The following is a 137,747-nucleotide window of genomic DNA, read 5'->3' on the forward strand; positions in this document are numbered from 1 at the left end:
TCAACCTACACCGGGAATCGGTTCCTACTCATAACGATGGAAGGCCACGTGGGTCAATCTAATTGCCTCACGTTTACCGACTTAATATTATCGAGAGATGTTTCTATGCTTTAGTCTCTTAATATGACATGTCACACATATACATATTTAATATATATCTACATCGCATGCAAATATATATACACACCAGATGATCATGGACCACAACCTAATATGATTAGGCCCGAGCCAATAGGCCTAATCACTCACATCAAGATCTATGTGTGCAACGGTGCATCTCCATGCCCTGTGATCGTCCATCTCGTCCTCGTCGGTTTCGTCGACATCTTGATGCATCTCTATGCATCATGATCGTTCGTCTCGTGGGTCCCGCTATCGCATCCACGCTCTCACTGCACCTCCTCATATGATTACAACTTAATCATAGGCACGCAGGCCTAACAATAAACGAGAAATATAATGGAGGTTCGCAGACCTCAATAATAATAATCACAAGTACACACATCACACGGTCCATGATCATCCGTCCACACATCATACATCACATGTATAAATAATCATCATCATGTAGGACTACTAGATAATAATAAAAATAATAATCAACTAAACCTTTTAATTAATTAATATTTTTTTGAAATCAGGGACATGTAGGGGATTTCTCAATTCCTAAGGGTATTTTCGTAATTTGGACAAAAGACAGAAACTGGAATTTCTCAAATTCACAGGGGCAAAACTATCTTTTTTGACCAAAACCCTAATTCCCTCTTTCTGCTGCCGTTGCCGCCGCCGCCACCCTGTTGGCGGCGGCCTGTGCGGCGAATGAGGGCACTGCCCTCGCCTGCAGGCGGCACGCCCGCTGGCGGCGCTGCCGCTGCGGGTGGGCGCCCCCTTCGGGCGCCGCTACCTCCGCAGGGGGTGCTGTCCCGCCGGGCGGCCGCCCCTGTGAGGGGGGTTTCGCCCGCGGGAGCTGTGGCGGCAGGCGCCGCTGCCCTGCGGCGCCTCTGCCCGTGGGCTGCCACCCCCGCCGGCAGCAAGCCTGCTGCAAGTAGACCGCCGGCCGGCTGCTGCAAGCACAGCGCTTGCGCATGCGCCGACCGCTGCTGCAGGCACAACGCTTGCGCATGCGTCGGCGCTGTGCTGCCTGGCTGCGGCTGCAGGTGGCTGCAGGCATGCAGATCGAGGGCAGCAACTGTTGCTGCCCTTCCTCGCTTTTGCGTCAACGATTTTGACATCAATATTCTTCCTAAACACAACACATGCAGTTCAAAACCAAGCATTCGCACGAACAACCTGGCTCTGATACCACTGTTGGGAAATCATGGGGGGCGACATCATATGCGCAGCGGAAGAACAAGAAAACAAAAATCCCCGATTCCCAAAAAGATGTTCGTCGTCGTGCGAAGATTGGTGCGCAAAAATCCGCAAAACACAAAACTGCATATAGAGATTGTGTTATCTAGGGAGATTGTATATCCCTGTTTCCTTGCAGATCCTTAGGAGAGGGTGAAGGAGGTCAAGCGTCCTCCTCTCTAGCGGTGATCCACACAGCAGGGTTGCGACGACGCTCCTCAAAACTCCATGCCTACTCTGAGGTGGAGAGGAGAATAGGAAAGGCAAGCAAAGACTCTAGCCTATGAGGCTGTGAATCCCTCCTATTTATAGAGATCCCGTGTCAAACCCTAATGGGTCCTTCCCTAGTGGGTATTGGATCTGCATCCAATAAGACAAGGGCTCCGTCGGATACCTCATATCCGAACCTCTACTCATCGCAATGCCTACCATATGTGTGTGAACCTCTAGGCCCAATATCGAGCTGGCCGTGAGTCATACCTGTCAGAACTCCTTGTAACTCAGTGAATTATTATCTTTGTAATAATTCACTCGACTCATCGACTACGGACGTACTAGGCCACTACGCCGTAGTCCCCAGACGATACAGGGGAATCCAATCCATTGGACCTGTCTGTCCTCAGTTACCATGTACCTATAGTCTCTCATCCATCTAATATCCCAGAGACCGTATATCGAGCATGGTGCTGTCAGACCCATACGGTTTCTACTCGAGTCTCACTCTAATCCGATTCTCCCGGAGAACTCTTTCTCTCTCAACCCGAATGACCCTGGCTAGGGATTTGTCTGAGGAAGAACACATGGGATATTCCTCTCATGACGCCGAGAGTGGATGATCCTCTGTCGACACTCAATAGCCCTCGTAAGGTCGACTACCACTCCCAATGACCAGCTGTACTAGATCTGGGACAGCCAAACCTATAAGTCTGGTATCAAAGAGTGGAGCACTCATACATGACATCCTTGGTGTCTCAAGTCTAAGGACCAGATACACCACTAGGACTACGGAATCGTTGTCTGACAATAAGGCATCATCAACCATTCAGCATTCCGTAAGCGGATCAATCAGTGAACTCATTCTCCAATGAGCACCTGTACTGTATCCCTAGTGTCCCTACACGAGCAGCTATGAAACCAGCTGCATCCATCATATGGACGGGTATACAGCACACCAGTCTATCCGGTTATCACAATGTCCCTCTCGAGTAACCTATGACCGGGATTATTTAGGATATGTGTTTAAAGGTGAATCGATCTCATTATCGTGATCTCATCACGATCCGATTCCCATTGCACAAATCCAAGGACATCACAATATATATATGCATTTATGCAATAGTTATAAAGTGATATACGCCAAAATATAATAAGTAAAAAGATTCTGTATCAAGTCACACGTGTCATCACTCACGTGATTGGCTTGCTGGGCACCTATGACTAGCAATTACATGCCTAAATAACATGTTGGAAATTATGTGCATGTTTTGTCTTCATGATTGTATTTGAAAATCAATAGCATAGTCTTGTCCGAATGCATGAAAGTGTTAATTTCATTTTCGGATTCGCTTAACAATTGGTATCCTAACAATCGGATTTTCTCATACACTTATGAAAAATATTTTTCTGAAATGGATTTGATGAAATAATTCCTGCTTATAAATTCCATCTTGAAATATGGATGATAGTGTTTTTACTTGCAAAGACTTGTTTCACATACATATCTTGATCCTTGTAAAAATGAAGCATGATTTAATCTCTCATCGATTTTAACTTCACTCAAAGTAAAATCACAAATAGCCTTCCTCCTTATGCAAAAACATTATAACAAATAAAAAAGAAGAAGTATTCAAAGCAATCTATGTATCATGCTTTCCTTTATATGCTTGGAAAATAACATGTAAAGGCATGAACAACTATAACACTTATGCTCAAAATTCGCTTATTGTTCTCCTACTATCATAATTACCATGCTTTTTGTTGATGACAAAGGGGGAGAAATATATGAGTATTAATGTCATGCTTGCATCACCAAGAGATATATGAATTGATGCTATGATTGCTATAATTTGCATTATGCCTTGTTTGTATCATGTAATGATATCAAAATCTTACTTCGCAGTTTTACATGTTGATATCTTACAATATGATGAATTACTACTATTACCATTATTCAAACCTGTTATGTAAAATTTGAAAATGAATGTCAAGCCTTGACATCATCTTCAGAGAGAAACATCATGATGGAAATCATGATGGGAGTATTGATAAGTTTAAATGATTTAAACTTATCAATATGTCTCTTGAATTCAAAGGTTTTGAATTCAATAATGACTTATCTCAAGTATGGCATATAGACAGGGGGAGTTAAGGTTAACTCCATTATCGATTGATTGTCATCATCAAAAAGGGGGAGATTGTTGAATCTCGAATTTTGATGATGAAGTCAATTGTCATTTGTTATCTAATCTATATGTTGAGATAAGTGTGTAGGATTAACTACGATGAAAATAAGATATGCAACAGGAGTTACGCCGGAGTCAAGACAATGATCACGTTGGGAGTTCGAGAGTTCAACGGAAGTTCGGATAGTCGTCGGAGGTTCTGCGGGAACAAATCCGAGAAGTCCATAAGCTTGCCAAAGAAGCTCGTCGGAACTCGCTAAGTGGATCGTCGCAAGTCCAGGAGTTTTCCGGAAGTCCGCAGGAGCATCACCGAGGGTTCATCGGATGATCGACAGAAGTTCACCGGAAACTTGCCAGAAGAAGCGATTGATGCACCGGAGCAAGTTGCAGTAAATATCTTAGGAAAAAGCGTAGTTAGCACAATGATTAAGTTGGAAATGGGAGGTGATCCCATTAACTTAATCTTGGGGCAATTGAGCCCTTGAAAAACCCAAATTGGGTCGAATGGATCAACCCATTCGGACCCTGATTTCTACCAGGCGGTTGAACCGCACAAGCCAGGAGGTGGCACCGCCTGGGCTCAGTCTCCGAGCGAGACTGGGCGGTGCAACCTCCCCTGATAGAGGTGGCACCGCCTGGGCTCGGTCTCCGAGCTCTGGTTGAGCTGTGCAACCACCTCAGTCAGGAGGTGGCACCGCCTGAGCTCGGTCTTCGAGCTCTGGCAAGAGGTGCAACCGCCCCTGACAGGAGGTGGCACCGCCCAAAGGCTCAGTCTTCGAGCTCTGCTAGGCGGTGCAACCGCTCCAGTCAGGAGGTGCAATTGCTAGATCCCGGAATTTCGGGAATTGATAGTTTTGAGCTCCAAATTCAAACTGGGTTGGGGCCTATAAATACCCCACTCATTCAGCACTAAAAGGGCACTGAGTATACATCGAAATCCTGATCTTGTTCTATGATTTTTAGAGCTCAAAATTGTTGTAAAGGCCAAAAGTTCTTCTCCCTCTTTTCTTCCAAGTTCTGAGCTTTAAAGAGAGGAGAGAAAATTCTGTAAGGGTTGTCTCCTAAGCCCGTCAAAAGGAGTGAAACTGTAAAAGGGTGGTTGGCCTTCGCCTATTGAAGGAAGGCCTCTAGTTGATGTCGGTAACCTCGTCGGTGGAGGAAGCCAAAAGTGGAGTAGGTCAAGATTGACCGAACCACTCTAAATCTGGGTTTGCATTTACTTTGAGCATATTATCTTTACTACAAACCTCCTCTAAAGCTTACTGCTTTCTGCACATATACGATCGGGTTTCAAGCTTTGCACTTTTCGAATCGACGTTTAGACGTAAAACAGTTTCATCGTACGATCATCATATTTCTGTTTGCGTTTACATTTTGATTTCTATCATAACTGCAAACTGCCTTTATATCCTTGCTTAAACTGTATCTCGCTTAATCAAGTGATTTACGAATCAGCATTTAGACGTAAATCAATGTTTTTGTACGAATATCATATTTCAGTTTGCGCCTACTATATGATTAGAATCATAACTGCAACTGCATTTGTATCTTTGCTGCATCTCGCTTAAACAAAAGTTAAAGTGATTTACGAATCGGCTTTCTTACCAAAATCACTTTTAACGAACGAACGCAGTTTTTATTTTTCGTAGAAGGTTTTCCGCTGCACTAATTCACCCCTCCCCCTCTCAGTGCTCTTGATCCTAACAGACCCCACCTTAGGTCGGTCACCATTCATTCAAAAGATCTAGGAGGAATCATTTTTATTGAGCTTTCATCCCACGTTGTTGGAGGAATTTGATAGTGATGTCAATATGATGGAGCACATTATAGCTTTTCATGACTAGATGTCTCTATATGACACTTCAGATACCCTACAATGCTACACCCTTCCAACCATGTTAAGAGATATAGCACGAGAATGATACATTCGCTTAAAGTCACTCTCTATTAGCTCTTTTGCCTAGTTGGCAATGGAGTTCGAGTTGCACATCCTTGAGAATGTATGCCCTCAACCCTTAGCGACAACACTCCTCATACTCAGGCAAGGGAAAAAAAAACACTCGTTCGCTTGATTCACAAATGAGATTTGAGGCATAATATTTACTCATTTGTCGCTTATCATATAGACCTTTATGACGAGGCTCAAGCCCTTTTGTCTCTTTTGATCATTGATACATCAATTATTGGTTACTGTATTTAAGGCACTTCAAAGGGTCAATCAATATATTATCGCTAAGGCTATAGTCTCAGACAAGAGTGAGAAATCATGCAAGAACCAAAGTAGGAGTGACCGCAATCAACTTCGACCATGAGGTCAACAAAGGAGAAATGAATGACCCAAGATACCTCATTCGAGGTCCGAGTTAACCCTATTAAATATGCCTAGGACTAAAGAATTCTTGCAAATAAAAGATGACCATACAAACACTTGGTACTCTCATGAAAGAAGTTAATGAGTTGCACTTGTCTCTCCTAAGGAAGTGTTACCTCGACCTTGATAGTTTAGTCATGTCAAACTTTATCTAGAGGCACCTCAGTCAGTAGCTCCACCATCTCAAGATATGGGCATACTTAGTTATATCTCAAGGGTCCATAGGTGGAGCTTTAGGTCGAGCTTTCTTTGATAGGGAGATCGTAATTATGTAGCACTAATGCAACACTTTTGATTGCTTCTTAGCTCTTTAATGTCAACTCTCATCAAGAACTTTATTGTCATATGATAATTCGACACCATTGCTTTTAGCTTATTCAACATGGGTTGACCTATGATCACATTATACGTCGAGAGGATATCCACCAATATGAATTTAGTCGAGATCGTTTTGGAGCATGACTTATCTTTAAATGTGTCATTCAAACTCATAGTCTCGAGAAGCATGTTAGAGTCATCATTGTACCCATCAATGAGAAAGTCATCGGAGTAGGATCATTAGTTAATAAACTAAGCTTTTAGAAAGTATCAAAATATAGGATATTAGCAAAACTACTTATGTCGATCATGACCCTATTCATTTGAGCATTGATTATCCTCATGAAAACTACTAAGGCATCATCATGGTTTGGGTTGAGATACTCTACCTCTTTCTCTTTAAAGGTTATATCCAGATCATCATCTATTCTTGGGCACTTTTCAATCATGGCTCAGACATTATATTTATGGGCCAAAGAGCTAACCCCCGGGCATGTTCATTATAATGACATTAACTTATCTCTCCACCAACCCTTGAGGTCAAGGTGACAGCTCCTAGTGTTTTCAAATAAACTACCCAAGGTGTCTTCGATATATGAACTCTTCAATCTACTCTTTTGAGTCAAGATAATCTTTAGTGTTGTAACTATAATCTTGATAGAAATGATAATACTTGGATCTATCTATTTTCATCAATAGTGTTTTTTAGGTGAGAGATATGCTAGGACTAGACTCCAACGTAGCTCAACATCACTTGAACATTTCTCCCAAGGCATGACTAGCAAAGCAAAGGCCTCACAAGTTTACTATTGACTATCAGTTGACCATTAGAAATAAAATAGACAAACTGTTAGGCATGGGGTTCATTTATAAGGTGCAATACCCCCAATGATCCACCAATATTGTACTCATTAAAAAATTAAAGGTTGTGTATTAACTATACCGATCTCAACAAAGCATACTAAAAAGATAGCTACTTATTCCTTGGATCGATTAACAAGTTGATGTCACCTTAGGTCATAGGCTTCTCACCTTTATGAATATATTTTCGGGACATAACCAAATCAGAATAGCATTAGAGAACCAAGAGTATATTTCTTTCATCACCAATAGGGGAACATATTATTATCTGAGTCATGCATTTTAGGCCAAAAGATATTGAGCAAATTTACAAAAGGATGATGAATAAGATGTTTAAGCATCATATTGTAAGAAATATCGAAGCTTATATGGATAACATAATATTGGGAAACCATAGAGAGTATCACATACACAGTTAAAAAATAAAAAATAAAAAATATTTTTCAAAGGAAGTTTATCGAATCGTTGTGGGAAAATCAAGAGCGAAAAACTCGTAAAACCAAAAACTATATGACACGTGTGAGACGTTCTCACCTATGAGATATCGTTATCTCATATTATTTTCAAGCATCATTGGGACCTGATTAGGATCAGGCATGCGGGTGATTGACTTTAGGTTAAGTGGGAGATTGCTAGTTACAAGTGCCCTACAAGCCAATCACGTGAGTGATGACACGTATGATACGCTGCATAATTTTTTTTATTAATATTAATAATGATATTTTCTTACTTTATATTATGTGATGAATATATATTGTGACATCCTTCGATCTGTGTAATGAGAATTGGATCATGATAAAATTATGATAATAAGACCAATTCACCTTTAAACACAGATCCTAAATATTTCTAATCATATGTTACTTGAGAAGGATATCGAGGTAATCAAACAAACCAGTGTACTATATACTCATCTATATGATGGAGGTAGTTAGTCTCACAACTGCTTATATTGGGACACTAGGGATATAGTGCAGGTACTTATTGGAGAAAGAGTTCATTGAATGATTCGGTTACAAAATGCTGGATGGTTAATAATATCTTATCATTATACAATGATTTTATAGTCTCAATTATGTATCTAGTTCTTAGACTTGAAACACCAATGATGCCTTGTTTGAGGACTTTATTCTTTGATACTGGACTTATAGGTCTGAAAGTTCTGGATCTAATACAAATGGTCATTGGGAACGACAACTAAGCTTACGAAGGCAATTAGGTATCAATAAATAATATTTTACACTCGATATCATGAGAGAAATATCCTATATATTCTCACTCAAACAAATCCCTAGCCAGGGTCATTTGGATCATGATGAATCTGATAAGCGTAAGACTCATATTGATAGAGGAGTTCTCTAGGAAAAACCGATTAGAGTGAGACTTTTATGGATTTCATATTGGCCTGACAACACCATATCCGATATACGATCTTTGAGATATTAGATGGATGAGAGACTATAGATACTATATTCGTTTGGAGACTATAGTGTAGTGGCATAGTACGCTCATAATCGATGAGTTGAGTGAATTATTAAAAGGATAATAATTCACTGAATTGAAAAGAGTTCTAAGTAAGGACTTTTGACAGGTGCAACTTATGGCCAATCGGTATTGGGCCTAGAGGGTCATACACATATGGTAGATAATGCGATGAATAAAGAATCAAATATAAGATATCTAATAAGCTCATATTTTAATAGATTCTTAGGAGAGACCTAATGAAGCTTAGAATAATTTTTGGATGAGGATCTAATATCTATTAAGCCAAGGGCAATTGGATTGAGATCCAATACATAATAAGAATGATTCATTATGGTTAATTAAAGGAGGCTCTCTGTAAATAAAAGTTGGGACTAAAAGAGTCACAGGCTAAATCTCTTTTGGCACCACTCTTCTCATCTCCTCCCATCTTCTTTCTCTTGCCAAGGACCCCCTCTCTGGTGTGAGAGGACAAGAGGGACCAATTCGTCCTTGTGTGCTACTGCATTGTGGTGCGCGATCATGAGGAAAGAATGTGTAGGGAAATCTAGAGAGGCGACATCACATACACAGCGAAAGAACATAAAATAAAATTTTCAAATTTTCCAAAGTTGTGTTTGTCGTCGTGCGAAGATTGATGCGCAAAATCCGCGAAACTTAAAACTGTGTATGTTAAGGATTGTGTTACCTAGAGAGATCATATATCCCTGAATTCTACAGATCCATAGAAGAGGATGAAGGAAGCCAAACACCCTCCTCTCTAGTAGTGATTCACACAGTAGGGTTATGACGATACTCCTCAAGTCTCCAGGCCTACTATCTGAGGAGAAGGGGAGAGCAGAATAAGAAATGACAATCTAGAAAGGATCTAGCCTATGAACAATTGGTTCTTTCCTATTTATAGAGTTCTATTGTCAACTTAACCATAATGGATCATACCCTATTGGGTATTGGATCTCCATCCAACTACCCAAGCCTCTTAGATTAGTGGATCTCTATCCAATAATCTCTCATTGGCACTTATTGGATCTTATCAATAAGATCCAATAATTCATGGGTTTATTAGATATCCAATAAAATATAGGCTCCCACGGATATCTCATATCCGAACTTTTACTCATTACAACGCCTACCATATATATGTGATCCTCTAGGCCCAATATCGAGCTGGTTGTGAGTTATACATGTCAGAACTTCTTCTAACTCAATAATTCACTCGACTCATTGATTACGGACGTACAATACCACTACACCATATACCTATAGTCCCTCATCCATCTAATATCTCATATATTGTATACCGGGCATGGTGTTGTTAGACCCATACGGTTTTTGCTCAAGTCTCACTCTAATTGGATTCTCTTGGAGAAATCTTTCTCTCTAAATCAGAATGACCATGGCTAGGGATTTGTCTGAGCAAGAACACATGAGATGTTCCTATCATGACACCAAGAGTGAATGATCTTCTATCAATACTATCTTCATAAGGTTGGCTACCACTCTCGATAATCGGTTGTGCTACATCTAGAACCTTCAGACCTATAAGTCTAATATTAAAGAATGGAGTACTAATATAGGACATCTTTGGTGTCTCAAGTCTAAGGACCATATACACTATTGGGACCATGGAACCACTGTTTGACAATAAGGCATCATCAACCATCCAACATTCCGTAAGCGGATCAATCAGTGAACTCATTCTCTAATGAACACCTGTATTGTATCCCTAGTGTCCCCACATGAGTAGCTATGAGACTAACTGCATCCATCATATGGACGGGTATACAACACACTAGTCTGTCCGGTTATCTCGATATCCCTCTCGAGTAACCTATAACGGAGATTATTTATGATCTATATTTAAAGGTCAATCAGTCTCATTATCGTGATCTCATCACAATCCGATTCTCATTGCATAGATCCATGAATATCATAATATATTCAAGCAAAAAGTAATATAAAGTGATAAAATATCAAATAACAATAATAATAAGCAAAAAGACTATGTGTCAAGTCACACGTGTCATCACTCACGTGATTGGCTTGCAGGGCATATATAACTAGCATTAGTTAGTTCCCTCCTATTTATAGAGGTTCTATGTCAATTTAATCCTAATGAATTCTACCATATTGGGTACTAGATATTCATCCAACTACCAAAGCCTCTTAGATTAGTGGATCTCTATCCAATAATCTCTCATTCATAGGATCCAATAATTTAGGAGTTTCTTGGATACCCAATAAGATATGGGTTCTAGCGGATAGCTAATATCTGAACCTTTACTCGTCGCAACACTTACCATATGTGTGTGACCCTCTAGGCCCAATATTAAGATGGTCATGAGTCATACCTGTCAGAACTCCTTCTAGCTCAATGAATTATTATCTTTATAATAATTCACTCGACTTATCAACTGCGGATGTACTATGTCATTACGTTGCAATCTCTAAACGATATAGGGGAATCCAATCAATTGGACTTGTCTATCCTCAGTTACCATATATCTATAGTCCATCATCCATCTAATATCCCAAATATCATAAACCGAGCATGGTGCTATTAGGCCTATACGGTTTCTACTCGAATCTAACTTCAATCGGATTGTCCCAAAGAACTTTTTCTCTTTTAATCCGAATGATCCTAGTCAGGGATTTGCCTAAGCAAGAACACATGAGATATTTATCTCATGACATCGAGAGAGAATGATCATCTATTGATACTCAATAGCCCTTGTAAGGTTACCTATCACTCCCGATGACTAGTTGTGTTAGACCTAGAATTTTTAGGTATATAAGTCCGGTATTAGAGAGTAGAGTATTCATACAAAACATCCTTAGTGTCTTAAGTCTAAGGACCAAATACATCATTGGGATGATGAAATCGTTGTCTAAAAATGAGGTATCATCAACCATCCAGTATTCCGTGAATAGATCAATCAGTGAACTTATTCTCTAATGAGCACCTGCGCGATATCCCTAGTATTCCTACATGAACAACTATAAGATCAGCCGCCTCCATCATATAAATAAGTATACAACACACCAGTTTATCCAGTCATTTCGATGTCCCTCTTGAGTGACCTATGATCGAGATTATTTATGGTCTATGTTTAAAGACGAATCGGTCTCATTATCATGATCTCATCATGATCCAAGTTTAATTACACAAATCCATGGACATCATAATATATGCTCGCATGTATGATAAAGTAATAAAATATCAAATAATATAATAAGTAAAAAGAGTATATATCATGTCATACGTGTAATCACTTACATGATTGACTTACAAGGCACCTATAACTAGTAACATTGGTAAAAAAAACTAAGCCCCCACAACAAGAAGCACAAGAGAAAATTTACTTAAAATATGTGGGTTAGGAAAACCAACCCCCATGAGAAAAACTTTATTATATCTATGGGTCGAAAAAACCCAACTCTCATGAGAAAAAACTCATCATGATAGGTGGCATAAATGAAATGTACTTAAGGTACATAGATCAATAAAACCCAATCTCTATAGGATCCCCTTAGAAATGCGCCCAGAGTACTCAAGGTATAGAGATTGAGAATCTTCGATGCTTAAGGTATAGAGGTCAAGCACCGCTTAAGGTGTTGAGATCGACTACCGAGGTGCAGAGGTTAGTTACCGACACCTTAACCCCCTTACTACTCGAGTTGTAGAGGTTGAGTGATACCCCGACCCCCTTTGGACATACCTAAAGTATGTTGGTTCGGCACCCCTATTCTCCTTCAGAGAAGCGATCAAAAGAGTATAAAATCAATATGTCAGATGGGTTAGATGTCACGCTTCAAAACACTTACTAAAGAGCTCTTGAAACACGCCTTTGGAAGGGGTGAGGAGGGGGGGGAGGGTGTGACGGAGAATATTGATAATCAATCAACATCCAATATATGGCCTCCATATGGCATCCATACTAGGAGGAGATAAAAGCTAACCTCCATTAGTTTGCCCATATGGACATGAACCAAAAGCAATTAATTGTAAGCTATCTCCACCCTTATAGCCTACATGGATAAGGTGTTGAATTGAGGTTGTTAGAGGTGGTTAAAGGTTATCTCATCGTAAAATATTTCATAAAATATTACCCCATTCACTATTAGGTATAAAAGTTCACTTTTAATAGGGTTACGGGAGATTTTTTTTTTGTTAATCATTGTTATACCGACCTACCTCGAGTATCTAACTCGAGTGTAAAAGAAATCAGATAGGAAAACTCCTCTCGACCTAGGTTTTTCATACTAGTGACACTTATGAAACTTGAAGTTTTTACCTTGGAGGCACGTCGACCATATCTCAAATATTTCTACGCACATGAGTTGGAATTATGTCAGATTGACTAAGATATCAACCATATTTTCCCATAATATCTATAATTATAAGTGTTCAAATCTGTTTGTACCAAATTATTTTTATAGTTTGATTTGGTTAAAGAAAGGTAGTTTGAATCAAAATCAAACATACTTAACCAAACTAATTCAAAATTGATTAATTTAGTTCAATTAATTGATTTATAATTTTAATAATTAAAAATATATTTCAAATAAATTGGTTTAGTTCTATTAAATCAAACCAGAATATTAAGATTTATAAAATTAAGCTCGTGTCAATTATAAAATTCTATCTTTGATTTATTTAATTAATTAGTTTTAATCTGTTAAATACTACTAAACTTAATTAGATTTGTATATTTTAAATAAAAACTATTTATTTCGGCTTAAACTGATTAAATAAACCAATAAAAAATACCTTAAATCAGAATTATTTATTATCTTCGTATCGAATCATTTCTGAATCCGTTTGGATAATCGATTTTAAATCAATACGATGAAGGTTCAATTTCGATTTGGTTGGATTTTTTATTCGATTTTAACACTATCTACCGTGTTATAATGGATTCTAAATGATCACGTAGTGCCACGTCGGAACTCAATCGACCGAAGACACCAGGTGTGCTGACGACACGTTGCGTCGTTTGACTGGGCACACGTACGTGGTCCCCGCCCCGTAGCCATTTACTTCGTGGCGAGGCAATCTCGGCGCCTCCCTGAAACCGCGGGTCGACAAAGATCCGCTACGGCGTCTTTTGGAGTTGGAAGCCGCCCAGCACCGACATCGCTGTTTTCCCGATGACTTTGGTGTTCGTGACCCACGTGATGCTTTTTCGTTCGTCGAATATAGCGTTTGATGTTTCGAATGTCACAATCGATCGTCACCTTTGGATGCTAGGGATGCAACTTCCCACGTCGGTCTCCCGTGCTTGCGACGCAAGTTTCGAGCCCTGGAGCGGGGCACGTGGCAACTTCCCGTTGGACCAAACATTCGTTTCCTCCGGAGACTTGGGGAAGTCATCCCGCGGTCGACACAGTCGGTGAAAGGCGATGCTTTTATATTGTTTATTATTGACTGCAGTGCTACAGAAGAACGCGGTATCTTCTCATTGCCTCACTCGCAGATCCCTCAAACCAGTCTCTATATATCTCCGTAGGAGCCGTAGAGGCCACTCACTCATCCAACCGTTACTAAGACCTTTCGATCAAGAGAAAGCTGAATCATAGCTTATTTCTTCTAGCTAGCGAGCAACAAGAGGAGGAACTGAGCTGCTGCTGAGAAGTTGAAGACAAGATGACAGTAAGTCCCTGCCGTGAACTCTTTCTGTGTTCTTCAGTGTGTTTTGCTGCTTGTTGTGATGAGATGTGCTGGTAATGTTCTCAGATTATAGAGATGTGCGTGCATATGGACTGCTCTGGCTGCGAAAGCAAGATAAGGAAGGCCCTACTGAAGCTGGAAGGTAGGATACGAAGCTGTGGTGAGATCAATTGGTCCTTCACATGGACGTAGAAACTTATCCTGGTCGATTTATGTGATGGTACAGGGGTACATGATGTGGAGATAGATATGGAGAGGCAGAAGGTGACGGTGACAGGGTGGGTGGACCAGAAGAAGGCGTTGAAGGCCGTGAGGAAGACCGGCCGTAGGGCGGTCCTGTGGCCGTATCCTATGAATGCGGAGGACGCCACCTACAGCCAGGCGTACTACCACCTGCAGCACCCGGCTCCGGCACATCACCTGATCTTTAGCGCTGCTCCAAAGTCCAAGTATAACTATCGGAAGCATGGGTATGACGATTCGAGCATGCATGGTTACTACCAGAGGCCACCCCACAGCCATATCATCGATGAGAAGGCACGCATGATGTTTAGTGATGACAACCCAAATGCTTGCTCGGTTATGTAGTTACTGCTCTAGTTCGTGTGTGACAATCCAGCTTCTTTGGAAGTTTTGGGGTCTGTCATCAAGCTTGCACTCGTGTGGATAAAGGAAAAGCATATTTGGTTTGGTTCCCAATAAGGGATTCATTCCCTTGTTTGCTGTCGATGATGTAAAGGCATATATGATTAGTAGTCTTCTTCTTTCTCACGTAAGAAAAGCTTCTTTGTTTGGTACACCTAAACGATTTCGCTCAAACAAAGATAAAATTCTGCAGCACACATGAAACTTGTGCAGAGCTCTTTTCCATTTGAGAAATACAAAAAAATTAGATGAGAATCTTACTCCACCTTAAATTGATCCAACCGTTAGGCTTAGATGCATAATGTCGACGACAGATGCTTGGGGGCTGTGTTGAGCGCCAAGAGAGTGATCGAGACAGCCGAGGTAATGGAACGGGGACCCAGAAATCTCGAAGCCCGCCCTACACGAAGTGCTGTAAACCCCCTCAATTGATGCGGTCCAATAAAAGGCCCAAATCATGTGCTGGAACGGAAAAGTAACAGGTGAAGAAACGGATCACCGTGATGCGGCGCATCCGACGGTACCTGGAGCCCGCATCGAGTTTCTCCCGAATCTTGACGCAACGGCTATTTACTGGCGGGGAGAAGACGGGTTGTTTTGTTGTCTTCCGCCTGCTGTCCTCAAAACCGGCTAAAATAGGAAGCCGAGTGCACGACTGCAAGCGATCGAGGCCAGGAGGAGAGACGAAGAAGAGGAGATCGATTCGATCCGACCTCTCACCATGGCGTCGCAGAGAGATCGTGAAAACCACGTCTACGTCGCTAAGCTAGCAGAGCAGGCGGAGCGCTACGACGGTGAGGACCCCCTCCTTTCCCCCTTCGAGGTCTCCAGACCATAGGGCCGATTAGACTGGGGTCTTGGTGGTGGTTTCTGGTGCAGAGATGGTGGACGCCATGAAGAAGGTGGCGAACCTAGACGTCGAGCTCACTGTGGAGGAGCGGAACCTGCTGTCGGTGGGGTATAAGAACGTGATCGGGGCTGGGAGGGCCTCGTGGAGGATCCTCTCTTCGATCGAGCAGAAGGAGGAGGCCAAGGGGAACGAACAGCACGTCAAGAAGATAAAAGAGTACAAGCAGAAGGTGGAGGCGGAGCTCTCTGGCATCTGCAGCGACATCATGACGTTGATCGATGAGCATCTCATCCCGTCCTCTGTCGCCGGGGAGTCGTCAGTCTTTTACTATAAGATGTGAGTCAGATCTGAGATCTTTATGGCGGGATTTTGGATGAATGCGTGCTAGATCTGGGGATCCATTTCTTTTGCTTGATTTGGCTGTAGGAAGGGAGATTACTATCGTTACCTTGCAGAGTTCAAGACTTGCAACGAGAAAAAGGAGGCTGCAGATTACTCTTTGAAAGCATATGAGGTAGGAGTTTTCCGCCTAGATTTGACTCTCAAGTTTTAGGTATTATCACTAATTTTGGTGCTTTTTTTAGTGACATTTTGATTTTTCCCTGCTCAAAATGATATTTTAGGACCTCTGCATAAGAATCAATGATATGTGGTGCTTCATTTCCTCCCTATATGGTCTTTGTATTGTTTACAATGACTGACTTCTAGCTTGCTGAGAATATCTTTATTTTTTCTCTTGGGATCTTCTGCTTGTTCTTAGTTTGTTGTCTCATCTAGTAATAGAGGAAGAACAACGTTCTCAGTCTATTACTTTGGCTCTCTCATAGAAAGATACATTTTATCTCAGATGGTAAATGACTGTTCTAGCAATCTGGTTGATCAAATTACTAGAGATGGGTGGAGACAGAAGAGAGAAAAGGAGTATCTGCACAGAAAGCATAATATTTGTATTGTTTCTTAAATAGGCAGCAAAGATGCTTGATGCAAACTTCACTAAAAATCAGAGATAACAAAGACCCCCCAAATACAGGGATCTCTAACTCTGGAACTGCATCTCTGCAAAAATTGCAAGTACAAGAGATGTCACAGTGATAATGTGTTGATGTTACTCGATCTTCTCCTAAAATTGTTGGCTTGGCGGAAATAATCATTTTTTGCACTTTATTAAATATTCTTTATTGGAGTCTACTCTTCAGATCTCTGATCAGTGTTCTAGGGCAAAAGGTGGAGTTGCTGATTCATGACATTTGGCCAAAGGAAAAGTGACACATGTCAATCATCAAGCTTTATACTATTTCCTAGGTCGAAATTGTCTTGTGCACATATAGCCATTTAAGTTTATTTTGGTACGTAATCTCTATCAACAATCTACAGAAAAGCTTACAGTCAATTGCGCGAACATCAAAACATAGACTCAGAAACCTTTGTGGCATTTTTTTCTGAGGCATCAGTTATACTAAATATGTTATGCTTCTCTTTGAATTTATTTGGAATATTACTTTTATTTCTGCAGTTCTTTTTCAAGATTTTATTATGGTTGTGGTCGTGGTTGTGTTAGCTAATGTCTACACCATGACAGTGATATAGTGAAAACCAAATATATTGGGTGACATGCTGCACTAAGTTTGCATTGTGATTGCACTATGTTTACACTTTACATAGTAGTGTGTTATCTTAGAAACTTTCCTGAATGTCTCAAACCTGTTAACAGGCAGCTACCAGTACAGCTGAGGCAGATCTGTCTCCTACACACCCAATTAGGCTGGGTTTGGCATTGAACTTCTCTGTCTTCTATTACGAGATTATGAACTCACCTGAGAGGTATGACCTGTTACAGATTTTCTCATTATTCTGTTGTTCTTGCGACAGATTTCATGTTAATTAAACTTTCTTTTCTCAGGGCTTGTCACCTTGCCAAGCAAGCTTTTGATGAAGCAATTTCTGAGCTTGATACATTGAGTGAGGAATCTTATAAAGACAGCACATTGATTATGCAACTTTTGAGGGATAACCTCACATTGTGGACCTCTGACATCCCCGAGGATGGAGGTAATAGCAACTCTAGTATGGGTGCTGTCTTGAATACTACTGCGTCAAGGAGTCTATATTATGCTGTTGTTTTCTAATTTGGCATTTTGGTGTGTGCATAGCTCTATACATGAACTTGAACTATAGACCTATTTATTTATATGACCTTGAAGTGTCATATTTAGACATTTATGAATCCTTCCCTTAACATTGAGAATGTCTTCAATTTAGATCGAGAATATGTATCTTCTGCTGATTAAATGTGATTGAAGTTGCAGGGTCATATGAATATTCTTGCCTTGAAAGCTGACCCAATGTATGAAACAATAATGGAATAGTTGCAATCTTATCTTAGGCTTCTTCTGAACTACCATGCTAGTCATAAACTATCAAATAACTATCATTGTAGTTATACTATGCATCATATTACTACCATCTGTGGTATGTATCCTTCAATGAAATATTAAGTTGTAGTGGATTTTCATTACTACTCTATGCTGTTTGTGGACTTTTCTTCTGATGTTTACCATGCCAAAACATGTCATCAAAAGCTTAAGCTGACATCATTATTCCTATATCATTGGCTATTTTCTGAACTCCTCCCTATGAATATATTGATTTCTAGACCTCCGAATCAATTTATGCAATTAAAGACCTTTTGTTGTTGTCCCCTGACTGTTGTTTTTGCTTATTGGCCACTGCAGAGGATACTACAAAAATTGGCACGGGTGAAGATGCACAGGTAATTTATTCAGGCTTCTTTCATTGTTCATAACTTTGTAATTCTAGAGGTTTCAAGCTGAAGTCTCTCCCAGTACATTTCCCACGTATTCATATTTTAATCGCTGGCTAACAAATTTTACAGTGAGTTCTACCAGCTGAAAGCTAGGACAGCAAGGATAAGGTTGCTATGGGAACATACATTCTGGCCTATATGGGCTGGTTGCAGCTAATTTTAAAGTCTAGCTTGCATTCTTATGCCTGTAGTGGATTTTTGTGTCACTGTTGGTATGTCCCAATGGGATGGCTTGAATTCAACTAAATCTGCAGCTTATTACTTCACTGTCATGTTTGTAGTACATCTATCAACATCACAGTGTGGCTGTGTTTCAAGTGTTCCCTAAATTGTTGCTATGGAGTGAAAAGTAGATCCTTTTCTTTGTTTGTGTCTACTGTAATTAGTTTTTAGGGTTTGTCTTTTTGTTTGTCAAGTTTGCAGCTTTTTAGTTTTCTCCCACAAGAGAATGGAAAGTAAGCCTAAACACTAGACTTCTAGACTTCTTCACTCTAGGATGTTGCTATTTAAAATGGCATCATGCTGGGAATTCATTTGATGACTGTATCATACACCCTACTTGAACTGAGATTGGTGTTCCCATTTTGCCATCTACTGTCAAGTGATTCTTAACTAGAATTTTGGGTGTTGATTCAGATACAAATTATTTGAGGCATTGCTTCATTTCTATATACATGTCTTGATAACATTAAAAAGGTTTGTAGGGAGATACCTCTGTTTAAGATTTTCCGTTAAATTCTCTGCTGTGCATTGATTTCATGCTTTGATGCCTCAAAGACCTATAGAAGTGCTAAGAGAACATATTAGTAGATGAAATAAACAATTACTTTCCAGAGGCGTTTCTAAATCAGGGGCAATAATATCAATACACATTTGATTGAGGTTGGAATATTACCAAAATAACTCAGGTAAACAACAATAATTGAAATATAACATTACCCGACTTCTCAATTACTTAGGAAGAAAAGTCATGATTCATATGAACTTTCCTAATACCTATGTACTGCCTCATTTGCTGAGTTCTCCTTCTCTTTTACATCAAAGAAGTGCTAATTTTTTACCATGTAGTGACTAAGAATTAGATTCAGGGCAAATAGAATATGCTAAAGAAAACAAACACAACATCCAGAATTCAGCAGGACTTGAATCTAAGCAGAGGCTAGAGATCAGCCAAATGTCAATTGTTACTAAAACACAATGTAACTGCATAGGTATCTAAATCATTTCAGTTAAAATTATGTCCTAACAGATAACTAAGATCGGTCATCAAGGTTCTTTGACCCTTCTCGGCCAAAGGAAAACATATAAATTTTATGTTCCGGTTCGAGCATTAAAGCCTGCTGATGAGATGAATAGATGCTCTTAGCTGTGCCAATGCAGTATAACCTCGAAATGAAATATCATTAGATGGAATGCCAGTAAGTTCAGTTGTTACTAAACCCAAATCCGTCTGAAGCAGCTCGTGGTACACGTGGCCTCACCGGTGTCTTTGAAGGACTCACCCTGAGATGCAGGATTCTCAATTCATGTTAGTTCAAAGAATTTCACATGCATTAGTTAAAGAGCAGTAAGAATATTGCCTGATGGGTAGATCTCCTAAAATTGTGCCGCTACAATTCAGAGCCATGATTGCACTTTCTGCCTGCATTCAAAGAAATGAATAATATTTTCAACATACCAAACTGTTGTCCAGCTTCATTGAGATGCTCAGAAAATGTAAAGATTGAAATGTAGGCATAATTTTTAGTCAAGGTATAATATTCAAGAGTAAGTTGTAATGTCTTTTTTGTTCATATTTTTCCTTCTATAAAAAAACATGTTTCTTATTATTATATTCAAGGCATATATTTTTGTTCATAATTTTTTTCCTTGTAAGACAATCTAGAATTTCACTGCAGAGGAATGAAATGAATAGTATATTGCTTCTTATTGCGGGAAAAAGGATAGTATCTTCCTTTTTAGATTCAACAAATTCCTTTGTCAAGAAAACCTCTTACTGCAACAGTCCTGCCTTAAACGAACTTGTTTGATGTTTTCTTTTGAAATGTACACAAAAAAAAAAAATCACAACTAGAAAAGTACAAGATACAATCAATATAATCACACCTAATGGAACACTCAAGCATTGTAAAGCAAGTTAAGTTCAAATATAAATAACATAGAACAAAGAGCTACCCATACAACTTACAGCAACCAGTTTAAAAATTGAATAAACCGGATATATTACATCACAAGCTCAACACCCAAAGAGATTTATGCAGAAACAAGAAATTGAACTTGTAAAAAATGATTGTGAACGAATGGCACATATCAATCTTGTCCAAAAGATTCATAGGAAGTTAGCAGGAGAAATTCAATAGTAAACAACGCTAATTTTTTTGTTTGTAAGAAGGTGCTAATTAATAAAACAATTTGTCTTATAACCTAAACAGTGTAAAGAAAGAGCTAGAATATGGAAAGAGGATAAGGTTTTTTAATGGACAAAATGGTAGCACTCAACTGTCAGAATATCTGCCTCAAATCTGGACAGTCTTAGCCATCAACTTCTAGTGGAAAAAACTAAATTGCTCTTGCGTATATGTATTTAGTCTCAGTGAATAAAAAAGGTTACAATGAACTTACCTGAACAAACTCAACAAATGCAATACACATCGAGTGTACATTATCACCAAGTAGTCTCAAACGAGAAACCTGTGCAAAAAAATTACACTAACTAATAAGATACTATTACAAGCTTAATAATGTCAAGCACTTAGCTTTAAAGTGGTCATTTAGGGCAGTTATCTAACCTCACCACAAAATTGTTCAAAGAAAATTTTAATATCCATTTGAGTGACCTGCATCAGGACTAGAAGAATAAGTCCTTAAAAATGATCAACATGATCTTCGATGAACAATAGTTTTGACAGAATCATAAAATGACCTGCAAAATCACTTATAATTATCATTGTTCCATAATCAGAATCATAAAATCAGATTTCGTAGTTATGTTCTAGACACATGCCCATTAGTAACTAGGGAAAAAGATGGATCATAGTGCAGGAAGCAGAGATCTGTCACCTTCTTATCGATGTTTGTACAATAAACTGTCCTTACAACCATTTTCTTTTCATCCTCGGACTGCATCAAAATTTTAGCACTCAGAAGGACATCGGCAAGCATAAACTAACAAAGTGAAGTAGCATTAAACAATCTCTCTCTTTTTTTTTCTTTTTTTTCTTCTTTTTTCTTTTCTCTAAACAGTCTCTACAAGTAAAACTGTATGGGTGTTCACATGAAATGAGCAACCGTAATTACTTTAGGAAGAAATTTTGGATTCACTGGAAGAATTGCAGTCTTTGAAGGTAATACTCTGACAGGATAATAACCTAACATCGTCCCACCAAGATTCAGTGCTGCCCTTGCACCATCTACGAGGATAAAACCATTCTTGTAAACTGAGATGTGATACATGCATATCCAAGAAAACTTTGACAATCATATAAACTTACCCTCATCAGAGAACTCAATGAATGCAAATCGTAGAACTGAATGGGGGTCACCACAAATTCGGCAATCAACCACCTTCAGTAAGAAAATACTTAAAATAATCAGTGAAAGAACATCAATAAGCATGTGATAAGTTCATTGTGTCTGCAGTGAAAGAAAAAAGAGATGGATAAGAAAGAAATATCTTCTATTAACAGTAACATTTATGGACAGAGGAAAAACTCCTTTTCCCTAATATTAAACCAACTTATCTATTATCCTCCAAAGTGCAGAAACGTAACCTTCTCCCAGATTTGCTAATAATTTGGTTGGCTTAATTCCTGTTTCGAGTTGGATAAGAACTTTATGTACATTAAGATTTTCATATATCTTAGATCTATATTCAACAAAAAGGAAAGGTTAATGAAAACATTGTTTATAGATTGAGAATGAGATGATTAAATATGAAGAGTTCCGTCATGAGTTGTGTGATTACCATGTAACTATTAGACTAAAGAATTATAAAACAATTATATGGTCAATCATGTTTTGCAAACTGAGATTTGGAACAATAAAGAAACAATATCTATAAAAAGTTTGTGTTGTTAGGATCAGGATTCAGGAAATTAAGGTGGATATATGGAATTTCTAAAATATTTTAAAAAATGTTTCATTTATGAACAATAAATATAGCTTCCATGCAAAATAGAATGAGTGATAATCAATTAAGACAATACAAACATAAATGTTTGATTAGATGACGAGCCAACTTGGATGTGGTGTGAGTAGAATAAGGCCCAAGACAACTTTACTACAAACAATAAGAAGAGATATAATTTATCTTAGTATGGCTAGGATCTTACCTTACATAAAAGTTCAATGGTGGGAAATTATCCATATAGTTGGCCTGAGATAGTTGAGGCATTATTGCTAGTTGTTGTTATAGTTGTAATTCCTGTTGAGGCATCACTTTGCCGGTCTTGTCAAATGCATTTTGTGGACATGTTAAGTTTAATTTTAGTGGACACAACTTTTTTATTCCTCTCAGTATTGGGAATGCCAGAGGATGATAACAGGGAAAATTATAAACCCATATGAAATCAAGAATTAATTTTCTAACTTGGTCTTTCAGTTGCTTTATGCATTTAAGAGCTAAAAAATTGATTTGAACGAGCCTCATAATGACAAAGGGCATGCATCATCAAAGAGGAAGAAACTGCATAATCTTTAGCCGCAAGTGTGGGACTTTTACAATGAATATGTAGGCCTGCGAGTCTCTGTCGGAAAGATATGACAAGCTGACCAGGAACCAATCTTAACCAAGATCAACAGCAGATTAACTTGTTAAAGGACAAGACTTCTATCTGTTACTGATAGTCCCACACTTCCAAAGGTCATTTCACATTTCCTTGTTTCAGGTGCCAAAATGGGTGCTAAAAAGCATAGACTGTTAAAAAAGAAATTTCCTATGGCAAAGTCATGGAAAAGCTAAATGTGTTCCTTGGTCAGTAAATTGGAGGGAAGTCAACAGATTAAAAGCAAAAAAAAATGAAACTCCAACCAGTTTAGCATTATCCGGTACAGGAAAATATATGATCATTCCAGGTTTTGTAAAGCATAAGTAGGAAAATTCTAATAGATTTTGTGATTTCTGAAGTTTGAGAAACTTACTGGTCCACAATTAGAAAATAGTTCAGCAAGATTTTCTTCAGTTACCTGATATTCATCAATAAACGATCCACGTTAGCACAACAAACACTAATACTGAATAATTGATCAAGTCATTGTTCATGATTATATGAAAAAGGAAACAGGCAAATTGACCAGAACAAGTAACATTCACAAGAGTGAATGATCAGGCTTATAAAAGGTTTTTGATGGACTCACAAGCTGATCAATGTCAGAAACATATACAGTTCGCCTGATGCTATCCTCCCTCTCAGCTCCCCGAGGTCTATTATTCGTCCTCCTCTTCCCCTCGTTAGAACCATTTCTTCTCTGCCAAAGAACGAGCGAAAATGCAGTTCAACAAAAAGGATTCATTTCAAGCAATTTCTCGAATAAAAATTGATATATTTTTTCTCCAATTCCATGAATGTTCTAACAGATCGCGGTTACTTTCCAATTCAAAGTAATATCAATGAGGTTCTATATTCTCAGAAAAGGATGGACAAAGCTGGACAAATCCAATATCCTTTGAACCCTACAATTCAAGCCATCTAAGCTTAATATCCAAATTGCAGTAAAAGAAAGCAACGAAATCAAATTCAAGAGAAAAAGAATCCAAGTAACTACTCTGCGATTAGGCTGATCATTCGATGATCCATCTCCGCTCGATTCCTTAGTGCCACCATTGTTATTGATCGGTTCACTATTGTAATAAAAGTCATTCCACGATACGAAGATGGGCGCATCGGCCGAGAGCCGGCCGTCAAATTTGCGGTGACCACCGGCGGCGTCACCGGAGGCAGCATGAGAGGAAGGGAAGAACTCCTCGGCGGACGGGTTCAATTTGGAGAGCAAGTCCACCAGATTCTTCACGTCCCTCCGGTACTCCCTCTCTGCCTCCGCCTCCGCCGGCGACTGGCGGTGGATGAACGGATCGTCCGACCCGATCGCCTTCTCGGCCACCGCGGCCATTTTATTTCCCTTCACTCAAACAAACACCAACAACAACCTAATCGAGAACCGATCGAATCGGACAATACGACCGATCAAGCAAGAAACGATGCTGGCTGGCTCGCTCACTTCTCTCGCTTATTCCTGCGGGCTTGTTTTGGAAGATTGGAAGACTGAGATGGCAAATCGAGGAGAGAGGAGAGAGATAGGGGGCGAGGGGGAGAAAGGTGAGACGAACCCGACGGAGGGGAGATGTTGCGATTAGCTATAAATAGATGGATTATTCGCTGCTTGCAGCGTTTAGTTTGTTACTCTCACTAAATGAGAAGGGACAGATAGACCGAGAGAGAGAGAGAGAGAGAGAGAGAGTTCCCATTTTGTTGAATACTGTTTATAAATAAGATTATACCATATCATGTTAAATAGATGAAATAGGAACAGACAAGTGTGGTTAATTCATCAATCTCCAATTAATTTTAGGATTGGATTACAAAAGATTGTTATCGAGAGCAGATAATAATAAGTAAGCATTGGAGATGAATGAAGATGGAAGCAGGGCAGCCCAACTTCAAAGGAACAGCAACGCGTCAGCCTCACAAAGCCTGCTTGTGAACAAATGGTGAGAATGGAATGACACGGATGAAAGACGGATATATGATAATGTCCATTAATGCATGTATTTGATTTCTTAGTAGAAATCGATCGAAGCGTCGATGGGTCGCCGGAGCGTCGCTTCGGGTGCAGGTTATGATAGCATCGTACGGCGGGGATTGGATCGAGGGAGGAAGGGGCAGCCTCTGATGCCCGTGGAGGGGTACCGGTTTGACGGTCAACGGTGAGGCACGTGGGGCGAGGGCGTACGGACTGGGTTATGCGACCGGCGCTACTCGTGCGCGTTGGGTTTTGTGATGGGGTTGAGAAAGGACGAAGGCCGTCCGATTGCCGGGATCAGCATGGATCCCTCCGTGTTGGGTGCCTCTTACATTGATATCTACCCAGCTTTCAGATTTCGTAGTTGACGTGGTGCACCCCATCACTGCATGAAACCTTAATGCATTAGGATGGGCCCCGTCTTTCTGGTTGTAACATCACCTTTACAACACACGATGTGAGCCCCCACATTATATGATATGTCTCTTTTGATCCCACACAACCTGGCTACTAGCTGTGGGTCCCATCATCAATCTGCCAATCTTGTGCTCTCCTCATTTTATTTATTTTCTTCTCCCCATTTTGTACACTGTGGTGAGAGATAGGGAGTGTGTTCTTTTTTTCTGTGAAGGCACCAACACTTCATTAATCTCATATTTATAGAGGAAAAAGTTGTTCGTTTTCACCTCTTACGTGATCTTTCTCTGCGTCTCGCGTCCTCATCATTGTACATAAACAAAAAACCCGTGACACATGGAACATCTCAGAGCATCTGTAGCGAGAGAGAGGGCAAGAGAGAGAGAGAGCGAGAGCGAGAGACCAATGCTAGCTTTTGAGAGAGTAACCTCTCCACCTGGTGGAGTTGAACGAGACCTGTGACCTACCAAGCACAAGAGAGAGTGTCTCTGCGGCAAAGCATGGCACTCTTCCCTGGGGAGAGAGAGAGAGAGAGAGAGAGAGAGAGAGTACCCAGTTTGAGTCAGCAGTGCCACCACCTTGGCATATGATTTGATTGCACTGCTGGTGATTAGATCCTTTCGGAACTTTCATTTGGGAAGAGAGAGAGAGTCTGTGTGTGTATGGAATGCATGAACATGAGCTTTTCATTTTATGGAGTTGTTCACTGACCTACACCATCATCATCGCCACAATCACTACAGAAAGGAGCTGTAGTGTGGAAAGGTAGAAGAACAGATTAAAGAACCAGGGGATACAGAACCTTTTCATGTTTCCATCTTTGGTTACCAGCTAAACATGAACCACCTTTTCAGGGACATCTTTTAACCACAGACCTCTCCACCATGGCCTCCGGTGCTACTTCTCAAACTGCCCAAGCCTGTTGTCTGCCAGCATGGTTCTGCAGGCACACCTTTTGTACTCGCACCATGTGAACTCCCTGTACAAGCTCTGCTCTCCTTCCCCCATCAGCAGTGGCAGAGGTGCCAATCTCTCTCCGGAAGGTGGCCCCCCAAAGTAGACCATGGAGACTCTGGACTTGGAACCATTGGCCAACACCCTGTGCCTCACACTCCTGAATCTCCCATTTGTCAGAACCTGCAGTGAACAAACTCCCAGTCATATATATATGTATATATATATATATATATATGATGATGATGATGAAGAACAAGCCCACAGAAAGGAAGGCATGGCTAAGACAAACTCCCAGCCCTTCAAATTCAACATACTTATAGAAATGGGTGTCACAGGCTAAACATGTGGGGTCCCATCGGATGAAGACCTTAATTAATGTTTTCTCGAATAAAAGTTCCTATCTCATAGCTACCTAATCACATCAAGGTTGCTGTCGCATCGCTCCACCCTGTGCAGTGTATGCAAGGACCATGGTGCTATATTTAGCTTTTTACCTTTCTGACAGATCAAGGGTGTGAAAACTATGCTACCTAGTGCCATTGGTATCATCAAAGTTGATTGCAGCAATCAGGTTCGGAACATATATATGAACTATGAACAACATGTTCATCACCTGTAAGGAATCACCAACATTGATGAAAAAGGATGCTTGGTCGGGAAGGACGGAGACCCAGCTGCCATCTCTCAAGGAGATCTCCAGTCCCGCAATGTTGTTTGACCTCAGCACTGATATTATCTGTGGGTCAGTGTGCTCTCCAAACCCTGTCATGGTACCATTAAACCCCGGGCATGGGGGGTAATGGTTCAGCCTCAAGACCGAATCACTCTCCTCGTCCATGACAAGCTTGCTGAACACATTCCTTGGCTCAATCTTCAGCCCATCAACCATCAGCTCCAAAACTTCACACGCCAGCTTCCTGACTGCTGATATGTACTCGTTCAACGCAGAGCTGCAAGATGGCCACCACGAAAGGCATCAGTAGCTAAAGACAAGGAATTATTGCAAGATTGGGTGGGAAGCAGCAAAGTAGTACCGGAAAGAGCTTGCCGATGCGTCCATGAGGAAGGGTAGTGACATGGGCTTGGAGGTGATCTGCATGAGGAGGTACTCTACCCACCCCATATCTCCATTACTACCAATAGTCCTACTCCCGTAGCCGAAAGGAGTTGCCGGCCCGACACGCTCCTTCTCTGCCTGCGGTAGCGCGAAGAACTTCATCGCTTCTTCTTCTAGACTTGCAATGAGCTCCATGGGGATCCTATGGTTGGTGACCTTGAAGAATCCGAGCTCCTCGCAGGCTCTCACGAGGAGAGCCTCGGAGCCCGGCTCCGACAGGTCGATGACAGGAATACCGGAGAAGTAGGGGCTTGGTTTTTGTGGCCTCGGGAGGGAGACTTGTCCGAGAGCTGGTTTTGTCAACACCACCATGGCTCTTGGAACAGCAGAAACAGAGCAAGTCTTCCTTGGGAACAGAGAACAGGGGATCGAGTTGGGTTAGGCTGTGGTGGACGATATCGCTGGCTGGCTTATATAAGGGGGCAACAATATAAGCGGTGGTTGAAGTGTTTTCGTGGAATCCAATAGTAACTCTCCTTCCTTTTCACTGTTGGGTGCTGTTCCTCTGAAAAGGATGGAATGCAGAGCTGCTCTCTCTCTCTCTCTCTCTCTCTCTCTCTCTCTCGGAGAGTCGTATGCATCACCATCGATTCTTTTAACGTAAATATAGTCATGACCATAGTGGTCCAAATAATATCTTACTCCTACTGTAACGCGAGAGGCAAGGACCAGTCCATGTGTGCCAAGACTTCGCCGTCGTCCTCGAGAGTCACCACTATCGTTCATCCGATAGGCTGGCCATGAGTCCTGTGATGGCATCTCTCTCTCTCTCTCTCTCTCTCTCTCTCTTGAAGTCGTAATTTATCTCGAGTATCTTGTCTCATAAATGAGACGTTTGAATGAAAATAACAGGAAAAGATCAGGTAATGTCATAGGATGGATGACAGAAGCAGAAATGATATGACGACTGACTTCTCCTGCTCGGTTAATATACACTGCTCCTGCTCAGACAATGTTACATGCAACACGATATCATGTTGATCGGAACATACCGGATCTGGCACGGTGACCCAGAAAGGGCTCGACATGTGATGTGGGCAGCCATCGCGTCGACGGCCGACGTGGTCACCTCCCCGGCTGTCGGCTAATTAATGCGCGTGCAGAGAAGGCTGACATTTGTGCATTTGTACAGTGACAGATAGGGTAGATTGATGTCCAGGTTCTAATTGGCCATTCCGAACCCCTCATGACTCGGCAATGGTAAGTAATGACAAGAGACGCACAGAGAAGAACGAGTGATCACTGCACATATCGAACAGTCTGGTTCTGGCTGGTGTTAGGCAGTAGAGTGGTCATCTGGTCATCAGTCACGTTGGTTCCGTATCGCCCACAGTTCCATTTCAATAGGAGTTGCTGGCTTATCCTTCGCCATGGGGCGTCATCGGTTTGATTGTATCGGGTGATGGATCGCATCGATGGGATGGCCGTAGCGAATACAGGGCTTGTTTCTTTGGGGACAAGTAGAATTTGAGGGTCCTGTTGACTATTCATCAATAGTTCTTGAGTGAGCGACTTGAAAAGGTGGAGAAGGTTGAGTTCCAGCAAATTTTGTTTTCATAGATGTCAGTCTTGTCTTCTGGAACAGTAGATTTGGATCTGAAATCGACTGCCTGTGTCTTTGGTCGCTCAAGGACAGTGACCTGTTATAATGATTCATCACTTTCTTCTATTTCTTTCTTCTTTTTTCGGAGGAGACCCCCCCGCTTTCAAATGAATCATGAATCATTTCGTTTTATCGTCATGTCGATTTGCACCACCAATCAAGGAGGGTTATCATGTCGATTTACGGATGCACGCGGTGGCCGTGGTCGAAAACCAAGAGCCCATTTGCAACCGGAACTCAGCTCTGGCTGTGTCGATGTGTAGCCCATCTGCAACTTCAGCGCTGTGAACGCAAGAGTTCTGTTCATGTTTACATCCATCGCATGTATAAACTTGATTAAAAAAATATTTTATTTTTCTGTAACCAGTCTTTTATATCACATGAATGGAGCAGTATCCGATCAAATGAATCACGAATAATCATCAGCCAGAAAAATAGAACTATCGAACTCGATACTTGACGCAAGATGTCTGCCTCTGTTCTATAGCACCCAGGAACAAGAGGAGAGGAGGCACATAACCGGAAGCCCACTCAAGGAATCACACTTAACGCAGGGAAAGGGCAACGATGGACATCAAGGAAGCCAAAGCCACCGCGCGAGCGCCTGGAGTAGCCGCGATGGCTCCATTCTCCATGGCCGGTGCAGGACTGGGCGCCATGTGGTGCTCCTGCGCGCTCACCTGGATGAGTGCCAGCACAAGCAGCAGCAGGGAGGCCTTCACAGAGCAGCTCACTAATGCCATTCAGAGAGAGAGAGAGAGAGAGAGATTGGTCTTTGTGAGGGAAGCAGCAAGCAAATACGCAGGCGGCGGGCATCATTTATGGGGTTGGGGTTGGAGGAAACATAGCCGTTGGAAGCGTCTCGATTTGGGCCGCGCAGCGAAGTCTACGGAACGTTGAACGGTAAAATTAGACATATATGCCGAACGAATTGGCGTTGACGTGACAACAGATTGTTTTAGCTTGGATGTCTCGTGGGTTTAGGATTCTACGCAATTGTTGTGATGGTCAATAGTGGGGTATTGAATAGTTTGGCGATCAATGGTCATGCAGAGCCATGGAATCCTTCCCTGTTCTCTCTACCTCTGCCTCTGAAGTCACATATCATAGGTGAAATCTGTGCTCAAGCAATTGCAAAGATTCAGTAACATCAAATGATCATCTTTTTCGAGTTTTGGGCACATAAGAAGGCCATCAGATTGTGCAGCCTATCCCAATACTTAATCGAATCAACGAGAACGCGGTGTTAATTGCTACATGACACACTCACTGCTTCATGCCTCCACTTTGATCGCCTCTGTGTCGTTCTCTTCGTGAGCCGCGTCGTAGGTTGCGTGAAGACCGACGAGCACATAGTAAACCAGCATCACCGCTGTGCAGATCCCAAACCTCACAAATGCTTCGTAGCCGAGCGAACCCATCAGGAACAGGTTCGTCGCGATGGAAAGCGACGGCAGCCATGGAACCAGGGGAACGCCCCACACCTTCGGCGCCCGCTGCTGCGGAACGAACACCGCGAGGCCTAGCGTACTTAGAAACCAGAGTGGCATCGTGATCGCGTATCCGATCCAGCCTTTCGGGTTCGAGTTCCAGTAAGCTGATACGCCGACGGACGAGGCAACGATCACGGCTAGGAAGAAGACTAACTTGAAGAGATTGGCTCTCGGGGTGACTTCTCTGTTGTAATATCTCCTTACGAGCAGTGCCAGCGCCACGAGGGCGAAGATGAAGAGGGTGCTGATGGAGGAGACGGTGGCGAGCACATCCAGGCTCGAGAAGAAGGCGATGCAAGCGCTGGACATGGTGACCAGGAGCGTGGCGTAGACGGGCGTGCCGGTCTTGGGGTGTACGAGCGCGAAGTAGGGCGGGATCATGTGGGCTCGCGCGATCTGCGTGGTGTACCGCCCCTGCCCCAGCGCGCCGACGAGCAGTCCCGTGGTCATCCCCTTGAGCGCGCCGAGTGCCACCAGGTACTTGGCCCACTTCATCCCCGCTGCGGCGAACGCCACCGCGTAGGCCGCGTTGGGGTCGAGCTGGTCGAAGCGCTGCATCATGACGAGCACGAGCGCCATGACACAGTACACGACGGTGATGGCTGACATAGAGCCGACGAGGCCGAGCGGGACGTCCCTTGCCGGGTTCCTGGTCTCCTCCGCCATGGTGGCGACCATGTCGAAGCCGGTGTACGCCCAGTAGACGACGGCGGCAGCCTCGAACACCCCCTTGGCGCCGTTGGGGAAAAGGGGGGCCAAATTAGCCGGGTCGGCGTGGATGAACCCGGCGACAATGATGAAGCCGATGACGGCGACGCTGAGGAGGGAGGTGATCCAGTTCAGGGTGGAGGTGCCACGCGTGCCGAATATGGCAACGGAGGAGCAGGCTATGAGGACGACAACGGCGATCGGGTCAAGGAGATCGAAGCCGGCGGCGAGGGCCGGGGCATGGATGCGGAGGGAGTCCGGTTCGCGGCCGAGGAGGGTAGCGAAGTAGGAGGTCCAGGAGCGGGCGAGACCTGCAGCGCCGACGAGGGCCTCGAGAAGGATGTTGGCGGCGGCAAGGTAGGCGAGGAATTCGCCTAATTCGATGCGAAGGTACGAGAAGGAGCCTCCGGCGGAGGGGACGTCGGAGGCGAACTCAGCGTACACGAAAGAGGAAAGAAGGGCGGAAAGGCCCGCGGCCGCGTAAGAGAGAGGGATGGCGGGGCCGGCAGCGAAGCGGGCCTCCTGGCCGGTGATGACGAAGATGCCGGTGCCGACGACAGAGCCAAAGCCAAGCCAGGCTAGGTCCCACCAGGACAAGCAGCGGCGGAGGCCATGCTCGCTGCGGCGGGGGAGGGCGAGGAGTTCTGCCGCGTCGGTGGAGCGGTGGAGGAGGCGGTCACGGAGGCGTGGGCCGGTCCGAGAGAGGGCCGTGCGGTACGCCCCCCAGTTCCGGAACGATGGTTCCGGGAAGAAGTCGTTCTTGCTCCACCGCCAGTAACTCCGCTCCTCGCCTGCTGAGATGGAAGCGGCGCCGTGGCTCACGTCGCCGCCGATCGCTTCCATGGACGGAATCACGGTGTATATTTGTGATTGGAACTTGGGCTCCAATATATATTATCCACATAATAATATAAGATCCCCTTCCAATTGCATATGCCTCGAGAAATTTGTAAATTAGTTCCACAAGTCCGTGTATTCTTAAAATACGCTTCTTCCATATCTGCATCAGTAATACGGTATCAAAAAACATTAAAATCATGATTTTTTGTGTGCATATACTTATAATAATATAAATATGTGTTATTGGCATAATTCGTTTGACAACTGGCAGTATCTTTGGATGTTAAGCAGAATCTGTGCTATGATCTTGCTAAGATCGAGTTATGGGAGGATGGCCGTGGTTCAATGAATCTGGACCAGAAGCAATTGCCAGCTGGCTCGTCGGTGCACGTTTATGTTTCGGCTCACAATGGAATTAGATAGATAATTAGCATCCCTCTTTTGGTAATGCAAGTATTTTGCCATGATGGTATCGCCGTCATGTGCCCTTCCATAATAATTAATATTACTGAAATCATGCTGATGTTTCCAATCATCAATACAAGTACACACACCCGTCTGCTAATGACAAGTAACGAAGCGCCCATCCGTGGCTTCATGCCTCGCCTCCTGCACCAGCTGCTGCTTTCCTCTCTGCTTCCGCTAAATCTGGTCTTTGGTACTGCCCGTGCGCCATGTCGTAAGTAGCATGGAGTCCAAAGAGCAGATAGTAGATCAGCATGATCCCAGAGCAGATCCCAAACCTTAGGAACGCCTTGGATTCCAAAGAGCCCATGAGAAACAAGTTGGTGGCGATCGACAAGGACGGCAACCATGGCACCAGCGGAACCCCCCACACCTTCGGCGTCCTGCACTGTGGCACAAACAGCTGGAGTCCCAGAGTGCCGGCCACCCACATAGGAACCAGGATCACGTACCCAATCCACCCATGGGGCCTCAGTCCCCAGTAAGCTGAAATGCCCGTGGAAGAGGCAATGATGACCAGAAGGCAGATGACCAGCTTGTGGAGGTCCCTCGGAGTCGAGACGTCTCGCCGGTAGTACCGCCTCACGAGAAGCGCGGTGGCCATCATCATGAAGATGAAGAGAGTGCTCACGGAGAGTAGAGACGCCAGGACGTTCAGGCTTGAGAAGAGCGCGATGCAAGCGCTGGAGATGGTGATCAGGAGAGTAGCGTAGATAGGGGTGCCGGTTTTGGGGTGGACCAGAGCGAAGAGTGGGGGAATAATGTGACTCCTGGCGATGTGAGTGGTGTAGCGAGCTTGCCCGAGCGCGCCGACGAGCAGCACGGTGGTCATCCCCTTGAGAGCACCGAGCGCGACCAGGTACTGCGCCCACTTCATCCCCACGCTCTTGAATGCTACAGAGTATGCCGCATCCGTGTCGATGTCGGTGTACTTCTGCATCATGCTGAGTGAGAGGGCCATCAGGCAGTATATTGCCGTGATGACGGACATGGAGCCGAGCAGGCCCAGTGGTATGTCCCTCGAAGGATTCCTCGTCTCTTCGGCCATGGTGGCGATGTTGTCGAAGCCACCGTAAGCGAAGTAGACGATCGCCGCCGCTTGGAATACGCCTTGAGCACCGAAAGGAAGAAAGGGCTTCAGATTGGTGGGTTCTGCGTGAGCAAAACCGGCAACGATGACGAAGGCTATCACCACCGTGTGGACCGCCGAGGCGATCCAATTGAAGTAAGAGGTCTTCTTGGTGCTGATCATAGCGATGGTCGCGGTGGCGAAGAGCACCACCACCGCAATCGGGTCCAAGAGATTAAAGTCCTTGGCTAGATTGGTGTGGATTCTTAAGGAGTTCTTGGGGAGGTTCAAGAGCGAGGTCAAGTAGGAAGTCCACGAACGGGCCACGGCGGCACCGCCGATGATGCTCTCCAGAATCAGATTAGCCGCGGCTATGAATGCGGCGAAGTCCCCCAGCTCCACTCTCAGGTAAGCGAAGGAGCCTCCGGCGACCGGGATCTCGACCGCAAACTCGGTGTAGCAGAAGACGGAGAGCATTGCGGAGATGCCGGAGGCGACGTAGGACAGGACAATAGCAGGGCCAGCATGGTCGTGCGCTTCTTGGCCGGTGAGGACGAAGATCCCGGCGCCGATGACGGAGCCGAAGCCGAACCAGGTGAGATCCCACCAGGTGAGGCAGCGCTTCATGTCGTTGACGCTCTGCCTTCGGAGGTCAACGAGCTCGGTGGCGTCATCGGATCGGCCGACGAAGCGGTCCCTGAACCGGCGGTGCGTCTGGCCGAGCGCTGATACATAGGCCGGCCAGCTCTTGAAGGACTCCTCGGGGAAGAAGTCTTCCTTGCTCCATCTCCAGTAGCTCCTTCTCTGGAACTCAGCCTTCGATCCTTCCATGGAGCTCCCCATCCCGGTTTCTCGATGGCTCAGCCTCTTCTGCTGGTGGAGTGCTTGATATATAGACAAAACAGAGGGGGCAATTCATAGTCTTCCACGGGTAAACGACATCACAGGAATTGTGGAAATCGTCGGCTCCATTGTTTGATAGTTCATCGTTGAAGGACTTGTCATGGGAGTCTGGCTCATGCTCACGGAAGATCGAGCAAGATTTGGAATCCAACAGTCCTTCAGTGGGAAGCTCCTCTACAATATGTGTGGAAGGAATCCTTTCTTCATCCAGATTATGGAAATTTCATAGAAGGGGAAGGAATATAGAGACAAACTATCGATATGGACATCTGAGGCCTCAGCTTGCCCGTAGAAGAAGACGCATAGCTTTGTACTATGGCCATGGATATTTTCCAACATCAGTCATAAATGCAACGTCTGATCCCACATCACCGATGGGGTCCCCTGGGTTGGACGATACGCCAAGTTGCAAGTGCCAGCCGCACATCGGTGAATTCAGGGATGATGATGATGATGGCCTAACGAGGGAGACTTGCACTGAACCAGTGCAAATTTAGCCAATGTTTCGACGCAATCTAAACGTAGGACATTTCTTCACTAGGGGTTGACAAAAAAGTCCATGTTAGGCGGCAAGCAGGAAAATGGGGGGTTGACGACGGCTGCCTATGACAAGCCCATCCTTATGTCAATAATAGAGAGGTGGGACCCTAAAATGGCATTAGATGGTTGTTGAGTCCATCTAAAATATATATTATCACACGTAATCATATGAATCTATAAAACAAAATAAAGACAAGTATCTTATGATCACGTGACAACCTTTTTAATCTCATTTATGTTGTTGTATATGTCATTCTAAATATCCAAATGTGTGGCATGAAAAAGATTGATGGACTCAAAGTTATGTTATACTAAGGTTTGATCTATGACCTACGAGCTTGACCCCATGATATTAATAGTTGTTAAGCCGGTTAAAATAGATTGGATCAGCTCTCTCTCTCTCTCTCTCTCTCTCTGTTAGGTTTAAGGGTGTAATTCTTTTGTTTAAGATAACTTATCAGATTTTTTATGCTATTGCTTAAGTGTTTATTTTAAATCATATAGAGATTTAATAAGTCTGTAACCTTTTTTTCTCCTCTCCAAAAGCCATAAACGTCTCAGATTATTCTATATAATTTTTTCTTCTAATTCATCATTTAAGAAAATTGTTTTAACATTCATTTGATGGGTTTCCAAACTATGCAATGTCACGATTATAATTAATAGTCTAATTGACGTTATTCTTGTAATCGAAAGCCATAAGGAGTTTTATCCTATCCTTTTCATGGTATTTTGTTAAAAATGTGATTAGCCTTGCTTTCCCTCACAAATTCTAGGATAAATCAGAATTTATCAACGATCATCTCTTTAAAAGTTAGATTCTTACGTTTAGCAATACCATTTAATTAAGATAAATATAAATTAATACTCTCCTGACATGATACTACTCCGTTTTCTTCACCTCTATCACTTTGAATTACTTTGATCTATTTACTAAGTTGATTCTCTACTTTATTCTTATAATATTTAAATACTTCCGAAACCTTATTTTTATTTCTCAGTAAATACTATCTTATGCTATCATCCATAAAAGTAACAAATTACCTTTTTTCCACCTCTAGCGTGCACAAACTTCATGTCACATATACCATTGTGAATCAATTCTAGAGGTTTGGTTTTCCTTTCAATTGAATGAAAAGGTGTCTTAGCCAATTTGGTCTCTACACATATTTCACATGTATAATTAGGATCAACATATAATGAAGGCAATAAATCTAAATTCATTAATTTTCATAAAGTATTAAGATTTATATGTCCTAATTTACCATGTCATAAATTTGAGGACTCACTCAAGTAAACAAAAGACTTATTTTTATTGAAATCACTGTGTACAGCCATTACTTTCTCTTTGTTCATCTTGGGTTCTATCATATTTGCCTTTGACTCCTTTGCCAGTCTCACAGATTTCCTTTCTGAAGTCTGATGCTTTCCTCTATCCTTAATCTTTTGCTTGTGCTTTAGATATCTTTCCACGTCTTTCCAAGCAGGTAGTGATTTTTCAATAATTGTAGCAACGTGATATGTTGTATAATATATTGTCCAAACCATTGAGGATATAATTTTTGCACAAAAAATCACTCCTACTTTCACACATTTCATTACAATGAACTTCTTTGGCTTTTCCTCATGAGCAATAGAGACAAAATTAATTGTCATTGACACTCAATAAATGAGTTCTAAAAGAAGAAAAAAAATTGTGTTAATATTGTTGGGGTGAAGGTTGTATTTCTTTTATTTAGAATAACTTGACTGAGAGAAAATGGCTAACTCGAATGGAGAATTTAGATTAGATTAAAAATGATTTGATCGAGACAAGAGTTTGATTCTTTTTTCTTAAGATGAATTTGACTTAATGATCATTTTTTTTCTTACAATAGTAGTACTCCAAATTACAGGAACAATGAATTCCATATGCTTTTGTATTCTCTCTTTGATCGATGTCAAATGAATTCAAGAATGGAATTTGATTTTTTCATAGGATGAATATATACATACTCTTTAGGGTTAAAAGATATATCCATTCATGTGAAAATTTATACGTATGCGGATGAAAATTTTTTAATTCATTTAATAATAAATTTGACCTAACATTTCCAATATATTTTACGCTACTGAATAAGTGCCTATGAAAGGTTATTATAGATTATGCATTTCGTCCCTGATAATTAGCTCTTGAATTACATGCAATATTTATATTTAACATATTTTTTCGAATCTTAATCTGTCACTTGATGTGCTTTTAAATTTTATTATATTAAATAATGTATAAAAAGAATATGCGTATATTAAGACTTGAGACATATTACGATATATTAACCAAATGATGTCTCAAAAGACACATAGGATTGTGAGAGTTCGGAATATGAGTTCGATCTCTCATAGTGATGTTGGATTGGATTTTGATTTTGATTTTTTTACATTTTTTTATGTGTCTATCCCATCTCTATTAGAACAAAGTTTAAATGCTTTTTAATCAGATTTTAGACTCAATCAAATAGAAAATTAGATAGGGAAACAGGTGAATCAATTGCTTACCGCTCTCGTAATCAAACAATCAACTCTAAGAGACTATTCGATAGTGATATGGGTGATAATTTCTTAGCAAATTAAATGCTAACCAATCTCTTAATCAAACCATAAACTACAAGAGAAAATTAGGTAGTGATACAAGTAATTAAATGCTAACATTTAACTCAATTAGGTGAGAGAAAATTAGGTAGAAATTTCTAAGCCAATTAAATGCTAACATGTGATTACATCCGCTCTGAAATAGTCCACTCTAACACGATCTATGATGATATTAATTATACACGTTAATCAAATTCTCACACACTCTATCTTTTTATCAAAGTTCGATGATGTTATGAAACTATTCTAACAAATTAACTCTCCACTTAATCTTGTATAAAAGATTATATGTTAACCCGCCTAGAGCTCTCGGAGTCCTCCAAATCCTACGTCACCTCTCTTCCAAATGATTTGGGCATTAGAGAAGGCTTCTATTAGGCATGCATCTAACATAATTTCCATAATACTCTTCGTTAAACTAAATAAGCTCTCGATGCTAGACTTGAGATAAGATTTATAAGAGCCAAAGTTGACTCTAATCTTAATACCTCGAATACTGAATTCTACCTTGATGGTGCATAATCTAGACAAGATATAATAAAAAATCCTATAAAGATAATTTTGATGAAGGAAAAAAATGAAATTCAAATTTCACTATTTTCATTATGAATTTATGGATTGTGATAATTTTACACAAATCTCTGACTACTCTTTTATGTGTCCTTCAAACTTCTTATTTTTTAACAATAATTATCTCAATGATTGATGGGTTATAAGGGTATCTTATGAATGAATATATGTTTGTTATCATAATCACTCTTGATAAATCAATTTGATGAGGAAAACTATTATTGACGTCTTGGTTAATTCGATGTGGTCTGAACTCATATGTATAGGTTTGTTTATGGTGCTTTCGAGGTAGAAACGTTGAGCTCTCGAGATACCACCTATATGAAGATAGAGGTCGGGAGAGGTTTCCCTACTCGATCACTCCAATGCCCAAGTTAATTATCCAAGATATATGAGTATGGATGCGAGTAGTCAACAAAAGTAAGCCCTCCCCTTCTCGTGCTGAAGATGAGCTCTTATACATTGTCACAGAGGGATAAAATATTCTGAGAAGGCAACATCTAATAACCTCCGACAACCTTTCCTTAGCTTGTTGTCCACATGGGCGATAGGGGGGTAGCCCATAACTGTATACTTTGGACTCTTGTTTTAGTGGGCAAGCGGGTAGAGGGTGTCCCTCGCCTTTTCTTTTCGCCTCGGACATCGGGTAAATGGTCATAGGATGACCCTTGTCCACATGGACTCTCTCTCACAGCCCACCTCGATGGTGAGCAAAAGAGGAGGGATAGGTGGGTGATGGACCCTCATCTCTGCCCAAGACGTGGAGGTCATGAGACACTACCTCTGCCCTGACCCGAGTGGTAGAGGTCGTAGATAAGGAAAGGAGGAACCCACTTTCGTGCCACATGTAGCCCACTTCAGCTCCTCTCGTAGCCCACCTCAACGATGAGCAGGAGAAGAGGGATAGGTCATGATGGGCCTCTATAGCTTCCCTATTGTGGACCTAATGCTTGATGTGGGTCTCTCAAGGATGAGCAGAAAAGAACCCACTTGTACACCAATTGTATCTCACCTCGGCTCCTCTCACAACCTGCCTCAACGATGAGCAAATGATAAGGGGCAAGTGGGTGATGGATGACCGCCTACAGCAATCCTCTTATCACCTATGGCCATCGTCACACCATAGAGATCGATAAGCCCAACTGTTAGTTATAAGTGGTTTGTAAGTCAATCACGTGAGTGATAACCCGTGTGATATGATACATACTCCTTTTGCTTATTATGTATTTAGTATTTTTTTTTACTTTATATCGTCTATTATATATATTATGATATACATGAATCTATGCAATGAGAATCAAATCGTGATGAGATCATGATAATGAGATCGATTCGCCTTCAAACACTAACCCTCAATAATCTCGGTCATAGGTTACTTCAGAGGGATATCAAGATAATCGAATAGGTTGGTGTGTCATATACCTATCCATATTATAGAGGCAATTGGTCTCATAGTTGCTTATGTAGGGATATAGTGCAAGTGCTCATTAGAGAATGAGTTCACTAATTGATCCACTCATAGAATACTAGATGGTTGATGATACCTCATTATTAGACAATGATTTTATTATCCAATATATTTGGTCCTTAGACTTGAGACACCAAGAATTTCCTATATAAGTACTCCACTTTTTAATACCAGACTTATAGGTCTAAAAGTTTCAAATCTGGAATAGTTGGTCATCGGGAGTGATAACCAACCTGATCAGGGTCATTCGGATTGAGAGAAAAAAGTTCTTTTGGAGAATCCGATTAGAGCGAGACCCAAGTAGAAACTATATAAGCCATACAACACCATACCTGGAATACGATCTCTAGAATATTAGATAGATGGGGGACTATAGATATATAACAATTGAGGATAGACATATCTAAAGGATTGGATTCCCTTTTATCGTTGAGCGAGACCTAATACTTCAACAATAATTGAGTCAAGTGAATTATTATGAAGCTTCATAATAATTCACTGAGCCAAAAGAAGTTATGAAAGATATAACTCACGGCCAGCTTGATATTTGACCTAAAGGGTTATACATATATAGTAGGTGTTGCGATGAGTAAAGGTTTATATATGAGAATCCGTCGGAGCTCCTATCTTATTAGATATTCAATAATCCTTTGAATTATTGGATCCTATAGATGAGATCAATAAAAGCTAATGAGAGATTATTGGGTAGAGATCCACTAATCTAAGAGGCTTAGGTAGTTGGATAGAGATCCAATACCCAATAGAGTAGGATCCATTAAGGTTAAATTGACAACGGACCTCTATAAATAGGAGGGAACCAAAGGGCCATAGGCTTAGACCCTTTCGGTTGCCACCTCTTATTCTCCTCTTCCCCTCTTATTCTCAACCAACAACACCTATTTGAGACGTGTGGATGGTAAGAAGGGTCGATCCCCTTTCTTGATCTCATGTTGCACATGGAAAGGAGGATCGTGCAATGATTTGAGAAGCGTTTTCGTAGCTCATGTCATATGGATCATCATTAAAGAGGAGGATAGTTAACGTCCTTCATCCTCTCTTATAGATCTGTAGGATTTTAGGGATATACGATCTCCCTAGGTAATATACATCCCTTAATACACGTGATTTTTTAATTTTATGGGTTTTCACACACCAATCTTCGTACGACGATAAGAAACTAATTTTTTATAGAAAATTAGGATTTTTTTTTTGTTCTTCCACTATACATGTGATGTAGCCCTAGGTTTCCCAACACTGACCCCCTCTTCTGCTTGAGGCGCGGAGATTGAAAAACTTAACCCTCTTATCTCCTATGATCATCATTATGTCATCGAGGTTGGGAGGCCTAACCCCCGCCCCCACCCGAGGCATGAATGTCGAGATTGCCTCTATCCAAGGCTCCAAGGCATGAAGGTCATGAAACCAAACCTCATCCCCACCTAAGACGTGGAGATCAGGAGGCGCTACCCCCATCTCCACTCAAGGCGTGGAGGTCGTGGACGAGAAAAGGAGGAACTCACCTTCATATTGCCTGTAGCTCACCTTAATGATAAACAGAAAAGGGGGAAGTCGACGATATGGCTTCACGGCTTCCCCGTTATGTACTCATTGCCCAACGTAAGTCCCTCAAGGATGAGCAGAGGAAGAACCCACCTCCACATTGCTTGTAGCCCACCTCAGCTCCTCTCATAGCCCGAATAAAAGAGGGGCACCATGGAGGTCGAAAAGCCCGACTCCTTCCTTCGCATAATGTGTGGAGGTCGGGAAAACTCTCCTCTATTATAATTATTATCACGTCATGGAGGTCAAGAAGCCTGAACTTCGCTTATGCTGGAGGCATAGAGGTCGAGAGGCCCGACCCCTCACCCCCACCCAAGGTGTGGAGGTCGGGATCTTCTTTGCTCAAGATGTGGGGTCAGGAAGTCCAATCGCCTCTTCTTGAGACGTGGGGTCGGGAAGCTCGATCCCCACCTTTGCCTAAGGTGTGGAGGTTATGATAGCCACCAACAACGCAGAAGGGAAGCAATCTCGGACAAACATGATAAATGAACTCATGTTAGACGAATGAAATGCATCACCAGGTCTACAATGGATGGAACAGGTATAAACTTGATGTGTCAAATGAACTAGACACCACACTTCGAACCTCTCCCGCAAGAGTCCCGAAACACACCTGAGGGGGGAGGGGGTGGAACAGATGATATGAAGTACACAATCAACGAATCGTTATTCGACACGTAACTACCACGTGATATCCGGGATGGAAAAAGAAGGGGTTATAGGTTACCCCCTTTGTTGCCCACGTGGACAAGAAGCTAATGAGAGGCTATTGAAGGCGATTAGATACTACTTTCTCATAAAAAATTTCATGAAATATTTTATTTATTTATGTTCTAAGTATAAAAGCTCATATTCAACATGATAAAAAATAAATACTTCTTCTTTTGGTCATTCATGTCTATACTCGTATATACCAAGTTACTAATTTTGATATGGAAGGGATCGGATAAAAAAAAAAAAAAATTCTTGACCTCAATATTTATATAGATAGTACATCCGATGTTTCTACCTTAAAGTATCTTTGGATAAATTTATGCATACTCGTTCGAATCATATTACACTGATGAAAACATCAATCGTCACAACTCATACCAAAATTATGTATATTATAAAATAAGCAAAGTTGGAACTATTGTTTGATTGCACACTTTCTACATCTATATTATATTATATGGCTTTGGGTCGGAATCACCAAATATAAGAAAACATTGCTTGGCGAGCAAGGCTGGATTCTGACAACTTTTGACCCACCAACTCTGGAACGCAAATGTGGAACGCATTTCGTTTAACATCGATGAGTTTTGTCGTTCCTATTATATGACCAAGTCTTCGCCGTTGCCCGTCAGAGTTCGGTGGTCGACCATTTCCAACACTCCCATACTTCACAACCTCTGTCTGTATTTGCAGACTTGGTTGCGTCTATAAGAGAGGTTCAATTGGAAGACGAGTCACTAAAATTTCCTGCAGCCAAGCAAGAGAGATCGGCAATGTCTTCCTCTTCGCCCCTGTTCCGCCATGTCTCCACCTGCATCGTCAAGCCGCCGCCTCGCCCCCGCACATGGTGCCACCTCGCGGTTTGGGACCTATCAATGTTCAACGCCTCCTACATCCAGAAGGGCCACCTCTTCTCCACCTACCTCCTGTCTCGCCTCACCATCACTGACGTCGTCGACCGCCTCAAGACCTCCCTCTCCACTGCTCTGCTCCACTTCTACCCCCTCGCCGGCCGCCTCGTTACCGAGGAAGCTGTTGACGAGCAGGGCAACGTGACGGGCATCTACGTGTCCATCGACTGCGATGGCCAAGGTGCGGAGCTCACCCACGTCGTCGCCGATGGCATCACCGTCGCAGACGTGCTTGCGCCCTCGAGCGACGTGCCCTCCTTCGTCCGGTCTTTCTTCCGCCTCGACGGAGTCATCAACTACGACGGCCACTCAGAGCCCCTGCTCGCGGTGCAGCTGACGGAGCTGGCGGACGGCTTCTTTGTTGGGTGCTCCTTCAATCACGTCGTCGGCGACGGCACTTCCTACTGGCAGTTCTTCAACGCGTGGGCGGAGATAGCTCGAGCCGACGGAGCTGCGGCCGAGATGTCACATCCTCCGGTGCACGACCGGTGGTTCATCGATGGCTCCGGGGGCCTTCCCATCAAGCTTCCTTTCACGCGTCCCGACGAGTTCATCGACAGGTCGACGCAGCCGCCTCTGTATCGGGAACGGATCTTCCACTTGTCGGCCCAGTCCATCGCCCGCCTCAAGGCCAGAGCCAATCTGGAATGCGGCATGAGCTCCATCTCCTCTTTCCAGTCCGTCGCGTCGCTGCTGTGGAGGTGCATCACACGCGCCCGAGGCCTCCCGGCCGAGCAGACGACCCACTGCAGAGTGGCCACCCAGAACCGCGCGCGGCTACAGCCGCCGATGTCACCCGACTACTTCGGCAACTCCATCTACCCCTTACCGGCCGCGGCCACCGCGGGCGAGCTGCTGCCCCACGGCCTCGGCTGGGCCGCGCGCCTCATCCACGAGACGGTGGCGGGGCATACCGACACGGCCATCCGGGAGAAGGTGGAGGCATGGATGGCAGCGCCGGTCGTGTACAAGATGAACATGTTCGACAAATTCAGCGTGATGATGGGGAGCTCGCCGAGGTTCGACGTCTACGGGTGCAACTTCGGGTTGGGAAAGGCGGTGGCGGTGCGGAGCGGGACGGCGCACAAGTTCGATGGCAAGGTGACCTTCTATCCGGGGTGGGAGGGCGGGGGAAGCATGGACTTGGAGATTTGCCTGGAGCCGCCTTTTATGAGTGCGTTCGAGGCAGACGAGGAGTTCATGAGCGCCGTCAGCCCATCACCGGAGCTTCAGTGGCTACAGGATCTTGCCGACTCGCGAGATGCTTGAGCAGTAAGTACACTGTTACACTCCAAATTCCAAGACTCGCGCAGCAAAGAGGTACCATAAGTATGATGTTTGTAATTCTGATCTTGTTGGAAAAAAAAATCGAAATAATTTTTTTCCTAGATTCCTCGTCAATATCAACGGTATAATATAAATAATAAAATAAATAATTAATTATATAGTGAGAATTTTTAAGAATAACTAAAGGATCATGATAACATAAAAAACATATATCTTAACTCTAGCATATCATAATAGATTTTTTTTAAAAAAAAATTTAGATCTCATAAAATAAATATAACAGAAAAATTTCTTAGAGAAGATAAACTGTAAATCAATACCGTTAGGATCGTAGAGTTTATTGTAAAAATTTTTCATATAAAATTGAAACCAAAACTGATAACGGTGGTCCACCGTCAGAAAACTCGTAAACACTCTCTCCTTCTCTATGTCTTTTCTCTCTCTCTTGCCGAGTGCTGCCGCCGTTCACTGCACGCATTTGCTGCTCGCTGATCTCTCTAATTTGCTGCCCTATATCTCTTCTGCGTCTCGCCGCTCAACTCGCGAGAGTACTCCGACAGCTGTCGGTGTGCTCCAGCATCGAGCTGGGTTCACCAGACCATCGGTTGCTCTATCGACCGGCCATTCCACGAGCCCCTGTTAATCCAATTGAATTGTTAGCCCAGTTCAACGATGGCTGCCTCCTTAGAGAGCGAGTGGTGTCGTGACCATCACAGATAATATTCCACTCGAACTCCCTATCAATCATCATCATAATTATCACCACCACAACTACTCAAGCGTAAGGTTCACGATGAGCGAAAATATTTTGGTCCCACCGGAGGACGTTTTGGTACCGTCCAGTTGGCTGTCACATGTGACGTTAGTCGAAGTCGCACATACACAACTCGGAAACAGCTGAGTCACGAAACGACGCTGCCCGTCTCACAAACGACGAATGCCTAATGGTGGGCTCCACAGGCATCATCAAACCTTGTGCTGTAGCACTCTTCCACCCACGCATGTCTAATGATGGGCTCCGCTTTGCATGCTCCACCGTCCGCAAGTAGTGATGGTCCGACCACAAGGCATCATCAAATCTTGTGCTGTAGCACTCTTCCACCGGATTCATGGATTAGGTGTTTCGACGAATCACTTTGTTTTAGGTGCTCAGTAGCGTGAAGGTGCCGCAGCAGCTTCTCAGATTCCTCGACTTGGAGGAACACATAAACAGGAAGATCGAGTGCGTGAGTGTGAAGAGGGCTAATTAAATACTAGTTTTGTAATTAATTATTTTTAATATTTTATATTTTAAAATTATATTAATATTCTTATATTTGTAAAAATAAAATATTTAATTTTATTCCTTTTCACTGAGCACGGATTAATTGTGTCTCATTTTAATTTATCATCAAGATATTTTCATGAATGAAGAAACCAAATTAAATAATTTATTTTTATAAATATAAAAATCAAAATAGCTCGTGTGGGGGAGAGGATAAATCTATAATTTAAAAGGATTAATTATCCCTGCACCATTCCCAAATCCACCTTCATCATTAAGTACGCGTGTAAGCTTAATGTTTAAGAGAGGACAAATATAGCAACATCTTCATCACCTTTATCCCTTCCGCACATCATCACAGATCTAACTACCATTAATTTCATTTATTGTGTGAATACGAAGGAAAGAGAGGGAAACGACGAAGTTCGAGAGGGAAAACAAGCGAGACCGCCTCCGTAGATTTCTACATCACTTACCGTCTCCTCCCTTTGCCTCGGGTTTCTCCTCCTCCTCCTCGGCCTGGAAAGCGGAAACGGGGAAGGAACGGCCGATGCCGGCAGGGGTCTTGAAGGTGATCCGCTTCGACTCGGGATCGTCGATGTACATGTCCGAGATGGATATCCAGATGAGGAACTCCCGGCTCTTGACGCCCGTCATCCGCTTCATACGGCGGTCCTCCACGAAGGCCGTCACCTCCGACGCGTACGACACCGTCTTGCCGATCGCCTTGAACACGTGGGTGGTGGACTTCTTCTGCTTCAGCCACACGAACCCAGTGGCCCGGTTGTAGCCGACCTCCTCAATGGCCGCCAGCGGAAGCAGGCCCTTGGGCAGGTGGATCCCCTCCAGCAGAGTCATCGACTGCTCCTTGCAGATGTCGGCGCCGTAGGACACCTCCGCGCCCTCGCGTTGGCTCTCGATCAGCGCCTGCGTCGACATCCCTCCGATGGTCCTCCCGCCGCGCCGAGTCGTCGGAGACTGAGTCTGGGGATGAAGGGGGTCAAGCACCAGGCCCCATTTAATAGAAGCCGCGAGGGCCAGTGAAGTTACGGAATTACCCCGGGAGCTCTTAAAGTCGAGTAGTTGGGGAAACTGTGCACCGGAGTGAAAGGCCGAGAACCGTCACATCCTGCATAACGGCCCACCGCCACATTCGACACCGTTACAATTGTTATAGTGGCTGTTATGTTCGATTCATTTCAATTAAAATAAGGAAATAACATAAATATGTACTGATCATACAAATTCTCTCTCTCAAATAAGTACAATTTAATATGTTCCTCCTACCAATCTTCATCGTTCGATCAGCTATCTCTCGAATCGATTTTGGTGTATGGATGGTAAGCTATCAAATCAAATCAAATCGATCACACTCACAATTACCGATTTACTACGGATAATTCATCATTGGATCAGTCCGTGTATAATAAATATTATAAGAAGGCAATTAGAAGATGAAGATTTACAAATATCGGTAAACAGAGCTGAAATTGGACACATTTTAAAGTATTAAGTACAATGGCCTTTTATGAAACAATAAAAATGTGACAATCAAGATTGCCATGCGAATTCGGGTATTAATGAAACGGGAGCATCGAAATCATTTATGAGGCGGTTGCGACGGTCACAGGGTGACGTTATTCGAAGGAGTGGAAAGCTGGCAGGCAAGTGCGCATTGAAGGAAGTCGTCGTCGTCTGGAATGGAGCGCGCTCAAGGACGGGTGTAGTTAGTTGGCTCGCATTGAAGGGTCGTGATGTCTTTTAACGATGAGCAGTGAAGGAATCTCGCAGACGAGGGTTTATTGTCGCAGGTCCTGTGAGAGAGAGTGATTGTACCTCGCGAGTTGTCATCGTCTCAACGAAGACGGTACCGTAGAACCATTCAAGATGAAAAGAGAAAACCAACCACCTTGAAAGGACCCGATTTGTCATCGATTGATACGTCGGTTATTTGTAACTTCGATCATTTTGTTCCAGAGAGTCATGTATAGATTGTAATGGATAGAAACCTTCGTCTTCTTCGACGCCCTCTTTTGGGGTCCGCCTTGGAACCCGCCGAGGTCTCCTCTGACCGGACGGCGAGGACCTCCTTCGTGTCGTCGCTCCGGGGACCGAGGGCCCCCGAGTGCCAGCCGGGGCGCTTCGTCAGAGAGAATCCCGCCGACGGCATGTACGTAGCCAACCGGATCGAGGGAGCAAGATCTTGATCCCTGTAAGAACAAGATACCGTCTCTTTAAGCTTCTTGATCTTTTCCCTTTTCCCTGATCTGTCATGGTTCAGTTGTTCTTTAGAATTTTCATTTCTTGACTTCTATACTTGGAGATTCGGAACGAAGGTTTAGTGATTATTGATCTTTTGACGTTCTTTTGTGTTCCTGGTGAAGTAATTCTTGAGATTCACGCCATGAGGATACGCAATTAGGGTTTAGTGATTAATCACCAGCATGTAGTTCTGCATCCTTCGTCCTGTTTTCTGTCATGATAAATGCCTCTAGGAAAGGGAATTTAGGGTTATGCACCTAAAATGATATTTGAGAGATGGCATAAAGTTTAGCATCAATAATACGAAAGAAATTGTAAGGAACTCTTGGCAATGAAATTATTGACTTTAGGAATGATGAATTTAGAATGCTGGAGTAAACTTGTCTTTGTCGGTGCCAAAACATAAAGAAAAGGAAGTCCAACATAAAGATCATCAAAGCTGTCAGTAGCAAACAGGTAGCTTTCAATTGTTATGAACAGGTGCACATGATGGATCCAGATTCAAGGGTCATGGTGTCATACATTTTGAAGCTGCACTTATTCAATGGCCCAAGTAGGTTTTAACATTTCTTGTTAGTAACAAAAATACCATGGCTGATGAGTCAGTTCGGTTCACGGGTCGATGTCAGGAGCCTTCTGTCGACTAAGTTGGATGATGAGGTGGCCATGTCCTCGAGAAGGGGTGCTTATCGACGTTTGTTGGCCTCCAAGCCGATTGGCAGCTCGCCCTTGCGCGCCGAACGGAAATCCCTAGGTTGGGACGCTCACGGCTCGGGTGGTCGTTCGCCTACAAAAACGGCTCTCGTCGAGTGATCCTTAATTTTGGTCCCTCCGACGAACAAGTCGGTAGAGGATTAAATCGCCTATTGTGCAAGGGTCGATTGCGTGTCGGTTCAGTGTGGCCACTAACCCTTGTGGGATGGGACGATGCTTCTGACCAACTGTTGTCTCGAGGAATGTTGGAGCGGCGTCAGACGGCATCACCCCGAGCTCTCGAGACGAGTCGTGTTGCACAGCGTCTTGGTACGGATCTTGACTTGGCGTGCGACATCGGATTCTGACGGCGTGTGACATCGGATTCTGACTTGGCATGTGACATCGGCGGTGACTTAGGATCGAACGATGAAGATTATAGTAAATTAGGATTCTTATCATTTCCCATTCATACAGTTCAGTTTATCCTCTGTCCCTGCTATAGCTTTACCTATAATTAGTAGGATGCAAAGTAATAATTTCACTAACATACAGAGCACAATCGATCATCTTTCTTGTTGAAATGAATTGATTCGGTGGGATATGTTTAGTAAATATGCAATGATACTTGTCCTAAAGCTCACCCTGGCGCTCGCATGCCAAACGTAGCACAAGATTCAATTTATATAGGAGAGCTCTCACAGAGATGGTGAGGCTTCTTCATTCTCTAATCCAGCACCTGCATTCATGGATTAGTGACATTGTCACGTCTAGCTTAGTACCATCACAAGATACAGGTTAGTCTGATCTGATGGGGCTCGGAATTAAGATGTTTACATGAATAGAAATATCAAGTGTCACTAGAGAGTGCAAATTATCTTCCATATAAATAGATCAAGATGCTTGTTCGATAAATTTTTTAGTCCTGCTTGAATGCTATTTTGACAAGTACATGTAAGTTTACTGAATTTTTGCTTTTGACTTTTTTTTCAGCTTTATCTCATAGCACATGCCTCATGTATGTACACGTCACATGTGTTTGTCCTATCACAGTAACACTTCAGTTTCAACATTCTTTTCTTAGACACAGCTCAATGACTAAAAGATCCATATTCTCTACCCTAAGTAGGTGGCACACTATGACTTGTTGTTGTTGTTGCATTGCTATTTGTTCTCCAGAATTTGTCTTTGTTAACCATGTATATTATTTGCTACCCATAATAGGATGAAAAAAAAAATTTTCTAAATGCAGAAGCGAAAAATATGCAAAGTTGAAGAGTTCTAGCTAGGATTAGTAAGAACATTACTGATCAGTGATTTCAGAATAAGTTGTCTTCGCCAAGTTGTACTTTCTTCCTTTGTTCTTTGAAGTGCTATGAATTTTTTGCTTGATGACATGATTTTTCTTAGCAATAAATCGTTAGTCTCCACCAAGAATATGTAAGCAGGTGAATTTTCATCTGTGGTGTTTTTAAGTGTTGATTACAGCCTTATCTCTCAAGGTTTCCAGCTTTGTCCTTTTCAAATGTTAAAATAACATTTTTTTAGCCGATGATTAAGTAGCAAGCATAGGTTTGTTTTTCTATTTGACACTTTGATGTTGCTGTTAACAATTAAAAAAAATAGTTGGTTCAGATGCTCCATATAATTTTTTCCTCTTGATCCTAAAGATTGCTGGGCCAGCGAGCAATTTATGCTTCTTTCAGAGGTTAGATAAATCTTCTGTTTGAGGTTCCTATATAATCTTAGTGTAAATTGTTGAGTTTGGTGTCTTAAACTGTCGGTCTATCTAAGTCTTCCATGCAGTTACATTTTGGTAGATTGTTAAGGGTTACAATCACTAAGTTAGCTATTTGTGCTAATGAGAATCCTAATTTACTATAATCCAGTATTGATAGAGTACCTCTTAACCTTGATGAACAGCATAAAGCTGCGGCTTCCACTGTAGGTAGTGTTTGTTATCTTGAATTAGCAGTAGGTGCTCAGGAAATATGTATGGGGATTCACTTAATTCTGATTTGGTTTCAGGTAGAATACTAAAGACTGTGTGTCGAGCATTATTGTTTTGATGGTTTGTGAGTTCTCTTCATGATCTCTTTACATCCTAAATTTACATGTTATAAAGTTAATGTGTTTTCTAGAAGGGAAATTAGCTTATCAGCAGGAGAATCTTATCTTACTGTTTGCTAACTTTCAAGGTAGGTTTAGTCTAAAGCCCACAGCCCTTTTCAAGGTATGATCCATTTCAAATTTTATTTGTCATGGAATCTAGAAATATAGCCGGATAGTCTTTTTTTTTTGTTTTTTTTGTTCTCCTCCAGCTTGATGATAGTTCAGTACATAAACTTCTGGTGAAATAATATGAAAAATATGTGAACTGGTGCAATTTTTTTGGGGCTAGGAAGAAGTAAGGATTTACCCCTTCATTGATCTTCTGACATAGTTCACGACTCCCTGCCTATTGTTCATGGAAAAATTGCATACGCATGCATGCATCCCTCCATAGTTCATGACTTCGGTATTTGCCTCTCTAAAAATTGAAGTCTTATCATCAATGAAATTTTAATACTTTTACAAACTCGAACCATGAGTCTGTAAGTAAAAAGTTGTGATATATATGAAATATCTAAATATGGGTGAGCATAAAAAAAAAAATTGCTATTTAAACATTTAAATGATAATAGATATGTAAAAGCGCCTTTATATATTTACCTGTAGGTCACTAGGAAATAACGGTATAAATTTCTCATGCGATAACGGATACCTATGAAACAAGGTTTGTAATTAATAGTTTGGAACAAGTATTTATGAAAAAAGTCGTTTTATTTCTTCTTGTTTCTAAGCTTTGATCCACACACTGTTTTGAAATCCAAGCATTCTCACCAGAAAGAGTATTTTTTTTCTTAAAACAAGATTTTAGTACAAAATGAAACATCTGGTGCTCCACCACCAGGGTAATTGATCTATGACCATCCCAAGATGAAGTCCAGCACATAAACAAGAACCAGAGCGAGCGGATACAGCAAGAACGCAACAAAGCAAGTCCAAAGTGGGAATGTGGTGCGGAGGCTCGTGAAGATGCCCATCACAACGCATACTATGAGAATGACCAGCACTTCGGCCGAGAAGTCCCATGTCAAGTGTCTCACGTAAACAAGAGCCAAGAAGACGGCCAAGCATAGGGTGTTGTTCATCGTCACCCCACCATATATCTGCAGCACAAAAGAGCAGAGTGAGGAGTAGGTAGGTAGTCCAGAATAATTTTTTTTGTCAAAACTGTTGATTGTAGAATAATTGTTTTTGATAGTCATATCACTAAGCGTAGCAGACACCTTTCACAATTTTCAACTTCAACATTAGTGGTTGAAGTTGAAAATTCGCTGACCACATACCACAAACAGATTAATCATAAAAGATATAATAATCTTGTACGAACTTTTTTAAAAAAATGCCAAATGAGGACCCAAAGCTGAACAAAAAAACGTTAATTAATTGATTATTTAACTACCCACTACTACCTGCAGCATGGTCACTATACCAACTAATATCCAACCAACTTCAACAAAGTTCACATGAAAGTAGCTTAGATGAATGGAGAATTGCACAAGTTTAAACAAAAAGCCTGAAGACAAACCTCGGAAAAAGTTAGTGAGGCAGTTCTTTGCGTCTTTCGGCTGGCAAAAATAATTGCTGATACAGCTTCACTAGAGTTGGTAGCCAATGGCATTGCAATGAAAGATATGAAAAAGGAAGGTATCTTTGTAGCAATTGAGAAATTATCAACAGAATCCACAAGAGGGTCAGCAAAAACAGCAGCGATGGAAGTTCCGAGAATCAAAAGCAGGATTGATGTAACGCAGGTTGATGCTGGATTTTTGATATTTTCTACTGCAGCCTCATCAATCTGATCAATAAGCATATTGTGTTGCTCCCTTGCTTCCTGCATGGCATAAAGAAGTTGTCACTTATGACCCACCCCCCAGGTTGCAACTAAGTCATACTATGCATAAAAAGGAAGCAACTTACCATGTAATAATCAACAATGTCGTTTGAGTGAGATGCAGAAGAACGATGATTAACCTTAGTAATCCATTTTGAGATGCCCTTAATAAACTCCTCTTCTTGAATGTTGCCATCATGTGATGTATCAAATTCTTTCATTATTTTGTCTACGACAACATCGTTATCCAAATTTACCTCATGGATCTTAAGCCCTATGATAAATGCTCTTAACTCTGAAGGTGATATTAATTGATTTTTATCCTGATCTATTTTATGAAACAGCCTGCATTGGAACATATAAAAAACGATAGTACAAAGATGAAATTTTAGAAAAGGTAACAAAGATTAGATAAAAGACCAACTTTTCAATGACAGGTTTATTAGGTCTTCCATCATCATCCATAAGCCGTCCTAGGGCTGCCGTCTGAGGATGTCCTAGAATTCCTAATATCATAAGCATATGCTCCGCAAATTCCAGTTTTCTCCTGTGAATCCATGGCTGAAGGACCTGGTTCATCAAAATGCATACAGTGTTGATATCACTTAGAAAAGTTCCATAAGTGGGTATGCAAATGTGAATCCATGTTTATTTTTCAATCAAAATGAACCGGATACATTAAGACCATCATATCAAAACAGAGATGAGCAAAAAGGAAGGTTAAAAAATGTCCTTAAGCATGCAAAGAACATATGAAAAAAATATTTGTATTCCGATGCCTACCTTTCATGATGATATTCTTGTGCAGCTATTTAACTCATTAACATACATGCGGTGCTTGCTGTCAAATTTGGATGGCTTAAACTATGACAACTAAAACCACTTTATAAAAAAGCTGAGATGAGCAAGAAAAATAGTCTAAAGATTTTCTTAAGCATTGAAAATTAAACGATCTAATATAATTTATTCCCATGACTATCTCTCACGATTGCATTCTTGTGCAGCTATTCAACTTAATTGGCATTGCTAATGCTGCAAGGTATTCCTATTTGATAAAACAATCAAGCTTTAGAATCACAGACCAATATTGGTTTTGACACCTGCTTAGACTACCACGGAACTAGTATATTAGATAGTATATCAACCTAAACAATCTAAAGGGTCTGGAGACTTTGGAATCAAGCACTTAGATGTTATCTTATACCAAGTTAAAGGCATAACTCTTAAAGTTTTTAAGTTTTCTTTTTTCTAAACTTTTTGTACTTCTCATTTTTTTTATTTTTATAACATGCAATCCAACTGATTAACTTACTAGTTTGACCAGTGACCTAAGGCTAGATGATATTGCTATTTGGTCTGGTCTTAATAACTATGGCTTAAATGGAAAAAGAAACTAAAAGAAAATTTGTCATTCTTTAGAACAACATAAGCACTATAAGAGTTGGGACACTTATGTCAGGATCAAATATCGACAAAGATGTTTTAAAGTGTAGTTTTAGAATATACCTTTTCACATTTGAACCATCAATTTATTAGTCTAAATGATTAGCACCATAAATATAACAATGTGCGTTTGAAAAAGAGAATATAAATATGTACCTAAAAGATAGAAAATAGATGGCTAAATGTGATAGAGATATTATTGCCCGAAAAAGGATTATAATGGCTAATTGTGATAATAAATTACAAGATTTTGGGTAAAATAACAACAGCTTGTGAGTAAAACATCCAACATAACCGATGGCTAAGCAAAGTTAAACATCCAAAATATCCAAACCAATGCTAGAAGATAAATAAGCTAATTAGCTTTGACTTAAAAAAACTTGGCAACAACACTAGCAAGTTACCTGATACAAGCAATAAGACACCAAGAGTGCAATTGCAACAATGAGAGCAATCAAGACTGCTACACGTCCAGAAAGAAACTTGAAAACTCTTGGCAGTTGCACAATGATAAATGGAATGATAGATATAACCATGATCTTTGCAGCATGGCTTGTTTGTGAATCAGTTGTAATCCCGGATGCTTCAAAAATAAAAGAAATCACATAATCACAACTTAACCAAAGAGCAAAATTAAGAATCTTATACTAGATTGAGTAACCAGAATATGCAAGATCATTTTATACATTTCCTATGACAAATGTGTAAGAAGTAAGAACATCTCTTGTAAGGCATCAATTGGAACAGCTTTGCGAGAAACATTACTATATCACGTCTGAAAAATTATGCCCAGGAATGACCAATGAAGAATTTGAAATAGATCGAACAGACTGCTCTATCCATATCTAGCAAAAAGCAAAGATATTTTCATAATGCACAATATGATATCTATATTAAGTTCAAATAAAAACAATTCAGTGATGCTGGATCTTGGTTAGAGACCACTCGAGAAAATTCGCATCAATTGAGCATGAGTCCAAGTCCAAGAAGGTTTGAGAAAACTTTAGCTGTTTTTCTTACCTTAAGCCAAGGTACACAAAAAAGAAAAAAAAGGGAGGTCAATATTTTTTCATAAAACTCCAATAAATTTTATAAATGAACTAATGGAACATTAATCAAATCAGGGTCTGTCGTACCGAGCCGTATCGCCCAGTATGGGCAGTACGTACCGGTCTGACAGGTTGTCGGTACGCGGACCAACTTTTACCGGTCCGAGAGTACTATAGTACTGTAGCAGTGTACTGCATTACTGTAGTAGTGCACTGTAGCACTGTAACAGTGCTACAGTACTCGGTACGCCTGGGTGTACCGCTCGGTATACCGTACCGTACCAGTACCGAGCCCAGGTCGAAATACTGGTACGGTACGGTATTACGAACCTTGAATCAAACCATATCACTTGAAGGTCAGCATTGACATTTATGGTCCTAAGAAAAATAGCATTCATTTGTCAGACACTAGCAATGAATAAAACCTCTTTCATTTATTAGGTGATTTCAGAATGATGTAAAAAATGTGTGAGAATAAAAAATTATATCTAATATTCCTTATTTGCAAGGTATGTAAGTTAACAATTAGGGGACATTAATAAGGCCTGTTACGGTAAGTAACCTTTTTTAGCCGTGACCTCTGTGTCGACGCGGCTGGTTCAGGGCTCCAAATGGCTGGGATCAGACGTGGCTTCCCCGGGGGTGCTGTGGTGACTGATGTAGGGGATCTGACTGGAAAGTTCCACGACATCAAGTGGGTTCGACGGCGGTCGAGTACCTGCACACAGATCGGGTCGGTGGTTCGGCCCGACCCCTCCGACGATCAAGTCAGTGATGGTGGAGAGGAGTTTTTGAGTGAGATCGTCCCCCCTCCTATTGGGAGCCAGAGGGTATTTATAAGTGGGTTTGATGTTACCTGATGTGTCATCCTGCCGGGGCAGGGTCGTACCTCTGATGGCGTCTGTCGTCGTGGTCGTTGCGTGGAAGGCCGAGCTGCCGCAGGGTATGGGGGGTGTCAGTCAGCGCCATCCCCTGCCTCGGCCGGCCATGAGGGGTCAGCCGAGGAGGTTGTTTGGGTATGGCGGGTGTGGGTGCGCGTCGTGTCGTTGTTAATGCACGTTCTGGGGCAGTGTGCCGCACAGGGTGTCCGACGTGGGGGTGCATTACGTCAAATCCGGGGTGTTATGTCAAATCAGTTTTTTACCCCTATCATATGCCCCACCCGAAAGGAGCTATGCGTCGGTTTTGCAGGCAGGGAGCCCGATGCATGGCTTTCTGCTTCAAGCGGGCTGTTCAGGCGGGTCTGAGGGGCGCGCCGCAGACGGGTCGGTCGCGTGAATGCATCTCGAGCAGTGCTAGGCCGAGGCGCGTAACTTAGTCGGGAGGCTGAGGAGGATTGGACTCGGGAGCAATGGAGCCGATGAGGGTCGAGGAGCGCAACGCAGGCGGGGTGACCACGCAGGTGTGTCTCGGGAGGCGAAAAGCCGAGGGGCGAGGAGCACAACGCAGGCGGGGTGACCGCGCTGGTGTGTCTCGGAAGGCGGAAAACTGAGGGCCGAGGAGCACAACGCAGGCGGGGTGACCGCGCAGGTGTGTCTCGGGAGGCGGAAAGCCGAGGGCCGAGGAGCACAACGCAGGCGGGGTGACCGCGCAGGTGTGTCTCGGGAGGCGGAAAACCGAGGGCCGAGGAGCACAACGCAGGCGGGGTGACCGCGCAGGTGTGTCTCGGGAGGCGGAAAGCCGAGGGCCGAGGAGCACAACGCGGGCGGGGTGACCGCGCAGGTGTGTCTCGGGAGGTGGAAAGCCGAGGGCCGAGGAGCACAACGTAGGCGGGGTGACCGCGCAGGTGTGTCTCGGGAGGCGAAAAACCGAGGGCCGAGGAGGCCTCGGGTATTATGCGACCAAGGTTGCGGGCTCGGCAAGAGCGGAGCCGAGGCGTTCGGCGCAGGCAGGCTGCGACCGAGGTTGCGGGCTCGGCAAGAGCGGAGCCGAGGCATTCGGCGCAGGCAGGCTGCGACCGAGGTGGTACTTGGTTCTTTGGCCGTTTGATGGGTCGTCTGACTGCGCGCGGGCGCGGGAGGCCGGGTTGCTTTTTCCCTGGGGAAGGTACAGGGCTGCCCCTTTTTGGTAGTCGCCAGTTCTCGAAGCTGATATGATTGGGTGCCCCCGTACTTCGCACCGCGCTGCCGCTGGCCGCCACGTCAGGCCCTCATTAATGCGGAGCGCCCTTGGGGGTCTCCCGATGCGACGTGACGGCCGCGGGTGAGTGGGCTGCCGCCCGTCCTTGGGAAGCGAAGGGGCGCTGGTTCTGACGAGTTATCCCCTTTAAATGGCGAAGGCTCGACTCCGCCTCCATCTTTTGCCGCCGTACTTTCTCTTTCGAGCTACGCTGTTGCCTCCCCGGTCCCCTTCCGTCTTCCGCGTACTCTTCCTCTCTTCTTAAGGTCAGTCGGGATGTCGTCTCCTTCTTCTCCTCCTTCCTCTCCATCCTCTTCTTCTCTTCGTGTCCTCGGAGCCGGGGAGGGAAGTCCCCCTCCGTCTCCCGCTGCGTCCTCCAACGGAGAAGCGGCACGAGCCCTTGAGGCTCTGATGTGGCCGCACGACATTGATTCCACCGTGAGCGGGGCCTTGCTGGAGGAACTCCGGGCGCGCTATAGCATCCCGGAGGACCATATCCTCAGTGCTCCCGAGCCGGGTCAACGGGCGTATGACCCAGTCTCGAAGGGCTTTCCCCTGACCCTCGACGCCCTGGAGGCGGGCTTGCGTTTTCCTCTTCACCCCCTCATAGTATTCGGCCTGTCTCTCTGGCGGATTTCGCCATCTCAGGTGGCGCCAAACTCTTGGCGTTACTTGGTGGTATTCCTGGGGGAATGCCATTATGCCAACATCAACCCCACTCTTAACCTCTTTCTTTCCTGCTACCGCCTCTGCAAGGGTTCGTGGGGCTATTTTTTGTCAGCCCGGACGGGTTTTCGAGTCGGTGGTGCCCCTTCCAGTAACAAGGGATGGAAGGGGAGGTTTTTTTATGTCAGCCGTGCGCAGGACTGGGGTTTCGGGGTTCGGTGGTCCGCGAGGGCGATCGATAACACCACCCCATGTCTGGGCGAGGCAGAGCGCCAAACTCTGGTGAGGCTCAAGGAGATTCTCCCTAGGTCGTAGGCCATCCGTTCCATGACCGAGCAAAGGCTGGTCAAGGCGGGCCTCAGCCCAACGCCTATGGGTATGTTTAGTTACGTTTCCTCCGGGCGTTTTGCGTGGTTGGCTCCGGGTACTAACTTCTTTTGTTTTTCGTAGATATGGTGAACCTACGCTCGCTCCTGGGGGGTCAGGGTTCGGAGCCCCCCCTTCCAACTTCGCCAACCGATCCGCAACCTCCTACTCCCGCTCCGTCGACCGACCCGCTACCCGGCTCGGCGGGCGCCCCGCTGGAGGTCGAGGCTGGGCACCCTTCGAAGAAGGCGAAGACAACCCCGTCGAAGGGGCCCGAGGCGAGCTCTCGTCGTGGAGGGGCAGTCCCTAGTCGTCGGACGGCCGGGAAGGGTCTTCGCCCTGTCTCCGTGCGCGACCTCTGCCGGCTTCCTGCCAGAGACGGGGAGCCGTACCTGACGCGGCTAGCGAGCGAGATCCTGCCCGGTGAGCTCAGTGACCCCTTGGTTCCCCGCTGGGAGGGTTTGTCCCGGGGGTCTAAGGTGTGGGCCGGAGGGGATCCCTCCGCGACGTTCCTCCGAGGCGCGCTCCATCCCGATATGGCTCGGGACTTGTATGTCCTGCCCTCGGAGGCGTTGCTCAACAAGTCGGCCCAGTCACTGACCTGGGTAAGCGTGTTCCTGCTTTCCCGGTTCATCGGTCCGACGCCGGCCTCCTTGACCTGTTTCCTTCTATGCAGGGTCTCCACTATGCGGTGGCCCTGATGGACAGGGTGCGCGACGCCGGCCGGGTCATCGGGGGCCTGGCCAACCGCAACGCTGAACTCCTCCGCCAAGTTGAAGAGGTTCGAGCCGGAGCTGGTCCGGAGGCCGTGGCGGCTGCCGAGCAGCGTGCGTTGGACCTGGAGGCGGAGGCGACGCGCCTCCGGTCGGAGCTCGAGGTTTCTAAGAAGGCGAATGAGGGACTCCAGAAGACAATAAGGGTGGAGCGGACTGAGCTCCGCCTGGTGAAGACGGAGGCGAGCGCCCTCAGCAAAAAGCTGGAGGAGGCGAAGGCTGAGGCGAAGACGGCCTCGGAGGCGCTGGCGGAGGAGGCCCGTCTCCGACCCGCGAGAGACAAGGAGCTCCTCGAGGCCTACAAGAGGTCGGAGGGGTTCGAGCTCGGGCTGACGCGGACGGGGCGGGTATCCTTTGAATATGGATACCGTATCGCTACGTCCCGTTTCCGTGCTCGTCACCCGGGTCTCGAGGTGGAGGACCCTTTTACCCCTCACCCCGAGGACCGGGGGGGTGGATATGCCCGAGGAAGTCCCCTTCGACGATCGCCTAGAGGTCCCCCAAAAATAAAGGGGTTTTGTATTTGTTTTTGTTGGCCGGGTTTTGTAAGTTGGGTCCTGTATTTTGGTTTGCTGTCTTCAATAAAAGGAAAGACTTTTCTCCATCCGCTTTATTGTTCCCTTCTTCTTTTCCTAGGCAAAAGCTTCTTCCTTCGGGAGAGAGTTCTTCCTCTTTAAACGGAAAAGGTTTCTTCGTTTCAAACGAAAAACTTCTTAAGGTTTCCGACGTTCCAGGTTCTCGGCAAAGGAGAACCGTCTATCGACGTGAGGCGGTAAGCACCCGGTCGGACTACCTTGACGACCCGATAAGGTCCCTCCCACTTGGGGGCTAGCTTTCCCCTTGCTCGGGTCGGGTCGCTAACCTCGACCCTTCGTAGGACTAGATCGCCTAACTTGATCGGTCGAGGTCGTACCTTTTTGTTGTAGACCCTCGCGATGGCTCTCTGGTAAGAGAGGGCTTTCAGGTGCGCATCAGCGCGTCGCTCCTCGAGCACGTCGAGGCTGGCACGAAGTCCTTCGTTCGAGACTTCCTCGTCATAGCTCTTTGTCCGAAGGGTGGCGACAGCCATCTCGGGTGGCAAGACGGCTTCGGTCCCGAACGTCAAACTGTACGGGGATTCTCCGGTCGCGGCCTTAGGAGTGGTGCGCAGTGACCATAGTACACTGGGGAGCTCGTCTGCCCAGGCTGACCGGGCTGCGGACACTCTTCTTTTGAGTCCGTCCAAGATGGATCGGTTGGTTACCTCTACCAGCCCGTTCGTCTGGGGGTGAGCCACCGAGCTGAACCTCAGTTGAATGCCATGATTGGCGCAGAATTCCTGGAACCTTCTGCCGGCGAACTGAGGTCCGTTGTCCGTGATAATGGCCTTGGGCAACTCGAACCGAGTTACCAGGTTCTTCCACACGAACTTCTCCATTTGATGTTCCGTGATCGTCGCCAGCGGCTCGGCCTCGACCCACTTTGTGACGTAGTCCACTCCTATAATTATGTACTTCCGCTGTCCAGAAGCCGGTGGGAAGGGTCCGAGGAGGTCCAAACCCCACTGCGCGAATGGCCATGCGCAGTCGATGGGGCTGAGCGGGACCGCGGGTTGTCGGGGAGCGCGGGCGTGCTGTTGGCACGAGCTGCACCGCTGTACGTAAGCTTTCGCGTCCCGGCACATGGTCGGCCAGTAGTAGCCTTGGCGAAGTATTTTGTGCGCCAAGGTTCGCCCGCCGATGTGCTCACCGCAGACCCCCTCGTGGGTTTCGGCTAGGACCGCCTGGGCTTCGTCAGGCTCCAAGCATCGCAGGAGGGGATAGGTGAAGGACCGTTTGTAAAGTCGGCCGCTCTCCTCGGTGTACCATACGTGTGTACGACGCAGGCGCCGAGCCGCGGCTTCGTCGAGGGGAAGGGTTTCGTCCCGCTTGAAGCGTAGTAGCTCCTGCACCCACGTGATCGGGGCGTTGCTTGAGGCCGTAGTCGCCACTTCAATGGCGCGAGCAGGGAGCTCCTCAACCTCCGGCCGTGCCTCGGGAGTCGGTTTTGACGCCAGCTTAGCTAGGGCGTCGGCTCGTTCGTTTTTCTTCCTCGGAACATTGGATAAGGTAAAGTAGCGAAACTTGGGGGTCAGGTCCCTTACCCGTGCCAGGTATTTCGCCATGGTCGCGTCCCGAGCTTCGTATCCGCCGTTGAGCTGCTCGGCCACAAGTTGTGAGTCGGTGAGGACGCGTATCGCGGCCACCTGCATTTCGAGGGCCAGCCTTAGTCCCGCTAAGAGCGCCTCGTACTCCGCCTCGTTGTTGGTGGCTTTGAACCCGAAGCGAAGGGATCGCTCGAACGAGCGTCCGTCAGGGGCGAGGAGGACCAGCCCTGCGCCTGCGCCCTTTGAGTTGGCCGAGCCGTCGACGTGTAGGGTCCAAGCTTCGGGAGCCCGCTTGAGATCTGCGTCCTCCAGCTGCGTCAGCTCCACAATGAAGTCGGCTACCACTTGGGCCTTGACGGCGGTCCTGGGCGAGTACCTTATGTCATGTTCGCCGAGCTCCACCGCCCATTTGAGGAGCCGTCCTGCAACATCAAATTTCGTTAAGACCTGCCGAAGGGGTTGGTCGGTGACGACCTCCACCGGGTGTGCCTGGAAGTAGGGGCGCAACTTCCGAGCTGAGAGCACTAGGGCGAGCGCGAGCTTCTCTATCGGCGGGTAACGCTCCTCAGGTCCACTCAGGACGTGGCTGACGTAGTAGATCGGGAGTTGTTGGCCGGAGCTTTCCTTGACCAGGACAGAGCTGACCGCATGCTGGGAAGACGCCAAGTAGAGACCCAGCCTCTCGTCCGGAGAGACGGAGGCGAGCCGGGGAAGGCTGGCCAAGTGCTGTTTCATTTGTTTGAAAGCTTCCTCGCATTCTGATGTCCACTGGAAGTTCTTCGGGCTTTTGAGCGCTTTGAAGAATGGGAGGCAGCGATCGCCCGATCGAGCGAGGAAGCGAGACAAGGCGACAAGTCTCCCGTTAAGTCGCTGCAGGTCTTTGACCGTCCGGGGAGACTGCATATTGATTATCGCTTGAACCTTCTCCGGGTTGGCGTCGATTCCTCTCTCGTGCACAATGAATCCAAGGAACTTCCCGGAGGTGACGCCGAAGGCGCACTTCGCGGGGTTGAGCCACATGCTGAACTTGCGTAGCGTGGAGAAGGCTTCGGCTAGGTCGGCGATGTGTGTTCCGACCTCTTGGCTCTTCACGATCATGTCGTCCACGTAGACTTCCATGTTCCTTCCGATTTGATGGGCAAACATCTTGTTTACCGTCCTCTGGTATGTGGCCCCGACATTTTTCAGCCCGAACGGCATGACTTTGTAGAAGTACACGCCTTGATCGGTGAGGAAGGTTGTGTGCTCTCTATCGCCGGGCGCCATCCTGATCTGGTTATACCCTGAGTAGGCGTCCATGAAAGAGAGTCGCGCGTGACCGGCTGTTGCGTCGACCAGCTGGTCGATCTTTGGGAGGGGGTAGCAGTCTTTAGGGCATGCATCGTTGAGACTGGTGTAGTCAACACACATCCTCCAGCTTCCATTGTGTTTCTTCACGAGGACTACATTGGACAACCACTGAGGATATTTGGCTTCTTCTATGAAGCCCGTGGCCAGGAGCCGGTCCACCTCCTCTTGTATCGCACGTTGTCGATCAGGGGCCTGGCGCCGGGCCTTTTGTTTCACCGGGTGGGCGTCAGGTGGGATGTTGAGATGGTGCTCTGCGACCTCGGGGTCGACGCCCGTCATGTCCGATGGGGACCATGCGAAGACGTCAGCATTTTCCCGTAGGAGACCGACGAGCTGCTCCCGTTCCCGCTCTGGTAGTTCCGATCCGATCTTCACGGTCTGGTCCGACCAAGCTTCTTGCAAAGGAATGTCAACGGTGGACCCCGTCGGCTCGGGATGGGGAGTCAATTTCTTCTTTTCCCGCGGATCTTCCAGGGGCGATTCGGTCCTGGCTCTCTTGCCCAATGATACGGCGGTAAGGTAGCACCGCCTGGATTCTCGGGGGCTTCCCGTAGCCTCCCCGACTCCAGCGTGAGTTGGGAATTTAATGGTCTGGTAGTAGGTCGAGACGACTGCTCTGACCTTGTTGAGGGTTGGCCGACCGAGTATGGCATTGTAGGCGGTAGGAAGGTCGACCACCAGAAAAGTGGCCATCACAGTCTTCGACTTCGGTGGGGTCCCCAAAGTCAGGGGTAAAGTAATGGCCCCCAGGGGTGATATTGAATCTCCCGTGAAACCGGTGAGCGCCGAGCACATCGGGCTCATATTCTCCCTGACCAAGCCCAGCTTTTGAAAGGCGTCGAAGTAGAGTATGTCGGCCGAGCTCCCCGTGTCGACCATGATCCTCCTCATTTGTGCGTTGGCTACCCTGGCTGATATTACCAAAGCGTCGTCGTGGTCGGGTCGCTCGGTAGCTCCGGTTGGGAAGGTGATCTCGGGCTCCGACTCGTGCCCCGAGGCTTCGTCAAGCGCGGCTCGGGCATACGCCTTCCTGCCCGACATGGAACCTCCCCCTGATGCGGGGCCCCCGGCTATCACATCGATGTGCCGCTCGACGGGACCTTCTGGGCGAGGCGACTGCTCTTTGTTCGGCCGGAGGTACCGGCCAAGGTGACCTCTGAGGATAAGCTCCTCGATTTGCCTCTTCAGCTCGTAGCATTGCTCAGTGTCGTGCCCGTGCTGCCGATGAAATCGACAATATCTTGATCGGTCCGCGAGCTCCCGCGGGTTCCTCATCGGGCGAGGGTCCTTGAGCAGTCCTTTCCCCTTTTCGTGTAGGAATATTTCAGTCCGGGACGAATTCAAGGCGGGAAGAGGAGGCCTCGGGTCAGGTCTATCCAACTTTCGCCGGGAGGCGGCGGGTTGTTGCTATCGGGGCAGTTCTGACTTGACCTTTTTGTGTTCCTCCCGCCTTCCAAACATCCAAGTCTCCGCGGCGATGAACTGACTGGCACGCTGGAGCATCTCGGGGACCGCGACGGGGGGTCGCTCTACGAGCGACCAAAAGAACCTGGAGGGGCGCAGGCCTGTCATGAATGCCTGCATCAAGAAAGAGGGGTGGGCATCCGACAATCCACGGATTTGGGTTGTAAATCGGTTCACAAAGTGGGAGAGGGGCTCGTCCTCCCTCTGGTTGAGCCCGAGGAGTAATGCCATGGACGGTTTAGGTCGGGCGTACGCCAGGAAGTTAAGCTCGAAATCCTTGGCGAGCTGGTCGAAGGAGGCGATGGTCCCCAGCTTCAGGCCGCCGTACCACGTACGGGCCGGCCCGCGCAGAGTCGTTGGGAATGCCCTGCACATCAGGGCGTCGGAAGTTCCGAATAGCGCCATCTGGGCGCGGAAAGCGGCCACGTGGTCTGCCGGGTCGGTGGCGCCGTCATACGCATCCAAAGAGGGGAGGTGGAAGTGCGGCGGGATCGCCTGATTTTGTATCTCGGGGGTGAACGGAGATCCTTGGCGTCCGTCTGCCCCGAGCTCTCCCTTTGACTTGCGGACTTCCATTTTTGCTCCCACAGTAATAGCATCATTAGTAGAATTTCACTAAGGGCAGGCCTTGGTATAATAGCAAAGTTGTTCCTTTGCAACTTGGGTAATCAAGGTCTAAGTCACAATAGCATCCATATTCATAGGGGTAAGGCTGTGTCACTATGGCAGAAACCTCATGCACTAAATTTAGTAGAAGCTTATTGAATTCATTTTCTTCTAACAAAGCAAAAGCAGTGTCCTACACTCCCAAAAATGACTTCATCTTGTTAGCTTACAAGGAGGAATAAATTTTCAAAAAGAAAGAGGAGAAAGAAAGAGATGTGATAACAAAAAATTATGATTCTTGGTTGTCCAGGTTTGTCATTTTTAGTAAAATTTGGTATGACTTATTTGTATCGGTTTTTAAAATTTCTCCTTTTCCAGAAACAATTTCAATAATAACAAGAACACAGGCATAAAGTCCCAACTATTTAGGGTCGGTTACATGGATCGTTTACTATCATTGAGGTCTATAAAGAGCTATATCATTAATTAAGTTATGAATATTTAAATCTTTATTTATAGTTTCAATTAAAGTCTTTCATGTGTCATCCTACCTCTCCTTATACCACCTTCTTAGTGATACCTCCTTATACCACAAAGGTAATCATTTTACTTATTCTAAGTGTCGCATCTTTAGATCTCCTAAGCAAACATCTTTTCCCCTATTAAATTATAATATGATGCTTCAACTCACTAATTAATAATTAATATTTTCCTCTAATTATTAAATATATTTCATGGTAACATAATATATACTGCATCAGCATTCAGGCAGCTGTGCACCAGAGGGAGAGAAGTGGCACAATTCATGAAGCAAAGAAGAACAAAATAATTTCATGTTATTTAAGTGATCAAATCCTAGTATTCTAATGACAATGCCATAGTTTCAATCTATAAGCTTAATACTTAAGCCCCAAGACAATTATTTAGATTGCCCTCCAAGAGTAACAATTAAAGAAAGTAACTAATTTGCAATCTAATTTAAAAATATAGTAAATAGAGATCAAATTGGTTTTATTGTAATTGAGCCAATCTCTTTCCCTTTCAAGCTTTCCAAATTGAGATCATAATTGTGATCATGATTCTGATAAAAAAATTTGATATGTTTTAGCTCGATAGAAGCAAAACCATCAAATACTATGTGATCAAACTGATATCTAGAGTTTTCAAGCTCAATCTAGCCATTCTAGGAATCATTCCGACATGACAAACCCAAACCTAGACTGCGTCAAGCATAAGACCTGAAATACGGGAATCATGAATGACTTACCTCCCTTCTGCTTTATATAAAATCTGATTCTATGAAGCAGGATTTTGATTATATACTCCAAGAGAAAACCAGACTGTCACGAACGGTCGTCGCACACCCGCAACAACTCCGTTCAACGAACCGTTCGTCGCTCACACCTACATGTACAGCTGCTTGGCAACATGTTTTGTCTTGGTTTTGGATCATTTTGCTTGTAAAAATGTAAGTTCGAACAAGCTGCACCGTTACAAAGCGGCCGCTCACCGAACTGAGCAAAACAGCCCAAAACAACTCCGTTTTCGTGTGCCGCAGGCTGATTTCTGGAATCCGCCTCCGCTCACCAAAACGTCAGCCATCTCAACCCCTTGGAACCCCCCGGGTAGCACAGGGCTGGATGGGGCTTCGGTATAGTACCGGGCGTTGAACACTCTTTCGCAAGTTCGCACGTTGCCTTGACGGGAACTTGTTGTCACGCCCGGGACTTGGTGAGTAGCTGTTTGTGGGCTTGCAGCTGTTCGTTCAACCTTCTAAAGCCCTTGTTTTCCCCCTCTCCCTCTTTTCACTTGTGCACACAAGGTGCTTGCTGAATTGCTTGTAAAGCTTCCCCTTTTCGCGAGACGTCGGGACTTGTCCGTCGCTCGTTCTTCGAACTAACCAACTTTCTCTTTTTACAGGTCCTTCGGGACCTATGAGAGGTTACAAGTGGGCTGATCTTTGCGGATGCAAATCGCAAGGGCGAAGCGCGACTTAGGCAACGCAAGCTAAGTTCGCGTCTTTGCCGCAAGGGTGCTCTGCGACTTAGGCAACGTAAGCTAAGTTCGCGTCTCGGCCGCAAGGGTGCCTCACGCCTTAGGCAATTCCAGCTAAGGCCGTGACAAGACGGCGCTTCAAGTAAGAACTAATTCATACATAATGTTCCAAGTTTTTTTATAAGGGACAACAAGAAATGGTTGGGCTAAAAAGGACTTAGAAGCTAGAATGAAGGTAGTAGATTTATCATATTCAAATTGGAGGTTGAAGTATATTGTTGCATTAACATTATCAGTCTCTAAAATTTAAGCAGCTCTTGACCTTCTTATGCCACACCACAGTTATTTCTATTTTTATCAGCTAATCTTACTAATCAAACCCACACTAATCAGGAAAATCAAAGCAACAAGTCCCTGTCACATTTTCTTCAATTGCAGACTCTGAGAAGGCAAGCAGAATGAAATGTGTGTGTGTATGTCTATAGATAGTCAGATACACACACACGTGCCAGAGCTTACAACTAAAAACAAGAGCTATTTCAGAGAGAAAAATGAAGAGGACTTTGCATAAAAATAACATAAATAATTCTGCAGAAAAGATCGAAAAGGGGTAGATACCAAATAGACCTAAACCAGAATGAAAGTGTACTTATAGCGGATCTTATAACTAAAGTTAATTTGCACAAAGCCAAAATACATAATTCTGGGGAAGTTCAATAAACAGCATACCAAATAGACTGAAACCATTTGTATCTTGTGAATCTACCGAAGTTGAATTCTCTAAAAGATCACATTTTCCAACAACAACACAAGAACCCCAAAGCAATGTTATAAGCATAACAGTTGATCCAGCAAGCAAACCCATTCCAATCAAGACCTGATTCTGTGCAACTTCTTTGCTCCCAGACAGACCAGAAACTGCATAGTTTGTTAGTAAAGTTGTATCAGCAAAAGTACATCAACTGTAACATTGAACAAAAGTATCATTCGCCAAATTAGCTAGTTTCGATAAACTCATATTTCTCTTACTTGTAAATTATCATCTCATGATGCACAGTTTCTATTCAAGAAAAAGCACCAGTAACTTTCATCGCCAGAATTTAGCTACAATCAGGCTGCAACCACCTCATAACCTAAGACTAAAGAAACTGAATGCCTCTTAAAGTTTTAGTCATATATCAAATATTATAATTGTAAAAGTGTCTTTGCAATGCGGATGAAAATTTTTCCTTTGACTTCAGAGAATTTTCCACCACCATTTTTCCTATTTCATTTTTTTTTATTCTTCTTAACAGGATGTCTCCGTTTCCATCACTCCTTCACGTTCTTGGGCTCCGGAGGAGACGGTCCAGTCACACCCTAGGTGTATTCTTGACCATTCCCACATGAAAGGATGAAGTACTCGTCACGATTGCGCTTGCCCATTGACGACCCCCTTTACTAGTAACTATTCGACCAATTTCCTGATCGTAATCCTTCACACAACATAGAGATTCTAATACGACAACACGATAAAATCAAGCAAGAAAGGAAAATACAAACTCACACAGCACAACGACAAAACCAAACGAAATCATATCATAAATAGGAAAATTGGCATAACAAGAAACAGATCCCATGAAGTTTCACGCGAGTCCAACCCACATCAGAGAGATGACGACCAGAGGAACAGAAAAAGCAAGAAATGATCTACCAAGAATGAGCAAGGCGTCGGGGAGAGCCCCAAGAATCGGGAGGAAGAGGCCCCCCACGATCCCAGGGCCCAAGATCTCAAGCAGCATCTCGCTCCCGGCCGAGAGGCACGTCGCCGCCTTATACATCAAGAACCCGTACACCAGCACGAGGAACAGGTTCCCCGCCACCGTGGTGGTGCAGGGGAGGAACCCGTACGAGGGCTCACACGCCTCCGCAGCGCTCCCGCGGGGGAGGACGAGTAAGGGGCTGTGCTTGTACCCAGCAGCGGCGTAGCCGGAGATCCCATCGGAGGCCGGCAGCTCCATCGCGTCCCCATCGGACGGCGGCGAAATCGCGCGGCCGTCGACGCATCGGCCGGAGAGGAGAAGGACGAGGAGGGAGAAGACGAAGGCAAGGAGGAGAGGAGGGAAGTCGACAGGTCGGTGCCGGTGCGCCATCAGCCCAAAAAGGTCAAGGCGAACTGATCGAGAAGATGAGGCCGCTCTTAGTAAACTAACAGAAGATACTTTTGCAAAGAAGCCCACAATTCTTTCGCTATCAACTTTGATGTGTAAATTTTACGAAAAAGTCCATTTACTTCTTTCAATTACTTTATTTAGGTGTATATTGAATGAACCGCGGAGGATCGGACGGTTGTTATACACGCATGCAGCCGTCGTTTCGTTATAGGTGAATGCCAATGAATGCAAGAGAAGACGAGACTGGAGATGGAGATGGAGATTGAGATGGATGCGCTGTGTGTCGCTCGTTCTTTTCTCGTCGGAGAGTCGGCTCGCGTGGGGTCAATCGGGCTGGCGCGGCGGTGGTGGGGACGGTGATGGTTTCGCTTTCCTTGCGCTCCTCTCGTTCGGGCAGTACAGATTGGAGGATAAATAGAATAGACGTGTCCTTTAGTCAGATCGGTACGGGTTTAGATTGTGTTATACTGGTTGGCCCCACTGTGGGCCCGGGAGAGATTTCGGATAAGAATACTCTTGTAAGTATTGGGATAATATTTTGTCATCGTTGACGAATATTATGTTAATCATAATAAGAAATGGATTACTTAAAAAACAATGTTACCGGAAGGACAAGGAATTTTAATATTTATTTTTTATTATATAAATATCTTATGTATTCTAAAATTTTTGTAGGAGGATTCGAAAAAATATTTTGAATATACATGTAATTTTGGTAGGTAAAATTATAAAAATTAAGAAAAATTATTTTCAAGATTTAGCTGAGAAGGTGTGTAAGAAATTTTGATCATGAATTTAAATTAATTTAGGGGAATTTTTTATATTACCTTTATTTGATTATTCTCTTATAATGAAAAATCTTGACTTTTTTTTAGAATAAAGATAAGAAACATTATTATATTTTATTATTAACTAATTATTATAAATAATAAGTATTTTATGATGTCTAGAGTTAGTGTCTTAGGTGGACTTAAAATCAATAAGTTGTAGTGAAAAAAGAATAAACATGATCAAGAAAAGAAATCCTGATAATTAGATTTCTTAGTTTTACCGACTATACAAGAGGTGAGAAATACTTTGAGAATATTATCTAGTATTTTTAGAAAGGATAAAAAAATATAAATTCTTCTACGAGCTGTGCTGTATAAGAAAAGTGTACAAAATTAGAATTATGTTTAAGTGAGAAAAACTCTGAGCTCATATGATAAAAAATTTGATTGGATATTGACGAAAAGTATCGAACTACATTAATCTTTTATCGATTTTCTGATATATTATTTATGTCTAGATTTTTTATTTTTAAATTTTTTTTATCCCTCCCACACACTAATAATACAACTTGTTCTTATCCACATGAATATCTTTTGTTGATGTATAGATTTCTCTTTTATTTTCAAAATTTTTTTATTCCTGCACACAAATAATATAACTTGTTCTTATCCACATGAATATTTTTGATGAGGTAAACAACGGCGGCTGAACTATCTACCACTCATTCAGTAACAAAAAGACTAGAGAAAGTTAATCATGATAGGACTTTAAATCTCGAAATCACTTGTACTACACAACTTTGAGTGTGACATCCGATCCTTGAGTCATCTTAGAGCCTATGCAAGTAAGCTATTATCTGCATCCTCCCTCCTCTCGCCACTCTATTCTCAGTCTCCATCTCATGGCATGGCAAACTCTTCACCAGCACGGAAGGATGCTTCACTGGACGATGTACCTCTTTCTGTGAAGGTTGATAATTAGAGAATTTTATCTTGTGTTTCTCAGGATCAAAACTTAAATGTATCTCTCAATGCTTTGTCTGTGTGGTTGTAGATACAATAAACCTATAACCCCTCGTCTACTAGTGTGTATGACCTCTAAAGAAACAAGTTTCACATTGTCGTGTGATGCTTCAAGCTTTACGGGATGGTGGTGGAGCCGTGGAGATTATTTGAACTATATTATCCACATCTCATGTCTTCTGTTTATACGGACGCAGAATCAAGTTTGTCCATAATAATAAGTTGCAACCTCTTCGAGTATATCTTCGATGACAGAAAACTATATATCAAATTATAAATAATCTAAAATTATATTTCAATAGCTAATTTATAGTTATATTTTCCAGCATTGAGATTCGTAAGAAGTTATCCGTTTTGGATGAATCTGTATAGTTTTACCTTTTTATAAAATCTTGATATTTTTACTCCTCAATTGATATAAAACTAAAAGTATTTACTTGTTTCCTTGTTATTACGAGAGTCCATGTCTCATTAGTTCTCTTTTTAGTATTAAAATTGTTGCGAGCGGCAACTGTATGCCGTGGGCTCAGGGCCGACGTGGCTTTGTTCGGGTCCGAATGTGCGAGGATCTGGCACGATGCTCCTTGGGCCAGTTGGGGTGGTCGGTCGAAGCTGTCCGGATGGGATGTAGTGTGAGGGGTGGAGCCTTAGCGCGGCATTAGAAAGGTGTGACCTCGCCCTGGTTCCTGCACACAGGTCGGGTCGGGAGCTCAACCCGACCCCTCCGACGATCAAGTTAGGAGATGCGGTCGAGAGTTGTCTTCCTCTCCCCACCTGTTTAGAGTGCATGGGTATTTATAGGGAAGCTTACCGTTACCTGACGTACCCGTTTGTGTGAGGTCGGGTCGCACCTCTGATGGCGTCTGACATCGTTACTGACGTTGCGTGGAGAACCGGATCGTCGCAGGGTATGGGCGAGGGTCAGTAGTCGTCCTACCCTACCATGGTCAAGCGTGAGGGGTTGGAAGTCGTTGCCTGATAGCGGGTGACGCCAGCGCGAGTCGAGTCAGCGTTATTGCCTTCCGCATCGGGCAGGGTGGCGCCCAGGTGGGGCCGTCGTCATGACACGTCATGCCACCATTATTTCCCCTATCATATTCCCCCCCCGGAAGGAGCCATGCATCGGTTGTGGCAATCGGGGGAGGGAGTCCGAGGCATGGCTTTCATTCTTGGTGCCGCAGCGGTCTCCAATGGCGTGTGGTCAAGCTCGTCTTATGCAGGCGGCGCCCCGAGCAGTATGCGTCCGAGGAGCATGACGCAGGCGGGCTGACCGCGCTGGTGTATCTCGGGCGTTATGCGTTCGAGGAGCATGATGCTGTACCTCGGGCGTTATGCGTCCGAGGAGGTGGCCTCGGGCATTATGCGACCGAGGATGTGGTCTCGGGTGTTACGATACCGAGGAGGTAGCCTCGGGCATTATGCGGCTGAGGATGTGGTCTCGGGCGTTACGCGACCGAGGAGGTGGCCTCGGGCCTTATGCGGCCGAGGAATGACTTTGTTCCGGCCAGCGATTGATCGTTCAATCGTGCGCGGGCGCGGGCGACCGGTTGCTTTTTCCTGGGGAAGGTCAAGGGGCCGACCCTTTTGGGAGTCGCCGGCTTTCGAGGCCGATATGATTAGTGTTTTAAGGCGGAAACGATTGTTGCTTTTAAGGTTGATTGGATTAGCGCTTCTGAGGTTGATGTGATTAGCGCCTCCGTACTTTGCACCGCGCTGCATTTATGGCGAGGTGACACTCTCAGTCTTCGCAGCGCACTTTGGGAGAGGAAGGGTTTTCGTTTTGGCGGGATGCGGCTTGCTTATAAGTAGCATGAGGCTAGCCGCTGGGGGGCCTCTTCATCTGTTTCGTCGTGCCACTTCGTGCTCCATCGTTTTACTCGCACCAGTCGTTCCTTCTTTTCTTGCTAAAGGCCAGTAAGAATGGTGTCTCCCTCTTCCCATTCGTCTTCTTCTTCGCCAAAAGCCGGGGAGGCGGCGGCTTCGTTGAGTCCTACCTCATCATCCGACGAGAAGGCGGCCCGGGCCCTCAAGGCCCTGATGTGGCTGCACGACCACGACTCCACCGTGGGTGAATCGGCACTGAGCCTCCTCCGGGATCACTATGGCATCCCGGAGGAGTTCGTCCTTCTTGCTCCTGAGCCCGGTCAACGGGCGTACGACCCGATTCCTAGAGGCTTCGCCCTCACCCTTGATGCTTTCAAGGCCGGGCTGTGCCTCCCTCTACACCCCGTCATAGTCTCCTGTCTCTCCTGGTGGCGTATCTCTCCGTCCCAGATGGCGCCGAATTCATGGCGCTATCTGGTGGCGTTTTTGGGGGAGTGCCATTATGCCGACATAACCCCGACCCGTGCCCTCTTCCTTTCCTGCTTCCGTCTTTGTAAGGGTTCGGGGGGCTACCATCTGTCCGCCCGAGCGGGTTTTCGAATGGGCGGGGCTCCTTCCAGTAATAAGGGGTGGAAGGAGCGTTTCTTTTTTGTCAGCCGCTCGGGAGATTGGGGGTTCGGGGTCCGCTGGGCGGCGCGTGCGATAGACAACACCGTCCCAGTTTTGGGCGACGAGGGGGGCCGAGAGCTCCGGAGGCTTAGAGAGATCCTCCCGGCCTCCAGCGCCATCCGGAATATGTCCGAGCGGTGGTTGGTGGAGGCGGGTCTTAGCCCGGTGCCTCTAGGTAGGCTCCAGGGGGCAGTTCTTTTAGGGGTTCTTCTCTTTTTCCTCATGGTCTATTTGCTTAACTAACCGTCGTTATGGCCTTTCTTCGTAGAGATGGTGCTTCTCGAAGTCCTACGTGGAGGAAAAACTTCTTCGGCCACGTCGGGCCGTTCGCCTTCTGTCGCCAAGGCGGGCACGAGGGAGGCTCCCATGGACGTCGAGGCTGGTCAGCCTCGGAAGAGGCCGCGGGTGCTTGCGGGTGAGGGTCCTGAGGTGGTCGCAACTTCTTCGGCGGCGGAAGGCGTCGTAGCACCGGCGGCTAACGCCACGGGGAGCCTTGGGGAGGGCGAGGCTGGCACGAGTGGGGATGCGGCGGTGGAAGCGCCGCGTCAGCCCTCCATACGCGAGCTTCTCTGTCTTCTGCTCGGGAGGGAGGACGAGCCTTACTTAGCGCGGGAGGTGGGCGCTCTCCCGCGCGACGCGGGCACTGATCCGTTAGTGGGCCGGTGGGACGGTCTCACCCGGGGCAGCCGGGTGTGGGCCGACGGAGACTGCGCGGCCAGATTCGTCCGCGGAGGGCTTTATCCCGACATAGCTCGAGATTTGTATACCCTGTCTTCCGAGGTCTTGCTTAGCAAAGCCGCTAAGTCGCTGTTGTGGGTAAGTGTTGTTTCATCCTCCCGCTTGTAGGTGGGTAAACTTTGTTTTGACCTCGCCCTTTTCGTAGGGCAACCACTATGCTGCCGTGCTGATGGACCGCGTTCGTGACGCGGGACGAGTTATCGCCGCTCTGAGCAGCCGCAATGCCGAGCTCCGGAGGCAGGCGGACGAAGCTCGGGCCGGAGCGGGTCCTGAGGCGGTCACAGCGGCCGAGCAACGCACCTCGGATTTGGAGGTGGAGGTGTCGCGCCTTCGATCCGAGCTCCAAGCGTCCGCGGAGCAGCTCGCGGAATTCCAGATGCGGCTGGAGGCGTCCGAGGAGCGTAATGTGGAGCTCCAGACGCATTTGAGGGCGTCGGTGGCCGAGTCTCGCTCGGCGAGGACGGACTCTCTTGAACTGATCCGGCGCCTCGAAGAGTCGTGAGCCGAGGCGTGGAGGGCCTCCGAGGCCCTTGACGCCGAGATCCGCCAAAGGCCGAGGAGGGATAAGAGGCTGATCGAAGACTATAAGGGTTCCTCGGGCTTCCAACTCGGCCTTGTTTGAACCAGGCGGGTCTCGTATGAGTACGAGTATCGTGTTGCCCTTGCTCGTTTCAAGGTGCGCAATCCCGACTTGGAGGTCATAGAGGATCCCTTTAGTTCCTTCCCCGAGGATCTGGGCGTCAACATGCCGGCTGAAGTTTCCTTCGACGATAGCCCAGATTCCCCCGAGGAATAAAGACCTCTATACTTTTTGCTTTGTTTTGTAACGCGCTTTTTGAATAGACATGGTCTCTCTCTTCTTCCCGATGGAGTGTCTACGTCTTGGTACGGCTCTTTCTTTGGCCAAGTCTTTGCTTACGGAAAGAACCTTTTGAGATTTTGGGTGTTCCAACTCCTTGGTATGGGGTGACCTATCATTGTGGTGAGTCGGAATGTACCGTCTCCGATGACTTCGGTCACCCGGTAAGGGCCTTCCCAACTGGAAGCCAACTTGCCTCATGCCCGGGTCGGGTCGCTGACCTCGGTCCTCCGTAGGACTAGGTCGCCTAGTTTGATGGGTCGGGGTCATACCTTTCGGTTGTAAACCCTCGCGACCGCTCTTTTATAAGAGAGGGCTCTTACGTGTGCGTCGGCGCGTCGCTCCTCCAGCAGATCGAGGTCGGCTCGAAGTCCTTCGCCCGAGGCTTCCTCGTCGTAGCTTCGTGTTCGAAAGGTGGCGATGGCTACCTCGGGTGGGAGGACAGCTTCAACTCCGAACGCGAGGATGTAAGGGGACTCCCCCGTTGCAGTTTTGGGAGTGGTACGTAGCGCCCATAGTACGCTCGGGAGTTCGTCTGTCCAAGTTGATCGAGTCGCGGACACTCTTCTTTTGAGCTCGTCTAGGATGGACCGGTTGGTCACCTCTGCCAGGCCATTTGTCTGAGGGTGAGCCACCGAGTTGAACCTTAGCTGGATTCCGTGGTTTGCGCAGAACTCCCGAAATTTCCGACCAGCAAATTGGGGCCCGTTATCCGTGATGATGGTGTTCGGCAGGCCGAACCGAGTTACCAAGTTCTTCCACACGAACTTCTCTATTTGTCGTTCCGTGATTGTCGCCAATGGCTCGGCCTCTACCCATTTTGTAAAATAATCTACGCCTACGACGATGTATCTCCACTGTCCCGCAGCTAGGAGGAAGGGACCGAGGAGGTCCAAACCCCATTGCGCGAACGACCACGCGCAGTCGATGGGGGTTAACGGGACTGCGGGCAGCCGGGGTGTGCGGGCGTGTTCTTGGCATGAGCGACACCATTGCACATGGGCCTTTGCGTCCCGACACATGGTCGGCCAGTAGTAACCTTGGCGGAGTACTTTATGTGCCAGGGTCCGCCCGCCGATGTGTTCTCCATAGATCCCTTCGTGGACCTCAGCCAGGACGGTCCGGGCTTCATCGGGCTCCAAGCACCGTAGAAGGGGGTACGAGAAGGACCGCTTGTAGAGCCGTCCACCCTCCTCGGTGTACCATGCATGCGTGCGACGTAGGCGCCATGCCGTCGCTTTGTCGGGCGGGAGAGTTCCGTCCCGTTTAAAACGGAGCAGCTCTTGTACCCAGGTAGTAGGCGTGCTACCCGAGGCTGTGGCCGCGACTTCGATGGCGCGGGCAGGTAGCTCGTCGACCTCGGGCCTGACTTCGGGGGCTGGTTTCGATGCCAACTTAGCTAGTGTGTCGGCGCGCTCGTTTTCTCCCCTTGGGACGTTAGATAATGTAAAATGAAGGAACTTGGTGGTCAGGTTCTTTACCTGTGCCAGGTATTTCACCATGGTCGGGTCGCGGGCCTCGTATCCCTCGCTGAGTTGCTCGGCCACCGGCTGGGAGTTGGTGAGGACGCGGATGGCGACCACCTGCATCTCGAGGGCCAACCTGAGTCCTGCTAGAAGCGCCTCATATTTCGCCTCGTTGTTGGTGGCCCGGAACCCGAAGCGGAGGGAGCGTTTGAAAGACCGCCCGTCGGGAGCGTACAACACCAGTCCCGCGCTAGCACCTTTTGAGTTGGCTGATCCGTCGACGTGCAGGACCCAAGTCTCGGGGGGCTGTCCGAGGCTTTCATCCCCGATCTGGGTTAACTCCGCGATGAAGTCGGCCATGGACTGGGCTTTGATAGCTGTCCTGGGCATGTATTGAATGTCATGTTCGCCAAGCTCCACTGCCCATTTGAGAAGCCATCCTACAACGTCGAACTTAGACAAGACCTGTCGAAGCGACTGGTCCGTGACGACTTCCACCGGGTGAGCCTGAAAATAGGGGCGTAGCTTCCGGGCGGACAATATGAGCGCGAGCGCTAGCTTCTCGATCGGTGGGTATCGTTCCTCAGGACCGTTGAGGACGTGGCTGACATAGTAGACCGGGAGCTGCTCGCCGGAATTTTCCTTAACCAGGACGGAGCTTACTGCGTGCGGGGAGGCAGCCAGGTAGACGCTTAGCTTCTCCCCGGGAGAGACTGAGGCAAGCCGAGGGAGGCTGGCCAAGTGTTGTTTCACTTGCTCGAGGGCTTCTTCGCATTCTACCGTTCATTGGAAACCTTTTGGGTTCTTCAGCGCCCTGAAGAAGGGGAGGCAGCGATCACCTGATCGGGCAAGGAAGCGGGACATGGCGACGAGTTTTCCGTTGAAACGCTACAGGTCCTTGATCGTCCGGGGTGATTGCATATTGATGATCGCCTGGACCTTTTATGGGTCGGCGTCAATTCCTCTTTCGTGTATAATGAACCCGAGGAACTTCCCCGACGTGACGCCGAAGGCGCACTTCGCGGGGTTGAGTCGCATGCCGAACTTGCGCAGCGTGGCGAATGCCTCGGTCATATCGGCTAGGTGAGCTCTGGCCTCTTGGCTCTTCACGATCATGTCGTCGAAGTACACTTCCATGTTCCGCCCGATTTGGTGGGCGAACATCTTGTTCACCGTTCTCTGGTATGTTGCCCCAGCGTTCTTTAATCCGAAGGGCATGACTTTGTAGAAGTAAGCCCCTTGATCGGTGAGAAAGGAAGTGTGCTCTTGATCTTCGGGCGCCATTCTGATCTGGTTGTATCCTGAGAAGGCGTCCATAAAGGAGAGGCGGGCATGACCTGCCATGGCGTCGACCAGCTGGTCGACCTTCGGAAGGGGATAGCAGTCCTTCGGGCATGCATTGTTGAGACTAGTGTAATCAACGCACATCCTCCAGCTTCCATTAGCTTTTTTGACGAGGACTACATTGGATAGCCATTACGGGTATCTGGCTTCTTTTATGAAGCCTGCCACCAAGAGTCGAGCCACTTCCTCTCGCACGGCTACCTGTCGCTCCGGGACCTGCCGTCTCAGTTTTTGTTTTACCGGGCGGGCGTCAGGTGAGACCCTGAGGTGATGTAGGGCAATTTCTGAGTCGACGCCTGTCATGTCAGAGGGCAACTAGGCGAAGACATCAGCATTCCTTTGTAGGAGGCCAACGAGCTGTCCAAGTTCTTGCTCGGGTAGCTCTGACCCGATCCTAACCGTCTGCTCCGGTCGATCCTCTAGCAGCGGCACAGCGATGGTGGACCCCCTCGGCTCAAGATGGGGGGCTAGCTTCTGCGTTTCCCGGGGGTCTGCCAAAGGCGATTCGATCTTGGCCTTCTTGTGTAACGAGACGACGGTCAGGTTGAATCTGTTGAATCTCGTATTTTGATGATGAAACTACTTGATATATGTTTATGATTTAATCTGCATTTTGAGTGACGCAGGATGCTTCGATCAGGATGAGACAATTAAAGCAGGAAAATCATGTTGTGCCAAAGGAACATGTCAGAAGATTGGACGTCGGGCCGGTGGATCGGTCGACGTATCGACAGAAGGCATCGGGCCGTGGACTCGGGCATCGGGCCAAGAAGAGCGGGTATTGTGCCAAGGATATCGGAGTTGCGGAGTCAACTGACCGATTGGGCAATAGGCTGCAGAAGAGGACGATGCGCCGAAGAATCGGACGAAGCGTCGAGGGACCAATGACATGTCGGACAACTTGGTTAATTGCTTAGGATTAATTGTCTCGATCGAAGTTTTGTTTTGGTGTGTAGGATTAACTACGATGAAAGTTAGACAAGCAGCAGGAGTTGCGCCGGAGTCAAGATCATGATCACGTTGGGAGTTCGAGAGTTCGACGGAAGTTCGGACGGTCGTCGGAGGTTCTGCGAGAACAGATCCGAGAAGTCCGGAAGCTTGCCAAGCGAAGCTCGTCGGAACTCGCCAAGTGGATCGTCGCAAAATCCAGGAGTTTGCCGGAAGTCCGCAGAAGCATCACCGAGGGTTCATCGGATGATCGACGGAAGTTCGCCGGAAACTCGCCGGAAGAAGCGATTGACGTACCGAAGCAAAGCTGCAGAAATTGTCTTAGATTTAACCGTAGTTAGCACGTTGATTAAGTTAGAAATGGGAGGTGATCCCATTAGCTTAGTCCTGGGGCAATTGGGCCCCTGAAGAACTCAAATTGGGTCGAATGGTTCAACCCATTCGGACCCAAGTTGCTGTGGGCGGTGCAACCGCCCCAGCCAAGAGGTGCAACAGCCCAGGCTATGTCTCCCAGCGAGATTGGGCGGTGCAACCGCCCCAGCCAAGAGGTGCAACCGCCCAGAGCTCAGTCTTCGAGCTAGACTGGGCGGTGCAACCTCCTCTGTCAAGAGGTAGCACCGCCAGAGCTCAAGTTTCGAGCTCTGCCAGGCGGAGCAACCACCGAGCTCAGACTTCGAGCTCTGCCAGGCGGTGCAACCACCGAGCTCAGTCTTCGAGCTCTGCCAGGCGGTGCAACCACCGAGCTCAGTCTTCGAGCTCTGGCAGAGAGGTGCATCAGCCTGAGCTCAGTTTCGAGCTCTGCCAGGTGATGCAACCACCGAGCTCAGACTTCGAGCTCTGCCAGGCGGTGCAACCACCGAGCTCAGTCTTCGAGCTCTGCCAGGCGGTGCAACCATCGAGCTCAGTCTTCGAGCTCTGGCAGAGAGGTGCAATCGCCTGAGCTTAGTCGTCGAGCTCTGCCAGGCAGTGCCACCTCTCCAGTCAAGAGGTGCAACCGCCTGATCCCAGAATTCTGGGATTTGATCGATTTGATCGTTTTGAGCTCCAAATTTGAACTGGGTTGGGGCCTATAAATACCCCACCCATTCAGCACTGAACAGATACAGATCCACACCGAATTCTTGATCTTTTCAGTGATTCTAAGAGCTCAAATTTGTAAAGTCCTAAAGTTCTCCTCCTTCTGTTCTTCAAGTCTTGAGTTGTAAAGAGAGGAGAGAAAGGATCTGTGAAGGTTGTCTCCTGAGCCTGTCAAAAGGAGAGAAACTGTAAAAGGGCAGTTAGCCTTCGCCCATTGAAGGAAGGCAGCTAGTTGACGTCGGTGACCTCGTCGGAGGAGGAAGCCAAAAGTGGAGTAGGTCAAGACTGACCGAACCACTCTAAATCCCTGGTTTGCTTTTACCTTGAGCACTTTATCATTACTGCAAACCTCCTACATTGCTACTGCCCTCTGCGCCTTTACGAACGAGTTTCTAAGCTCTGATCTTTTAGAATCTGCTTTCAAACGTAAATCATGTTTTCGTACGATCTTCACACTACAGTTTACGCTTACATTCGGATTCCATTTATAACTGCAAATTGCTTTCTACGTAAAACGCTTTTCAAGGTTCAAAACTGCTTTTAGATGCAAAACTACATTTAGACGTAAAATTACGTTTAGACGTAAAACTGCGTTTAGACGCAAAACTACGTTTAGACGTAAAACTGCGTTTAGACGTAAAACTGCGTTTAGACGCAAAAATGCGTTTAGACGTAAAACTGCGTTTAGACGTAAAACTACGTTTAGACGTAAAACTGCGTTTGGACGTAAAACTGAGTTTAGACGCAAACTGCGCTTAGACGCAAACTGTGCTTAGACGCAAACTGTGTTTAGACGCAAACTGCGCTTAGACGCAAACTGCGCTTAGACGCAAACTGCACTGTGATTCTGCTTTTATATCGAAATCGTTTTTTATCGGACGAACGCAGCTTTCGTTTTTAAAATCGCTGTAAGATTTCCGCTGCACTAATTCACCCCCCCCCCCTCTTAGTGCTCTCGATCCTAACAATTGGTATCAGAGCGGGGTATTTCTCATTTCGGATTTACACCCGAGAGAAATGACTCTTCAAGAGGGCTTTTCGGTCTTTCGTCCATCGTTCTTTAACGGATTGGACTACACTTATTGGAAAACTCGAATGAGAGTTTTCTTGATTTCTCTAAATCTGGATTTATGGAGTATCATTGAAAATGGTTTTCAACTTCCCTCCAAACCGATGAACGAATGGTCGGATTTGGAGAAAAAGTAGTTTTCTTTAAACGCAAAGGCTATGAATGCCTTATTTTGCGCTTTGGATAAAAATGAGTTCAATCGGGTTTCTTTGTGCGAAACGGCTTTCGATATTTGGCGCACTCTTGAAATCACGCACGAAGGAACTAGTAGAGTCAAAGACTCGAAAGTTAATATTTTACTGCTTGATTTCGAGCTTTTTCATATGAAACCAAGCGAAACCGTTGTTGACATGTACACCCGTTTTACGGATGTCGTCAATGGTTTAAAATCACTTGGTAAAAGCTTTTCGGATTTTGAACTCGTAAACAAGATTTTGCGTTCTCTTTCTAAAATGTGGGATTCAAAAGTAACTGCAATACAAGAAGCTAAAAATCTAAACAACTTACCACTTGAAGAACTAATTGGTTCATTGATGACATATGAAATGGTGCACAATGCACTTGATGAACATGTTGAACACAATCACCTTCCAAAGAACAGGAAGGATTTGGAACTCTGGACAAATGAATGCCACTTGAGCGATGACTCAAGTGATGAGGACAATGATGAACAAACCAACCTTCCAAAGAACAGGAAGGATTTGGGATATAGAACATTTGAAGACCACTCGAGCGTAAGCTCAAGTGATGGTGAACTTAAACTACAAATGAAACGAAAATTAAAAAGCAAAAAGAATGGAACTACTTGCTTTAAACGCAAGAAGAAGAACAAAAATTGGGATGAATCGAGCTCATCTGAAGACGAGAAAGTCAACAAAAGCAAGACGGCAAACCACGCCTTACTAGCCTACGACATTGAGGTAATTAAAATGCCTTTGGTTTATTTTAAAATTACTTGATGCTTTCATGATATATTTTCTTTTTTAGTTTAGAATTAATTTTCTTGAAAATTGCATGTTTAAAAAATAAAAATACAAAAATTATGATCATGCCGATAATTTCGAAAATGATAATATTGCATGATAAACAAACAAAATGATTTTGATCATGGTTAAGAAGTAATAATGTGTATCATGTTTGATTAACATTGTTGAATGAAATCACGTTTGATTTAAAGTAATGCATAAAGATGTAATATTAAATGATTATTAACAATTTTATGCATGAGATTTTAAGTTATCCATAATCATGAGCTTGTTTGATCTTCTTGATTTAATTTCAAGATCTATAGCAAAAATCATGTCTGAATATATGAAAGTGTTAATTTCATTTTCGGATTCACTTAACAATTGGTATCCTAACAATCAGATTTTCTCATACACTTATAAAAAATATTTTTCTAAAATAGATTTGATGAAATGATTCCTGCTTATAAATTCCATCTTAAAATATGAATGATAGTGTGTTTGCTTGCAAAGATTTGTTTCACATTCATATCTCCTATGATTCATGTGCAGAAAAAGAATTTATAAATCATAATACAATGAGATTTCTTATGCAAAAATAAAGTGCTTTTGTGATTCTTTGCTAAAGAGAATAATCATAATCATGATCTTGATAATTATAACATGAAGCTCTTTATAAATCAAGATCGTTCATTATGCTCCCTACATTTATCAAAAAGGGTTTCTTCAAATGAAATGCAATTCAATGAAGTGTCATATTGATATCTTGAAACTTGGAATATTTTAAAATGTGATCTTGATAAGAATGTTTCAAGTTGCTCTTTATACTATATCTTTTCGAATGAATCATGAGCCTTGATATCATATATTTCATAATACAAGATTTATTTGCCTTATGTCTTGAACTTTCATGCTTATCTTAATTTGGCATATAAAGACTAAGGCATGCTTAGATGAAAAAGAATCTCTTAAAAAAAAAAAATGCTTTTCCCATCTGATCGAGATTAATGATTTCATGATATTTTGTGAATCTCGAAATTAATTTTAATGACTTGATTATGAATTTCAAGTTAATGATTTGATTTGAATAAGTTTTATCTAAATCATAATCTTGATCTTGCAAAATTGAAGTCACAAATAATATCTTGCGGTATTCATGGATTGAAACATTGTATGCTTAAATTAATCATTCTCCTATTCCTTAAAAGCCTTATGTGATGAATGAAAACTAACTTGCTTTATGATGAATCACGAATCATGACTTGATCTATGATGTAAATGCCTTGAAATGATTGAAATATTTAACACTTTTATGCTCTTCCCCCTACTTTCTTCTTGTTTTCAATGATAAAATGAGGAGAAGTTTTGATCATGCATGGTAGGATATAATTTGACAAATTTGATACCATCATGATATGACACATTTATGATGTGCAATTATGCATGCAATACTTGTGCTTTCTAATTATGATGTGATGTACTGCATATGATGTAAATCATGATTTAAAATGCTATGAGTGCCAAGTTACACATTTTGATAAGAAATTGTTATATTGAAACATTAATGTAATTATGAATGGTGATATGATATCATGCATGTAATACTTCAATAATGATGCATGCAATGATAAAATATTCATGATGAAAAATTGTCTTGACATTCATAACTTGATTATTCATCATTTGTCATGATTTTGAAATCGTTGTAAAAGGAAAAGAGAACTACAAAACTGTATTCTCTCTTTCTTTTTTTTTACAATGACAAAGGGGGAGATAGCTAGCTTGTACAAGTCAAGAAGATGCAAAAACTTGATTGCTAGCTTGCCTATTTTAAGTAGCAAAGATTGCTAACTTGCTTATTTCAAGAAGAAAAATTGTCTTCTTGAACATCACTATCTTGAATATCTCAAGAAGCAAAACTTGCAATTTGCACATTGCAATAGGAAGCAAGAATCATGAGCTTACACAAGAAAGCTATCTTGCATTTGCTTTCGAAATTTTTGCTAGCTTATATATTGTGAAACCTGTATATCGTAAAAATTGCTAGCTTGTTGGTCTAAAGAGAAGCAAAAAGTTGCTATCTCAAAAGAAGCAAATGTGCTATCTTGCCTATCTCAAGAGGCAAAAATGCTAACTTGCGCATCTAGCAAAGTGAGCAAAATTTTCAAGAAGCAAGAGTTGCCTTCTTGAACATCTCTAATTTGCTAGCTTGCATGATGTAGAACTTGCTATCTTGAACATTACCAAAAGTGCTATCTTATATGCTATAAAACTTGCATATCTAAAACTTGATAGCATGAATGTTCTAAGCATGATGTAACACTTGCTAAATCTTCTAGCTACAAGATTGCATGATGATAAAACTTGATATTATGATTTTCATGCAATGAGTTGAACCAATATCACACACAAACGATTAATTGTGATACTTCTCCTTTTTGTTGATGACAAAGGGGGAGAAGTATGTTGATGACATGACATGTGATGCATAAGTTTATGCATATGTTCATGTTGACGTGTTGCAAGTATTCATGATGAATATTGCAATGACTTGAATTCAGTTTGAATTCAAGGTTCTATCAATATGGCATATTGATAGGGGGAGTTTATTTAAACTCCGGGAGTTAAGTTTAACTCTGTCATCAAGTGGTTGTCATCATCAAAAAGGGGGAGATTGTTGAATCTCGTATTTTGATGATGAAACTACTTGATATATGTTTATGATTTAATCTGCATTTTGAGTGACGCAGGATGCTTCGATCAGGATGAGACAATTAAAGCAGGAAAATCATGTTGTGCCGAAGGAACATGTCAGAAGATTGGACGTCGGGCGGTGGATCGGTCGACGTATCGACAGAAGGCATCGGGCCGTGGACTCGGGCATCGGGCCAAGAAGAGCGGGTATTGTGCCAAGGATATCGGAGTTGCGGAGTCAACTGACCGATTGGGCAATAGGCTGCAGAAGAGGACGATGCGCCGAAGAATCGGACGAAGCGTAGAGGGACCAATGACATGTCGGACAACTTGGTTAATTGCTTAGGATTAATTGTCTCGATCGAAGTTTTGTTTTGGTGTGCAGGATTAACTACGATGAAAGTTAGACAAGCAGCAGGAGTTGCGCCGGAGTCAAGATCATGATCACGTTGGGAGTTCGAGAGTTCGACGGAAGTTCGAACGGTCGTCGGAGGTTCTGCGAGAACAGATCCGAGAAGTCCGGAAGCTTGCCAAGCGAAGCTCGTCGGAACTCGCCAAGTGGATCGTCGCAAAATCCAGGAGTTTGCCGGAAGTCCGCAGAAGCATCACCGAGGGTTCATCGGATGATCGACGGAAGTTCGCCGGAAACTCGCCGGAAGAAGCGATTGACGTACCGAAGCAAAGCTGCAGAAATTGTCTTAGATTTAACCGTAGTTAGCACGTTGATTAAGTTAGAAATGGGAGGTGATCCCATTAGCTTAGTCCTGGGGCAATTGGGCCCCTGAAGAACTCAAATTGGGTCGAATGGTTCAACCCATTCGGACCCAAGTTGCTGTGGGCGGTGCAACCGCCCCAGCCAAGAGGTGCAACAGCCCAGGCTATGTCTCCCAGCGAGATTGGGCGGTGCAACCGCCCCAGCCAAGAGGTGCAACCGCCCAGAGCTCAGTCTTTGAGCTAGACTGGGCGGTGCAACCTCCTCTGTCAAGAGGTAGCACCGCCAGAGCTCAAGTTTCGAGCTCTGCCAAGCGGAGCAACCACCGAGCTCAGACTTCGAGCTCTGCCAGGCGGTGCAACCACCGAGCTCAGTCTTCGAGCTCTGCCAGGCGGTGCAACCACCGAGCTCAGTCTTCGAGCTCTGGCAGAGAGGTGTATCAGCCTGAGCTCAGTTTCGAGCTCTGCCAGGTGATGCAACCACCGAGCTCAGACTTCGAGCTCTGCCAGGCGGTGCAACCACCGAGCTCAGTCTTCGAGCTCTGCCAGGCGGTGCAACCATCGATCTCAGTCTTCGAGCTCTGGCAGAGAGGTGCAATCGCCTGAGCTTAGTCGTCGAGCTCTGCCAGGCGGTGCCACCTCTCCAGTCAAGAGGTGCAACCGCCTGATCCCAGAATTCTGGGATTTGATCGATTTGATCGTTTTGAGCTCCAAATTTGAACTGGGTTGGGGCCTATAAATACCCCACCCATTCAGCACTGAACAGATACAGATCCACACCGAATTCTTGATCTTTTTAGTGATTCTAAGAGCTCAAATTTGTAAAGTCCTAAAGTTCTCCTCCTTCTGTTCTTCAAGTCTTGAGTTGTAAAGAGAGGAGAGAAAAGATCTGTGAAGGTTGTCTCCTGAGCCTGTCAAAAGGAGAGAAACTGTAAAAGGGCAGTTAGCCTTCGCCCATTGAAGGAAGGCAGCTAGTTGACGTCGGTGACCTCGTCGGAGGAGGAAGCCAAAAGTGGAGTAGGTCAAGACTGACCGAACCACTCTAAATCCCTGGTTTGCTTTTACCTTGAGCACTTTATCATTACTGCAAACCTCCTACATTGCTACTGCCCTCTGCGCCTTTACGAACGAGTTTCTAAGCTCTGATCTTTTAGAATCTGCTTTCAAACGTAAATCATGTTTTCGTACGATCTTCACACTGCAGTTTACGCTTACATTCGGATTCCATTTATAACTGCAAATTGCTTTCTACGTAAAACGCTTTTCAAGGTTCAAAACTGCTTTTAGACGCAAAACTACATTTAGACGTAAAATTACGTTTAGACGTAAAACTGCATTTAGACGCAAAACTACGTTTAGACGTAAAACTGCGTTTAGACGTAAAACTGCGTTTAGACGCAAAAATGCGTTTAGACGTAAAACTGCGTTTAGACGTAAAACTACGTTTAGACGTAAAACTGCGTTTGGACGTAAAACTGAGTTTAGACGCAAACTGCGCTTAGACGCAAACTGTGCTTAGACGCAAACTGCGCTTAGACGCAAACTGTGTTTAGACGCAAACTGCGCTTAGACGCAAACTGCGCTTAGACGCAAACTGCACTGTGATTCTGCTTTTATATCGAAATCGTTTTTTATCGGACGAACGCAGCTTTCGTTTTTAAAATCGCTGTAAGATTTCCGCTGCACTAATTCACCCCCCCCCCCCCCTCTTAGTGCTCTCGATCCTAACAATTGGTATCAGAGCGGGGTATTTCTCATTTCGGATTTACACCCGAGAGAAATGACTCTCCAAGAGGGCTTTTCGGTCTTTCGTCCACCGTTCTTTAACGGATTGGACTACACTTATTGGAAAACTCGAATGAGAGTTTTCTTGATTTCTCTAAATCTGGATTTATGGAGTATCATTGAAAATGGTTTTCAACTTCCCTCCAAACCGATGAACGAATGGTCGGATTTGGAGAAAAAGTAGTTTTCTTTAAACGCAAAGGCTATGAATGCCTTATTTTGCGCTTTGGATAAAAATGAGTTCAATCGGGTTTCTTTGTGCGAAACGGCTTTCGATATTTGGCGCACTCTTGAAATCACGCACGAAGGAACTAGTAGAGTCAAAGACTCGAAAGTTAATATTTTACTGCTTGATTTCGAGCTTTTTCATATGAAACCAAGCGAAACCGTTGTTGACATGTACACCCGTTTTACGGATGTCGTCAATGGTTTAAAATCACTTGGTAAAAGCTTTTCGGATTTTGAACTCGTAAACAAGATTTTGCGTTCTTTTTCTAAAATGTGGGATTCAAAAGTAACTGCAATACAAGAAGCTAAAAATCTAAACAACTTACCACTTGAAGAACTAATTGGTTCATTGATGACATATGAAATGGTGCACAATGCACATGATGAACATGTTGAACACAATCACCTTCCAAAGAACAGGAAGGATTTGGAACTCTGGACAAATGAATGCCACTTGAGCGATGACTCAAGTGATGAGGACAATGATGAACAAACCAACCTTCCAAAGAACAGGAAGGATTTGGGACATAGAACATTTGAAGACCACTCGAGCGTAAGCTCAAGTGATGGTGAACTTAAACTAAAATGAAACGAAAATTAAAAAGCAAAAAGAATGGAATTACTTGCTTTAAACGCAAGAAGAAGAACAAAAATTGGGATGAATCGAGCTCATCTGAAGACGAGAAAGTCAACAAAAGCAGGACGGCAAACCACGCCTTACTAGCCTACGACATTGAGGTAATTAAAATGCCTTTGGTTTATTTTAAAATTACTTGATGCTTTCATGATATATTTTCTTTTTTAGTTTAGAATTAATTTTCTTGAAAATTGCATGTTTAAAAAATAAAAATATAAAAATTATGATCATGCCGATAATTTCGAAAATGATAATATTGCATGATAAACAAACAAAATGATTTTGATCATGGTTAAGAAGTAATAATGTGTATCATGTTTGATTAACATTGTTGAATGAAATCACGTTTGATTTAAAGTAATGCATAAAGATGTAATATTAAATGGTTATTAACAATTTTATGCATGAGATTTTAAGTTATCCATAATCATGAGCTTGTTTGATCTTCTTGATTTAATTTCAAGATCTATAGCAAAAATCATGTCTGAATATATGAAAGTGTTAATTTCATTTTCGGATTCACTTAACAATTGGTATCCTAACAATCAAATTTTCTCATACACTTATAAAAAATATTTTTCTAAAATAGATTTGATGAAATGATTCCTGCTTATAAATTCCATCTTGAAATATGAATGATAGTGTGTTTGCTTGCAAAGATTTGTTTCACATTCATATCTCCTATGATTCATGTGCAGAAAAAGAATTTATAAATCATAATACAATGAGATTTCTTATGCAAAAATAAAGTGCTTTTGTGATTCTTTGCTAAAGAGAATAATCATAATCATGATCTTGATAATTATAACATGAAGCTCTTTATAAATCAAGATCATTCATTATGCTCCCTGCATTTATCAAAAAGGGTTTCTTCAAATGAAATGCAATTCAATGAAGTGTCATATTGATATCTTGAAACTTGGAATATTTTAAAATGTGATCTTGATAAGAATGTTTCAAGTTGCTCTTTATACTATATCTTTTCGAATGAATCATGAGCCTTGATATCATATATTTCATAATACAAGATTTATTTGCCTTATGTCTTGAACTTTCATGCTTATCTTAATTTGGCATATAAAGACTAAGGCATGCTTAGATGAAAAAGAATCTCTTAAAAAAAAAAAAATGCTTTTCCCATCTGATCGAGATTAATGATTTCATGATATTTTGTGAATCTCGAAATTAATTTTAATGACTTGATTATGAATTTCAAGTTAATGATTTGATTTGAATAAGTTTTATCTAAATCATAATCTTGATCTTGCAAAATTGAAGTCACAAATAATATCTTGCGGTATTCATGGATTGAAACATTGTATGCTTAAATTAATCATTCTCCTATTCCTTAAAAGCCTTATGTGATGAATGAAAACTAACTTGCTTTATGATGAATCACGAATCATGACTTGATCTATGATGTAAATGCCTTGAAATGATTGAAATATTTAACACTTTTATGCTCTTCCCCCTACTTTCTTCTTGTTTTCAATGATAAAATGAGGAGAAGTTTTGATCATGCATGGTAGGATATAATTTGACAAATTTGATACCATCATGATATGACACATTTATGATGTGCAATTATGCATGCAATACTTGTGCTTTCTAATTATGATGTGATGTATTGCATATGATGTAAATCATGATTTAAAATGCTATGAGTGCCAAGTTACACATTTTGAGAAGAAATTGTTATATTGAAACATTAATGTAATTATGAATGGTGATATGATATCATGCATGTAATACTTCAATAATGATGCATGCAATGATAAAATATTCATGATGAAAAATTGTCTTGACATTCATAACTTGATTATTCATCATTTGTCATGATTTTGAAATCGTTGTAAAAGGAAAAGAGAACTACAAAACTGTATTCTCTCTTTCTTTTTTTTTACAATGACAAAGGGGGAGATAGCTAGCTTGTACAAGTCAAGAAGATGCAAAAACTTGATTGCTAGCTTGCCTATTTTAAGTAGCAAAGATTGCTAACTTGCTTATTTCAAGAAGAAAAATTGTCTTCTTGAACATCACTATCTTGAATATCTCAAGAAGCAAAACTTGCAATTTGCACATTGCAATAGGAAGCAAGAATCATGAGCTTACACAAGAAAGCTATCTTGCATTTGCTTTCGAAATTTTTGCTAGCTTATATATTGTGAAACCTGTATATCGTAAAAATTGCTAGCTTGTTGGTCTAAAGAGAAGCAAAAAGTTGCTATCTCAAAAGAAGCAAATGTGCTATCTTGCCTATCTCAAGAGGCAAAAATGCTAACTTGCGCATCTAGCAAAGTGAGCAAAATTTTCAAGAAGCAAGAGTTGCCTTCTTGAACATCTCTAATTTGCTAGCTTGCATGATGTAGAACTTGCTATCTTGAACATTACCAAAAGTGCTATCTTATATGCTATAAAACTTGCATATCTAAAACTTGATAGCATGAATGTTCTAAGCATGATGTAACACTTGCTAAATCTTCTAGCTACAAGATTACATGATGATAAAACTTGATATTATGATTTTCATGCAATGAGTTGAACCAATATCACACACAAACGATTAATTGTGATACTTCTCCTTTTTGTTGATGACAAAGGGGGAGAAGTATGTTGATGACATGACATGTGATGCATAAGTTTATGCATATGTTCATGTTGACGTGTTGCAAGTATTCATGATGAATATTGCAATGACTTGAATTCAGTTTGAATTCAAGGTTCTATCAATATGGCATATTGATAGGGGGAGTTTATTTAAACTCCGGGAGTTAAGTTTAACTCTGTCATCAAGTGGTTGTCATCATCAAAAAGGGGGAGATTGTTGAATCTCGTATTTTGATGATGAAACTACTTGATATATGTTTATGATTTAATCTGCATTTTGAGTGACACAGGATGCTTCGATCAGGATGAGACAATTAAAGCAGGAAAATCATGTTGTGCCGAAGGAACATGTCAGAAGATTGGACGTCGGGCGGTGGATCGGTCGACGTATCGACAGAAGGCATCGGGCCGTGGACTCGGGCATCGGGCCAAGAAGAGCGGGTATTGTGCCAAGGATATCGGAGTTGCGGAGTCAACTGACCGATTGGGCAATAGGCTGCAGAAGAGGACGATGCGCCGAAGAATCGGACGAAGCGTCGAGGGACCAATGACATGTCGGACAACTTGGTTAATTGCTTAGGATTAATTGTCTCGATCGAAGTTTTGTTTTGGTGTGTAGGATTAACTACGATGAAAGTTAGACAAGCAGCAGGAGTTGCGCCGGAGTCAAGATCATGATCACGTTGGGAGTTCGAGAGTTCGACGGAAGTTCGGACGGTCGTCGGAGGTTCTGCGAGAACAGATCCGAGAAGTCCGGAAGCTTGCCAAGCGAAGCTCGTCGGAACTCGCCAAGTGGATCGTCGCAAAATCCAGGAGTTTGCCGGAAGTCCGCAGAAGCATCACCGAGGGTTCATCGGATGATCGACGGAAGTTCGCCGGAAACTCGCCGGAAGAAGCGATTGACGTACCGAAGCAAAGCTGCAGAAATTGTCTTAGATTTAACCGTAGTTAGCACGTTGATTAAGTTAGAAATGGGAGGTGATCCCATTAGCTTAGTCCTGGGGCAATTGGGCCCCTGAAGAACTCAAATTGGGTCGAATGGTTCAACCCATTCGGACCCAAGTTGCTGTGGGCGGTGCAACCGCCCCAGCCAAGAGGTGCAACCGCCCAGAGCTCAGTCTTCGAGCTAGACTGGGCGGTGCAACCTCCTCTGTCAAGAGGTAGCACCGCCAGAGCTCAAGTTTCGAGCTCTGCCAGGCGGAGCAACCACCGAGCTCAGACTTCGAGCTCTGCCAGGCGGTGCAACCACCGAGCTCAGTCTTCGAGCTCTGCCAGGCGGTGCAACCACCGAGCTCAGTCTTCGAGCTCTGGCAGAGAGGTGCATCAGCCTGAGCTCAGTTTCGAGCTCTGCCAGGTGATGCAACCACCGAGCTCAGACTTCGAGCTCTGCCAGGCGGTACAACCACCGAGCTCAGTCTTCGAGCTCTGCCAGGCGGTGCAACCATCGAGCTCAGTCTTCAAGCTCTGGCAGAGAGGTGCAATCGCCTGAGCTTAGTCGTCGAGCTCTGCCAGGCGGTGCCACCTCTCCAGTCAAGAGGTGCAACCGCCTGATCCCAGAATTCTGGGATTTGATCGATTTGATCGTTTTGAGCTCCAAATTTGAATTGGGTTGGGGCCTATAAATACCCCACCCATTCAGCACTGAACAGATACAGATCCACACCGAATTCTTGATCTTTTCAGTGATTCTAAGAGCTCAAATTTGTAAAGTCCTAAAGTTCTCCTCCTTCTGTTCTTCAAGTCTTGAGTTGTAAAGAGAGGAGAGAAAGGATCTGTGAAGGTTGTCTCCTGAGCCTGTCAAAAGGAGAGAAACTGTAAAAGGGCAGTTAGCCTTCGCCCATTGAAGGAAGGCAGCTAGTTGACGTCGGTGACCTCGTCGGAGGAGGAAGCCAAAAGTGGAGTAGGTCAAGACTGACCGAACCACTCTAAATCCCTGGTTTGCTTTTACCTTGAGCACTTTATCATTACTGCAAACCTCCTACATTGCTACTGCCCTCTGCGCCTTTACGAACGAGTTTCTAAGCTCTGATCTTTCAGAATCTGCATTCAAACGTAAATCATGTTTTCGTACGATCTTCACACTGCAGTTTACGCTTACATTCGGATTCCATTTATAACTGCAAATTGCTTTCTACGTAAAACGCTTTTCAAGGTTCAAAACTGCTTTTAGACGCAAAACTACATTTAGACGTAAAATTACGTTTAGACGTAAAACTGCGTTTAGACGCAAAACTACGTTTAGACGTAAAACTGCGTTTAGACGTAAAACTGCGTTTAGACGCAAAACTGCGTTTAGACGTAAAACTACGTTTAGACGTAAAACTGCGTTTGGACGTAAAACTGAGTTTAGACGCAAACTGCGCTTAGACGCAAACTGTGCTTAGACGCAAACTGCGCTTAGACGCAAACTGTGTTTAGACGCAAACTGCGCTTAGACGCAAACTGCACTGTGATTCTGCTTTTATATCGAAATCGTTTTTTATCGGACGAACGCAGCTTTCGTTTTTAAAATCGCTGTAAGATTTCCGCTGCACTAATTCACCCCCCCCGCTCTTAGTGCTCTCGATCCTAACACAATCCCTTCTCCCTTATGTGAAGGAATATTTCCGTTCGGGACGAGTTCAAGGCTGGGAGAGGGGGCCTCGAAGTCGGCGGGTCGGATCGGTCCAACCTGCGCCGAGATGCCGCGGGTTGCTGTTGCCAGGGCGGCTCTGACTTGGTCCCTTTGTGTCCCCCAGGTCTCCCGACCATCCATGCTTCCGCGGCGACGAACTGGCTGGCATGTTGGAGCATCTCGGGTACCGTTGTGGGGGGTCGCTCAACTAGGGACCAGAAGAACCGGGAGGGTCGTAAGCCTATCATGAATGCCTGCATCAATAGAGAAGGGTGAGCGTCTCCCTCGGATCTGTGTCGTGAAGCGGTTCAAGAAGTGGGAGAGGGACTCATCCTCCCTTTGGTTGAGCCCGAGGAGCAATGCCACGGACGGCTTCGGGCGGGCATAGGCGAGGAAGTTGAGATCAAAGTCCCGGGCGAGCTGGTCAAAGGAAGAGATGGTCCTAGCCTTGAGACCGTCGTACCATGCGCGGGCCGGTCCCCTCAAAGTCGTTGGGAACGCCCTGCACATCAAGGCGTCAGAAGTCCCATATAGCGCCATTTGGGCGCGAAACACGGCTACGTGATCCGCGGGGTCAGTGGCGCCGTCATAGGCATCCAGAGATGGGAGTTGAAAGTGTGGTGGGATGGCTTGATCTTGTATCTCGGGTGCGAATGGGGACCCTTGGTATCCATCCGCTCCGGGCTCCCCTTTCGACCTGCGCATCTCTTGTTGCACTTCGTTGAGGCGTTGGTTGAAGAGACGCAACTAGGCTTGCAGGGCTTTCATCGGGTTTGCGGACGACCGCTCGGGCTCCGGGTGACTCGACGTGCCTTTCGCCTCTCGGTCCCCGAGCCGGGCCGTTTGGTCTTAAGGCGACAGAGGGGGCTCGTTGAGCGACGTGCGCATCCGGGGGGCGGGTTCTCGCTGTTGCAGAGGCCGGGTTGCATGTGGGGGCGTTGGCTGGGAGACGAGCGGGATGATAGTCTGCACCACACCCGCTAGCGCCCGCACTTGGTGGGCAAGATCGTGGAAGACTTCGGGCGAAATTGATGGTGGGCCGACGGGGGCGTCGGGCAGCGACAAGCCCGGGTCGTTGAATAGCCGCTAGTATCGCTCCGAAGTTGTGGCGGGGCGTTCGTCTCGGAGCTCCTCCTGCGAGGGGTGATCCCTTGGGGTCCTGACCGAGCGTGACCCCGTGGCTACGGGTTCGCGGAAGTGGGTCTGCTGATCAGTCGACATTCGGGCCCTCCTTCTAGCGCCAATTTGTTGCGAGGGGCAACTGTATGCCGTGGGCTCGGGGCCGATGTGGCTTAGTTCAGGTCCGAATGTGCGAGGATCTGGCACTGTGCTCCTTGGGCCAGCTGGGGTGGTCGGTCGAAGCTGTCCGGATGGGATGTAGTGTGAGGGGTGGAGCCTTGGCGTGGCGTCAGAAAGGTGTGACCTCGCCCTGGTTCTTGCACACAGGTCGGTTCGGGAGCTTAACCCGACCCCTTTCAAATTTTATATTTTAGGTCGATGTGTGTGTAGTTGGCTCAACTATTGACAGATTCCTCGGATGAATATTTTCCCTCTCATTTTCTTTTTCTCTTCTTCTTCATCATTATTATTTTTTTATTTGGATTATAGAGGCATATTTTATGTTGCTTAGTTAATCCTGATATTGTTAACCTGCTTTTTTATAAGCTTGTTTTAGCTATGTAAAGCGTTTTGGGCCATTACACGATAGGCTTAATGATGAACTTTTTGATCCCTAAGCTTGCGCAAATCGGTATGCATTTATTATATAAAGCAAATGAAGAATTTATGTCATATTATAGTTGTTTGTTTTTGTTTTTTTAAGTATTTTACTTTGTTGAAACACTTTTGTTCTTGTCGCAGTGTGAGTTATCAATACACTGCACAACCCTCGTTGACGAAACACAAAACGAAAAGGAAAGAAGACATGGTATAGAACTCTTTGTTTATTAGAACATCAAGACTGGAATTCTGCTATTAATTTTCCTTTTTTTTGCAATACGCAACAACAAATAGGAAATAATTGCAAGATGTTTACAGATTATTCTCCAAGTCTCGAATTCCATCCCCTTGCAGTGGCCTTCTTCCCGACCACATCCCTGGAAAAGACGACGATGACGACGTCTCTCCGATGGTCGTCGCTGAGGAGGCAGACGAACTCGCAACACTCCTCTCGCTGGAGTCGGCCTCGGTCCGGCAGACCGGGCACGTGGAGCTGGAGAGCAGCCACCGGTCGATGCACTCCGCATGAAACGTGTGCTGGCAAGCCGGCAGCATCCGCAGCGTCTCCCCTTCCTCCACCGTGCTCAGGCACACGGCGCAGTCCAGCGACGTCCACTTGCCCTTGCCGTCGCCGTCACCATGGCGATAGGCGAAGGAAGGGAGAGCGGCGACGGCGGAGGGATCGAGGCCAGCCTTGGGTCGTCGGTCATGGGCAGGGCCTGCGGGAGGAAGCTGAGGCAGGAGACGGTACCGGACGTAGACGAAGACTACAAAGAGGACGACGAAGCCGCTGAAGGAGAGGCCGATGAGCTCGATGGTGGCTTTCAGATTGCAGCAGGCTGTTTGGTCTGCCATAAGGATCGCTTCGCCGTGGAGAACTCACCTTGCTGTTTATCTGCGAGTGATGGCATCCGTGGAGGCATTTCTATCTTTCCACATAGAGTTGACTCGACTCGGTGCGATAAGAACGGTAACCCTTTCTTCTTCTAATCCACATAGGAATCTCCGTTGATTCGTGCTTTATATTTAGGAATTAGAAGGAAAGGGATAGATACATATAGGTCGAGCTCAGCCTTCGCCTAGAAAAGAACATAAAGTATATATATCTTATGAGAGAGATGATACAATTTGGAAAGTAGCTAAACAGTGTGCTATGAAGGTATATTTCTACGGCTGTTTGCCTTTTCCATGATTATTCTGCAGGCACGCAGCGGAGTTTTAGTTGCACATCCAACCTACACATACTTCGATAGATACACGGAAGATGTACATCTGAACAACAAATAAAATATAGGAAGCAATCATAGCTTACAAAGTTGGTTTCGATCTTCAACTGGTTGTTGTCTTGTTGATGATAGTGAGAAATGAGGAACCGAGCTGGGGGCTTCTTCTACGAAGCCATATGCGCATCTAAGAATCGGTAACGTTGATCATCCACTTCCATCTTATCTGTCAGGGAGTCATAGAGAATGTGCTTGACGAGATCCTTTCTTGAGATTTCAACCAGAAACGGGACATAAAAGTTGTACTAGTCTGTTGGTGTGCGATCTATGGTCGAGAAGAACACGAAATGGTAAAGCAATGAATGAAGATCACCAAAAGAGGCACTCATCTTCAAATCCATCAATGGCGAGGAGCAGAGGAAGCAGAGGGAGGCTTGTCGGTGATGCTGTCGTGTTTCTCTTCCCCTTGGATTCGTGCAGGGATGTGGAACCCTGAGAAACTGGCAACGGACTTGAATCCTATGGGTGACGTGCATGGATGAACCTTTGTTTGCACCCGGTGATCAGCTCCGGCGTCGACAGTGTCCTCCCGGGCATGAACCACGGGCGAGTTACCGGACTGAAGGGGCCCCCTCTGAAAGAAAAGCTGGCTTTGGCCGAGCACCGAGTGCAGTGGCACCGCCGAACCGAACGCTTCTTCTCCACCTCGGCCACTCGATTCCACCACATTCCATGGGACAATCCGCTGGTTCTGTTCGGCCAAACCGGTTGAGACAGAGGCTGCGTTGAATGCCAAATTGGCGGAGCTCAAGAAATGAGCATCGGACGTGGCAGCATTTGGGCTCCGGAGGCATTGGGCGTGGTGGTGCTGCTGGTGGCCGGATTCCAGAGTGTGAAAGACTGGGTCTTGGAAGGATTGGAGGGAGAGGCGGAGGTCTTGAGCTTGGCTACTGGTTCGTGATGGAAGGTCTGACAAGTAGCTGTCTAATCTGATGGAAGGGGTAGCAAATGGAGCCGCAGTAGCAGAAGCCACCATGGGGCAGAAGAACTTGATGACATCGGCAAGAGTTTCGGAGTCCAAAAGCGGAGCCCCAACTGCAAATGGCTCCCCGCTAAACTCCGTCATGCTCTGCTCGGTGGAGGGGAATTGATCGGACGGCGGAGGACGGCAGGAGGAAGATGCAGTGTGGGGGGCGGTGAGGTTGGAAGCAGAGGGGGTCCAGGGAGGGAGTTCGGCGAGCTTGTCGATGGCGGCCTTGGCGTTCTTAATGAGCCAGTCGACGGCCTTGCTGGGACGGTCGTAGCCAAGGCGGTCTTGGACGTCATAGAACTGGATTGCAGTGTGGGCGGAGAGGCGGACGCGGCGGTCCCGAAGGCCCTTGGCGGTGCACACCTTGCTGTGGCGGTCCTTGCGGCCGGTGGACCGCACGATGTGGCCGGCATGCACCTCTACGATCTCCCCGACCGAGCCGCCCCGCACCCAGTCGTTCAACGAACGGTTCTGGGGCCTTTGTTGATGGTGGTGGAGACTGAGCTGGTTGTAACCGAGGCCGTGATGGCTATGACCCTTCCCCATCCCTCTCAGGAAGGCGGACGTACTCGGACGACGAAGCCGTGGCAGCTGAAGACGAAGGAGGAAAACACAAGCTGGTGGTGCATATGATGAATCTAATTGAATGCGGAAGATACTAATTCCTTCTCCTTCGTCTTACATTCCTGTTCCAGCCTTCGATCCTACGGACTTACGGCTAGTAGTAGATTTTGTTGACCTCAGATTCCTTTTGCCGCCCGCTTCTTGTGCTTCTCCTGCCGCTTCTTCCAAAAGTTCTGAACGTCCAACTCCATGTATCCAAACACCCATTACCTCAGCTCTTAAACCACCACCAACACAATCCTCTCTGAGATTAAAACATCTAAAAGGAACACAAGGAGCACAGGGACTTATCACTGCTACTTCAGCTCGGATCTTGCAAGGTGATCAACAGCACGGCCGAGGACAAAGTAGATATCTTCGACCTGAGACTGTTTCAAGAGGAGAAGCACAACCGGCGGAAGAAGAGGGTTTGGGTTTTCGTTGGAGGGAAGCAGATAGAGAAAGCTTCGGGTGGGCCTGCACCTAATATACGAAAGAAGAACCCAACCTGTCGATGCCAGCTTTGGGAAGACGGTAGGGAGAGACAGTGAGGGAGAGGGAGGAGGAGGTGAGAGAGGGCAAGCGCTACAGCTAAAGGATCCTTACGATCGCACCCATCTCCCAGACAAAACCCCAACAACATCAGCAGCCTTAGACTGCCGAGTTCTCAGTGAGTCGTTGTAGAGCTAAGAAAAAAGCGCAACGTTCCTCACTCGATCTATGTTTCTCTGTGTCTCTGTCGTTTCCTTTGTAGCTTTCGTCAGTGAGTCTCTACACCTTTTGCTGTTCCACTGAGTCCTTAATACTCCATTGCCAAACCGCCTTACATTCGTCCTTTCCCCTTCTCTTCTCCCAAAGCCACCGTCGTCAACTGTAATTTAATCGGATCCAATGATCGTCCAATCTAAATCTAATTTAATTGGATCACTTTCAGCACAATCCGACCCGCTAGCTAATGGACCGGCTTCAAAACCAACGACGTGTTTATTGGCGGGTCAGGTCCGGTTCATTGCATCTCTGCTCGACACGTCCCGTTTCCCGTTCCCTGTGGAATACCACCGTGATATGAAACGGCATGAATTGGAGGTCGGCGCTGACGAGAGCTTCGGCCATGGCGGCATCCCCCGGCCCAAACCAGAACGCCCTCTCCAATCTCGCCGCGTCGGGCCGCAGCAGCCACCGGCTCCTGCGCCTTGCCCAGCAGCTCCGCCTCTACCGGCCCTCTCCCCTGTCCTCCGATGCCGACGAGACCGTGGTCGATGACCGCGGCAAGGTCTTCTCCGCCATGGCTCTACCGGAGTCTGCCGCCGCCGCCGCCGCCGGGCACCTCACCGGCAGCGGTGCTACGGAGAAGCTCGCCCCCAAGCGGGCCGCGGTCCTCGTTTGCCTCTTCGAGGGCGACCGCGGCGAATTTCGCGTCATCCTCACCAAGCGCTCCTCCAACCTTTCCACTCACTCCGGTGATTCTATTCTCCCTTTATAAACCCTGTTTGATTCCATTAAATAGGGGGACCTTCAGCCTGGGGATGGAAGGTGTGACCTTTTCGCCCAATTTTGGGATGTGGGTGCAGGTGAAGTCTCGCTTCCAGGGGGCAAGGCGGACGAGGGCGATGCGGACGACCGGGAGACGGCATTGAGGGAAGCCAAAGAAGAGATTGGGCTTGATCCGTCCCTTGTCACCATCGTCGCCGTCCTCGAACCTTTCTTATCTAAGGTATCAATAGTCGTACCAATCTCAAAGATAATTGTCATATTCTTCAACTGTTAATAAGCAAATTTGCTCAATTTATCATCAATTCAGTCTACATAGTTTCAAATACATATTGATCTGATGCTGAAATTGAGCAGGCAACAGGGGGTAGGAGCACTTGAAAATTATTATGACTGCATACTTTAAATCGTGAATATTACTATTTGCAATCCCTTTTTTTTGTTATTTACAACCCTACGTTAAGAAATTTGAATATTCCTAAGGTATCCGTTCATCAATAGACATATATATCTCCTTAATTTATAACTTAATTATAATAAAATCTTTTCACTCCTTGCCTATAATCTCTTTTTTTTTTCCTTATTCTTCTCCTCATCCTCTTAATCGCCAAGGGTGTCATAAAATGATGAGAAAAAGACGGATGATGAAATGAGACAAATTGAAGATCGAAGAGGAGGAAGTGAGAAATAGTTTTTAACGTTTGTTATAATGATTTAATATTTCTAGGGTTACGTACGTTCTGTAATAACTAAGAAGAAATAATTTTCTAAGTCAGTTGCAATAACCTTGAAGATGTTATGTTCCGGGCCTTTGCAAACGATCCTTTAGGGTGCACAGGCAGGAGCTGTGGAGAAGGACGAAAAGAAAAAGATGAGGGCAAAAACAAAATTAAAACGGTTGTAAATAATAATATATTATTTTTTTAATTTTTAAGGGATTATGAGTAGTAAGAAAGCGGCTCTAAATAGTAAGCTCCTAAATCTTTAGTAATTGAATACTTATAAGTTGCATTTGTTGCTGAGCTTTCTGGGTTGTTCTTACTTCAGTAATCTGTTGTTGGGGGAAGGATGTTGCAGGGGAACTATATACTGGACATAATCCATTTCTTTATCTACTTAAATTGATTGGTTGATGGCAAATCAATTGGATGATACATGGTCCAATAATATAAGAGACAAAAGCTACACAAACATTATTCCTCATTTGAATGATCTCCTCACCCGATGTTACATAAATTCAATCATTCACTATGTAGTTCAGGAGCTTTGGAGGTAAAAAAGAAGTGGCTACCTCAAGCAATAGATTCTATTGCTGATGTTTGTGATTGGAATAGGATCCTTATTTTGCTAGTGAGGTTTTCCAAAGCTTTATTCTCTGATACACTTTGTACCATCAACAAGCATAATACACATACCATTAATGATAATTATTTGATGTGCATTTTTAAAGTGGATCATGTACAGGATAGGTGATATACATCTCGACTGCAAGTACCACAAAAATATAAAGATGTGCCAAAGTATTAGCACTTTTGTGTTTGAATAAGATCAGATCAACTAAATGCAAGTTTGTGCTCATGCTGAAGCAATCAATTGCCTAGAGGTTGTGGCTTGGATCTTAGGGAGTAATAAGTTGTCCTTGCTTGTTACTTTATCCCGGGTTCATCTATTAAACATGAAGAAGTGTCTGTAACTTCAGCTTCTTGCAGCAACCAAACTCCCTTTAATTGCCTTAGACATTGCAGCTTCTTTCGAGACTCATCCCTGTATTCGCCATACCAGTGACCCAACTCCTTTTAATTGCTTTGGACATCACAGCATCTTCTGAGAGTCGCCCCTGTAATCGGCATACTTCCAAACAAGCAGGCATTCAGACCGGCTGCAAACACCTCTGAGGTGGATGAAATATTCGATGTGCCTCTGGAGATGTTCTTGAAGGTATCTTTATTTTATTTTATTATTTTGTCGTAGTTGTCAATACACCATTCTTGATTTAAATATTTGTTTTTAAGGGTCCTACTCATTGTATTTGCAGGATGAGAACCGGAGGTCAGAGGGAAGAGACTGGATGGGAGTCAACTATCTGGTTCATTACTTTGATTACATAGCAGGAAATAAGAAATTTGTGATATGGGGTCTGACTGCTGGAATTCTAATTCGTGTTGCCTCAGTTGTATATCGGAGGCCGCCTTCTTTCATCGAGCAAATTTCTAAACTATAGATCCCAGGTTTTACCAATGGGAATTCTTTGGTTCCAGCTACTCAAATTCCATTATGATGACAAAGCAGTAAATATAACTGTAGTATTAATTGTAAATTTCTCAATGGCTTTCTGAATCTGTCTGCAGTATTCTTATGTTCTCATTCAAGGGGAAATTGATGGAAATTATCAATAATGTGGCCAGTGAAGTTGTTCCTTGTCTTAAAATTCTTAAAGCTGGGAAGCTAATCAATAAATAAGCAGGCTAATTTTATTTTTATCTTCCTGTCAGATGTAAGAAAGAGTATTGGCAATCAGATACATTGCATGTATGCTTTTCTCACTAACTTATTAGCAATCCTGACATGTTGAGATGAAACATAATAAAATGATATGTGGTTGATGTGAACTGTTACTTTGTCGATTAAGTATATAGTATTTAGATTTGAATCTACCATGGCATTCATGAATGACTGAATTGGATTCTTCCAGCTTCAATGTGCTAGTGAACTTAATAGGACTACAGCAGCTGAATCAGGATGATCAAATAGTCAGTACATCAAATCATAACAGTACTACACTCAGCATGATATCTCCCATGGAATTAGCTCGCAAATATCTTCATGTCCGCTCTGAAGCTTTGCATCACCTTCTCAGGCAAAGAAATCAGCACCTTGAATCCATTCTTCTTCTCCACCTCATCTGCGCCATTAGGCAAGAGAAAACAAGGCTCTAAGCTGCCAAGTAACCTCCAGGAGAGCGGCATCACGCTCACCGGACCACCCCACCCGAAATCGATGTCGGAGTGGCCCAAATGCCTCCAATCCGTGAAGGCGCTCACCCGCTTCCCGGCTGTGATCCCCTCGGCGTAATGGAGTTGTTGGAAGTCGATGTAGGACCTCACGTACTCATCCGTCACACTCTGCTTGCTTGTCTTGATCGACCTTGCCGTCTCCCACAGTGGTTGCTCCATTAGTTCTCTGGCGCTCAGCTGGACGTACACGGGGACGCAGACATTGCCCCAATACCCCGCGGGAAGTGCCGGTGCCGGTTTAAGTAGTCTCCTTATGTTCATGGAGTACACCAATTTCACGACCTCGTCCTGGGGAGTTCCTGAAGCTTTGATCCTGTATTAACAGGATTCTCATAGCAGAAGGTTCCCATTTGCACCATTCCAACAGAGTGAAACCTCTGAAGAAGAAGAAGAAGAAGAAGAAGAAGAAACGGACGTACCTGGCGCGCCATATGTAAGCACTCAAAGCTTCGAACGTGGTGCAGCTAGAACCGGCCTCCTCCGCGAGCCGGTTCCTGAGTCGCTCCATGCACGCCTCGCTCACATGGAAGCACTCCCTCACCAGCGGACCCTCGATGCTCGCTTCCACCACGTCGTACGGTCCGGAGCGGGCCACGTCGCCGTCGAACCCCAGGACGTGGCGGAACAGGGGCACCTCCACCCGAGCCGGACTCCTCGGTCCCAGCAGCTCGGCCCGCTCCCAGACAGGCTCCACCGCCGGTCGCTCAGCCCCGCGCGCGAAGCCCGCCACCGCGCTTAGGAACTGGGTGAACCCGGCGCCGTCGCAGAGGGCGAGGTGGACGCACGCGCCGAGGGCGAACCCGCCGCACGCGAGCCGAGTGACCTGTATCGCGAGCGGGTGGGCTAGCGCCTCGGCGGGGGCCGGGTCGGGCGCGAACCGGTCGAGGAGGGGCGATCCGGGCCGGGCGCTTAGCTCGGCGAGGGTGAGCGGCGAGGCGGCGCGGGTGAAAGGGATGCCCGTGGCGGGAGGCCTGACCTCGTGGCGATTGTCGGAGGGGCGGCGGAAGAGGGAGGCAGCAAGGGGAAAGAAGAGAGGGAGGGTGGCGGAGAGTGCGGCGGCGACGATGTCGGCAGGGTCTGCGGCGGAGGGAGAGGGAGAAGGGGCGTAGAGGCGGAGGGTGCGGAACGGAAGGTGGAGGATGCGGTCCGTGTCGAGGTGGGAAAGGGGGAGGGGTTGGTGGCAGGAAGGGAAGGGCGAGGAAGGGTAGACGAGGGTGGTGCCCAAGATCTGAATTTCCACCATACTCTCCTCTTTCTCGTGGAGTTCGCTTAGCCTCGGGAGCGAAGCTCAAAAGCGAAGGTTCGGCGGAGTTGGGTGGATGCGTTGGGGCTTGAAGCTGTCCAAGTGGATACTGGAGTGCCAATAACGATCGATGGTAGGTGAAGTGGCGAAACGGGCTTTATACTTAATAAAATAAAATATTTAATCAGTGATAAATAGAAAAATTATGATTTTTTTATTAAAAAAATTAACGATATAGGAAAAGAAATAAAATTAAATATTTTACTTTCATAAATATAAAGATCCTAATATAATCTTTTAAATATAAAAATTACGATACTAAAGATAATTAATTATAAGATTGTTACGGTAAGTAACTTTTTAACCGTGACTTCGGGGTCGACGCGGCTGGTTCAGGGCTCCAAATGACTCGGATCAGACGTGACTCCCTTTGAAGTCCCGGGGCAGTGGATGCGGGGGATCTCGCTGGGAAACTCCGCCTTGTCGAGCAGGCTTAACAGCGGTCGGGTGCCTGCACACAGGTCGGGTCGGTAGCTCGGCCCGACCCCTCCGACGATCAAGTCAGTGGGGAGAAGTATAGTATTGAGAGATCGATCCCCCCCCCCCTCTTTTCGGTTGGGAGCCGGGGGGTATTTATACAGGGGGTTTGATGTTACCTGATGGGCCATCCTACAGGAGGAGGGTCGTACCTCTGATGGCGTCTGTCGTCGTCGCGGGCGTTGCGTGGAGAGCCGAGCTTCGACAGGGTAAGGGGAGCGTCGGTCAGCCGAGGGGGTCTGGGTACGGTGGGTGTGGGCGCATGTCGTGTCGTCATTAACGTTCGTTCTGGGGCAGTGTGCCGCACATGGTGTTCGACGTGGGGGGTGTATTACGTCAAATCCGGGGTGCTATGTCAGGTCAGTTTTTTACCCCTATCAAAGATAATATGTAATTAATCCTGATGAATTATTGGAGGAGATGACGTTTACCAAAGTCACTACATTTCCGCAATAATCAACCTAAGACTGCATTTGTAACAACAGCATGGAAGTGTCTGCATGTTTTGCATGGCCAAAAAAAAAAAATTGCATCCAGAAATCATAAAAGAGTCGCAATTCAAAATAAATGCATGTTGGGTCCACTTGGACAATTTGGGCCATAAGCCCAAATCAACTAATTGGAGATTAGAGAGAACGAAATTAGGGTGAGATTAGAGTACGAGCGTGCAACGTGCGACGGCGTGCAGAGAAAAGAGGAGAGAGAAATAGAGAGGGAAAGTAAGATTTCTGAGTTTTTCTGCTTGACGATCGGTGGTCAAACGTTGTCAGTTTCGACCCAAATTTTATGTGGAGAATCCTTGCAGCAAACTCTACAATCCTAACGGTGTTGATCTGTAGTTTACCCTCTCTAAGGTACTTTTCTGTGATATCCATTTTGTGAGACTTAGAATTCTTTTTGGATGAGATCCACCTATATGCTGAAGATATGCTATTCTTGAGCCAAGATCTATGTTCTTGATGTTATTCTGATCCTCTAGTTATTCTAGAGAAGACCTATTGTAAACCTGTTATCATTATTCTTGATAGTGGAAGTTTGAGGTGGACTACGGTCCCGTGATTTTTCCCACATTGGGTTTTTCACGTTAAAAAGATTTGGTCTCACTGTGTGATTGATTTATTGCTCTATTGTTTATGCTGTGCTGATTGATATTAGCATTTTGATATCAAGTTAATATTTTGATGAGGAACCTATTTTGATACACAAAGAGGGAAAAGAATTATTCCGTATTAACAGGTTTCTTCCCAACAAGTGGTATCAGAGCATCAGGTTGTTTGGTGCTAGTTTTCTTGTGTGATTGAAATGGAGCAGTCAGATGGTATGATTAAATTGAACTCATCAAATTATTCCACTTGGAGGCGTCTAATGGAAGATTTGCTCTATTGCAAAGATTTGTATAAGCCTATCAAGGTTAAAGATAAACCTTCTATTATGGACGATGAAGAATGAGAAGTTCAACATAGAAAAGCTATTGCCTATATTAGAAGATGGATGGATATAAACTTGCATGAGCATATTTCAGATGAAATCAGAACTTGATGTTGTTTGGCAAAGGTTAGAAAATCTCTTTGCGAAAAAGACAGTGGGAAATAGAATTTCTCTCCTCAGAAGGCTTGTAAATTTGAAGTATAAAGATGGTGGTAACATTGTTGAGCATATAAGCCTATTTCAGAGTCTTGCAAACAAGTTGGTTGCTATAAAAATGAATATAGATGATGAGATGCAGGAATTATTACTTCTCAGTTCTTTACTAGAAAGTTGGGAAACATTTGTGGTGACTATTTGTAACTCCACGCCAGAGGGGACTCTAACCATAGATATGGTTAAAGACAGTTTGCTAAATGAAGATGCAAGAATGAAAGAATAGGGTGAATCTTCTTCTGGTGAATTTGTTACTGAAAAACAAGAAAGACGTGGAAGAAGTCATAGTAGAAATCCATATGGTTATAGAGGAAGATCCAAGTCTAGAAGAGATATCAAATGTTTTCACTGTAATAGGTCAGGTCACATGAAGAAAGAGTGTAGGTTTTGGAAGTGAGAACAGAATGAAATGAAGAAAAATGAGAAAGAGATCAATACAGTTGCTGCTGAAGGTAATATCACTATTGTCTGTGATGAAGGTTGTGTTAGCCTTGTAGCTCAGGACAGTAATTGGGTAATTGACTCTAGTGCTTCATTTCATGTTACTTCTCATGGTGATTTCTTTAGATCTTACAGTGCTGGTAATTTTGGTAATGTCAGAATGGGAAACAATGGTACATCTAAGATTGTGGGTATTGGAGATATTTGCTTGGAGACCAGTATTGGGAGCAAATTGATACTCAAAGATGTAAGACATGTTCCAGATATTCGTCTTAACTTGATATCTACAGGTAGACTTGATGATGAGGGCTTTGCACATTATTTTGGTGAAAGTAAATGGAAACTCACTAAAGGTTCTCTAATTGTGGCAAAAGGAAAGAAGATTAACTCTTTTTATGTCATGGAAGCTAAGCCACACAAAGGAGAGATTAATGCAATTCGAAAAGGTGAAAGTATAGATCTTTGGCATAAGAGGCTTGGACATATCAACGAGAAGAGACTTCAAACTCTTACTAGAAAGCAGTTCTTATCAGAGTTGCAAGGTACATCTCTTAAATCTTGTGATCATTGCTTAGTTGGAAAAACACATAGAGTTGCATTTCAGACATATCCATCATCTAGAAGATCTGATGTTATTGATTTAGTTCATACTGATGTTTGTACTATACAAACTAGAACTCTTGGAGGTGCTCTTTATTTTATTACTTTTATTGATGACCATTCTAGAAAAGTTTGGGCTTTTGCTTTGAAATCTAAAGACCAGGTACTCGATGCTTTTAAGGAGTTTCATGTTAATATTGAAAGAGAAACTGACAGAAAGCTAAAGTGTGTTCGATCAGATAATGGTGGCGAGTACAGGGGTCCTTTTGAGAATTATTGTAGGTTCCATGGTATCAGGCTTGAGAAAACAGTTCCTTAAACTCCTCAGCAGAACGGTGTGGCAGAAAGGATGAACAGAACCATTGAAGAAAGGATTAGGTGTATGCTTTCCCATGCCAAGTTACCAAAGTCATTTTGGGAGGAGGCTATGAGAACTACAGTTGACCTGATAAATCTTTCTCCATCAGTTCCTCTGCAAGGTGATATTCCAGAGAGAGTATGGAGAGAAAAAGATATATCTTATAATCATTTGAGAGTCTTTGGGTGTAAAGCATTTGTTCATATTCCCAAAGATGAGAGGTCCAAGCTTGATAATAAGGCAAAAGCATGTATCTTCTTGGGATATGGTCATGAAGAGTTTTGGTACAGATTATGGGATCCAGTGAACAAGAAGATTATTAGAAGCAGAGATGTTGTGTTTCTTGAAGACCAATTGTTTGATGATGGTGATAATGTTGAGAAGCCAGAAACCTCTGTTTATATTCCTTGGAGTTTGGGTCCAGTTCCTTCACCTGTAGTTCATGATGATAATGGGGGAGATGAACAAGAAGATTGTGGTGAGAATACTAGTGATGATACACCTACAGTTGATGATGCTGAACCAACTGAACAGGCACCTCCACCACCAGTTGAGATTCCATTGAGAAGATCCACTAGAGAGCGACAACCCTCTACCAGATATCCTCCACATGAGTATGTTATGCTTACTGACGGAGGAGAACCAGAAACTTACCAAGAAGCTATTCTACATGAGAATAAGAGTGAGTGGGTTAAAGCGATATCCTTGCTTGAGAACCACACCTATGACTTGGTAAAGCTGCCGAAAGAGAAGAAAGCTCTCAAGAATAAGTGGGTTTATAAATTGAAGACTGAAAATAATAGCTCACAACAAAGATACAAGGCACGACTAGTTGTGAAAGGATTCAGTCAGAAGAAAGGTATTGACTTTGAAGAAATATTTTCTCCGGTTGTGAAAATGTCCTCTATCCGAGTTATTCTTGGTTTGGCTGCCCGCTTGAATTTAGAAGTTGAGCAACTTGATGTAAAAACAACATTTCTTTATGGTGACTTAGAAGAAGAAGTTTACATGGAGCAACCAGAAAGTTTCAAAGTCAAGGGAAAAGAAAATCTGGTATGTAAGCTTAGGAAAAGCTTATATGGACTCAAACAGGCACATAGACAGTGGTACAAGAAGTTTGATTCCTTTATGATGAGCCAAGGGTATGATAGAACCACATCTGATCATTGTGTGTTTATGAAAAAATTTTCAGATGATGATTTTATTATTTTACAACTATATGTTGATGATATGTTGATTGTTGGCTATGATGTTGGAAAAATTGAAAAGCTTAAAAGAGAGCTAAGTCTTTTGCCATGAAAGACTTAGGATCGGTGAGACAAATACTTGGCATGAAGATTCTTCGTGATAGGAAGAAAAAGAAGATTTGGCTATCTCAGGAGACTTACATTGAAAAGGTTCTTGAAAGATTCAACATGAGTAAAGCCAAAGCAGTTTGTTCTCCACTTGCAGGTTATTTCAAGCTGAGTTCAAAACAATGTCCTACAAGTGAGAAAGAAAAAGAAGAAATATCCAGAGTGCCTTACTCATCTGCAGTAGGTAGTTTGATGTATGCTATGGTTTGTACTAGGCCAGATATAGCTCATGTAGTTGGAGTTGTTAGCCGATTTCTCTCAAATCCTGGAAAGGAACATTGGGCAGCAGTGAAATGGATATTAAGATATCTAAGAGGTACTTCCAGGTTTTGTTTATGTTTTGGTGATGATGAACCTGTGTTAGAAGGGTACACAGATGCAGACATGGCAAGTGATACTGATTCCAGGAAGTTCACTTCGGGATTCTTGATGACATTTGCAGGAGGAGTAGTCTCTTGGCAGTCTAAGTTATAGAAGTGTGTTGCTCTATCAACCACAGAAGCAGAATACATAGCAGTTACTGAAGCCTGCAAGGAAGCTTTATGGATGAAAAAGTTTCTATAGGAATTGGGCTTGAAACAGGAAGGATATACTGTTTACTGTGACAGTCAGAGCGCTATTCACCTCTCCAAGAATTCAACATATTGATGTGAGATATCACTGGATTCATGATGTGCTTGAGATGAAAGAATTACAGTTGGAAAAGGTGCATACCAATGATAATGGTTCAGATATGTTGACAAAGTCTTTGCCTAAGGAGAAGCTTGAAGCATGTAGGCGAAGAGCGGGCTTGGTACAACCCATCATATGAGCTGGAGGGGGAGAATTGTTGGGTCCAGTCCATATGTGGGCTTGGATAATTTGGGTCATAAGCCCAAATCAACTAATTGGAGATTAGAGAGAACGAAATTAGGGTGAGATTAGAGTAAGAGCGTGCAGCGTGCGACGACGTGCAGAGAAAAGAGGAGAGAGAAATAGAGAGAGAAAGTAAGGTTTCTGAGTTTTTCTACTTGACGATCGGTGGCCAAACATTGTTAGTTTTGGCCCAAATTTTATGTGGAGAATCCTTGCAGCAAACTCTACAATCCTAACGGTGTTGATATGCAGTTTACCCTATCTAAGGTACTTTCCTGCGATATCCACTTTGTGAGACCTAGAATTCTCTTTGGAGGAGAACCACCTATGTGTTGAAGATATGCTATTCTTGAGCCAAGATCTATGTTCTTGATGTTATTCTGATCCTCTAGTTATTCTAGAGAAGACCTACTGTAAACCTGTTATCATTATTATTGATAGTGGAAGTTTGAGGTGGACAACGGTCCCGTGATTTTTCTTACATTGGGTTTTCCACGTTAAAAAGATTTGGTCTCACTGTGTGATTAATTTATTGCTCTATTATTTATGCTGTGCTGATTGATATTAGCATTTTGATATCAAGTTGGTATTTTGATGAGGAACCTATTTTGATACACAAAGAGGGAAAAGAATTATTCCGCATTAACAGGTTTCTTCCCAACAGGTTTGGCGGAGTTGGGTGGATGCGTTGGGGCTTGAAGCTGTCCAAGTGGATACTGGAGTGCCAATAACGATCGATGGTAGGTGAAGTGGCGAAACGGGCTTTATACTTAATAAAATAAAATATTTAATCAGTGATAAATAGAAGAGTTATGATTTTTTTTTATTAAAAAAAGTTAACGATATAGGAAAAGAAACGAAATTAAATATTTTACTTTCATAAATATAAAGATCCTAATATAATCTTTTAAATATAAAAATTACGATACTAAAGATAATTAATTATAAGATAATATGTAATTAATCCTGATGAATTATCAGAGGAGATGACGTTTCAACCAAAGTCACTACATTTCGCAATAATCAACCTAAGACTGCATTTGTAACAACAGCATGGAAGTGTATGCATGTTTTGCATGGGCAAAAAAAATAAATGCATCCAGAAATCATAAAAGAGTCAATTCAAATTTCATCATAATCTCAGAATCCACAAGAGCAATTAAAAGATACATTATCATATCAATTGTTGCTTCCCTTGGCTAATAATACATGTGAAATCCTTCGTTCTCAAGCACAACTCACTCTGTTGCATGGATGAAGAGGCTTAACTAGGTGGCGGCAGCAACAGCAAGCCTCAGTCACAAAATGACTTCAGAGGATCATTGGGATCCATGTCAAGAAGGTCTGGCAGATCAACAGGCAGGGCCTCCAGGCTCAGACCTTCATCACCAAGCTTCTTCACCACCTCCTCAAACAAAACACTGTTACCACTAGCAGTGAAGTGCAAGCCATCCCTGATATCACAAGAAGCTATCATATATAGCTGTGGCATGACACCGATCCTCTAGATTTATCACTTTTAAAATCAGACCAGCAGAGAAGCAGCCTATGATGTTTTTAGGCAGATCCAAACAAGTGGATATTGTGATTTTGACTAGATCTAGTTATTAAGGATCAAGAGCATCATCCAAAAAAGCTGCACAAAACTTCACTTGCGCTGCAAATAAACCCTAACTAAATTGGAACTCAAATCTACATTACATGCTGGACAAGTGGAAACATGAGAGAATGTCATAAGCAGAATATCAATGGAAAATAGAGGGAAATTATTGGTCAAATTGTACAGGAGAGCATGTCTTTAGATGAACTTGTAGTTTGAAACATGTTTACCTTAGAAAGGATTTCTTCCAGTCTGGAAATTGCAGCATTTTTGACCAGATATCTATCACTGGGAGCCCCAATTCATTAGCAACGGCTACACATGCCTTTGCATAAGCACCAGCAGACTCATTGGTCCTCTCAGGCAGACCTGAGCTGTTGTCTCCACAAGTATCCCTAAATGGCACAAAACTAAGTCAAGTAGACGGTACCACAGTTCTATCTTCACTTGAAAACTTAGATATAGCTAATTATGTGAAACCACAGACACGCCTTATTGATCATTCCCTTTCTGTCACTGGATATCACAGGGACAAGTTTAACAAAGAGAGCAATGGAGCACATCTAATAGAAATTGCAACAATAGCTGACAAGATAATTTCTGGTAACACTTTGGAGGAAATAATCCACTTACTGGAGACGCCCATCTTCATCAATTGGAGGTGGCGTAATGAGGATTATAACAGTTGATGACCACCTTTCCTGTATCAAACACAGACCAAAGGACCAAACAATTAGAAAAAGTGGATTCATTGAAATATCAACAAGCCTACCAAAGCCAGGAGATTATGAAATTTGTAAGAACATTGGACATTGTGTATCTTCGATTCTATTAGGCTTTTTGGTAAACAGCGATCATGATTGCATTTTGTGACACCCAAACAGAAGGCTAGAAAAAAAATGGCTACTTTGGTGATTCTTAAAGGTTTGATTCATTTGGAATTGCAAGTCGATTGAGTCTTGCAGGTAGTGATTGTCAGATGTAGGAAAATTTATGTTAACAAGAGTCAGCACAACAAATAAAAATAATAATTCCAGGGCTCTGACGACTGGATTCCACTTCTTTGCCTTTTCTTCTTCTCTTAATGCTTGAGCCAAACTGATGCATGGTAGATCATTTTGTATGGCTATATCAACCCAAAACATCTGAAATTACACATACTACAAAGCCTATTAAACATGAATGATGCCCACAGAGTAAGTGGTTGAAGTGTGCATGGGAATCTAAACTAATACAAATAATAAAACAAGCAATTGGAGTTTCATTACTGTTCTCGGGAAGAGGAGGAGGATGCTGCTGTTTGATCGCTCGAACTCAAAGGCAAGCAAAGGGAAGAGGATAACCCAGTGTCTGCCCAACATTAGTATTTGCCGTGATGAGACAACCCACATACCCTGAGATAGGCGCAGATGGCGCGGAGGTTGGTCTGGTACTCGGGTAACGGCACGTGCTGGAAGCCGCTGCAGCGGTCGGGGAGCGTCGCGTCGTTGGCCCCGAAGAAGACGGTCGCCGCCGCCGGCGGGGCGACGCCATCGGGGCAGACCCCCTCCATGGCTCGTCCCACCACTTTGAGCGCCCACCGCGTGTTGTAGCCACTGTACCCGCGCAGCACCACGTCCGCCTGCGTCCCATCCGATCGATGGATCGGCCATCGGATCACACGCAGAAACCACGGACCAAAACAAAACCAGAGGCGATCGACCAGTAAAGCGAGGTTGTCGCGATTGTGCTTACCTTACGGGAGAAGCGGTGGGCGAGAGCGGCTCCCCACCCGCCCTCCCCAAAGGACTCCTCGGTGATGGAGTCGCCGAAGAGCACCAGCTTCGGACGCATCTCTCTCCCTCTGTGCTCCCTGATCCGCTCGGCTGAAGCAGAAGAGCAAGAACGTCAAGGACGCTATCCCTCGCGACTTCAGTGACACCCACCCTTTTGTCATGTTCCTTCTTTACCCAGTCAATCATACATGTTGATTGGAGGTAGATCTTTAAGGTTGGAGGCGTCCGTACAATGGGGATGGCCCCACCATATTCTTGGATGATCACTACCGTCGGTTCGTTTTATGGGGAAGATGCGGGAGCCGTCCAATCTCATCATGGGAGAAGTAGAAGCACGACACGACACGTGCCGCAGTCGGAATACGGTCCGGATGCAACACCGTTTCTACGCGATCAGGTCCGTAGAGAGCTCTCATCACGAGAGTCGGAGCCCTGATGGACGCGATAAATTGATCGTACAGTACACCACAACAACAACAACAGAGTGAATTAGACATTATTAGTACCGAATTGTTGCCTATCCTCTGATGTATCTCTCTATCTGCAAGCGTCGTCCACAGTAGGAATTGTTACTTGCATCACACCTTGTAGTGGCGATAAAACAAAACGGAAGACGTAGTCAAACGAGTCTTATCAAGGGAGTGACGCAAGGAATGCAAATGTCAATTGTTGAAGCGTAAATGTCACGTTAAGCAGCCAATATATGATGGCAGTCTCAACTTACAAGTGGGACAAGCAAAAAGAACTGTCAACGCTTGCCTTCGTCTGCCTCCCTCGAACGATGGAGCTCTTAGTCCTCTTCTTCGTCCTCACCTCATTCTTCGACATCTCCTTCTCCCAACGCTACAATGCCCTGTTCAACTTCGGCGACTCGCTATCCGACACCGGCAACGTCGTCATCTCCAACCTGCCCTACGGCATGACCTATTTCGGCCGCGCCACCGGCCGCGCCTCCGATGGCCGCCTTGTCATCGACTTCATCGGTATTCGTCTGTCTCTCCACCCTTTTCCGCTATTTCTACGTACGAATTGCTTGTTCCTAATCTTGCACTCTGCTTGTCGTAGCTGAGGGGATCGGACTGCCGCACCTGCCGCCGAACACCGCCAGGAACGTGAGCTTCCACCGGGGGGTAAACTTCGCCTTCATCGCGGCGCCGGCGCTTCCGTTTGAGTTCTACCACGAGCGACGCCTCAGCAAGGGCCTCTGGGTGAACGCCTCCGTCCACCAACAGGTGGATCGGTTCGAGAAGCTGCTTCCTTCCGTCTGCGGCACGCCGCAAGGTCACATGTGACGCGTTGTCGTGTCCCGATTTCATCGTCATCATCATACATGTGTTCATCAACCCACCATGAAATTGTTTGGGATGCAGATTGCAAGGATTTCTTGAGCAAATCTCTTGTAGTCTTCGGCGAGTTTGGCGGGAACGACTACAACACCGGGATCTTCGGCGGCCTGCCGGTATCGGAAGTGAGAAGCACCTTCGTGCCCCGAATCACCCAGGCAATTGCGGAGGGTGTTGAGGTGAGTTGGGAAAGAAGTGTTCTGTATCTTGAATCGGTGGGTCTAAGAATCCCTGTGTCGATATGTACAGAGATTAATCGGCCTCGGCGCGGTGGATCTCATCGTGCCGTCGGTGCTGCCGGTGGGCTGCTTCCCGCTGTACCTCACGCTTTACAGCTCCTCCAATCCGGAAGATTACGGCCCCAGGTCAGGGTGCGCGAGGAAGTTCAACGCCTTGTCCTGGTACCACAACGCGCTTCTCCTCCGGCAGCTCAACAGGCTCCGCCACAAGTACCCGGCCGTGTCGATCCGCTACGCCGACTACTACGCCCAGGTCTTCGACTTCGCTTTGAATCCTCTCAAATATGGTGAGTCTCCTCTTCTCAACCAGCCATGTCCTACGTACTTCCCTTAAGGATCTCGACCATACATCTATCCGAAACGTAAGATATAGATTTGACGGACAAGATTATGGCTGCGTTTGAAAGTTTTCAATCAAAATACGATCCGCACCAGATAAGGTGATTTCTAACCCTGCAACTTCGCAGGATTCAAAGATGGAGCCTTGAGAACCTGTTGTGGAGCTGCGGGAATGGGCAGGTACAACTTCAATCTGCGCGCTAAGTGCGATCAGAATGGGTCGAGCGTGTGTCCAGACCCAACCACGCATGTGAGTTGGGACGGGATCCATATGACGGAAGCCGCGCACCGCACCATCGCCCAGGGTTGGCTGCATGGCCCCTACGTTAATCCACCCATTTTGAGCTTCATCAACCCTCATTAAGACTGCCATTTCGTCGAACAGATTGGAGAAGAGACGTTCATCGATGCTGGAAGAGAGGCACCCCATGCTTGAAATTATAGTCACAATAGATGTTTGTGGGAGATGATATACGAAAAAAGATGTACTTGCAGCATGAATTAAGTTAGTGCCAAAGTAGAAGATAAATGTCTCATCCACTTGTGCAAAACCCTACAAATCTACAGTGTCTCATCCACTGTTCTATAGCCATCAAAAGAAGATATATAAATGACAGTGAATCAGTCGCTGATAGTAGCAGTCTTCTCTGCTCCTCGTGTCACAGTAGAATCATGTGATCCTCCTTATTAATGTTCACTGGACAACCACCTAAAGGTCACACAGACATGGACGACTCGATCGTCAAGCCTTTCACATGCAACTGCTGCAACACTAGGGAGGAAGAACCCACAAGTAAAGAACAAAGTGGAGTCATAAAAGGCAGTGCGACACGGCACAAGCTCGAAGAACATCACATGGCTTCGCCTTCCGCACCTCCATCCATGGGGCTCTCAACTTTGTTCCTCCTCATTCTCTCATCCTCTTTCTGTCCCTCCCGTTCTCTGCACTACGACGCCATCTTTAGCTTCGGCGACTCGCTCTCCGACACCGGAAATGTCCGAGTCGCTGGCCTGCCTTACGGCATGACCTTCTTCCGCCGCCCCACTGGCCGCTGCTCCAATGGCCGGCTGGTCATCGACTTCATTGGTACGTGATGGTCTCTCTCTCTCTCTCTCTCTCTCTCTCTCTCTCTCTCTCTCTGAATTTGCACGCCATGATGCAAGAGTTATCTACAACGACTCGTGTATTCGTGATTCGGTAGCTGAGGCGGTGGGGCTGCCATTGCTTCCGCCGTCGGCGGCAAAGGGCAAAAACTTCCGGCGAGGCGCGAACTTCGCCTACACAGCCGCCACTGCGCTGGACTTCGGCTTCTTCAACCGCCGGGGACTCGGTAGCAAACTCTGGGTCAATTCCTCCTTGAGCAGCCAAGTCAGGTCGTTTGAGAAGATGATGCCTTCACTTTGCAGCTCCACCCAAGGTGCGTCAACGTGTTTCTGATTCAAGCTACATCCGCGGTGAGAACTAAAAGACTCCATCAAACTGCTTGCAGCCTGCAAGGCCTACCTCAGCAGGTCTCTTTTTATAGTTGGAGAGTTCGGAGGCAACGACTACAACACCGCAATCTTCGCCGGCAGAAGCATGGCAGAAGTGAACTCGTACGTGCCCAAAGTCATGCGTGCCATTAAATTGGGTGTCGAGGTTTGATTTGGCCAATACAATCTTCTTCCTGTTGGTGTGGTGTCTGTCTGTGTAACGAATCATCCAAACTCTTGACAATGCAGAGGTTGATTGGCCATGGTGCAGTTGATATAGTGGTGCCCGGGATGCTACCGATCGGATGCTTTCCCCTTTACTTGACATTGTATGGCAGCTCCAACAAAAATGACTACACTGACATCGGATGCCTGAGGAAGTATAACGATTTCGCAGAGCACCATAATTCTTTCCTCCAACGAGTCATCTATGGGCTTCAGAGGAAGTATTCTTGGACAAGGATCAGATACGCAGATTACTATAGCCCGGCCCTCCGGTTTGCATCTAATCCTACAAAATATGGTGAGTCTTCCTTTATGTGATGTTGGCTACATGATATATCTTCTCGTCAGAGGTCTAAGGACATTGAATGGTCCCGTCGTCTATGTCAGCTCCAGGTTGGAGAAGCATCACTTTTGCATGCAAAAGTGACTCCAACCACTGCTGTTTTTTTGTTCTCTTCACCTTCTTTGTGATTCCGTCTCTTTCAAAAGTTGAGCCAACTCATTTCATTTTCACAAAGTTCAATTATTACATGATCATATTTCTGGGGAAGAAGACACTCATCATCATGCATGTAAAGCAGATTCCCATGATGCCCATCGCAAGGGTTCTCGCAGGAAGAGGACAACATGAATAATTCGCAGACCGGAAGGCATAAGAAATCTCAATAGAAGGGCATTAAAAAATGCACAATTGGTGGTCGATCTATGTCACCACCAGCTGCATCTTTCTTTTGCACTGCGAATTCAGCTGCATCTACTGTTATTTACAGGCTTTACTGGTGGAGCTCTGAAGGCGTGCTGTGGGGCGGGCGGGAGCAGCAAGTACAACGTCAACCTCGACAAGGTATGCGCCAAGCCAGGCTCAAGCGTGTGCAAGGATCCCTCAACCTACGTCAGCTGGGATGGCAGTCACTTGACGGAAACTGCTTATAGCCTCATCGCCGACGGTTGGCTTCGAGGCCCCTACGCTAAACCATCCATCATGCAGTGGAGTTAAGAGTCAAAGGCCACTGTCTCGTGAAGCTGTATCTACCAACATAAACGTTGTAATCCCAACGACTGCATTATGATCTGGAAAGAGTCTCTTTGCAGAGCTTGTAATAGCCAGGTTGAAATGATACATGCTCTGTTTTCATGGGAGGCAACCCATGATGATGTAGTCTTGGCAGGAACACCTACCATTTAGTAACTCATTAATCGTCTCATATACGATGGATAAGAGCTGCATACAGTAGCTGGTTCCAGGTATCGGGTAGGCCAGCAATACACCAATGGCTGCAATCATTCGTAGAGTTGACGCCATTATACTTGGATGGGTGAGCATCCTTCCGAAGCTGCGAGAGATAGCTGATGTCAAACAGGTACACTGGCTTCGTCATGTTACTCAACAGCTTCTTCACTATGGCTTCCTGTGGAACTGGACCTGCGTAGTATGCTGATGGATTCGATGGCTCTGTTTGTCCTTCACAGGTGCTTCCATTCTCACCCCACTCTTCTCCGCTGGCCATTTTATCATCGAAGCCAACAAGTCAAACGATGCAGTGTCTCAAGCACACGTTACTCTAGCTGTTGACTTACCCGATGTGAACCGGGGAGATCCCTTGGAAGAAGACTCGGGTGGTGGAAGGGTTGACGTTTGAGTCGACCCAGTTGGCCCAGGTCGACACTGCTTTGGAGAAGGCCGCAGTCCTGTCCATGTCCTTCAGTGTCCGGTTGCCATCTCGCACGTAGTCCCATCTGCTTCCACGCACAAGCTTTCTACGTTTCAGTCGTCATGGTTTAGAGTTGGCACCAAAACAGGGGAGAAGGAGACGTCGGCCGTAACATCACGTACTGTTGATGGACGCCGGTGGCCGGCCACCAGTGCCACGTGTTGAATATGAGCACGTCTGCGATGAGCCAGTCGGCCCCACTTCTTATGGTGTCCAGATTTAGCACTCGCCCAATCTTCTCCACCACCACGTCCACCAAGTAATGCGACATGTAGTACATCACTGTCACGTTGTATTCCTGCAAAGTTCGATCTTACGTTCCTATTATTCATCTTGTTATTTTCCATAGTTAATATAAAGATATATGATGATGATACGTTGTATCTACATGCACTGCTACCTCAAAAACGACTCCCCAGAGGAAGTCATGTTGTGATCTGATGAAGGTGGAGTTGGGGGAAGCCGCATGGAGCAAACACAGCAACGAATCATACTGATTCACACTCAATGAGTCTCCCACGAACATTATCTTCTTCCCTTCCAACCTCTTCATCAAGTCCACACCATCAAACCTGCATGCATACATTTCGACACACTTTTGGTACATTATACGGCGTGCCGGGAACCAGAAGCGAAGGACCGACCTCGGAAGGTGGCATGGGCCGGCGGGCTGCCACCGGAACTTGAGGTAGGATGTGTCGGGGCGGCCGAAGCGGAGGCAGTCGAAGTCGCCGTGAATGAAGGGGCAACTCCATGAATCGTAGAGCGGGTACGACTCGTCGTAGAGCCAACTCCCGTTGAATACGTTGCAGGCCATGGCCATGGAGGGCATCAGCAGCACAACAACACTGATCATGGTTTCGATATTGAATCCGACGAAGGTGCATGACAAGGATATGATCCGAGAGGCTGGGGTTGACTGTAGGAGCTACACACATGCAAATACCTTTCACAGCATTTAAGGTGGTGGGTTTTTCTTCGATGGATTTAAGTTGATGAATGAAACAGGATCATCTTTTTCTTTGATGGATCTATAAAGGTGGTGGTTTTTTCTTCGATGGATTTAAGGAGATCACTTTTATTCCTCACCCTATGTTAGTAGCATTGTGTTTTCTCCCATAGCATGATTACATCCTTTCTCTGGCACACAGGCATTTCAGGAAAGGAACCGAGGTCACCTTGACATCATTTAGGATCATCTTCCAATGAGACTGTGTTAATTAAGAAACGACCATGAGTTATTACCATTTACAAGGTTAACATATTAATCATCTCATATGGAATGGACAAGAGCTGCGTATAGGAGCAGGTTCCATGTGTCTGGCAGGCCACCAACGCACCAATGGCTGCAATCGTTGCGGAAGTTGATGCCATTATACTTGGATGGATGAGCATCCTTCCGAAGCTGCGAGAGATAGCTAATGTCGAACAGGTACACAGGCTTCGACATGTTGCTCAGCTGCTGCTTCACTATGGCTTCTTCCGGAATCGGACCTCCGTAATATGCAGATGGACTCGACGGCTCTGTTTCTCCTTTACAGGTGCCACCATTCCTGCCCCACTCTGTTCCTCTGATTCAACGAACGAACACAAGCGGTCAGTGTTACCAAACAAATCATCTACGGTGCAGTTGACCTGTCTCATACAATGCATCATTTATGGTTCTTACTTGTAATGGGCTGGTGAGATCCCTTGGAAGAACACTCGCGTAGTGGATGAATTGATGCTCGAGTCTACCCAGTTTGCCCAGGTCGCCAATGCTTTGGAGAAGGCCACAGTCCTGTTCATGTTCTTCACTGTCCGGTGGCCATCTCTCATGTAGTCCCACCTGCATTCACCACAGGACAACATCTGTATCCATTGCATAATTCATGAAAACAACGAGAGAGAGAGAGAGAGAGACGGAAGGGAGGGGTGGTTGTTGGCTTGTCACGTACTCTTGACGGGATCCTGTGGATAGCCACCAGTGCCATGTGTTGAAGACGAGCACATCGGCGGTGAGCCAGATGGATCCACCAATTTGTACGGAGTCCAGCTTTAGGACACGTCCTATGTTCTCTTTCACGATGTCCACCAAGTAATGAGAGTTGTAGTACATCACCGTAACGTTGTAATCCTGAATCAATGTTTGATCTTTAGCTATTTTCTTGCAACTTCTATTCATGAGCTAATTGTGTTGGCCTGTAACGCAACTAAGATACATGAACTCAACGAAGGTCAACTCCCGTGCTGATTCTGATCAAGTGCTTCCACTCTATTTCATTCCACTACTTCCTCCTATCATTCATTCATCAGGATTGACAAGTGCCATCGATGAGGATCATGTCAATTCGTCCTATGGCCCGTTCTCATGATTAAAGTTTTAGCATGTACTCACACAGGACTAACCATCATTAATAATCGGTATGATATGATACGTGCCGCAAGAAGAAGGGGAAGAAGAAACCTCAAATGTTACTGCAGAGAGGGAGCGATTATCGGAGGAGAAGGAGAGGGTGGCGTTGGGCACAGCCGCATGGAGCAAACACAGGAACGAAAGGTACTGATTCAAAGTCAATGAGTCTCCCACAAACATCACCTTCTTCCCTCCCAACGTCCTCATCAGCTTCACACCATCAAACCTGTTCGCGGATACGCCATCTCCCAAGTAAGTCAAGCCAACAGAGAGAAGACGAAGGCTCATAAAAGCAATCAGCCACCAACCTGGGGAGATCACATGTCCCAGCGGGCTCCCACCGGAACTTGAGGTACTTGGTGTCGGGCCGGCCGTAGCGCAGGCAGTCGAACTCCTTGCGAACGAAGGGGCAACTCCGCGAATCGTAGAGCGGGTACGACTCGTCCTCCACCCATCTCCCGTTGTACAAATCGCAGTGGGCTCCCACGCCCCACGCCGAGGCCATCACGAACACCAGCAGCAGCATCACACCGATCATGGTTCCCATCTCGGATCCCACAGCGACAGGACGACAAGAAGGAGAGATTGGTGCAACAATGCGATGAATGCCATGGAAGATAGTGGCGGGGGGTCTTATGTAATCGAACTCGCACCGAAGCTTACGTACAGTGTCTCGATGGAGGTGAAATCTCCATGGGAAACAACCTCCTTCCTTCCTTGTATTTGTGGTTAGGCAAATCCGTGGAATTAATATGGATATTAAAAAGTACAACTCAATTAGGGGAAGAAGCAAACGCTGCCTGCGTTGGGTGCAAGTTGTGGCTTTCCGTATCTTCCCATTAGGGCGTGGAATAAGACACTGCCTACGTCCCTTCGTGCGCTTGATCCATTCCCTTCTTATGTGTGCCGCTAAAAGACGGCAAAATGTTCGTGAATCATGTCGTTCTTGGTTGGGGTATGGAGGTGTATTTGGCGCATATATTAAGTAATTAATCCATACGATTCGCCTATCGCATCACATTCCCTTTGTGGCGCATTTATGGCATTTATGTGTACGCAAAAACGTACTATTCCATTCCAAAAATGCAATGGAGTGATATTTGCTCAGGGGTTGGAAAGATTGTTACGACACGAGTGGTTTGAAATCGAACTAAAAAAAATTAAATTAAATTGAAATCGAATCTGATTTATCTAAATTGATTTACAAATGGTTTGATTTTAAAGTCTATAAATGATTCTGATTCAGAGTATCATTCTTTGATTCAATCAATAACTGAACTAAATTGATTTAATTTAAAAGATATCAATTTGATTGCGTTCATTATCGTAAGCCTTTAAGCAGTTTAAATTAATTAATCAAATTAGTACAAATATCTTATTTTATAAATAATATGGGCTCAATTTCATAAATGTTGTTGTGCCGTCCAATTGTACCAACATTCTAATTCGATCTAATTCGATCCAATTGAATTGTATTGATTTATTTTAAATATATATATTTAAATTATTTAAAATTATAAATCATTTAATCGATCTTGAATCAGTCTGGTTAGATACATCCAAATCGATTTTGACTTAGACTATCTTATTTTAACTGATCAAATAAGAAAAACTGATTCAATTAGGTTCGAATAACACCTATAATTTTATATAGGTAGGATTTAATCATATTTATCAATTTAATAAGTTTAGTATTATTAAATAATATATTTAATATATTTTTGAAGATAGGATTTAATCATATTTATTAATTTAATAAGTTTAATAATATTAAATAGTATATGTTAAATCTTAGATTTTGGATGATAAATTCAATTGATGAATTAATGATCTAATCTATGTGTTGAGATAAATGATGCAGGACTAACTATCGTGAAATAGTCAAAACGATTAAAGAAGAATCCAATATTGGGTCGGAGTTAATAATCGGGCATCGGGCCGAATGAATCGGGTGATACACCGAAGAATCAGACGATATAGTGAAAGCTCATTAGGAGTTCATCAAAAGCTTACAGGAAGTTCGCCGAAAGCTCGTCAGAAGATCGCCAAAAGTTCATCGAGAGTTCGGTTGAACAACTGACGTGTCAGACAACTTAGATTCCTTATATCGTAATTATTTTAGCTTTAACTATCGTAGTTAGGACTTTAATTTAAGTTAATTTTGGAAAAAATCCTACTAACTTGGAGTCATTCAGCCACTTGGAGTCACATCAGGCGGTGGCATTGCCCTGATGGAACTACTTGAGGCTCAGCCTCTCAAGTGGTCTGGGCGGTGATACTATCGGCAGTAAATGCTGCCAAGCGATGGTACCGCCTTGTCAAGCGGTGGTACTGCCAAAGCTCAGTCTCCGAGGCACTGTCAGTCGGTTGTACCGCCCAGTGTCAGTTTGCAAGTGGTGGTATTGCCTAGTACTAGTGGTGGTACCGCAAGTATTCTAGAATCTCGGGATGAGACATTTTTTGGCTCTATTTTTGAAGTCATTGGGGCCTATAAATACTCCACTCTTTTATGCATGAAACAACATGAAATTTTGTGAATAGAAGTCTTGAGATTTTGGTTGTAAAAGTGTTGAAAAAGTGCTAAGTGTCCTCCTCCTTCTTTAGCTTTGTGATCAATCTAAGAGAGGTGTGAGGCTTGTAAAAGGTTATCTCCTAAACCTGTAAAAAGGAGAAAGATTTATAAGAGGATAGTTGATATTTGTTCATTGAAGGAAGACCGATAGTGGACACCGGTGGCCTAAACGAAGGAGGAATCGAGAGTGGACGTAGGTCACGATGACCGAACCACTATAAAATTGGTATGCACTTTCTCATTGCTCTTCATTACTATAGTTTTCTGCCTTAATTGCTTATCACTCTTATTCTAAGTCAAGGATATTTTCAATATCTTTTCTGTTATGTTTTTATCAAGCCGAAAGTTTTGAATTGACTTAATTTTTATTATTACACTAATTCAAACCCCCTACTCTTAGTATCATTAACGACCTTAACAATTGGTGTCAAAGTAAGGTTACTTTCTATTTGGTTTAAAATCCAAGAGAGATGACTTCTGCTAGCAATCAAGAGGGTCTTTCTATCACTCGTGCTCCTATGTTCAATGGGACGGATTACACGTATTTGAAAACTAGAATGAGAATTTTCTTGCTTTCTATTGATTTCAAATTATGGAACATTATTAAAAGCGATTTTGAGAAGTCTTCTAAACCAATGAACTAATGAAATGATTTGAAAAAGAAGACTTTATCTTTGAATGCTAAAGCAATAAACGTTTATTTTGTATTCTTAACAAAAATGAATTTAATCGGGTTTCTATATGCGAAACTACATATGAGATTTAGCACACACTTTAAGTCATACACAAAAGCACAAGGTTAAAGAGTCAAAAATTAATCTTTTGGTTCATAGCTATGAGTTGTTTCGCATGAAATAAAGCGAGACCATTAGAGACATGTATACATGTTTTATGGATGTCATTAATGGTCTAAAAGAACTTGATAAAGTTTTTTCAATTTTGAACTTATTAAAAAGATATTAAGATTCATTTCAAAAAGTTTGGATCATAAAGTAATGGTAATACAAGAAGCAAAAGACTTTAATAACTTTTCCGACATGCATAGCACATGATGAACTTGAGAATAACATTCGAACATGAAAGATATAACACTTAGAACCAAAGAAGACCACTTGGGTGAAAACTCAAGTGACGATAATGATGATGGTGATAACTTCGCATTTTTTACAAGAAGGTTTAATTTTTTTTTAAAAAGGAACAAAATAAAACAAGACACTAAGAATAAAATTGAACTAAAAAAGGATCAAATAATTTGCTATGAATGTAAAAAGAGGGGGCACTTCAAAAATGAATGTCCTCAAGTGAAAAAGAAGCTATTAAAGGAAAAGAAGACGCTTAAAGCAACTTGGGATGATTCGAGTGCATTCGAAGCTGAGGAGTCAATCAACAATGACGGAGTTGCAAGTTATGCTCTAATGATGCTCAATGACGAGGTAAGTGACTCAATCAAATCTCATTTAGCTTATGATGATTTACTTATTGCTTTCAATGATCTATATGATAAATGTAAGCTAGTTGATAAAAAATATAAGTTGTGAAAAAAGGAGCATGCTTCTGTTGTTTATGAATTTGATAAATTAAAAAATGAGCATGATGATAGTATGCTAGCTTCTTACACTAAGTGTGATGGGATAGATTCACTTAAGAAAGAAAATGTCTTACTACAAGAAATATTAGAAAAAATTAAAATAGGTTATAAGGGTCAAGTTCATAGAAAGGAATGAATTAACTGTGTAAGTTACACTCAACAAAAGCTAACTATCTTTATTAAATGACCAACATTACATATCTCACCTAGAGAAAAATATAATTTTTATAAAAAATATGATCATTTTACTTACAAATATTCATTTAAAAGGGATAGTCCATATAAATTAGTTTGGGTTCCTTAAGGAATCATAAACCACTTAATGATAGATAGATCTATTTAATAGGGATCCAAAGTTAAATAGGTACTTAAAAGAAAATCTCCTTTCTTGTAGACATGATTATAATCGAAAGCTAGGAGCAAAAATAAATTTTTGATAGTGGATGCTCAAGGCTTATAACCGTATATCTAACATACTTCACAAAGTTCACTAGTTGAAACAAAATAATTTTAATTGAAGATGCTTTATGAAATCATACTTGATGATTTTATATTATGCATGAGGATTTGAAGTAACGATAATTTAAAATCTTATATTTTGGAATTATGTGTTATACTTTTGATCTTGATGATTTTTGTGATAAATATTATCTTTCAGTTTTAAATCATGATGCATGGTTTGTGTATGGAATGAATTAAGCTAAAGCATTGGATTTCCCGAATTAATATTATCTTTCAGTTTTAAATCATGATGCATGGTTTGTGCATGGTTTGTGATAAATATTATTTTTGTGTATGGTTTGTGCTAAAGCATACTAAGTATAAAAATGAATTAAGCTAAAGAACCTTAATCATTTTTAATCTTATATGAAACTATCTACATTGCTTCCATTGGATTTCCCGAAAAGTTATTTTGATGATGACTTTAGATTTGTTTTCATATGAGATGATATGTTGGTGTTTACAACTTGAGATGTACCATACATGAAATAATTATTTTGATTCTCAAGAATATTTATCCAAAAAAATCTTGATTCTTTCACCTGATTTTTTTTAATTTATTTCTAAGTATTTCATTAATCATTTTCCTCCGATTCTGCCCCTTATTGATTAAAGAATGTACTTATCCAAATAAACCATGATATATTACTAGACTTCTTGATGTTTATGACTTGAATTGTATTATAATTTTTTTTATATTTATGATTTATATGACCCATGATATGATTGAATTATTGATGTACAAGGGCAAAAAATTGTTGACCTACATATCTTAAAAGTGCTGTGAAACTTGCACTTTTAATAAGCAAAATGTGATGACTTAGAATGCTAAATATAGAATTGGTATCATCCGCTTAAACGTTAGCTTCAATATTATTAGATATTGACTTAAATATTAAATGTTAGCACCATTGCAATGTTAAATATGGCTGCTTAGTTGTTAAAGGTCAAATGTTGAAGTTTGAATGGTTGAAAGATAAAATTTATAGCTTGAAAATGAGCCGAAGGCAGTGCACCAGCGGTAGCACCACTAGACTAACAGTAGCATCGCCAGAACACACTGCCTATAGGCGGTAGCACCACCCAGTTGGCGATACCACTACCTGAAATTGTGCCATATAAAAGAACTTTTATGGTTGGCGGTAGAACCGCACTCAAACTTTCCTCCACCTCTCCTCCACATCTCTAAATCTTTCTCCACTTCTCATTCACCTTGCTCTTCCTCTAGAAACCTAAGAAAAATATTTTTTTTTACAAATCTAAGGATCAATCTCAACCCTCCTGGAGATCACTATAAGGGTAATCCTTAAAACTTTTCTCTTAATTCATTGATTGATCTTGCTTCTTATATGTAGTTCTCTCATTGATAATATATGTAGTTCCATGGCACATAGAAGATCCTCGAGGGACAAAGAAAAGATGAAATTAGATAAAATATTTGATTCTATACTCTTTGATTCCTTTTAACATGTCCTTCAATTGCCAACCTTTGAGTCTAGAAGTGTACATGAGGGAAAATATGTAGATTAGAAGAATTGAGTGGTTTGGAACTAATCGAATGGTTCGCTAACTTACATGTCCTTCCAATTCTTCAAATTAGTGAAACCATTTATCTTAGACTTGTTTGGTTGTTTTATAATAATTTACATGTGGATGAATACAATAGGGTATCTGTTGAATCTCGTATTTTGATGATGAAACTACTTGATATATGTTTATGATTTAATCTGCGTTTTGAGTGACGCAGGATGCTTCGATCAGGATGAGACAATTAAAGCAGGAAAATCATGTTGTGCCGAAGGAACATGTCAGAAGATTGGACGTCGGGCCGGTGGATCGGTCGACGTATCGACAGAAGGCATCGGGCCGTGAACTCGGGCAACGGGCCAAGAAGAGCGGGTATTGTGCCAAGGATATCGGAGTTGCGGAGTCAACTGGCCGATTGGGCAATAGGCTGCAGGAGAGGACGATGCGCCGAAGAATCGGACGAAGCGTCGAGGGACCAATGACATGTCGGACAACTTGGTTAATTGCTTAGGATTAATTGTCTCGATCGAAGTTTTGTTTTGTTGTGCAGGATTAACTATGATAACGATGAAGACATAAAGCGAAACAAAGTGTCGGAGTCAAGCGCGAAGGATTTGTTGCGAGTTCGAGAGTTCGACGGAAGTCCGAAGGTTCGTCGGGAATGCTACCGGAACTAGCCGAGAATGAGTTGGGAGCTTGCCGAAGGGTTTTTCGGAAGCTCGCCGGAAGGTTCGTTGGAAGTTCACGGAGCTCGCCGAGAAAGATCGGAGCTTGCCGACGAAGCTCGTTGAAACTCGCTAAGATCAAATCGTGAAGTCTAGGAGCTTGCCGGGAGTCCGCAGAATGGTTTCCGAGAGTTCATCGGAAGACCGCCGGAAGTTTGCCGGAAGCTCGCCAGAAGAAGTCTTGACTTGCGGACTTTGTAATAGCTTAGAAAATGTCTTTAAATTCATAGTTAGCATGTTAATTAGGGTTAGGATTAGGTGTTAATCCTATAACCCAAGTAGGGGCCAATTAGGCCCAAGTTCGGACTGGTTTGGACCAAGTTTGGAGCCAAACCAAGTGAGCTGGAATAGTGAAAGAGGTGCAACCGCCCCAGCCAAGAGGTGCAACCGCCCAGGGCTCAGTCTCCAAGCGAGACTGGGCGGTGCAACCTCCTCTGTCAAGAGGTAGCACCGCCAGAGCTCAAGTTTCGAGCTCTACCAAGAGGTGCAACCACCGAGCTCGGTCTTCAAGCTCTGACAGAGAGGTGCAACCTCTTTGGACAGGTGATGCATCGCCTGAGCTCGGTCTTCGAGCTCTGGCAGAGAGGTGCATCAGCCTGAGCTCAGTTTCGAGCTCTGCCAGGTGATGCAACCACCGAGCTCAGACTTCGAGCTCTGCCAGGTGATGCAACCACCGAGCTCAGACTTCGAGCTCTGCCAGGCGATGCAACCACTGAGCTCAGTCTTCGAGCTCTGGCAGAGAGGAGCAATCGCCTGAGCTCAGTCTTCGAGCTCTGCCAGGCGGTGCCACCTCTCCAGTCAGGAGGTGCAACCGCCTGATCCCGGAATTCCGGGATTTGATCGTTTTGAGCTCGAAATTTGAATTGGATTGGGGCCTATAAATACCCCACCCATTCAACACTGAAAGGATACAGATCCACACCGAATTCTTGATCTTTTCAGTGATTCTAAGAGCTCAAATTTGTGTAAAGTCCTAAAGTTCTCCTCCTTCTGTTCTTTAAGTCTTGAGTTGTAAAGAGAGGAGAGAAAGGATCTGTAAAGGTTGTCTCCTAAGCCTGTCAAAAGGAGAGAAACTGTAAAAGGGCAGTTAGCCTTCGCCCATTGAAGGAAGGCAGCTAGTTGACGTCGGTGACCTCGTCGGAGGAGGAAGCCAAAAGTGGAGTAGGTCAAGACTGACCGAACCACTCTAAATCTCTGGTTTGCTTTTACCTTGAGCACTTTATCATTACTGCAAACCTCCTACATTGCTACTGCCCTCTGCGCCTTTACGAACGGGTTTCTAAGCTCTGATCTTTCAGAATCTGCATTCAAACGTAAATCGTGTTTTCGTACGATCTTCACACTGCAGTTTACGCTTACATTCGGATTCCATTTATAACTGCAAACTGCTTTCTACATAAAACGCTTTTCAAGGTTCAAAACTGCTTTTAGACGCAAAACTACATTTAGACGTAAAGTTACGTTTAGACGTAAAACTGCGTTTAGACGCAAAACTGTGTTTAGACGTAAAACTGCGTTTAGACGTAAAACTGCGTTTAGACGTAAAATTGCGTTTAGACGTAAAACTGCGTTTAGACGCAAAACTGCGTTTAGACGTAAAACTGTGTTTAGACGTAAAACTGCGTTTAGACGTAAAACTGCGTTTGGACGTAAAACTGAGTTTAGACGCAAACTGCGCTTAGACGCAAACTGCGCTTAGACGCAAACTGTGCGTAGACACAAACTGTGCTTAGACGCAAACTGCGCTTAGACGCAAACTGCACTGTGATTCTGCTTTTATATCGAAATCGTTTTTTTATCGGACGAACGCAGCTTGTGTTTTTAAATTACTGTAAGATTTCCGCTGCACTAATTCACCCCCCCCCTCTTAGTGCTCTCGATCCTAACAATTGGTATCAGAGCGGGGTATTTCTCATTTCGGATTTACACCCGAGAGAAATGACTTTTCAAGAGGGTTGTTCGGTCTTTCGTCCACCGTTCTTTAACGGATTGGACTACACTTATTGGAAAACTCGAATGAGAGTTTTCTTAATTTCTCTAAATCTGGATTTATGGAATATCATTGAAAACGGTTTTCAACTTCCCTCCAAACCGATGAACGAATGGTCGGATTTGGAGAAGAAGAATTTTTCTTTAAACGCAAAGGCTATGAATGCCTTATTTTGCGCATTGGACAAAAATGAGTTCAATCGAATTTCTACGTGTGAAACGGCTTTCGATATTTGGCGCACTCTTGAAATCACGCACGAGGGAACTAGTAGAGTCAAAGACTCGAAAGTTAATATTTTACTGCTTGATTTCGAGCTTTTTCATATGAAACCAAGCGAAACCATTGTTGACATGTACACCCGATTTACGGATGTCGTCAATGGTTTGAAATCACTTGGTAAAAGCTTTTCGGATTTTGAACTCGTTAACAAAGTTTTGCGCTCACTTTCTAAAACTTGGGATTCAAAAGTAACTACTATTCAAGAATCGAAAAACTTGAACCAATTTCCACTTGAAGAACTAATTGGTTCATTGATCACATATGAAATGACGTGCAATGCACGTGAAGAACTTGAGAACCACCTTCCAAAGAACAGGAAGGATTTGGGACATAGAACATTTGAAGACCACTCGAGCATAAGCTCAAGTGATGGTGAACTTAAACTACAAATGAAACGAAAATTAAAAAGCAAAAAGAATGGAACTACTTGCTTTAAACGCAAGAAGAAGAACAAAAATTGGGATGAATCGAGCTCATCTGAAGACGAGAAAGTCAACAAAAGCGAGGGGGCAAACTACGCCTTACTAGCCTACGACATTGAGGTAATTAAAATGCCTTTGGTTTATTTTGAAATTACTTGATGCTTTCATGATATATTTTCTTTTTTAGTTTAGAATTAATTTTCTTGAAAATTACATGTTTAAAAATAAAAATACAAAAATTATGATCATGCTGATAATTTCGAAAATAATATTGCATATTTTATGATAAACAAACAAAATGATTTTGATCATGGTTAAGAAGTAATAATGTGTATCATGTTTGATTAACATTGTTGAATGAAATCACGTTTGATTTAAAGTAATGCATAAAGATGTAATATGAAATGGTTATTAACAATCTTATGCATGTGATTTTAAGTTATCCATGATCATGAGCTTGTTTGATCTTCTTGACTTAATTTCAAGATCTATAGCAAAAATCATGTTTGAATATATGAAAGTGTTAATTTCATTTTCGGATTCACTTAACAATTGGTATCCTAACAATCAGATTTTCTCATACACTTATGAAAAATATTTTTCTAAAATGGATTTGATGAAATGATTCCTGCTTATAAATTCCATCTTGAAATATGAATGATAGTGTTTTTTTGCTTACAAAGATTTGTTTCACGTTCATATCTCCTATGATTCATGTGCAGAAAAAGAATCTCTTAAAAAATACTTTTCCCATCTGATCGAGATTAATGATTTCATGATATTTTATGAATCTCGAAATTAATTTTAATGACTTGATTATGAACTTCAAGTTAATAATTTAATTTGAATAAGTTTTATCTAAATCATAATCTTGATCTTGCAAAATTGAAGTCACAAATAATATCTCATGGTATTCATGAATTGATACTCACAATATGAAAGCATTGATATTCATGACTTGAATTGGATTGAAACATTGTATGCTTAATTTAATCATTCTCCTATGTTTCAAAGATTCCTTAAATGCCTTATGTGATGATTGAAAACTAATCTGCTTTATGATGAATTACGAATCATGACTTGATCTATGATATAAATGCCTTGAAATGATTGAAATATTTAACACTTTTATGCTCTACCCCCTATTTTCTTCTTGTTTTCAATGATAAAATGGGGAGAAGTTTTGATCATGCATGGTAGGATATAATTTGACAAAATTGATACCATCATGATATGAAACATTTATGATGTACAATTATGCATGCAATACTTGTGCTTTCTAATTATGATGTGATGTATTGCATATCATGATTTAAAATGCTATGAGTGCCAAGTTACACATTTTGAGAAGAAATTGTTATATTGAAATATTAATGTAATTATGAATGGTGATATGATATCATGCATGTAATACTTCAATTTATGATAATGATGCATGCAATGATAAAATATTCATGATGAAAAATTGTCTTGACATTCATAACTTGATTATCCATCATTTGTCATGATTTTGAAATCGTTCTAAAAGGAAAAGAGAACTACAAAACTGTATTCTCTCTTTCTTTTTTACAATGACAAAGGGGGAGATAGCTAGCTTGTACAAGTCAAGAAGATGCAAAAACTTGATTGCGAGCTTGCCTATTTTAAGAAGCAAAGATTGCTAACTTGCTTATTTCAAGAAGAAAAATTGTCTTCTTGAACATCACTATCTTGAATATCTCAAGAAGCAAAACTTGCAATTTGCACATTGTAATAGGAAGCAAGAATCATGAGCTTACACAAGAAATTTATCTTGCATTTGCTTTCGAAATTTTTGCTAGCTTGCATAATATAGAACTTGCTATCTTGAACATTACCAAAAGTGCTATCTTATATGCTATAAAACTTGCATATCTAAAACTTGATAGCATGAATGTTCTAAGCATGATGTAACATTTGCTAAAACTTCTAGCTCCAAGATTGCATGATGATAAAACTTGATATTATAATTTTCATGCAAAGAGTTGAACCAATATCACACACAAACACTTGATTGTGATACTTCTCCTTTTTGTTGATGACAAAGGGGGAGAAGTATGTTGATGAAAGTATGTTGATGACATGACATGTGATGCATAAGTTTATGCATATGTTCATTTTGACGTATTGCAAGTATTCATGATGAATATTGCAATGACTTGAATTCAGTTTGAATTCAAGGTTCTATCAATATGGCATATTGATAGGGGGAGTTTGTTTAAACTCCGGGAGTTAAGTTTAACTCCGTCATCAAGTGGTTGTCATCATCAAAAAGGGGGAGATTGTTGAATCTCGTATTTTGATGATGAAACTACTTGATATATGTTTATGATTTAATCTGCGTTTTGAGTGACGCAGGATGCTTCGATCAGGATGAGACAATTAAAGCAGGAAAATCATGTTGTGCCGAAGGAACATGTCAGAAGATTGGACGTCGGGCCGGTGGATCGGTCGACGTATCGACAGAAGGCTTCGGGCCGTGAACTCGGGCATCGGGCCAAGAAGAGCGGGTATTGTGCCAAGGATATCGGAGTTGCGGAGTCAACTGGCCGATTGGGCAATAGGCTGCAGGAGAGGACGATGCGCCGAAGAATCGGACGAAGCGTCGAGGGACCAATGACATGTCGGACAACTTGGTTAATTGCTTAGGATTAATTGTCTCGATCGAAGTTTTGTTTTGTTGTGCAGGATTAACTATGATAACGATGAAGACATAAAGCGAAACAAAGTGTCGGAGTCAAGCGCGAAGGATTTGTTGCGAGTTCGAGAGTTCGACGGAAGTCCGAAGGTTCGTCGGGAATGCTACCGGAACTAGCCGAGAATGAGTTGGGAGCTTGCCGAAGGGTTTTTCGGAAGCTCGCCGGAAGGTTCGTTGGAAGTTCACGGAGCTCGCCGAGAAAGATCGGAGCTTGCCGACGAAGCTCGTTGAAACTCGCTAAGATCAAATCGTGAAGTCTAGGAGCTTGCCGGGAGTCCGCAGAATGGTTTCCGAGAGTTCATCGGAAGACCGCCGGAAGTTTGCCGGAAGCTCGCCAGAAGAAGTCTTGACTTGCGGACTTTGTAATAGCTTAGAAAATGTCTTTAAATTCATAGTTAGCATGTTAATTAGGGTTAGGATTAGGTGTTAATCCTATAACCCAAGTAGGGGCCAATTAGGCCCAAGTTCGGACTGGTTTGGACCAAGTTTGGAGCCAAACCAAGTGAGCTGGAATAGTGAAAGAGGTGCAACCGCCCCAGCCAAGAGGTGCAACCGCCCAGGCTATGTCTCCCAGCGAGATTGGGCGGTGCAACCGCCCCAGCCAAGAGGTGCAACCACCCAGGGCTCAGTCTCCAAGCGAGACTGGGCGGTGCAACCTCCTCTGTCAAGAGGTAGCACCGCCAGAGCTCAAGTTTCGAGCTCTGCCAAGAGGTGCAACCACCGAGCTCGGTCTTCAAGCTCTGACAGAGAGGTGCAACCTCTTTGGACAGGTGATGCATCGCCTGAGCTCGGTCTTCGAGCTCTGGCAGAGAGGTGCATCAGCCTGAGCTCAGTTTCGAGCTCTGCCAGGTGATGCAACCACCGAGCTCAGACTTCGAGCTCTGCCAGGTGATGCAACCACCGAGCTCAGACTTCGAGCTCTGCCAGGCGATGCAACCACTGAGCTCAGTCTTCGAGCTCTGGCAGAGAGGAGCAATCGCCTGAGCTCAGTCTTCGAGCTCTGCCAGGCGGTGCCACCTCTCCAGTCAGGAGGTGCAACCGCCTGATCTCGGAATTCCGGGATTTGATCGTTTTGAGCTCGAAATTTGAATTGGATTGGGGCCTATAAATACCCCACCCATTCAACACTGAAAGGATACAGATCCACACCGAATTCTTGATCTTTTCAGTGATTCTAAGAGCTCAAATTTGTGTAAAGTCCTAAAGTTCTCCTCCTTCTGTTCTTTAAGTCTTGAGTTGTAAAGAGAGGAGAGAAAGGATCTGTAAAGGTTGTCTCCTAAGCCTGTCAAAAGGAGAGAAACTGTAAAAGGGCAGTTAGCCTTCGCCCATTGAAGGAAGGCAGCTAGTTGACGTCGGTGACCTCGTCGGAGGAGGAAGCCAAAAGTGGAGTAGGTCAAGACTGACCGAACCACTCTAAATCTCTGGTTTGCTTTTACCTTGAGCACTTTATCATTACTGCAAACCTCCTACATTGCTACTGCCCTCTGCGCCTTTACAAACGGGTTTCTAAGCTCTGATCTTTCAGAATCTGCATTCAAACGTAAATCGTGTTTTCGTACGATCTTCACACTGCAGTTTACGCTTACATTCGGATTCCATTTATAACTGCAAACTGCTTTCTACGTAAAACGCTTTTCAAGGTTCAAAACTGCTTTTAGACGTAAAACTACATTTAGACGTAAAGTTACGTTTAGACGTAAAACTGCGTTTAGACGCAAAACTGTGTTTAGACGTAAAACTGCGTTTAGACGTAAAACTACGTTTAGACGTAAAATTGCGTTTAGACGCAAAACTGCGTTTAGACGCAAAACTGCGTTTAGACGTAAAACTGCGTTTAGACGTAAAACTACGTTTGGACGTAAAACTGAGTTTAGACGCAAACTGCGCTTAGACGCAAACTGTGCGTAGACACAAACTGTGCTTAGACGCAAACTGCGCTTAGACGCAAAACTGCGCTTAGACGCAAACTGCACTGTGATTCTGCTTTTATATCGAAATCGTTTTTTTATCGGACGAACGCAGCTTGTGTTTTTAAATTACTGTAAGATTTCCGCTGCACTAATTCAAACCCCCCCCTCTTAGTGCTCTCGATCCTAACAGTATCCACTTATCTTTTAGGGTATCACATACCCATTATAGATAGTGTAATTTATAACTTTATAGGAATTCTTAAGAAAAGAAGAGGTTGCTATTTTAGAGGAAAATATGACATAGAATCGATTGAGATTACATATTCTAAGGCTTTGTACTATTTTTAGAAACCTAGATTTATTTATTGTTCCAAGAAGTTGTGAACATTTGTTACCTTTCAACACAAAGTTGCTTCATCACGTCATGATAAATATTCTACTTCCAAAATAACACCATTATGATAAAGTTAGTCAAATAAAATTAGGAACAATGTATTGGATTATAATAGAACATGATAACTATTTTGGATATATGATATGACAAAACATGATTGAACTATCAACAAAAGATATGATGCTTCCATATGGTGGCTTGATTACTAGACTAATATATGCACATGACATAGTTATTCCATTAGATGAAGAAACTATGAAACTAGATAGATTTAATGGCATCAATAGAAACCTATTAAGAAGATTAAGATATATAATAAGAAATAGTATTTGGACTAGATTACCTAGGAGAACTGATCCTCCCCCACCTGAACCAAAACCAGAAACACCTATATATAGGGAAAGTCAATCTCCTCGTACTAGTTCCTTCGAGGCATCATCTCCAACGGAGCCAACACCCTTTGCATTTGTCGATTCCATAGTGACACGATTGGATCGAATTGAACTACGTCAAGATCAAATCTTAATTGAGATACAACAAATTCATCGATAACTTGACATCTTTAATACGCAGTTTAATATTTTACTTAGGCATTTTGGTTTACCACCACCTGAATAGCTTATATATTTCTTCTTTCTTTTTGTTGATGAAGGAGAAAACTCAAAAGTACCATGATGTGTTATACTCCTTATCCTTACACTCTATAATGTACTTTTTGACGTTATGTGCTTTTCAATATTATGATAGATGTCGTGATGATATTATGATTATATGCAACATTCTAAGAATTAGGCATGTTAAATCTTCCAAATGCATAAGTTCCTCTTATACCTTTTTCGGATTTCTTATTTTTTCGTAACTTGAGTTTTCTTTTTTAATCGAGATCATTTTTTTTGTTCCTTCTTCTTGTAATTCACAAAAGAAGAGTTTTTATTCATGGACTTTTGGTATGTGATGATCATTTCCTATGAATCATTATTCATTCTATTTACAAGAATAGGGATTTGATTCATGAATTTTTAGTATATGCATTTGATCTTTTATGTGATGAATCCTTTCTCTTTACATAAGTAGAAGTTTGATTCATGGACTTTTGGTTGATTTTTCTTGTGATGAATGAATTCCTCCTTTCTTCTTCTTCTACTTATTCTTCTTCTTTTCATGGCAAAAAGAAGAAAGAAACTTACTAGCATATCAAGAAAAGCAAAAATGCTAGCTTGCACATCTTAAGAAGAACTAAAAAGTACTTGCACAACTAAAGAAAAGTGCTAGCTTGCCCATTTGGAGAAGCAAAAGTAGTTATCTTAGTTTTTGCTTAACTTTTTATTTTACAAATTTGCTAGTTTGCATAAATGGGTGTAAAACTTACTTACATAGTTTAAAATACTTACATAAATTATTGAATGATTCTCCTTTTTATTGATTACAAAGGGGGAGAAATGATGAATATTTGAAATCATAATGTTGTATTTGGTATTATGCATGAAGGAATAAATGGTTAAAAAATGCTTTCGTACCATGTACGTTATACCCAAAATGAATGAAAATATGAATGCTTTGATATCATGTATGTTATGTCCAAAATAATTGAAAATATGAATGCTTTGGTATCATGGATGTTGTGTCCAAAATAATGTTAATTTTAGTATCATGCATGAAGTGATGAATGCTTTAGTATCATGTAGGTTATACCCAAAGTAATGTTGATTTGTTATAAAGTGATGAAATTGTGCATGATTTGATGGCTTGAAACTATAATGATGCACAATATATGAAATTTTGATATATTGCATTCATCGAAATTGTTTCACTTGAATTCAAAGGTTATGATTTCTTTTGAATTCAAATTTGCCTTATCTCAATATTGCATATAGATAAGGTTAACTCCATTATCAATTAGTTGTCATCATAAAAAAGAAGGAGATTGTTGAATCTCGAATTTTGATGATGAAATCAATTGATGAATTAATAATCTAATCTATATGTTGAGATAAGTGATGTAGGACTAACTATAATCGTAAGATAGGCAAAACGATTAAAGAAGAATTCAATGTTGGGCTAGAGTCAATGATTGGGCATCGGGCCGGAGGAATCGAGTGATACACCAAAGGATCGAATGATATAGTGAAAGATTATTGGAAGTTCACCGAAAGCTTATCGAAAGTTCACCGGAAGTTAGCTGAAAACTCACCGGAATATCGTTGGGAGTTCACCGGAAGTTCACCGAGAGTTTGGTTGAACAATTGACATGCCAGACAATTTAGATTCCTTGTATCGTAATTATTTTAGCCTTAACTATCATAGTTAGGACTTTAATTTAAGTTAGTTTTGGGACAAATCATACTAACTTAATTAAGGGCCAACTAGGCTCTAAACAGGGCTGAATTGAGCCGGTTGGATGGCCCATGCAGCCACTTAGAGCCACATCAGGCGATGGCATTGCCCAAACTGGGCTCAGCCTCTCAAATGGTCTGGATGATGGTACCGCTAGCAGTTAATGCTGCAAGACGATGGTACCACCAGGTCAGGTAGTGATACTGCTAGAGCCCGGTCTCCAAGGCTCTGTCAAGTGGTCGTACCACTTAGACTAGGCGGTGGTACCACCCAGTGTCGGTGGTAGCACCCAATACTAGCAGTGGTACTGCTAGTAACCTAAAAACCTAGAATGAGATACTTTTTGGCTCCACTTTTTAAGCTGTTAGGGTCTATAAATACTCTACTCTTTTCTGCGTAAAAAAACACAAAATATGTGAATAAAAGTCTTAAAATTTTAGTTGTAAAAGTATTAAAAAAGTGCTAAGTGTTATTCTCCTCCTTTAGCTTTGTGATCAATCTAAGAGAGGTGTGAGGCTTAC

The 137,747-nt window shown here is 44.0% G+C and overlaps 19 protein-coding genes and 1 long non-coding RNA gene across 23 annotated transcripts; 7 read left to right on the forward strand and 13 right to left on the reverse strand.

Annotated features, from left to right (window-relative positions):
* Positions 1-14,279: 14,279 nt before the first annotated feature.
* Positions 14,280-15,226, forward strand: LOC135678776 (heavy metal-associated isoprenylated plant protein 28-like). Its single transcript, XM_065191927.1, has 3 exons — positions 14,280-14,437; positions 14,522-14,597; positions 14,682-15,226. The coding sequence occupies exons 1-3, from the start codon at positions 14,432-14,434 to the stop codon at positions 15,041-15,043; spliced, it is 444 nt and encodes a 147-aa protein (XP_065047999.1). The 5' UTR covers positions 14,280-14,431; the 3' UTR covers positions 15,044-15,226.
* Positions 15,227-15,690: 464 nt separating this feature from the next.
* On the forward strand, positions 15,691-19,138 carry LOC135678775 (14-3-3-like protein D). The gene is made up of 7 exons (XM_065191926.1): positions 15,691-15,894; positions 15,980-16,286; positions 16,377-16,464; positions 17,662-17,771; positions 17,851-17,999; positions 18,683-18,720; positions 18,844-19,138. Exons 1-7 carry the CDS (start codon positions 15,822-15,824, stop codon positions 18,844-18,846), a joined length of 768 nt encoding a protein of 255 aa, XP_065047998.1. The 5' UTR covers positions 15,691-15,821; the 3' UTR covers positions 18,847-19,138.
* A 785-nt stretch (positions 19,139-19,923) lies between these two features.
* LOC135678774 (polyadenylate-binding protein-interacting protein 9-like) lies at positions 19,924-25,166 on the reverse strand. The gene is made up of 10 exons (XM_065191925.1): positions 24,538-25,166; positions 24,130-24,240; positions 23,914-23,958; positions 22,266-22,338; positions 22,072-22,184; positions 21,835-21,894; positions 21,564-21,611; positions 21,397-21,465; positions 20,355-20,416; positions 19,924-20,277 (listed from the first exon to the last, which is right to left on the reverse strand). The coding sequence occupies exons 1-10, from the start codon at positions 24,880-24,882 to the stop codon at positions 20,199-20,201; spliced, it is 1,005 nt and encodes a 334-aa protein (XP_065047997.1). The 5' UTR covers positions 24,883-25,166; the 3' UTR covers positions 19,924-20,198.
* Positions 25,167-26,590: 1,424 nt separating this feature from the next.
* On the reverse strand, positions 26,591-28,490 carry LOC103991620 (gibberellin 2-beta-dioxygenase 1). The gene is made up of 3 exons (XM_009411126.3): positions 27,921-28,490; positions 27,500-27,836; positions 26,591-27,066 (listed from the first exon to the last, which is right to left on the reverse strand). Exons 1-3 carry the CDS (start codon positions 28,313-28,315, stop codon positions 26,827-26,829), a joined length of 972 nt encoding a protein of 323 aa, XP_009409401.2. The 5' UTR covers positions 28,316-28,490; the 3' UTR covers positions 26,591-26,826.
* A 2,261-nt stretch (positions 28,491-30,751) lies between these two features.
* LOC135678778 (cationic amino acid transporter 5-like) lies at positions 30,752-32,713 on the reverse strand. The gene has a single exon (XM_065191929.1). It carries the CDS (start codon positions 32,648-32,650, stop codon positions 30,881-30,883), a length of 1,770 nt encoding a protein of 589 aa, XP_065048001.1. The 5' UTR covers positions 32,651-32,713; the 3' UTR covers positions 30,752-30,880.
* A 417-nt stretch (positions 32,714-33,130) lies between these two features.
* Positions 33,131-35,280, reverse strand: LOC135678777 (cationic amino acid transporter 5-like). Its single transcript, XM_065191928.1, has one exon. The coding sequence runs from the start codon at positions 35,022-35,024 to the stop codon at positions 33,243-33,245; it is 1,782 nt and encodes a 593-aa protein (XP_065048000.1). The 5' UTR covers positions 35,025-35,280; the 3' UTR covers positions 33,131-33,242.
* A 7,851-nt stretch (positions 35,281-43,131) lies between these two features.
* Positions 43,132-44,863, forward strand: LOC135678779 (uncharacterized acetyltransferase At3g50280-like). The gene has a single exon (XM_065191930.1). It carries the CDS (start codon positions 43,338-43,340, stop codon positions 44,742-44,744), a length of 1,407 nt encoding a protein of 468 aa, XP_065048002.1. The 5' UTR covers positions 43,132-43,337; the 3' UTR covers positions 44,745-44,863.
* Positions 44,864-46,293: 1,430 nt separating this feature from the next.
* LOC135678780 (uncharacterized) lies at positions 46,294-47,024 on the reverse strand. Its single transcript, XM_065191931.1, has one exon. The coding sequence runs from the start codon at positions 46,963-46,965 to the stop codon at positions 46,495-46,497; it is 471 nt and encodes a 156-aa protein (XP_065048003.1). The 5' UTR covers positions 46,966-47,024; the 3' UTR covers positions 46,294-46,494.
* Positions 47,025-47,657: 633 nt separating this feature from the next.
* Positions 47,658-52,291, forward strand: LOC135678781 (uncharacterized). The gene is made up of 2 exons (XR_010515083.1): positions 47,658-48,238; positions 51,935-52,291. It is a non-coding gene; the product is annotated as an uncharacterized LOC135678781 (long non-coding RNA).
* LOC103991626 (sodium/calcium exchanger NCL1) lies at positions 51,858-69,035 on the reverse strand. The gene is made up of 7 exons (XM_009411132.3): positions 68,570-69,035; positions 67,606-67,794; positions 54,769-54,947; positions 53,346-53,491; positions 53,008-53,266; positions 52,616-52,921; positions 51,858-52,193 (listed from the first exon to the last, which is right to left on the reverse strand). The coding sequence occupies exons 1-7, from the start codon at positions 69,006-69,008 to the stop codon at positions 51,945-51,947; spliced, it is 1,767 nt and encodes a 588-aa protein (XP_009409407.2). The 5' UTR covers positions 69,009-69,035; the 3' UTR covers positions 51,858-51,944.
* Positions 69,036-75,178: 6,143 nt separating this feature from the next.
* Positions 75,179-77,242, reverse strand: LOC135680155 (uncharacterized). The gene is made up of 2 exons (XM_065194141.1): positions 77,173-77,242; positions 75,179-77,091 (listed from the first exon to the last, which is right to left on the reverse strand). The coding sequence occupies exons 1-2, from the start codon at positions 77,240-77,242 to the stop codon at positions 75,179-75,181; spliced, it is 1,983 nt and encodes a 660-aa protein (XP_065050213.1).
* Positions 77,243-94,982: 17,740 nt separating this feature from the next.
* Positions 94,983-98,502, reverse strand: LOC135678783 (transcription factor PCF5-like). Its single transcript, XM_065191934.1, has one exon. It carries the CDS (start codon positions 97,573-97,575, stop codon positions 96,400-96,402), a length of 1,176 nt encoding a protein of 391 aa, XP_065048006.1. The 5' UTR covers positions 97,576-98,502; the 3' UTR covers positions 94,983-96,399.
* Positions 95,089-95,631, reverse strand: LOC135680156 (RING-H2 finger protein ATL39-like). The gene has a single exon (XM_065194143.1). It carries the CDS (start codon positions 95,629-95,631, stop codon positions 95,089-95,091), a length of 543 nt encoding a protein of 180 aa, XP_065050215.1.
* A 119-nt stretch (positions 98,503-98,621) lies between the features above and the next one.
* On the forward strand, positions 98,622-101,603 carry LOC103991627 (nudix hydrolase 15, mitochondrial). 3 transcript variants are annotated; one of them, XM_065191936.1, is made up of 4 exons: positions 98,622-99,092; positions 99,204-99,346; positions 100,860-101,061; positions 101,159-101,294. In XM_065191936.1, the coding sequence occupies exons 1-3, from the start codon at positions 98,708-98,710 to the stop codon at positions 101,016-101,018; spliced, it is 687 nt and encodes a 228-aa protein (XP_065048008.1). In that variant the 5' UTR covers positions 98,622-98,707; the 3' UTR covers positions 101,019-101,061; positions 101,159-101,294. The 3 variants fall into 3 exon arrangements, with proteins under 3 accessions (XP_065048008.1, XP_018684694.2, XP_009409408.2); XM_018829149.2 differs by having other exon boundaries at positions 100,869-101,061; XM_009411133.3 differs by having other exon boundaries at positions 98,624-99,092; positions 100,942-101,061; positions 101,159-101,603.
* A 182-nt stretch (positions 101,604-101,785) lies between these two features.
* Positions 101,786-103,500, reverse strand: LOC135678782 (3'-N-debenzoyl-2'-deoxytaxol N-benzoyltransferase-like). The gene is made up of 2 exons (XM_065191933.1): positions 102,557-103,500; positions 101,786-102,450 (listed from the first exon to the last, which is right to left on the reverse strand). Exons 1-2 carry the CDS (start codon positions 103,378-103,380, stop codon positions 101,928-101,930), a joined length of 1,347 nt encoding a protein of 448 aa, XP_065048005.1. The 5' UTR covers positions 103,381-103,500; the 3' UTR covers positions 101,786-101,927.
* A 6,773-nt stretch (positions 103,501-110,273) lies between these two features.
* On the reverse strand, positions 110,274-112,675 carry LOC103991629 (GDSL esterase/lipase At5g45920). Its single transcript, XM_009411135.3, has 5 exons — positions 112,502-112,675; positions 112,161-112,388; positions 111,401-111,468; positions 110,998-111,162; positions 110,274-110,621 (listed from the first exon to the last, which is right to left on the reverse strand). The coding sequence occupies exons 1-5, from the start codon at positions 112,598-112,600 to the stop codon at positions 110,462-110,464; spliced, it is 720 nt and encodes a 239-aa protein (XP_009409410.2). The 5' UTR covers positions 112,601-112,675; the 3' UTR covers positions 110,274-110,461.
* A 605-nt stretch (positions 112,676-113,280) lies between these two features.
* On the forward strand, positions 113,281-115,047 carry LOC135678785 (GDSL esterase/lipase At1g28600-like). 2 transcript variants are annotated; one of them, XM_065191938.1, is made up of 5 exons: positions 113,281-113,531; positions 113,608-113,823; positions 113,913-114,064; positions 114,135-114,411; positions 114,592-115,047. In XM_065191938.1, exons 1-5 carry the CDS (start codon positions 113,324-113,326, stop codon positions 114,825-114,827), a joined length of 1,089 nt encoding a protein of 362 aa, XP_065048010.1. In that variant the 5' UTR covers positions 113,281-113,323; the 3' UTR covers positions 114,828-115,047. The 2 variants fall into 2 exon arrangements, with proteins under 2 accessions (XP_065048010.1, XP_065048011.1); XM_065191939.1 differs by having other exon boundaries at positions 113,281-113,525.
* Positions 115,048-115,174: 127 nt separating this feature from the next.
* LOC135678784 (GDSL esterase/lipase At5g45910-like) lies at positions 115,175-117,296 on the forward strand. Its single transcript, XM_065191937.1, has 5 exons — positions 115,175-115,550; positions 115,666-115,881; positions 115,954-116,102; positions 116,186-116,459; positions 116,932-117,296. The coding sequence occupies exons 1-5, from the start codon at positions 115,190-115,192 to the stop codon at positions 117,156-117,158; spliced, it is 1,227 nt and encodes a 408-aa protein (XP_065048009.1). The 5' UTR covers positions 115,175-115,189; the 3' UTR covers positions 117,159-117,296.
* Positions 117,297-117,307: 11 nt separating this feature from the next.
* Positions 117,308-118,765, reverse strand: LOC135678786 (protein trichome birefringence-like 37). The gene is made up of 5 exons (XM_065191940.1): positions 118,518-118,765; positions 118,274-118,445; positions 117,996-118,171; positions 117,740-117,898; positions 117,308-117,661 (listed from the first exon to the last, which is right to left on the reverse strand). Exons 1-5 carry the CDS (start codon positions 118,727-118,729, stop codon positions 117,364-117,366), a joined length of 1,017 nt encoding a protein of 338 aa, XP_065048012.1. The 5' UTR covers positions 118,730-118,765; the 3' UTR covers positions 117,308-117,363.
* Positions 118,766-119,146: 381 nt separating this feature from the next.
* Positions 119,147-120,842, reverse strand: LOC135680157 (protein trichome birefringence-like 38). The gene is made up of 5 exons (XM_065194144.1): positions 120,577-120,842; positions 120,320-120,494; positions 119,811-119,989; positions 119,543-119,701; positions 119,147-119,444 (listed from the first exon to the last, which is right to left on the reverse strand). The coding sequence occupies exons 1-5, from the start codon at positions 120,813-120,815 to the stop codon at positions 119,147-119,149; spliced, it is 1,050 nt and encodes a 349-aa protein (XP_065050216.1). The 5' UTR covers positions 120,816-120,842.
* Positions 120,843-137,747: the final 16,905 nt, after the last annotated feature.

The sequence above is a fragment of the Musa acuminata genome, chromosome BXJ1-7 (genome assembly GCF_036884655.1).
Source record: "Musa acuminata AAA Group cultivar baxijiao chromosome BXJ1-7, Cavendish_Baxijiao_AAA, whole genome shotgun sequence".
Lineage (NCBI taxonomy): Eukaryota > Viridiplantae > Streptophyta > Magnoliopsida > Zingiberales > Musaceae > Musa > Musa acuminata.

Excerpts from the sequence above, each read along its gene's own strand:
- LOC135678776 (XM_065191927.1), top strand. Across the intron at positions 14,598-14,681 it reads GGCCCTACTGAAGCTGGAAG|GGGTACATGATGTGGAGATA; the intron begins GTAGGATACGAA and ends GTGATGGTACAG.
- LOC135678775 (XM_065191926.1), top strand. The coding sequence starts at position 15,822 with ATGGCGTCGCAGAGAGATCGTGAAAACCACGTCTACGTCGCTAAGCTA. Across the intron at positions 15,895-15,979 it reads GCAGGCGGAGCGCTACGACG|AGATGGTGGACGCCATGAAG; the intron begins GTGAGGACCCCC and ends TTTCTGGTGCAG. Across the intron at positions 16,287-16,376 it reads TCAGTCTTTTACTATAAGAT|GAAGGGAGATTACTATCGTT; the intron begins GTGAGTCAGATC and ends ATTTGGCTGTAG.
- LOC135678774 (XM_065191925.1), bottom strand. The coding sequence starts at position 24,882 with ATGGCCGCGGTGGCCGAGAAGGCGATCGGGTCGGACGATCCGTTCATC. Across the intron at positions 22,339-23,913 it reads TATTTTCTAATTGTGGACCA|GTGGTTGATTGCCGAATTTG; the intron begins GTAAGTTTCTCA and ends TTCTTACTGAAG. Across the intron at positions 21,466-21,563 it reads TTGAACAATTTTGTGGTGAG|GTTTCTCGTTTGAGACTACT; the intron begins GTTAGATAACTG and ends TTTTTTGCACAG.
- LOC103991620 (XM_009411126.3), bottom strand. The coding sequence starts at position 28,315 with ATGGTGGTGTTGACAAAACCAGCTCTCGGACAAGTCTCCCTCCCGAGG. Across the intron at positions 27,837-27,920 it reads GCATCGGCAAGCTCTTTCCG|CTCTGCGTTGAACGAGTACA; the intron begins GTACTACTTTGC and ends GCCATCTTGCAG. Across the intron at positions 27,067-27,499 it reads ATGTTGGTGATTCCTTACAG|GTTCTGACAAATGGGAGATT; the intron begins GTGATGAACATG and ends TGTTCACTGCAG.
- LOC135678778 (XM_065191929.1), bottom strand. The coding sequence starts at position 32,650 with ATGGAAGCGATCGGCGGCGACGTGAGCCACGGCGCCGCTTCCATCTCA.
- LOC135678777 (XM_065191928.1), bottom strand. The coding sequence starts at position 35,024 with ATGGGGAGCTCCATGGAAGGATCGAAGGCTGAGTTCCAGAGAAGGAGC.
- LOC135678779 (XM_065191930.1), top strand. The coding sequence starts at position 43,338 with ATGTCTTCCTCTTCGCCCCTGTTCCGCCATGTCTCCACCTGCATCGTC.
- LOC135678780 (XM_065191931.1), bottom strand. The coding sequence starts at position 46,965 with ATGTCGACGCAGGCGCTGATCGAGAGCCAACGCGAGGGCGCGGAGGTG.
- LOC103991626 (XM_009411132.3), bottom strand. The coding sequence starts at position 69,008 with ATGGCGCACCGGCACCGACCTGTCGACTTCCCTCCTCTCCTCCTTGCC. Across the intron at positions 54,948-67,605 it reads AAATGGTTTCAGTCTATTTG|CATCCGGGATTACAACTGAT; the intron begins GTATGCTGTTTA and ends TTATTTTTGAAG. Across the intron at positions 52,194-52,615 it reads CCTCACTAACTTTTTCCGAG|ATATATGGTGGGGTGACGAT; the intron begins GTTTGTCTTCAG and ends TTTGTGCTGCAG.
- LOC135680155 (XM_065194141.1), bottom strand. The coding sequence starts at position 77,242 with ATGTCCCGCTTCCTTGCCCGATCAGGTGATCGCTGCCTCCCCTTCTTC. Across the intron at positions 77,092-77,172 it reads GGCGCTGAAGAACCCAAAAG|TCTCTCCCGGGGAGAAGCTA; the intron begins GTTTCCAATGAA and ends GGCTTGCCTCAG.
- LOC135680156 (XM_065194143.1), bottom strand. The coding sequence starts at position 95,631 with ATGGCAGACCAAACAGCCTGCTGCAATCTGAAAGCCACCATCGAGCTC.
- LOC135678783 (XM_065191934.1), bottom strand. The coding sequence starts at position 97,575 with ATGGGGAAGGGTCATAGCCATCACGGCCTCGGTTACAACCAGCTCAGT.
- LOC103991627 (XM_009411133.3), top strand. The coding sequence starts at position 98,708 with ATGAATTGGAGGTCGGCGCTGACGAGAGCTTCGGCCATGGCGGCATCC. Across the intron at positions 99,347-100,941 it reads TCGAACCTTTCTTATCTAAG|CATCTTCTGAGAGTCGCCCC; the intron begins GTATCAATAGTC and ends TGGACATCACAG. Across the intron at positions 101,062-101,158 it reads CTCTGGAGATGTTCTTGAAG|GATGAGAACCGGAGGTCAGA; the intron begins GTATCTTTATTT and ends TTGTATTTGCAG.
- LOC135678782 (XM_065191933.1), bottom strand. The coding sequence starts at position 103,380 with ATGGTGGAAATTCAGATCTTGGGCACCACCCTCGTCTACCCTTCCTCG. Across the intron at positions 102,451-102,556 it reads GCTTACATATGGCGCGCCAG|GATCAAAGCTTCAGGAACTC; the intron begins GTACGTCCGTTT and ends CTGTTAATACAG.
- LOC103991629 (XM_009411135.3), bottom strand. The coding sequence starts at position 112,600 with ATGCGTCCGAAGCTGGTGCTCTTCGGCGACTCCATCACCGAGGAGTCC. Across the intron at positions 111,469-112,160 it reads CCATCTGCGCCTATCTCAGG|GAAAGGTGGTCATCAACTGT; the intron begins GTATGTGGGTTG and ends TGTTTGATACAG. Across the intron at positions 110,622-110,997 it reads TGGAAGAAATCCTTTCTAAG|GGATGGCTTGCACTTCACTG; the intron begins GTAAACATGTTT and ends TTGTGATATCAG.
- LOC135678785 (XM_065191938.1), top strand. The coding sequence starts at position 113,324 with ATGGAGCTCTTAGTCCTCTTCTTCGTCCTCACCTCATTCTTCGACATC. Across the intron at positions 113,532-113,607 it reads CATCGACTTCATCGGTATTC|CTGAGGGGATCGGACTGCCG; the intron begins GTCTGTCTCTCC and ends TGCTTGTCGTAG. Across the intron at positions 114,412-114,591 it reads TTTGAATCCTCTCAAATATG|GATTCAAAGATGGAGCCTTG; the intron begins GTGAGTCTCCTC and ends GCAACTTCGCAG.
- LOC135678784 (XM_065191937.1), top strand. The coding sequence starts at position 115,190 with ATGGACGACTCGATCGTCAAGCCTTTCACATGCAACTGCTGCAACACT. Across the intron at positions 115,551-115,665 it reads GCTGGTCATCGACTTCATTG|CTGAGGCGGTGGGGCTGCCA; the intron begins GTACGTGATGGT and ends GTGATTCGGTAG. Across the intron at positions 115,882-115,953 it reads ACTTTGCAGCTCCACCCAAG|CCTGCAAGGCCTACCTCAGC; the intron begins GTGCGTCAACGT and ends AACTGCTTGCAG.
- LOC135678786 (XM_065191940.1), bottom strand. The coding sequence starts at position 118,729 with ATGATCAGTGTTGTTGTGCTGCTGATGCCCTCCATGGCCATGGCCTGC. Across the intron at positions 118,446-118,517 it reads GGCCCATGCCACCTTCCGAG|GTTTGATGGTGTGGACTTGA; the intron begins GTCGGTCCTTCG and ends GTATGCATGCAG. Across the intron at positions 117,899-117,995 it reads GCCACCGGCGTCCATCAACA|ATGGGACTACGTGCGAGATG; the intron begins GTACGTGATGTT and ends GCGTGGAAGCAG.
- LOC135680157 (XM_065194144.1), bottom strand. The coding sequence starts at position 120,815 with ATGGGAACCATGATCGGTGTGATGCTGCTGCTGGTGTTCGTGATGGCC. Across the intron at positions 119,990-120,319 it reads TCTCTGCAGTAACATTTGAG|GATTACAACGTTACGGTGAT; the intron begins GTTTCTTCTTCC and ends ACATTGATTCAG. Across the intron at positions 119,702-119,810 it reads TCCACAGGATCCCGTCAAGA|GTGGGACTACATGAGAGATG; the intron begins GTACGTGACAAG and ends TGGTGAATGCAG.